Consider the following 144179-nt stretch of genomic DNA (forward strand, 5'->3'; position numbering starts at 1 on the left):
TGAGCAGCACTTTTTCCCCCCCTCTTCATTTTCTTTTTGTTGTAAAGTAAAAAACCTTAATTGTGAAGTGAGTGCTGCTTTTATTTCATAAATAATCTGAGGCAGTAATGTACAGCACTACCTGCAGGACAATAACATCAATTCCAGGGGCATCCCATCAACTATTTTACCATGACCCGTTCTTATGATTACTAGTATTCCTCCAAAATGGAAGACTGTCCCTCTTCCCCCAAACAAAACTTCTCCAATTCTCATCTAAGACCTTTTCAAAGAATATGAAACAGGTCTGTTAGGTGAGACTTGTGGGTAGAAATCAAGGGAATAGCAAAGCAGATCTGCCTACAAGTTCAGGAACCCCCACAACCTTTCCTTTGGAAAGAAACTACCAGCACCAAGCACCTCTCTTGATCCTTCTGCCTGACCCTGAAGAAGGTTAAGCATTGCTTTCCTCTAACATTGGAGGAAGGGTTACTGCAATAAATTGAGCCTCTCCCTGCTTCATCTCTGTGTTTTTTTCTTGGGACTCAATCTCACCCCTTCTCTTGCTGTAAATTTAGAGAAGGAACAGATTACTATCACATGTAGTACCCTCACTGCAAGGGCTGTGCCAAGGGCTTTGGACTCTCTCCTAGCCCTGGTCTGTCACAAAAACTCTGCCTGTGTTGATCATTAGGCAGCACCAGAGCTCAGTGCACAGTTCTGGACTGGGTTAGCTGTGGTGCCACCAGTGCATCCTGCTCATGTTGATTCCTGTGGATGGTCTGATTTCATATTGTGTGTTATCAAAGGATATCAGGTCATCAGTTACATATAACCTTTTCACAAGTTAAAGCTGTTCATTCCTCAAAGCAGGAGCAGGAGACTGATTTCCTTGCCATGTCCCAGCAAAACTGCTTTCCTGACACAGTGCAGGGCTACTAAAGGCATTTGTAAGGATGGAAACATACATTGCTATATTTTTATATTTTATTGGCTTTTTTGGAGCTTGAAATGAAGGAGTGTGCAGGAAAGTGGGACACCAGTGGCTAATGCTCCTACAGAAAAACACTCAGAGATTTAAATGGAGTATGTGAGTCAGTCTCTTCTCTGTCCCTGAGAGTAGCTGAGGAATGCTGCACTGTTCATTCACCACATCTTCAGATTTTACTCATAATCCTCTAAGAAATGTGGTCAAATTGATTAATAAAAGCTGCAATTTGGAAACAGTACATCTTCTCTTCCTTATCAGAGAGAATTTTGTGTGCCATACCCTCCACTCTACTAGAAAATCCCTCCCTCTATGATGTTGCTCAGTGTTTGTGTTTATTATTAAATTCTTTTTTACACTGATTAAGAGGTAGTGGCTGCCCACAAAAGATTAAGAATCCATGTGGATTGTTTATCCAAGCTCAAATCTTGTACACAATTAAAATCCTTCTACAATTTTATCTATGCTTTGAAATTCAAAAGGTTAAGAGAAAAGCTTCTTAAGCAGATTGCAAGTAGTTAGATATTTTATTGTATATAAATTGTAAATACATGCTTATGGACAAATATGCATAATGTGATAGTATAGTTTGCTTTATGAGAGTCATGAGTGGATTTAAAGAGTCCCCAGTTCCAAGGCAGGAGAAAGTTGCACAGGACCTCTTGGAACAATTTTTATGAATATCTGAGTGGGAAGGATTCTTAAGGCCCTTCCTGTCCCAACTCTTCCCTCTCATTCAGGGCTAAACTCATCCTCAGCTCTGTGAGTCAAGATGCTGAGCTTTAAAAACCATCATGTTTTAATGTATAGAAAAGCTGTTTTTTCTTGGCTCAGGGTTGACTAACTTCTCTTGGGCTTTGAAGCTGGGTTAGTTTTCAAGAAAAGTTCTGTATTTTAATGTAGACAGCAGGCTGGAAGTGCCAGCTGTCTGAACCTGTTCAGCAGTATAAAACTTCAGAATAAGCCCCAAGACAGAATGGTTCCTGGCCAGAGAGTAGAAAAGGTAACTAAAGGTGTTTAATAGGTGCATTTAACAAATAGCTCTGTGGTTTATCACATAGTTTTGCAGTTTATCACAGGAATATAATTTCCTGGCATTCCTGGCTGTATGTAAAATATTCATGCTAGCCCTGGCTTTTTTTCTGTTTGAATATAATGTTTCATGGGAACAGTAAAACCCATAAAAATCAGAGATCAAAACTGAATGTTATTTCCAAAATGTCAATGATACACAGAATGCTGTCATGGAAACCTTCCTTATAGAGCCCTTGGCATCACTGGCTCTCATCCCACACTGTGCCTGGAGGTGATTCGTTTGTCACACACCAGAATATGCTGTCTATAAACTGTAGTCACAATAAAAATACAGATGTCATGGCAAGATACTGCTTTTCACTAATGAATGGCAAAGCCTGCCTTTTAGGCCTGAATTTCTGCCCATACATTGCAAAGCTACATGGGATCAGATGAGCTTTGTTTCCTTAAGAAAACTGGGATTTCCTCTTTCCTCTGAAACCAATGTTAATATTAAAAGTTCTGAACACTTCTTGGCTTGGGGTACAGCTCCTACTTGATCGTGTCCCATCAAAATCAACACTTCATTGTTCCAGGTGATTTTGTTTATCCTTCACAAAATCCTTGGTGTTAGTTATTTTTCCTGAAGTCATTTATCTTTTTGCCAGACCACAGTAGAGACACCATACCAAATTTCCAGGCAATAACACACAACAATTTCTTGTCTGTATGAAGTGTAAAGTCCAGACAACTTAACCCATTGCAAAGGTAGAACGTGACAGTGATATTTAGACTGAGGCAGAAGTAGCAGAGTTTTTGAAAGATGAGGTGAATTTTCGTAGTTACATAACAAAAAGGATTATACTGTGTCAGACTCACTTCCAAGCCACATATCAGGGAAAATCCACATTCTGGAATGAGAGACCACAAAGCTCTGCAGAGAGATAAGCTATGAGAATGCAGGTATCACCTTCCTTTGGGTTTGGCATGTTTAAGTGAAGGCAACAATACACTCAGGCATTGTCTCAGTACGGCTTTAGTTGTGTCTTCAATTTTCAGGGGGAATAAAAAGACTGAATCAGGACATTTGGAATTTATTACAGAGAGGAAAGAGGTAAATCATTGATCTCTTCTTGATTTGGGTTTGGATTGTTCCCAACAGCTGATTCCTGCAATATGTAACTGAAATTCTTCTTTTTTGCCTTTCCGTGTATGTGGTTTGGTGCCTAAAGGGCATCAATAAATACCCTTAAATGGATTGCATTAATCAAAATGTATGTTAAACACAAACCCAAACCCCCTCCAAATCTGCGTGATGGAAATATAGTGACTCATAAGTCTTAGTTATCATAAACATGATCAAAGAAAAATAGAAATATATATGATCCTCTTTGCCCACATAGGCACTGAGTTCATCTCTGTCCCTTAAAGAACTGTATCTTCTCAAACAGTTGTAGGAAATGATACAATTCTAAGCTAAAACCTTATTAAGATTATTCATTATTGTAGGTCTACTTCTAAATAAAAAGCCAAGAGAAGGTCAAACACTCACTTTCTCATGCTGCATTTTCACAATCAAATGTTAGAAATTAAGTCCTATAAAGTACAGTTTGGTGTGGGATTTCCTACGTCTCTTTGCACTGTAAATAAAATTACAAGAAAATAATGAGATGACCTCCACGGAAATGATGATTGTATAAGATCCCAGCACAAACAAGGAGCTGCCAGAATGAGTGTTCTGGGAGTTGGGCTCCAAAGAATAATGAGCTAAGAGTAGGAGATAATGGGCTTGGGAAATCTCACAGAGGTCAATGGTATTTGTAGCACCGTGGTATCAACTGAGCTCTGTGGCCTTTTATAGAAATGGTCACAACACCACAGGAGGGTCAAGGCATCTGCACATCGTGGGGCAGTGGGGAACACAACAAAGTCTACTTTATGCCTAAGGTGTTAGGAGATAAGTTTTCCTTTGTTTCGATACAAGTTGAAATAAGTAAATCTTGAGAAAAAGAAAACTCTTAATTTACTTTCAGGCTGAATAGATATATCTGCTCTGTTCTTACTCCGTGCTGTGTTGTTTACTCTCAAGCACAAACCATTTTCCATTACTCAGCGTGAAAGGTGTCTCTCTATTGACTGACCACTGACCATATTCTCAACTTCTGTTTTAGTTGTGTTGTGATAATGGAATTTAAACAATTTGGAGGAATTTGTATGATTTTTTCTCCTGCCAGATTTTGGAGACTTTCCTCATTGTATCAGAGAAAATACTTGTCCTACCTGACTTAAAGTGGTACATGGGGTATATTGGGAAAGAATGTCTCTTTCTCAGATATTTTCCACCTAAAATGAGATCCCAAATATGAGTTTCTGACTTTCTAGCCAATATTTAAACTACTCAGAAGTTCCAGTAATTTTTGGAAGAGATTTTCTGCCTTCTGCTTTCATTTCCTCCCTTTTAATAGGCAACTCTTTGTTCCAGCATCTGAAAGTGAAGAAAAGTACAGTTCATTAAGCCTGCAATTGTTTCGAACTCAGAAGTGTAGATTGATTAGCAAATACACTACAATAGCTCTTATAATGGAGAGCTTTAAATAAATGGGGTCTAAACTATTCTTACAGTTTCTAGTGCTTTTTATACTGTCTAAACATGCTGTGTACACTGTTCTTTGACTCTGCTGTGTTCCTGGAGGGGAATGAATCAGAATATTCTGAATGCCTTATGTAACGTATTTAGAGAACCTTTTTTTTCGTATCTTTGTTTGAATTTCTTGGACGGAATTAATTAATGGCAAAGTATAAAGGCCAACTTTGAAATCCCAGCTGACTTATACACTAGAGCTCAATTTGTATTCTACATCAAGGAAATGTTTGGATTTGAAAGAAGGACACCATTATCAAAAAGATTTCTGTTCATCAGAGTTCCATCTCTTTGCCACAGAAGTGCAGTTTTAACATTTGAGTAACTCGAAGGGAAATTGATTTTTTGATCAGAGTACATATTTAATTTCTTATTAAAATTAAATGCAGAACAGGAAATAGTAACTGAATTGGGATAGGGAAAAATTTATAATGGTTGGTGTTGTTTAAAACAATATTAATTTCAGGTGAATGGTAGAGAGAATAAAATCTGTAGCCCTCACTTCTATAGTCCAGTGGAAGTCTGGTGGGGTAACAGCTTTTAGCAAAGAGAAAGATTGTTTTTCTTTTCATATTCACATTTGCATTTGTAACTATATTTCTTTGTACAGTAGTACACTACTGCAGGAATTTGTAAGGAGTAGTTTCTCAGTAGGTGTAAATTTTTCTTGCTTCATTGAAGGCAGTGCAATAATTTACAGGAGTTTCCCGAGAGTCTGATCAGCTGATCACTGCAGCACTGGGGAAGTCGGTGGGAGAATCCTGGTTTTGTCTCTGTGGAAAAGGGGCTATTCATGAAGTGCCATGTTCAGATTCACAGACAACTAAAGCAGTAGCTGACAGTGTGTGACTGTGTGCACTTCACCCCTGTGCCTGCTCCGACATGGGATGGGCAAAGGAGAGCAGATGGAGGTCCTGCTTGCACACCTACGCCCTCTTAGATCCCAGGTTCTACATCCAGGGAGGGCTTTCCTTGGAGGCAAAGCAGCTCTGCCTAAGTGCTAAGAGAGGAAAGGAGAAAACATGGTTTGGGGCTGCAACTTGTACACCAGCTTCTGTTAAAGGTGCTGGAATTCCCACAGAGTTCAGTGTAGGAGCAACATCAGCTCTTGGTCTGTAGGCAACGTGGCCTGGGGGAAGTCACACCCCCAGTGTTTGTGGCAGACTAGACCAGTGCCTGTGTTGGAGCTGCAGGAGGCAGAACACTCAATAAGGAAGGCCATGAGGTTTCAAGTTCATGCGTTAAGTTTAGGAAGTACAGGGACAATTTTTCCAGTCCAGAGATCTCAATGCTTAGAGAACCAACCTTGATTTTTATTGATCTCTTTCTTATGTTCTCAGACCTTGAAGTTCGTGTGGTCACGCAAATCGGGGCAAAGTCAGTGTGATGGCCCAGTAACTCCTACACAGTGCCTGGCAGTAGGGTATTAAAACATTTAGGTAGACAAATGATCTTGTTTTTATGTTTTCCAGGAGTATTCTCTCTGTCCAAAAGAAATTGGACAGGAGGGACTAGAGCCTTGATAACATCTTTTATCTTCTAAATATTTTTAGTGTGGAGAAAGTGTTGGTTGAGATGGTCTTTTCTGGTTTTAAATAATTTTGCTCCTCACACTAGCAACTGTCTATTTTTCTCCTCAAATATTACATATTTTCTACCTCATTTATTTATCTCTGTGGCATCTTGGTGTGGTCTTGAGAAATGTCCAGCCTGTATCTTTGGAAACAGTGGAACATTAAAGCCAATTTTGTAGCTTCATGCTCTGAATGAGAATATTTATTGTAATCCCATCATATTACCTTGTCCTATTTCTCTGATACCAGCAAACTTCCACATTCCTACAAGAAGCAGGGAATTAGGACTGAACAGTAGTGGGTGTACAGAAAATGGCCCGGCTCCTGTGGCCTATTTGACACTGGGCAATCGTGGATTTCCTCCAGAGCTGTTGAGAGTGCTGTGGACAAGCCTGTGTTTATACTCCTGCAGTACAATGTGAGCAGTGGCACAGAAACACTGCTGAGCTGCTGCCAAAGGGCCACACAAAGGCAGCCAGATCATGTCCCGGCAATGCAAATGCGATGACAGCGGCAGCAGGGCAGTCTGGTTGTGCAGCCACCTCCTCCTCTGCCTTGCTCACCCTCCCCAGTTCTGGTGCTGGGAGAGCACATTACTGAGGGGGAGGTCACCAGGAGCACTGGCTGCAAAGGGGTTTTGGTGGGCACGCTACCTTCAGAACTCCAAGCTCATGCCCATCTGACTTTGGGATGGGAGTAGTCCTATCCCAGGACTCCTACTGACCCTGCACTTCAGGTGTCTGTGGAGTCTGGCTGGTGGCCAGAGTGGGCAGGACTGTTCCCTTATGAGGTCCCAGTACAACTTTCAACAAAACCTCTCTTCTCTGTGCCTGAATGAGGGGACTGGCAGGAGCCGGGGGAGGAGCACCAGGCGGGCAGTGCAGAGCCCTCGGTGAGGGGAAGGGCCCACGGAGAAGCTCCATCTCCAGCGGGACCGAGGGTGGCTCCTCAAGCAAGGATCCCATCAGGCATCCTGAGCACGAGGTACAGCACTCCTGGGGCAGAGGGAGACTGGAAACAGGGCAAAGAGGGAACTAGAAAAGAGCTGGGAGAGGAAGGGGGTAAAGAGAGCAGAGAAACAAGGATGGAGGGGCTTAGAAGAACATTATCCATTGCCTGCAGGAGAAATAGGATTCAATGAGAGGCTCAGATAGGCAGAAAGTAGGAAGTATTAATGCTATGGGGAGCAGAAGGAGAATTCACTGTACAATCAAGCCATTGCTTGATGCACTCCTGAGTGTGCAATGACTGAGGAGTTTCAGTGGGAATATCCACATTATGCAGACAAATCTGACATGCATTTTTCTTAAATTTTTACTTTGCTTCCATTTTTTTGTCTGGTTCACACATGTCTCCAGAATTTATAAACATGCAATTGAATTGTTCTACATTGCTAATCTTCTCTTAAGCCACGAAGTTGGAAAACTGCCTAAAAAGTACTTTCAAAACCAGAATTTTCCTTCCTGAAATCTGCAAATAAGGGATTCACTGCATCTCAGTCCATCAGGTTTCCCATCTGTTCATAAGGATATGGCTACTTCCATGAAATCAATACTGTGCAAAATTTATTTTTGGAGGAGAGGAGTACGTGTATGTGGTTTGGGAATACGATGTAAGAGATGGTGCCCTCTTCTGAAGGGATGGCTAGACCTGCTCTTTAGCATGTGACAAAGCTCAGATATGGTTTGTTTTGAATGCCTTTGGCCAGATGCTCAAGGATAAAGGTTTACTTGTTTGTTTGTTGCTTGTTTTCTGAGTGGAGTTTTATTTATTTATATTTGTACAAAATGCTCTATTCTACTGAGTGGGATGTCAGACTATTTCTGTTGGTACTTATTGGAAGAAATAGGTGCTTTTCCTGTCCAGCTGCAGTGGTTCTGCTTCAGGTCCCCTTAGGATTGTAAGCTCCACCAGAGTAGTGGCTCACTAAAAAAAAAAAACATTCTGTGACTTTATGAATTTCATGCATATCACCTTCCATTTTCATGAATCACACATGAATCAGGGTGCTTGGATTTACTGATTTTTTTTCATTGCAATTCCTATTAGAAAGTTAGTTATGTAGGGTATTAAGTTCCAGTTGTCCTTATTTTGATACAAGATTATTTACTCCTTGATTAAGAAAACTTGCCCGAATTACCACTGTGTGTGTCACGGCAGGGTACTTTCTATACAAAATGTAGCTTTACAGTATTTCCCTTTAATGCTTTACAGTACTTCCCTGCTGACATTTCTTCTGAGACTTGTTTGGTATGTGGAAGACACCCTGAAGACATTCCCAAGCTGGCAGTACAGCCGTGGCTTAAGTCTTATCCTGTCATTATCAAACACTCAAACCACACAGCACTGGACACAGGACACACCTCCACCCACAGACTGGCTGCAGGCCAGGCCCAACTCCCTCGGTAGTACCTGCTCGAAAAGAGAAGCCAGAGCTGGAAGCAGCAGGTGCAGGGATGGATCTCAGCCTTCTCTGAGAACGTGTGAGCACACAGTCAGGCTCAGGGGTCTCTCCCATTCCTCGGGACACTGGGAACACCATGGGAGAGAACAAGTAGCAGATTCATCCTGCAATTTCTTTGCTGTTCAGCCAGTCTGGTGATGGCAACATGAGACTCTACTTTCACCTCAGTGGTAAATCCAGTTGAGGCAGCCTTACAATGCAGCCTTGGTCTCCTGCTGGAAGGGAAGTGGTGACTCTGCAGAGTGGTTGTGTTCCCTACTCTGTCCTCCCTGGCTCTGGCCCATCCCCATGAGCTCTTCACTCCTCTCGGGTGATGGACTGACCTCACACTGGCAGGGAAAAGTTACACTCACCTCTGCCTGAGCTGTTTTTGGCTGCCTGCTGCAAAAATCAGCCTGCTCATGTCTCACCTTCCAGAGCAGCATTTCAAGATCATAATCCTCATTCAGAGGGTGCAATTTTAAGTTTTAAATTTTGCTGTGGAGGATGATGCTCTTTGATATTTCTGTCAAGCTTTTAGGCTTAAGATGTAGGGTGGAGAAAGTTTCTACTGGGTATTTTCATGCTTATGCCAATAAGAATGAAGTAAATAACTATATTAATGAGGCTTATTGGAAGTATTTTATTAGAGAATGTAAAAGTCATTAGTTTTTCAGTAAGAAAATGTAAATGATCCTTCTTATATTTGCATTGGAAACTATAAAACAATTTCTATACATGCAAGAGCATTTTTGTCCACCATAGTAGCCAAAGCACTTTAGTAAGTCACTTTAGTTTGAAATATCTCTGTCACTTAGGACTGTCATTTTTCCCTCCACCACCTCACATCCCCAAATTCTTTCATAAAAGACTATATGTTTTTGTGAATGTAAAACTGAAAGCACAGGGAATGTTCTGTGGGTAGAATCCTCATTTTGGCAGCTGACTGGAGAGTGAATAGACACCCCTAGTACTGAATGGAAAATTACCTAATTTTTTTAGCTGGTTTGACTAGTGCTTTGATAGGATCTGTTGTGGCATTTGCTTAAGAACTCCCCAGTGTTAAAAAGTGTGCTTACTCTGTGGGTCCTGCACGTGCCAGCAGCAAGATGTTGGTGGACACTGCAGAAAGACATAAAAATGAGGAATTGATTAACTCAGGGCATTTTCATAGGTCTTAAAAATAATCAGTGATTTGCATCACCTTATTAAGTCCAGTGTGCTCATTTTGAATGAAATAGACTAACAGATCAAGTTAAGTGTTGTAGTAAATATTTCAAGTTTGCTCCAGTTCTGTTAGCTGCTATTTGCATCCATAAATCAAGCTTTTTGAAGTTTCACAGACAAAATTTCTTGAAAATCTCTGTGGGTTTGGCTCTTTAGAATGATGATGTTTCAGCTGGTGATGTCATGATAAATTTTTATTATACAGAACTTTCTTCTAAGGGAATGGCATAAGTATAGGGCTATGGGAGCCGCTCAAAATCAGTGGTTGTGTAAGGATAACACTCAGAAGAGTAGGAGTGCTGGTCTGAGGTAGGGAAAGGAAGCTCTTTGCAGAAGGTGGAGAAAGGAGTAGGCACACTGTTCACAGAGAGGTGCATCATGGCCAAAGAAAAACAGAACACGACTAGATGACACCAGACTTTTATTCCCAATTAAAATAATATAGTGAATTGTTATGTAAGGATTATAGAAAATCCACAGGAGGTAATGTCATGGCTAGAAATAGTCACAGAAACATACCCCTCTGAGGTCTAGTGCCAATTTTTACCTACAATATCATTTTTGTTGTTTAATTCCAATAGTTATGAAATGTATGAAATTCATGTGGAACAGAAATAATATCCTTGGTGTTAAAAGAATAATTATAACATTCTTCTAATTTCTAGCAGCAACAACAAAACCAGGAAAAGCTGGAAATAACTGAAGTGTTTCCCTTTTGTGGATGTGCACATAAATAGCACACGAAGTCCAAGTCACACAGTAACAATCATCAGGTGCACTGGACATCAGCAGGTTTGACTGTTTTGCCTTAAGGACTGACTCAGCTGAGAAAAAGGGCCATGTTGGGCACCACACTGTTTTTCTCTGGACAATTCAATGTGTGAATTATTTCACTATTATTTCACTGTTCCCCTATGCTCTAGATTTCAAGAAAGCAATTTTATGTATAGAGTATTTAAGCACCCATTAAGACCTGCTCAGATTTGCTGGGATTGCACATAAATTCCTGCCGTGGATGCAGAGAATACTCAGCTTCTCCCTCTAAAAGGCTAGTCGTGTCTTCACATATGAGGACACATTTATTGAGTGCAATGATAACAGCTACCATATTGCTGTACTCCCACACTGACGCAAATGTTGGCAAAAGCTACTGTGCCAGCTGCCCACTTCACACACTCTAGTGGCACCTTTTCTCTTCCTCACATCCATAAATTGCCATTATCATGCAATTAATGCTCAAACATTGATGGGTTTTTTCTGACTTACATATTTATCAGAAAATAAAAGATGAAGCTGGATATACAGAAGTCTATAAAATCAGACCAAGCCCAGCAGTTAAGACTTGTTCAATGCCAGAAAATACCCTGGAGTCTTCTGGGAGAATATTATTATAGAGAATCAAGGATTAGTGTAGAGATTGAGAAGATTAAACCTTAATTAAAATGAGCACTTGTATACAGTACATACAGCAGACAACTATTCTTTTAGCTGTAGGGGAGCAGAAGGTTTCCTGCAGTTACACAGGTCATACATCCCCTCCTTCCCAAGGAACAGGGTCCTGCAGTGGCTGCTGGAGGACAAATTGTTTAAGTCAGTACAGAAACACACAGCTATGGAGACTCAGCAACAAGATTAGGTGACTTCCATAATCAGCATTTATGTCTAAACTGTGCACAAGGGTTTTGCCCTTCTGTTCATGGGCTGTGCTGCTGCAGCCCATAATGGTGTGTTCACTATCAAGACAAAGTTTGGGAGCTGTATTTCCCACTTGAGTGCATAGAACTGTGGTGATAATCATTTCTGCTGAGTTTCCATCTTTAGAAGTATTTATTTCAGATCTAAGATATTCTTTGCCTGCTGGCTCCAAAATAGGCTGCAAGGGCATTTTCAAGACTTGATTTTGTGTCCCTTTTTACTTATAAATATGCTGGCATAATTTTCTAATGAAGTTACCTTTCTCACATTTAAAAACCAAATAAATCAACCTAATTTGGTGTATATCATTTCTATGATTGCATAATAATTTTTCTCCGTTCGTGAGGGATTTTATACTCTGTGATGAACAAAAAGCATGTAAAGATCATACTTTCATTTCTTGATCATAGAAACATGAAGAAAAACCTGCAACTCTTTATAAGTACATCCTTTCAGAACTCCGTGGTCACTTCAAGTATTATGAAATAAAAACACAGAACGTAAAAATATATCTAAATGATGCGCCGTGCCAACACTTTTCCAAAATGCTGCTAGTGCTGTTCTTCTCTGGAGTTTGGGTACTAAATCAAGAGGGATTCGCTGTTTGAATACTTTAAAACTCCTGATATTGTAATCCACTGTTATCCAATATTTTACTATTCTCAGTGGGACATTTAGCAGAGAGATGAAACCTGAGTAAACCATCATTAATGTTTTCAGCATTTCTTGTTGCATATTCACAACTGCCTGGAACAATTTACTCTCAAGTGGGAAACTGAAGGGTCTCTACATTGTGAAGGTGTTTGCCAGTGTCCCCTTCTGACCTAGTCTGTGCTTTGGGGTAATGTTATTTTTGGGACATGTTTGATAGCTTAGAAGCAAAGTCTAGAAATAGACATCCACATGAACATCTCTTAAAGCATCAGGGTTCCTCCTAAGGAGACTCAGAGAACTTCATTCCTTTACTTTATTCAGGGTTTGCTGCATTTAAAGCATTACTCCAGATCATTGCCAAATTATTTGTTTATATTTTCAAGGTGTTTTAGTTTGAAAATACTTGAAATACTGTCATAAGAGGTATAAAGTAAGTGTCCTACTCTAAATTAGTTAATTATTAATTTTAATGATTATTATTAATAATAATTTAAATAAACTGTTAAAATACAGTGCCATCAAGTTCTAGGTCTCTGCAGAATGTTATCCTGTGAAAATCCTTCTCTCCTGGTCCACTGAGGCTCTTTGGGCCGAGTCCTTGTGTTGAAGTCAGTGAAGTTCCTTCTTGGTATCACTCTGGGAAGAAAGAACATAATCTCTATCTTAGAAAGCTTCATAAGAGGTTTCATCCTTACAGTTTTCCTTACCCTCTATTCCTTACTTGGAAAATACATAGGTGTTATATATAAATAAACAATAATGACATCATATATGCTGTGTTATTCAGTCAGCAAATTAAAAGGCAACTTGGCTAAAGAGGGTTGAGAGGAGGAGGAGGAGGAAAAACAACAACTTCAGTGCAAAAGAAAAAGCAAAGTTTTTGCAGAAGCACAGAAAAGATGTTGCCTCAGAATTCTAATAAGCAGCGTTAGTGACTTTTAAAATAACAATATCTGCTGAGGCACGTACAGAGGAGCACTAAGAAAGCTCCTTTGTCTGGTGACCACCAAAGGATGCTGCTCTGCAGTCACTGCCTCCAACACAGACAGCTCAGCCACACTGAAGGTCCCTCCTACAGGCAATCAATCACATATGGAATAGAGCAGTTATAAATAAGCTCTGCCGTTCATATACATCCAGTTATTTTTGCAACTAAGCTCTATTTGTGTCCAAAAGAAATATTTGGATGACTGAATGTCTCCCTCCTAGGAGTGGAGGAAAAAAGAGTGCACATTGTCAGCACAGGTCAAGAAATAAGTGAAACTCAGAAGTGCATGCCTGGATGCATTTTGTCTTCAGAATCAGACCGGGGACACCCTGTGCAACCTTTGGAAAGATGTTGGAGCCTTAGGCTTAAGTACCCAATGTCACAGTAAATGAAGAGATCCAGACAGCCACTTTACTGCTTAGGATTAAAAACAACACACCCAGTGGAAGGAGGAGGAGCACTCAGAACATTATGAAAATTGTAGATATAGTTTATAGAAAATCTTGAATAGAAAAGATACCTTCAAGCAGAAAGTCAGCTTCTTCAGATCCCCCTGGCTCTGTGTTTCTCAGTGTGATGACAGCAAAATGATTTAAAAACATGGGGCAGTTTGGTTGGGGGTTTGGGGGTGTGGGGATTGTGTGTTTGTGGGTTTTTTTTTTTGTTTCTGGGGGTTTTTTTGCTGTCAGTATCTGCCCCACAAAGAACACTTGTTTTAGAAATTCCAGTCATGTACCTGCACATTGTGGGTTACCAGAATGTGGTCTCCAGAACTGCCTCGAGGAGTCTGTCTAAAGTGTGATGAACTCGGTGGCAGCTGTAGCACCAGTGAGAGACACAAACAGATTCATTCACTTGGTGGGCACAGAGCAGGAGACCTGCAGCTGGTGTGTGCAGCAACAGCACAGAGCAAGAGGCACAGAACTCAGTGGGGCTCATGTCTCCAGCCACTGTAGTCACAGGTCTGCTCACATTTAGGAATTCAGTAATAAATATGGGAAAGTCTCATTTTCTTAATTAACTGTATCTAGAGATGATCAGTATGTTATTGCTGGGTTTCCCCCATGAAGCAAGAACATGCAATACATCTACCCCTAATCTTGGGGTTTTCCTCCTTACTCTCTTTCTGGACATTCTGCCAGAGTCATTCTGCAGGGCTTAAGGGAAGATGGATGCATCTATGCTGTTTGGATTTATTATGCCTGTGATTTTTCATTGTAATGCCAGTTTGGCCTTGATCTTACTGCCAAGAAAATGTACATCATTTTGCATTTTAAGGAAAAAAGTACAAACAGAAAAAATTTGACAAGTTTTTGATAAAATATGCATGTTTAGGCTGTGTTTTCCATTTGAGAGGCTGATGAAGACCAGCAGGAAAAACAGTTTAATATTAACTAATTTCAGAATCACAGCTTTTTGAATAGGACCAAAAACCCCCAGATATAAGCCCATTTGTTTATAACTAGTGTAGCAACAGGGCAGAGGTGAAACTTCCTTAGTTGTTTGCCTTTTACGAATTCAGTCTTTATCAATGCATTATTCCAAATCCTTCACTGAATAATCTGCATAATGATTTCAGTTTCTGTGAGTCTCATCACCAGCATATTTGTTCATTAGAATGTCTATGAAGGACAAACATAGCTGAACTGAATTCATTAAAAACTTTGAGCAAATGCTGGTGGGTTTTTTCCCCAGTATTTTCTCAGCTCTCTTAAGAGCTGATACAAATCTCACCTAAATGCAGTGAAAAGCCTCCATCACTTACTGAGTTTTGTCACTCTATGAGCCCTCTGTGCTTCAGAAGTAAAGACAGAATGAACCATCTCCTGATTTTCACCTTTCTTCTGTAGGTATGAAAATTCTCACATTACTACAAACAGCCTCCACCCATGAACATTGTTCATCTCTCTGGCATGCTCAGGTCCTGAGTGTGTTGGCTTTTTGCCATTTTCTCTGAGCACAATGTTCCCAAAGCTTGCAGTGTGACACGTGATACAGCAAAGAAAGATAAGGAAAGGAACAGAGCAGACAGGAATCGATATGAATGAAAAGGACAAAAGAGCCTCTCAGCATTTTCCATCCATTCTGCTACTTTTGCTTCTATTCCCTTCCTTACTCTTTTTTTTTTTCATTCTGCCCTCTCAAGATTTTAAGCATTTAAAGTCAGTCCCTCTGTCTTTACTATGAGCAGAAGTTATGAGGAATGAGCAACAGGAGCAACAAGCAGAACACTTAAGCAGAAGCTGCTGATGGAGCACATGAGGAGCTTGAATGAAGCAGCACAGCCCAGAATCATAAATCATCATGCAAAAACTGTCTAACCACCTGTGTCACTATGAGGTAGCTGGTGAGGAAGAACAACATGTTTTTCCTCAACCTAAACCTACACGAGGAGGAACTCATTTGCAGTCTCTAAGCTCCAGTTCTTGAAGCTTTTTGTTCAGCTATTTTTTACTTTTACTTAGGATTAAAATTTATTTGCTTAGTTACCTCCCGTTTCATTCACTGAACATCTGGTTAGTGAATACCAGGTAGTGAATTATCACACAAGATTCTGTGATGAGGTGCAACTCTTATTTAAATGTTTCTTGTGTAGATCTATAAGAGAGTTAATTTTATATCTATTGGCTTTTTATCAGCTTTGGATAGTCAGAAAAGACTTTCAGGATGGCAACACTTGAGTTGAGTTCCAGATCCACTGCTGTTTGGATGTTCAAATTCTGCACTTCACGTGATTTCTTTCTCAGTCTTATGTAAGAACATTACATAAGAGAAGAACTGTAATCTCCAAAATCATTTCCCATATTAAATAGCAACTCCCATCAATGGATCTTTATCAGCTGCCTGGAGCAGAAAGGAGACACGTGGCTGTACATTTGGAAACTGGTCATTCACAGTGCTCATCAATGTTTGCTGCCAGTCATGGGCAGATGTCATCACCAGTCATTACACAGCTCTGAAAATAGAATCAAACTTGACCTGGACAGGTCCTCAAACAATTGACAAACTGCCTCTGAATGATGCAAATGTGTGGAGTCCATTCTCTGCACCACCCTGCTGTTGCTGAGGGATCATGTGGACCCAGTGCTTGGGCAGCGTGGGGAGGGGGTGCTCAGAATGTACAAGATGAATCTCTTGACCCCTAACAGTTATGGTTTCTCTTGATATCCCTGGTCTGTCCTCATGGAGAGGAGCATCACCACCATGTGCCTGCTGATCCCTGTGGCAGTGCTGTGCTGCCTCAGAAATGGCAGGTTTTATTTGCCCCTTGTTCTCCTTTTAGCCTTTTCCCTCAGGCTGAGAACACCTCTGCCACATGTGTGGTTCTTTGGCTGTCTCAGGCATTGTGTGGTGCCCTGGGAAGGGAAGAAACAGCCCCAGAGTGCAGAGGGGGTTCCTGTGTTCCATCTTGCCCTCTTTTCCACTCTGTGTGAGCTCTGCATCAAGAGCTGGCATTGTAGCACACACTCCTTCAGGTGCTGTGTTGTGTGGAAGGGGAAAGGCTGCCATGGTCTCATATTCATACATTTTCCTAAATCTGGCTCGCTCTGCTTAGGTCCCACTGGCGAATAAAGAGGACAGGGGAGGTTTCCTTGCCCCTTCCTTCCCTGCCCTCACAGGAGGCTTGGAGGAACACTGCCTTCTCCTTTTCTTTGAGAAGTGCTGGCGAGCACAGGCTGTTACAGTCCACCACATACAGTCCTTGGCACCAGGAGTGGTCAGCTGCTCCCGTGCTCCTGTTTGCTTGCTGGCGTGTGGCAGAGGGCATGAGAGAAAGTCAAGCAATGCTACGCTTCTGAAATGAGACACGGCAAGTGCTGGGTGCCCGCAGCTCCCGCCAGCCTGCCAGCACTTGTCTGCTTGTTAGTTAGCAGGTAGAACATTACAAGTGACTTGCACTCTGTTGCTCCCCTGTGCAAGCCCCTCTGATCTCCAGCAGGCCTGCAAGACATGATCTAAGGCAGTGAGAAATCTGTTGCCTTATTGGAAGTGTACAGTGTGGTAATGTTATCTTTGAAATGGCTAACAACACTGCTAAATGTAATGACAGGCTAAAAAATCATTTTCAAGATGTCTCTCCCAGAATGAGAATGTGTCAGAAATAGCCTCCAGCCCTCTCCCTGTGGAAGCAGGGGGAGATCCCCTTGCTATTTACTTCTCCTCCTTTACAGTCTCTGGGATGGGCTTTTCTGTTTGTCCACTGTCCCAAAACAAGGAGGACATGACAGAAATAATCTTTTGGTAACAGAAATGACTGAATCAAAGTTGTTATGAGCTACAAAGTGGAACACACTGTTAGGCTTCATCTGTGCAGGGAGTGATCTCTTTATTTAGCAGCAGTTGCAGCAACAGAAATTCTTCTCACTACAGGCTTTGTTTTTATGTTTTTTTCAAACATTCTCCCTTTTGGTTTTTCTCGAAGTTGTGACATGAGATCAGGAAAGCTTAAGAGCTTAAGTGACTTCTTAGTGTACCATCATTTCAAGATGAATAAGCATTCATGAAGACAGCCTGTGGGAAGCGAATTGATGTACTGTTTGAATGCCCTGACTTTATAATTCATACAAAACTCTCTCTGCAGGACTGTGCCCAGTGCCGAAAACTTTGCCCTAGGGTTCAGATGGATCAAGCAGTAATAAGACTCCATGGCTAGCTGAGGGGGAGGAAGAGGGGAAAACAATTTAAAAGCAGTGAAAGGAGATAGCCACGATCATTGTTGTAGCAAAGCTTTTGCTCCCACAGCCTGTGGAAGCACCACACAATAGGCTGGAGAACTGACCCTGCTCTCAGTTGCCTGCCTGTGGGATTGCAACCTCTGTTTGGGAACAGCTGACTCAAGCAGAGGCAGCTGCCTGCTCTGCTCAGCTGTGTTTGGAGATGAGCAATTTTCTGGTGAGGTCACAGAGAGTTTGACAGTAAAAGGAGTTCAGACCACCATCCCTAGAGAGGGTGGAGAAACCGAAAATGAGAAAACAGGGACATGACTATATGTTCTCTCTAAAGTTGGCTGCATGATCTATTGCAATATGGATGTATTTGTTGATAAAGTGTTTTTCACAGCAAGACACAGGAAGAAGGTTTGAATTCACAGTTTGCATAATATTTCCATTTAGACAGTGCTGTCAGGCAGTCATTTTAATGAGTGCTGAAACTCTCAAATTGACTGTAGTCTAATTCCACTGCTTGCTTTCATTTCTTTATTGACACTCTGGTCACCTGTTGGTATTTGCCTTCTGCAATCAAACAGCCACATGTGGGGAGTGAACACCTTTGTCCAAACTTCTGCTATTTCATAGTGCTCACTGAGAGCAGCTGTCCTCGAGGGTGCTCCATGGCATGGTTTCAACTGCAGAAGCACTGCACTAAAATAAAACTAAGACCCAGAGAGCTTGTTTTTCCCCATGTTAGCCATCATGATCACTGGGTTTTTTTGGGGGTTTGGGGTTTTTTGTTTGTTTGTTTGGGGTTTTTTTAAATTGTCTTTTGCAAGTGTTAAGTAAGAAGGGAGTTTTGAACTACCTGGTAGAGGAGTGGGGAGACCAACTTCTGCTTTCATAGATGGGCTTTCCAGTTTTTGTCTTATTTGTCAGTAAGCATCCCTTATACCTCCTAAACATGGGAGGAAGCCCAGAAGACAACTCAGGAGTACCTTCCTTGTTTTGTCCCTGAGTTATTTGCTGTCACATTTTTGTTGGACATCATTGCTCCTGTGTCAGCAGCAAGAAGGTTTGCTTGCAATTCAGGTAGAGGCCAGTCATGTGCATTTTGGGTGTTTGTGATAGGTGTGTAATTAACTCCTGAGGGCATAAGCCTTAGTGGTCAGGCTATGGGTAGCCTATGGATCTGATAGCTGCTAATCTCATTAACTCTTGAACTTAGTTTGATTTATGCTTCATTTGCTTCACCTAGTTTATAGTGATATATTACTCAACTTCAAGAAAAATGGTAAAAAACCTGTTATAGAGGATTTTTGCTTAGGCCTCAAACTCTGCAGAGAATGGAGGATTTGGATATAATTTAGTATCAGTGGCAGTCATTTCTATTGCACTAATGGGCAAAGGGGAATAGTCCTTGGTTGGTGATAAAGAATTTCAGTTTTCCATCTCTGCTTAGGCTTATTCTGTGCCATATCTGCCTTTTCTGAATAACTTTGCTAGAATAAATTTTATGAATGCAAACACATATGTAGTAATAAGTTTCTAGAGATTTTACTATAAATGAATTTTTGGCTCTGCTCCAGAAATACACACAGTACTGCCTTAATACCAGGTCTAATTCATTGCTGGCAGGAGCAGTTTAGTGGTGCACAGAAATTAAGGGGGGTTGTGCTCAGTTTTTGTATGGCAATTGCTGTGTCACTGTAGATGTGTGTGTAACTAGGCTGGTGAAACCTCTAAATTAATTTGATGGAGCCACAGCTATAAAATATGTTTAAAAGAGTAATGAGTGTTCTAAAAATATAAGGAAATAAACTACAGTAGTGTAGCTATTGCCCACACAAAACAGAAAGGCTAATCTAGAGAACTGGCATTTAAAATATGCACCCTTACTTCTGTTGCTGTGCTTGATCTGATATTGTAAAAGATTTCTGTTACTAAGTATGCACAAATTTTTACATCCACAGCATGACAAGTAATATGAGACTGATAAGATCCATACAGACAACTTTCTTGTCTAGTGGCAGCTACTGTAAATAGCTTGAGAAGGACAGGAGACCACAAAATGCATGTGGTGGGTTGACCCAGGCTGGGTAGCAGGTGCCCAGCAAAGCCACTCTGCCACTGCCTCCTCATCTGGGCAGGGGAGAGAAAATGTAATGAAAGGCTTGTGGGTCAAGATCAGGGCAGGTACAGATCACTCAGCAATTACTGTCATGGGCAAAATGGACCCAACTTGGGGAAATTAGCTCAATATACTACGAATCAAATCAGAGTAAGATGAGAAACAAAAACTAAACCTTAAAACGCCTTCCTATCTCTTTCCCAGCTTAACTTTACTCCTGACTTTCTCTACCTCCTCCCCAACCAGTGACTCAGAGGAATAGGGGTTATAGTCAGTTCATCACATGTTTTCTGTATTGCTCCATCCTTCTCAAGGGGAGAACTCACACTCTGCTCTATCATGGGGTCCCTCCCATGGAAAACAGTCCCCCATGAACTTTTCCAATGCTGAGTCCTTCCCATAGGCTGCAGGGAAGTCTCTGCTCCAGCACCTGGAGCACCTTCTCCCCCTCCTTCTCCACTGACCCTGGTGTCTGCAAGGTTGCTTCTCTCATGTATTCTCACTTCTGATGGTTATTGAACAGCAGTTTCTTCCTTTTTCTTAAATCTGTTATCCCACAGGCACCACCACCATCATGGATGGGCTTGGCCTTGGCCAGCAGTGGGTCCACCTTGGAACCAGCTGGCCTTGGCTCCATTGGGCATGGGGGAAGCGTCCAGCAGCTTCTTACAGAAGCCACCCCTGTAGCTACTAAAACTTTGCTATGCAAAACTGATAGAACTTAATTTCACTAAATAAAACTACTTCAACTCAGAAAGCAATTTTTTGGGTTGTTTTTGGCTATTCTCTCCTTAATCCAGAGATGACCATATGGATGTCATGTGAGTGAACCCAGAAAAGTACTCTCAGTGGCTACATTGAATTTATGTGTAACGGTATTAACCAGAAACTGGTCCTGAGTCAGATGGGAGTAGGTGAGGTTAGACTGAAAATGGATCAAAATTAAAACAGAGAGAATCAAGAAGAAGACAAATACTGGTATTAAAAGGAAAAATTAGATAAATAACTCTGGTAAATTTGGTATAAAAAGCTCATGTAAGATATGTGGTTAGCAGTAAACATGGAAAAATAGAGGGAATTAGAGGAAAAAATTTACAGATGATGGGCAATTGATGTGAGTGCAGCAGGTCCCGGATAAGCAGCAATCGGACAAGTCTGAGCACAGACCCCCGTTCCATCACACAGGAGCCACTGTCAGACCTCTGTCATGAGGCAACAGCTGTGCCTGGATAAATGACCACTTGTTCTGCTTTGCAGCCAGCACTGTCCCTGTCAGCACGTGTACATTAAGCCCCCTGAACTTGGACAAGGAGCTGAGGAGCTGCTGTTAACTCAAGAGAGAGTTTTGCCATATTTGTTTGCCATTCTCATTTCTCATTTCAGAATACATTTCATGTTACCAGAGATGGCTGTTGCAAACAGAATAATTTAGGGGGCTTTCACAAAGACTAATTTTAGCCTTAAAATGATTTTCTCCCTCAGCTTCCTGTAGATTCAAGAGAGTATTTCCTTTAGGGCAACTCCAAGCACCTACAATGAACTCCTTTTGTGACACAGGTGAGGGGTTTTTCATTCTCCACTGATTGTTGAAAGATCCTAAGGCAAATAAACTCCTCAGGCTAAAGATGGCCTTTGCAATTATCCTCCTGTGCAACCTGGTTTAAGAAGCAGGAGCAGTGTATCAGTCACTAACAGACTTTGGAGTCAGTTCTAGGATTTTTGAGGCTCACAGAATGCCACAATCCCTCCACCGACTTCAAGCACTCCAGGGCAGTGTGTACAGCAACTGGAAATTTGCAAGGATTGCTCTACTGTCAATAAATAACTTTCTGCAGGGCTGAAATATGTTCAGAACACAAGTAACAGTGGCAAGACATAATTCTGATCAGAATATGCTTTAATTAAAATGGTTGTTAATGTTGTTAAAGAAGCAGTGCTATAAACCAATGGTCACTATTTTCTGTTTGTATACTCTACTCTCTTTAATCAATCTACCTGTATGTGGGTGCTAAATGGACATGGATTCCTACAAGAGCAAAACCATGGAAAACACAGCTCCTAATTGCTGTTTCTGATATATTTCCTTTTGAAATTCTAATTGTGGGTCACATACTGCATTGGGTCTGCATGGCAAGGTTCTGGAGGGCAGGGGGACAGGAATGGCTATAGGGGGGGTTTCTCTAAAAAGCTGCCAGAAGCTTCCCCCATGTCCAACAGAGATGATGCCAGGTGGATCCAGGATGAACCCACTGCTGGCCAAAGCCAGGCCCATCAGATGTGATGGAAACACCACTGTGATAACATATTCAAGAAGAAAAAATGTTACTGGGCAGAAGGAACTGTGGCCAGGGAAGAGAGGAGTGAGAATATGTGAGCTGAGAAGGCAGTGCCAGAGTGGCTTTGGTGGGCACCTGGCATCCAGCCTGGGTCAACCCACCACGTATATTTAAATAATCATAGACCTGAAAGAGTATAAGAGCTTGTATTAAGTGACTATGAGTCAAGTGAGTGAAATCCAAGACCAGTCTCACTATGCATCCAGGCCCTGAGTCAAGGAGAGGGAATGTCTTGATGTTCCCTCTCTCATTCACTTAGCACAGTTTTCCTTGTGTTTCCTGAGCAGTTAATTAGCTGTGTTCATGGGAACAGTGGGGGATAAGACAATGGTGTCTTTCCTGTCTTGCCTCAGTACCTCAGATCATGATAGTACAAAAGCAGCAACATCAACCCAGATCCCATCTTTTGTGCTTATACAGAACACTTATAGCTCTAAAGTTATAAAAAAACAAAATCAGTAGATGCCATTGAGGAACTAGTCACTTGAACTTCATTAACTTTACTAATGAACTATAACTTCATCTTGGCTGTCTTCTTTGATGAGTTTGGATTTCATTCTGTGAGGAAAATCTCATTCATAGGATCAGTTGAGAAAGGTTCACAAAAGGCTTTGTGGAAAAATGAAGGGCAGTTGGGAGAACATGAGAAGATACTGTAATGGAAAACCAACAGAAATGTGTCTTGTTTCAATGAAAATGGGAAGCACTGAAGAGAGAATGGGTCACTGTGGGCTACTTAAGCAAGTAAAAGTAAAACATGAACTGCACTGGAAACAGAAAACTGGAGAGCCACCAAAACAGGCTTTTATAGTCCAAGTTTAGTACACATGAGAAAAACAGGGACAGCATGAGGATACAGTGAAACAGCTGCCAAGAGGTTAAAGATAATATGAAAAGACTGTGTTATAAGTCCTAAAGGCACAATAACACAAAATGACTTGACCAAGAAAATATTAATTGTAATTAATTTGTAACAAGAAGATAAATTTTGAGACCAGTTCTTATTCCCACTAAAACTAATTGGACTTTTGCCATGAAGTTTATTGGGAAGGTGATTAAACTTTAAATAATGGCTTGGTTTAGAAATCATTGATGTAATTATGAACTGCTGGGGAAAAGTAACTAAGAAATACATAATGAAATCTCATCACTTGAACAAATGCATCCGAGGTGTCCCTTTGGATATTTAAAGAACTGTTGGAACAGCTAGTTGCTAAAAAACCCACAGAGAATCGAAGAAGTATCAGGAGACTAATAAAGTGTCAGCATGCTACAAGTCTTTAAAAATTGAATTAAGAGTAACTATGGAAACTATTGTCTTACAGGCATGGCTCCAAATTGAAATAAATACTATAAACAGTAAAGCAGAAGGGGGAAATGTATTCATATGGAGGTGAACAGTGTAATGAGATCCAGCTATGGCACAGGTGTGCTGCAGTAAACCAAGCCAGACCAATTAGAATGTTTATCCCTCCCCATCTTTTATAATGAAGCCAGAGGATTAGTCAAGTACAGAAAAGCATCAAGACTTTACAAAGGCATTTGATGCTGTGCCATATAATATCTTAAGGAAATTGCCGAAACAAGTCAGCTGGGACTAAAATTCACTTAAAGATATCACAGGCTGGCCACTGAACTGTAGACAGAAAGTAAATCTGAATAGCAGTCAGCATTGTCAAGGATAAGCAGACAGTAGGATCCTTTAAAGGTCAATATATGGTCCAATATCTGAAGGATAAAGCACTAATTAAAAATGAAAATTGTTACAAAAGTTGGGAGAATGATTAACAGCACGGAGGAGAGAGGAAATACAGAAGGTTCTAGTTGTTCTCTGTGGTTACTCTGGATCTAATAAAGTGAGGCTAAACTTAAAACCAAATTAATAAGTGAAAATGCTAAGCATTAACTAAGGACTCTGTGCCCATTAGGCAACAAATAAATTTTATGAAGCTACAAATATCTTTTTTTGTCTATGAAAGAATTTGCCTTTCTTAGATGCTTATTCAGACTCTGTAAAGCTGATCAGAAACCCGTAATTCAGAAAGCAGCACTGTCAGTAGCATTAATAAAACGATAATTTGCTTGGTATGTTTCTGTTTACCTGAGAGGAACATTTCCTTTGAATTGTTTATGTTACTTAGATTGGGCTGAGGTTTGCACACTCAGCTGGTACAGTCAGAGCACTGTGTACTCTGAAGTGTTTGTTGTGAATGAGGACGATGTGGTGGTGGCGGGTGATGAGGAATGAAGGCTCAGATACCAGGGCATTTCCATGACTGTCCTGGGTCAAAACAAGGATTTACCCAGCCCAGTAAAGTGGCCAAAAATGAATGCTTGCAGAAGATGAAGAGCGTGACAAGCACATGCAACAGCAGCCTTGAGTAACTATTCCCTGCACTCTATTTTCAGCTTAGAGAACCTGCATCACTTGAGGGTTTAGTAACTCTAAAGGATTTCTTTTCCATGAACTTTTTCAGCCTCTCCTTGAATTAATGAAATCTTCTAGCACTGACAGAGTCCTTTGGTCTCACAACTCTAACATCAGTTGCATAAAGTACCATCTCCTTTTGTTTGCTTTGAGGCTGGTTGCTATTAACTGTAATTGGCACCCTCTAATTCCTGTATGGGGATACTTGGCAGAGAGTCAGGCTTTGGCTACCCTGTTTGCATTGCCTGTGCTTTAGTGAATCTCTATCTCATATACCCTGGGTTGCCTTTTTCACAGGCTGATTGTCTTCTTACCAGGGTAGCAGAGTAGCTTCTCCCTACACTGAAGCCATTTTCTCATCATACTATACAAGAAATTACAGATTCATGAGTAGGTTCCCTGGCACCAGAAGTTACAGAATTACCTCAGAATTGTCTCTTTGATGTTTTAAACTATGCTTTATGGCCTTGCAAGGGAAGCCTGAATGCCTGAGCTGAATGCAATTGCTGAAATTAAGCCTTCCTAAAAGGAAAGGAGAGACATTTTGACATGTTAGAACTACTGCAAGCATCTCACTGGAGAGCTCCCAGAAATAGCAAGGGCTTCCCAGCATCTCCAACAAGAGCAAAGCAGCAAAGAGCAGACAGAGACCTTGCCAAGAGAGCCTCCCTGCTGTACTTGGTGTCAGGGTGCCTGGCTGCAGTTATTACCTTTGCAGAGGGTCTGAGCGCAGGAAATTGTGTCACACAGTCACAACTTTCACTTAGGGTCTTAAGACTTTTTTGTTTTGATTTTTCTGTTACCAGTGTGTGGATCTTACTCCAGTCCTATGGTATTTCAAGAATATTTTGCATAGAATCCTTTTCAAGTGTGTGCCTTTCCAGACTTGAAACATTTGGCATGTCCATTAAAGACAAAGAATAATTGCAAAATTGTACAGAATTCATTTCCATGAAACTTCAGGGACTACTTGCTAAATTTAGTCAATGTGCCTTTTAGGACTGACCCAAAATGCTCAATACTGGTTTTGACCCTTCTGTTTATCCATCCTTTAATATTTTGCTTTTCTCCTCAAAAGTGACATATTAATAGAAAGAAAAAATTCATTTCCTTCCTTGTTTTTCTTTCCTGAAAACCATGTCTGTAGCCTTTTTGCCTTCTGCTTGTACAGTCCACTGAGCAATAACACAAGTCTTTTTCTATTCCCAAGTGGGAAAGAAGAGCTGGAACTCTCGGCCTTGCTGAAGTCTGAGAAAGGAGGCTTCTTTTATAACTTGCAGATTAAAACCTGCTACAATGAAATACAAAAGCATTTTCAAATAGTAAGAATGGGGTTGCCCAGCTCTGTGCTGTGCTCTGCAGAGCAGTTTTCCCAAAATTGAGTGAAACAGGTGGGACAGAACTTTGTAATAGTGTGTGGGGTTTTCTTTGTGGCAAGGAAAGGATCACACAGCACCTTTTCCTCTTGCTTTTATGGCTTCAATTAGGTTGTGGCTTTTAGCAAAGAAGCCACAGTTTTTCCTGCTGGCTGGTAGCCTCTCTGCTGTAGAGTGGTAGCCCTGCAGCAGATCCTGGTGACCTACCTGGGGGACTGTGAGTGCCAGGCTAGGGCATGAGAGCCGAGATTGTTGAACTTAGCCAGGCAAGAGCTGTGTGTCACAGCTCACGTGTCCTGGTGTGTGTATCATGCTAGAAAATGCTGCTTCTCCCTCCTTATGTGAGGTTGCTGTAGTGACACACACCCCCTTGTTGAAGTACAGAAGTTGGTAAAATTCTATTTATCTAAGTGTTGAAAGTGTGAAAGGTTGCTGTTATGGCAAATTCTTTGCAAACTTTTGCAGTTCTAAACACATGACCCTCTGCTGTCTCTAATGTCGTGCTGCCATTGGCAGACTTTCCATTACATAATGTTGACCCATATTTGTGATATGTGACATTTTTTGCTAAACACTGTCAGGGATAATCTGTCACAGAATACACTTTCTGATTATATGCTGAGACTGTCATCCTCTAGCACAAACATAACTTGTGCCTCAGACAATGCTATTCCTTGTTAAGACAAGCAGAGTACAGTTCTTTCAGGTAAGAAAAACATCATGAGAGTATTGTGTGCTTTGAGACTGAAATGCCAGAGACTAAATTCATTGCCAAGTGATTGCATGGAATCTCATTTGGGAGTAATTTGAACCTTAAAAAGTGTTGATCCCTCGCCCAGGTGATGGGAGTAGTGATAGGCTGAAAAAATCATGAAGTCTGAAGTGTGACTCTGCAAAATGCTGTCTCAGGCAGGTCCAGCCTTAGAAAAGTGGCGCTGAGGCAAAGGTTTTTCTGTTCTACTCTTACAGTGAAATCTGACAGTATTTGGAGATTTAGCCAGTCTTTTCTTAAAAAAAGAAAAAAAGAAACAAAAACAGCATGGGGGGGGTGGGGGGGAGAGGAGAGAAATAGATGCAGCTCAGCCAGGGGTTATTGTTACAAGGCAGCTGAGAAATGAGAGGGCTTTGAGGATTGGGAACACCCTCCCCAAGCTGTCTGCTTTCAAAGAGATATGCAAAATCCATCCATTCTTAAAAACCTGATTTCAGTTGCATAAAATAAGAAAAAGAGGAGAGAAAGGTGTATGAAATAGGGGCAGAGAGAATAAAATGGGAATTCTCTCAGTATTCAAGAACAGAGTCTGTTTCCAATGGACTTTATATAATGTCACAGCAAAGAAGTAACAAGATTATGTGAGTTGCTAAAGCGTCTGCCACGTTGTGGAAAGGAATGAATGTGGAACATAAGGCCGAGAGACTAAATACACCATCTTCAGAGAAAGAAATTTTCCAGCCTTACGTGGAAGATGACTGTGTGCTAAGAACAGTTGCAATATCAAGGAGAAAGGTTTTGCTTCTGTGCAGGGAATTAGTGCTTGTCAGAGACAAAATTAAAACCTGATGAATGCAGTCTCACCCACTTTCATTTCTTTCCTCTCTGATTCTACATTTGTCCTCATTCTGTCTGTGCATTCATTCATATATTTCTCTCTCTTCCCACCTCCCCATTGACTCATACTCTCTCTCCCTGCTATTGCTTCCTTTTAATTTTCTTTTCCTTTAGGTTCCCTTCCCACTCATTCCATTTCTCCTCTGCCTGACCCCTCTGCACACATTTTCCGTCGTGTTGAAAAACAGCAGAGAGACAAAGAGAAGACAAGAAATAAAAGATGAACAAGAAAGCAGGGAGAGGTGTGTGTATAAAGAGTAGACAGTGCTACAAGGGTGCTCAGCACAGCACTTTCTCCCCATGTTGCACTACAGGTTTCTGAAGGTGCCAGAGGAGTCTGGGCTCCTAAAATTTGTTCTGTGCTCCCAGACTGCAGCACTTGGTGGTGGTACTCAGTGAAAGGTAACATCAGAGCTCATTTCCTGAGACTGGTGTCCCTAGAAGCCATCATAAAGAATGGAATAATCCCCAAGTCCAGTGGAAAGCCACCTCTGAGTGACAGACATCTGGCTGTGCATGGAGCTTACTACTGTGTCAGATCAGTGAGGACTGAGGAGACTGGGTGGTCTTGGGGTACAGAAAGAGAAATGGGAGCTCTAGGGACTCTCTGGACTTGCTGCCATGCAGTACTGACCAAGAAACATCACAGCCTCGAGCTGGCTGGGGGCCTGTGTGCAATGAACTACCGTTTCTCAAAGCAGCCGCTGCTGGTGTCTCAAGATCAGGGCCAATTGGTGTCAGTTTGGGTTTGGTGAAACAATAAATTGGTGCTGGGAATGCTTGTTGTAATGTGTGGTCAGTCCGTGACCTGGAGAAAGTGCTGCCCCCCTGCAGCCCCTAAGGCCGAGATGCTGCTCCTTTCTCGAGCCTGTGGTGGGAGGAACCTGAGCTGTCACACCTGATGATGGTGCAGTGATACCCAAGTTTAATTTATTCTATTACTCTTTATACACATTTTCTCCTTTTCTGGCCCCATTCTTGTTCCTGAAACTGTGAACTGATAAGTAGTTTTTAACAAAGCTTGGTACAGATAGCACCAGTACAGAGCGGGTTATTTTTCTTTCCCACATAAAGGGCAGGTGTGAAGTGTGCAGGGCAGGTAGCCAGAAATGGCTCATTCCTGCACCCTCTCCTGCCATCCCTAACCTCCTGCCGGGTTTTCTTGGTTTATAAATCTACAGCCAGCTAATATTTCTTTCTGCAAATTCTTGCATAATCGAAGGAACAGAGTGGACTCCCGCAGCCCTTGCAGTTCGGTGTGATTGCTCTCAGCGGTCGCGGTGGGCTGTGTGTTTATGGAAGGGGAAGTCGGTAACGCTGGGTTTGGGAAGGCTCTCCTTGGGTTGTGGCATAACCTGGCAGCAAGCCGCGCCGCGGCGGTGGGCAGCTGTGCCCGCGGTCGGCCGGGTGCGGTCCAGACCGGCCCTTGGCAGGGTCGGTGCCCAGCGACGCCTGACCCGGAGGGACTGGACATGCCGGGAGCTTCCCGTGGAGGCGCAGCCGCCGTTACATAAGGAGCGGAGGGGGAAGGGACCGCTCCGAGGCGCGGCGGCGGCCCCTTTAAACGCGGCTCTCGGGGCGCGCCGGGCGCCCGCCTCGCTGCTGCCCCCTCCCCGGCTCGCTGCGGTGACAAATCCGCTCCCCGCCCGCCTCCTCCGCCGAGCGCTCTCAGCCGAGCCGGGCGGCGCCGGGAAGCGCTGCCGCTGCTCCTCACAGCCCGCCCGCTCCAGCCCAGCGCCCGGCCGAGCACAGCAGGCAGCGGCGAGGGGCGCGATGGAGGCTCCGCGCCTGGCGCACACCATGAGCAGCCCCACGAGCCCCTGCGAGGAGGTGATCAAGAACCTGAGCCTGGAGGCGATTCAGCTCTGCGATAGGGACGGTAAGCCCGGGCTCGGCGCGGCTAATCCCTGCAGACGTAAAATGCTGCTGCCCTCATAGATGCTAATGCAAATTAATCCGCGCGGCGTATGGTCCTTTGTTATCCCCCACGAATTTGTAGGTGCAATTGCTCCCCACCCTCCCGCCGCCGCTGCTACCCTCTGCCATTGAGAACAAAAGAAAGAGAAGGTTGCACCTTGCTGGAGGGAAGGGAGGGAAACCTGCCGCTCCCTGAGCCGTGCCTGGCGTTGCAGTGCGATTACCCCGGGCGATCCTGCTGCACAACCCTGCCCCTGCCAGGAATGGACGCTGGGGCTTGTTCTGGGAGAGGCAGCAAGGAGAGCCAGAGCCCGCGCTGCGGAGAGTCCGAAGCTGGGGATGGGCTGGGGGCCCCGGCGCGGTTTTGTTGCCCGCGGTCTCCGAACTCCTTTGTATTGTAGGGCAATTTCCGTGCTTAGGACACACGGGCGACTGTGCTGGCTGGCGTGGGCAAGCGGCCAGACTTGTTGCCGGTTGCTCGTGCGAAAGATGAGGCGGCGAGTGGAGCGAGGCTGGGGCTCCCAAGATGCGGCTGGGGGGGAGACAGAGCGGGAGGCCGTTCAGCACCGCGGACAGCACCACGCCGGCGGCCCGGGCCCTGGACCCTGTCGCCTTTCCTGCCCGCCTGCCCTGCCTGCCCTCCCTGCCCGCTCTCCCTGCCCGCCTGCCCTGCCGCGTTCCTGCCACCTTCCCTGCCGCGCCGCGCCTTGCGCCCGCACAGCCGCGGGAGACCGCAGTGCCCTGGGGACAGCGGCAGTCCGTCCGTCCGTCGGTCCGTGCCCCGGAAGGCACAGCTAGACCGTCAAACAGATGTAGTTTGGTTTTAGAGTTGCTGGCTCTGATATGAAAGCCTGTGTGTGTCGAAGCAAGCAGATAAATGTCAGGTGGTGATGAGGGACAGTCAAAACAAGTGTACGTGCTCGAAGCGACACTGACGGCTGACTGGGGTACAGGAGAGGCATGTCGTTTGTGCACAGCTATGACTGACAGAACTAGACAGTCACTGACTGTCAAACAATGGAAAAATATTTTCTTCTAGAGTGGCATATAATTTGTGTTCATATACCAGATGATTCCTATTCTGTCATTTCACATCCAATTATTAAAAATAACTTGTCATTTTTGGACGCAAAATGTGCTTTGGGTGTGGAATTTGTCACCAAGGAAGGGAGATACTGTATCAATGATTGGTACAGTTGAATCCATGAAACTCTTTCCTTATTGTGAGTGGTTTTTTGGGCATAACTGTTCAAAGTAATGGTTTTAGAAACAGTCAGACCAGTTTTCTCTGTTCCTTTTGCAAATTGTGATTAAATACTTCACTTTTTTTCCCCCTAGGCAGGCTTAAGGTTTAAAAAGCTGAATTTTTGAAAGCTCTTTATTTTTCTTAAAATATTAAAGAAAATGACAAGGTATTGATAGGACTCAGTTATTATTTTTAGAGCTACATTAGAATTCATTGGTTTTTTAATCCTCTCATGCCTAACCCACTGCCAGGAAACAGGACCGTGTTTATAGTAGTGATCAAACAGTTCTTTTGTTAAAACACTTTTCCACAGATTTCTTTTTATGAATGCAAGAGATGAATAAAAATAGATAAATTATGCAATGCTTCGTATTTGTGGACCCTAATTAATTGTAGTGAAGTACTCCATGTTAATCATGGCAAACTCTACTTGGTTCAACACACTATAGTTAAGGACTGCTTAATTTCTATGGAATAATGTAATACAAACAAGGAAAAGGAAAAAGTAGTATTTTCAATTTTCGTTTCTTTTTGATTAGGCTTCAGTGAAAACCAACAACTTCTCTGTAGAGGTGTCTTTGCAAATTAACCCTCCTGAAGGTTAGTTCAGATCCACCATCACACAGGGTCGTTGCTTCCTCAACACATGGCTGAGTTTGCGAAGGGGGCACCAGCCTTGGGGATGTGAGAGGCAGCTCAGCACCCCAACTGGCACACGGCTGCACCTGAGCGTGCTTCAGGATTGCCTACAGGTGGCACTTCTGTATCAAAAAGCTTGTTTTGATGGGAATATAGAAACAGGGAAGCAAAGGTTAAGGCATGAGTCCTCCTAGATAAGTGTACAAATGTACATGCAATACATTTAGATCCCTGGCTGTGTACATGGGTATGTATATATTATAAACACTTGCAATCTGTTTCAGGGTATCTTTGTTCTGAAGGTGATTGACTAACCTCAGTGATGCCGAAGTTTTGTCATAAATATCAATATATTATCCATAGTGAATTCAAAATATACTAGATTTTTGTATTCTGAAAAATGTCCTTGGTTTTTAAGATGTAGTAACTGTAAAGCCAATGGGCAAATTGTAACATTACACATCCAACTATGAAAAATTCTGCAGTACACTTAGTTTGGAATTGCAAGCAATGCTGCAGTATAAACATAAGCAATAATGAAAAATTCATGTAGATAGCAAAATATTACTCTTGTTTTCTAAGATGAGTATTAAGACATTTTGTATTCAGAAAACTGGGTTATTCCTCCTACAGAGGTATGTGCAGGAGCCACAAAAGCAGGAACTGGAGTGAGCAATTAATATCACAATAGTTTATCTATTTTTAGATTTTTTTTCCAGTGTTGTTGTTGTAAGCATTGTTCAATCTCTCTTAATGAATAAAGATCATTTTAAAACTTACAAATATTAAATACAAGATTACAAATATATGCATTTTGGAGAATTTTTTTTAGATAAAATCTCCTGGTAAGATTTGGTTTAAAGTGAGTGTAATATTATAAATTATGAGCTCTTATTTTCAGCATCCTCTCTTATTTACAAATGTATCTTGCATTATTTGTTCTTATTCTTCTAGGTGGGTCTGATGGCACAGCTCGGGATTAGTCTCTTGCACAGTCTAACATGTGGTTTCTTAGAACTCTTCTGAACTCCCTCCATGTATAGGAAATAGCATACATTTATTATTTTCCTTTGCCATATTTGAACAATGTAGCCATATTTCTGTAAACTTAGGCCAGGAATTAATATTTAATCTGTGCTGAAAATTGTAGTGACCTTTTTATAAAATTTGTATTAGCCCTATCTGGAGATTAAACCTTTAGTAGATGGATGGATGCCCTTTGTGTCATGAGCAGGCCAATTCTATGAAAAAACAGCTAACGTCAGAAAATCATAAACTTTGGGAAAAAACCCTGTGCTTTTCATAGCTTGGTAGAACAGCCTTAGATGTCACAGCTGAACTTGTGGAGCTCCGAGCTGTGGCCGTGCCGTGCTCCCCCTACAGATGATGCGCTTTGGTGCCGCGGTCCTGCCCCGGAGAGAGCAGTGACGCTGCCACTCACTTCCCGTACTCCTGCAGGTGGAATAGTCGGATGAAAAGCAGAAGATATCTATCAAAATGCAGAAAGGAGAAGAGCAGAGAAACAATCCTTGAAAGAGGATGTTGGAATTTGGGAGACACGGACTAAGGAGTGGGGTAAAAAAACTGGCCCCGGAGGTGCTGATGGACTGCGGCAGTGGCTGGTCAAGGGTGGAAGAACAGAAAGGGCTTATAAAATGTGGATTAGATTAAATGGGAAGATGAAAGTGGGCAAAATAAGCCTGAATGAGAAGATGAAAAGAAGACAAATGAGCAAGGAGGCAATCTAAATTCAGGCAGCATGCCGGGGAAGTAAACTGGGGGAATACTAAGGGGGGGTGTTCACCCAGATTAGATTAATTTGAAAAATGAGAATTGGGAACCTGTGAAGAGTGAACCTGGAGACTTGTGTGCAAAGAAGAGACAAAAAGTACAAGAGTAAAGAGGGGGAAAGTGGATGGTTTGGACCACAGAGCTGAGGAGTCAAGAATGGAACTAGAATTTGCTGAACAAAGAGAGTGGGTCTGAAGGGATAGCCTTAGGAGTGAAGAAATTCTTTACAGAGAGTGTAATCAGGCACTGGAATGGGCTGCCCAGAGTGGTGGTAGATTCACCATCCCTGGAGATTTTTAAACGCAGATTGGACATGGCACTGAGTGCCATGATCTGGTAAAGGGACAGGAGTTGGACCAAGGGTTGGACTTGATGATCTCGGAGGTCTTTTCCAACCCAATAGATTCTATGATTCTAACAGGACCTGTAAAGTGTGACTGGGGAGTAGTAGAAGGAATGGGACAGGAGCAAATTCAAGGGGCAGGGCAGAAGAGGCCATGTTTTGGTATGACTGCCAGGAAAATGCCACTGTGTATCAGCACACACCATCTTCCAAAGCCACTCATGACCCCAGGACACCAAATTCCCCTTGTTCATCTGTCAGCAAAGAATGGTACCATGGTGTCAGGGCTCCAGGGGTACTGCGAGTCAACACCTGCTGGTGACCTCAGTGGGAGCAGGATTCTGATAATACAGAGCACAGTGCTAAATGCTTTGAGAATAGAAACATTAACCACCTTAAATAGGCACTGCAAGTTAGGAACCATATTTTAACTTCTCTGTGCGTCAGTTTTCCATAAGTGAAATGGAAGTAGTATTGCTGCCTCCCCTTACAGAGATGTTTTCAAAATAAACTAATGAATGTTTGTTAAGCAGCCAGACACTGTACTAGCCTGGAAAACCCATGAGGTGCATGGAAAAAACCCATGGTGAAATGCATAATTTTGTCTTCAGAGTAGAGGATGAATAATGTGTAGCAAATAAGTCCTGGGACTACACACCGAACAACAGCAAATAGCTGTTACAAGAAAAATCGTTCATTATGTATGCACTGTTCATTATGTATGCTGAATGAGTCTGGATTTATGTGGAAAAATTAGTATGTAATCATGCAGTTAAAGACTATATCATGAGCTGAACAAAGTGTCCAATTTAAGGTTATTCAAGTCAGCTTCATTCTGGTATTTTCTAGCTATTGATGTCTTGAACTATACAATCTCTCTAAAGTGCTTTTAAAGGTTTTTTTCTGCCTTCACATCATATATTTGAAGATGGTATTTGGGCATCAGGATCAGAGCTGGAATTGGTGTCTTGGCCAATTTCAATCAACTTCATCACCTTCCAAACACTTGGCATCATCAGAACTGTTTAGTCTAACAAGTTTGTATAAAAGCATTACATCATAGAAGCTAAAGGGTCATTTCTGTTCTATGTAAACAACTTACATCCTTGGCTTTCCGTGTTATTTAAGAGTGTCTCATGTTTTCTAATTTATTTCAAAAGTTTATTATTATGCTGGATTTATTGGAGCATCCAAAAAGATTTTTTCAGAGTTCATTAACTGGGGTTTTCATAGCCATATTGTGTACACATTTGCCTTTCAAACAGAAGGGATAAAGTCTCTGGATGCATTCTTCAGATCCCCTTTTTGGCATTATGGAGCAGTATCATTGCTGTTTCTGAAATGTTATCATGCACATCTGAGTGATGGGAAAAACATAATGTCCGACATGAAGGACAACTGAGGGATCCAAATTTCATAGTAATTCTTACTGTCCTGAATGGTTGTTCTTGCATAGATGTTTGTGTTTTTAAAAAACTATGAGAATTCTGAGCACAGGAATATACAAAATTCATATTTTTCTATCCAGCACAATGGAGAGGTGCTTGTATCTATGATGTTTTGAGAGGACAAAAAATTTGGAATTATGTTTACTGTTGTCTTTATTCCCCAGCTGCAAATTTGGAGATTTAACTTCACTTTCTTCAAAATGCCAAATCACTTTTCTAGTGGTGGAATAGTCAACCAAGAAATGTATTTCTTTCATAAAATTATGTCTAACCTGGCAGAACTTGGAAAGAGCAGTGATTTGGCATTTTTTGGTTGGTTGGTTTTTTTGGTGAGAAACAATAATGCTGCTTCAGGTAGGAGCTAAAATCTTTTGTGTTGCTTCACAAGCTCTCTTGTTGCAAAGAAAAAATACTTATTATGATTTTAGATTTACATTCTTGCCAGAGACTAAGATTTCACATGTTATATTCCTTACTGTTAGAACACAGAAAAACACTAAATTGAGTCAAGCAACAGGTCATCCATAAATGATCTTTAGAATTGTGGAAGAGAAGAAAACCAATGATTTGCCTCTGTCTTGCACCATTGCGAGTATTTTGTCATGTCTTGTTTTATACCATAAGCAATGATGTCACTAACTAGAGAGGCTTTGCTACAAACTGGGTATTCAACATCCCAGTGTCAAGAAATGTAGCCATCTGCATTTTTCTTCTATATTCATTGATTTTTAGTTTCCATCCTTCCTTTTTATCTTCTTTTAGGGCTTTATGACACTCAAATTTGCATAATTGACCATGAGCTATTTTGTCTGACAATGACCAAGTTATATATTATCAGTTATTTAAATCTTCCCTGCTATTCTATTTGTGCCCCTTTTCATTCAATAATTTTTCACTGAAACTCTATTAGATCCTTTATAAAGCAGCTCAAACGTGTGATATGTAATTATGCCAGATTCGCCTACAGAAGCACCATTCTCTCACAGTGCTATTTGCTGATATTGCTGGGGTGAAACTCAAACACATGATGTAGGTTTTGTAGTTAGTTTCTACTCATTGTTATAATTAAAGCATTTTAATCATCACTGTCTTTTATGTATGTCACTTCTTCTTTGCGTTTGCTTCAAATTACAGTTCCCAGATGAATTCTTTTATCTATTCTGTAACAGAATCCATTTTAGCACTTCCTGCCTATGCTTCTCTTGCAGCTCCTTCTATTTTAATGTTGTCTGCAATACATAGATGTGACCTCTCTTTACAGATTATTTATAAAGACTCATAGCCTGGAAGTAGCCACAGGCTCTGTGGTGACCCAGTGGGCACCTGAACTCCCTCCCTGTTTTGCTGTCTGTCAGTCTCACCTCTGCCAGCCACTGCTCAGCCCTGCAAATCAGCAGTTCATTATAAGCAAAGTGGCAGAAGGAGTCATTTAGAGACGAGAAATTCTACCCCAGTACTTGAGGTGCAGGAATGACAAGCCAACCCCTCTCTTAAAATTTCATATATCACACAAATCTCAAACACTAACACTTTTTATTGTATTTTATTTTTATATTGTTTTTATTGAGGAAGAGTTAAGCCATTACTATCCTTGTTACTCTTTCATCTTCCATCTTAAACTAGATTTTTCTGTTTTAATAGCAATTTCCTTTCCAACGTGCTATTCTGGTGGCTCTACCAGCTCTAGTAAGTAGTTGCTGTGAGCTCACTTCTCCACATTTCCCCTGCAGTCCTGCCTGTAAAATCAGGGTATGCCCAGAAGGCCATTTCAGCTTTTACAGCAGTTTTGCAGTGAGGTTCCTGGTCCCAGAGTCACAGCTTCTAGAACCAACACAATATTCCTTTTGTCATGTAAGGTGTGTCAAGGAGTGACTCTATCTCATTCTTATTTAGAGTTCTCCGGTATTTCATCATTCATTTTGGAATGGGTTCCAGTCAGGCATTGTTGTGTTCAGTTGTCTCCAAAGGGTTGCTGAAGTGTCTTCCTGACCTTGACTTTTCATCCTGGGACTTCTCTGCCCTCACTATTTTTCCATTTTCCTTCCAAAAATCTAGAAATACCTCCTCCATTACCTATTCCTTGTAATTCTGTCCACCTGTTATAATTCATGTCCTACAAATGGCAGATTTGGAGCCCCAGGTTTTCTGAATAAGGCAGTTTTAAGTTCCCTTTGTGTGCCTGAAGTAGTACCAGAATTCTAACCACAATTGAGAAGGTAATCTTTGAAAGTCCTTTCAAAGATTAAAAATGATTCTGGGTTTGTCAGCCTGGGTTTATTTTTCTGAATCCCCTCAGTACAGCAGGTACAGCGTGCATGGCCTTTCGTGCTTTTTGTGACCTGCAAGGCTATATTTAATTCTGGCTGAGCACAGCCCACAGTCATACACTGTGTCTTCTGCTCTCTCTTGGCAGAAGTTTTAAGCATTTTACTTGCAGGCTCCTTTCTCCAAAAATTTGCAAACATGTCTGAAAAATTCGTACTAACATTTCCAATACATGATATGTGCATAAAATATGTCACTGGTATAGGAAGGTACACATACAATGTTTATACGGCTGGAACTAATGGAATCTCTGCTCCAGAATCACTTCCTGCGGTTTCCTCACCAGGTTTTATTATACTGTGGAGCATCCTTTATTTGACCTTGAAGATATTTCCTTCAGCACAGAAGGTTTGGTTAGAATTCACTGTAGTTACCAAAATTACAGAATATTCTGAGTCGATATGTTTGTAACTGGATCCCTTTTCACTGTGTTGTTAAGTAGTTGAATCATTACTCAATTTTATTTCATTGTTTTCAGAGTGTTCTTGTTTTATTTATGCTTGAATGAACAAGGTGTTTTGCATGGGTGTTTTCAAAAGCAATGATTAGCTCTACTGTTTTCATAAGCTTCAAGTTTCTCTGAGCACTGACAGTTCTCCCTGCTGCCAAAAAGGCGAAACCTTAAAGCTGCTTTGGTGTTCTTTCATTCCTGCAGAGTGACAGAAGCATTATCAGAGTTTCCCTCTTTCTTAGTCAAGTACAGAGTGGTGTCTGGAGTTTATTTCCTCAGTGCTGGAGAAAGTCAGACACAGCTGGCAGCTCTAGGAGTTTGCAGAATTCCTGTACTAAGCTTTCTACATCCATGCAGTGTTGTTGGGAGAATTCTTCAGTTTGCAATCACCAGAAGCATCCCATAAATTTCTTCCTTGAGCTGTTCCATTGGCTTTAGGAAGACATTGCATAAAAACCAATTTGCATTTGTAATGTGGCATGATTGAGATCTTACAACTACTGTATTTTCCTAGCTTTTGGTGTGTGTGTTCTATTCTTTCATACAGATAAGCATCTAATTTGGAATTTTTCTCTCTGTTGCAGTTTTTCTGGATTTAATCTGTCTTTAGTTTTGGGCTAGAAACGACATTTTCAAAAGATCATTCTGGGCAATTTTTTGCTGTTCATTTCTATGTGTACTCATAGTTGGAGACATTAGTACTTCAAAAAGGGCAGGATAAAAAGATGTTAAAAGGCACTTTAAACCTTGGCCAGCTGTAAGTACTAGTATACAAGTATCCATGGAGTGATTCATGCTGTGTCGTTGCTCCTTTTAATCCAATTTGTGTAAAGGGAAATTATACATGATTTTTACATAAAGGAAGGGATAAAATGAAGAACAGGATGTGCAGCAGACTGTATTTTAATGCTGCTAAGGTCCATGTGATGACATAAAGCAAGTATTATGCACTTACAGTTTTATGATGGAATTTATGCTAATAATTTAATATAGATGTTGGGAAGTAAACATGTGGCTTCTGATGAATTTCTAGCCTTTACACTTTCAGTGTAATTTCAAGACATATCTCCAATCAGAGGAACTAAAATTCCTCTGTCTTCTCACTGAAATTCATCAGCTCACAGGGAAGTGTCATCCCTCTTGTGCAGAATATACTGGAACTCTAGCCAGTGTTCCCTGTGCTCTGATGACACAGCTACCATCTTACCCTTGAAGAAATGACAGATTTGAGAAGTGAGACTTCACATGCCAGTTATTGTGGTTGTATCACCCCTGTCCGTGTGTAGAGGTTACTTTCTCTTCCCTCCTAGATGGAGGCACCTGAAACTGCAGGTATATTTCTTTGTTTTCTCTGTCTGTGAACTGCTTTGTACCATGAATGAAGCCTCAACCCATTGAATTTATTGCTTCTGTACTTTGCTTTGTCACTCTGTTGAGGTAGCCTGGAGTTCTTAAATCTTATCTGATGTGCAGAAATCTGAGTATAGCAGCCTTTCTGCAGCATGAGAGTTTCATTTCAGGTTTTGTGACATATCAGGTAGGCAGATGCCCCAGCATGACCCCTGTTGTAGGAACATGCCCAGTACTATGTGCCTTCTCATAGCTGTACAAGTGCAGGGGGGACGGAATCAGAACCTACATGTGAAAAAATAAAATAGTGATTCTACTCTTTTTGTATATTGTGTAATGCTCAGCTGGTTTCTGGGTTGCTTTTTGAGCAAACCATCAGGGAGGCCCCTCAATTGGCCAGTGGGGCTGCCACCCTGGTGCAAGTGTGCAGTGTTTGAGGGGAAAGCCACACAGTGAAATCAAATTCTTCAGTGTATCTTAGTATGCTTGTTAGAGTAGCTCATGTAGTAGGGAGAGAGAGAACTGGAAAGCATTCCTTGAAATCCTTTTAAATGCTCTAAATCCAAAAGATGAAAAACTAGTCTAAATATGAATTCTTTGTAAGTAACATGCCCAAGGGGACTTGTTTGCATAGTGAATTTGTAGCAGGTTGTGCAACTATTCCTCTATAGCTAATCAGTTTTTGTCTTGCCAAAATCACAACTGGTCACCTGTTACAATCCAATGGCTCTTTGATAGCCTGATAAGACTACAGAAAAATATGTAATGGAAACTGTTGAAAGTATCCAGCTGAGCTGTGCTTTTTTAAAATAGTAATTCTGGAACTATTGAGTACCGTGGATTTGAATCTGATGGTTCAGAATTGTTGTATGTTTCTTTTAATGAATTGCATCAAAACTCCTCTTTGAGTTTTCTCTTTCTCACTAGACAGTCTTCATTGGGTAACCTACATGGGAAATCTGTCACAAATGCCATCAGGACAGGAAAAGTGAAGACCTTTAATAACCCCACACAGTCCAGATGCTATTTTGTGTCTGACTGAGGGATGAATTCCAGTGTGGTGAAAACTCTGATGAAAGATTATTTTTGACTACAATATTCATAACTGTGTCATTTTTACATTCTAGTAACTGTGAAAAACTTGCATTGTAGCCTTCCTCTTGATGAGGGAGTATTTCACAGGATCCTCTCTCATTTCTGCAGGCTTGCCTACCTCGCCTACCTCAATAAAACAGGCAGCAATCTAAGTTATCTACGAGCTCTCTGCTCTTCTGAAAGGTTCAAAAGTTAGTAACAGTCAACTAGTGGCAGACCTACATCTGAAGACCTTGACAATGTTTGGTTGCCCTAGGAAACCAGCTATAATGAAACAAAAGAGAACAACTCCAGCCAAAAAAGGCTCTCTAAACCCCTATATCCTTTATTTGCCAGGGCCTGAAAGAAAGTCTGAAACCTGCATCCAATTTAAACGTAAAAAAAACAGTACAAGTTACAAAGCAGAATTTCCTGAACTATTGTGAATATGTAATACATTTCAAATCACAGTTAAAAAGCACAAACTTGTGTACAGCTGAGCCAAATCCCATTCCTTAGAAGAGAAGTGTGTGAGAAGCACACAGCAATTCCCAGAGCGCTGAGGCAGAGAAATGCTCATTCATGCTGCAGCCTGCCAGGGGCTGCACTGAGCTACAAAGCCCACTCATGCTGAGCACCCCATTTCTCAAGGAAAGGAAAACTGTTCCCCAGCCCTGAGTTCTCTTTGCTGCCCTTCAAGTGATGAGTTTTGCCTTTCTGTCTGGGCTTCCCTTTGTTGAAAGGAGGAGGGCTTTAAATGATGAAAAAAATCCTTGTGTGAACAAGGCTGTTGCAGTTTTCAGCCAAGCTGGCAGGTCACATTAAAGCTCGTGTGAACACAGGGCTGCCTCTTCTTGCTGGGTTTGAACTCACATGACTTAACTTGAAGTAAAGAACACATTTTTGGTTGTGAGTAAGGCACAGCTGCAAAAAATGGCACAAGTTGCTGCCAGCCAAGGAAGAATGAGATAAAGCAGTGTGAGTGTGAGGTTCATAGTAATAAACCGAAATGGAAGTGTTTGTTTGTTGCTCTTTTCTTTTCAAGTGACATGCGAAAGCACAAATCACGAAAGGCCACTCTAACATATAGTTAAGGCCTTCTCTAATATACAGTTAATATTAAAAGCAGTAGAAAATTAAAGGCAATGCTTTGCCTCAGTTACACTGTTAGAGGAAGAGCAGTGGAGCAATTAGGCCAGTGACCCAGAGTAGTGTAACTTGGATTGGAATCTGGCCCCAAGCAACTCGTCTGGGGTCATACAGTCAGTGCCTTCATCTCTGAGATCTGTTTTTCTTTGTTGTTAGTCTTGGAGACATAGGCAGTTCCACAGTCTTGGAGGCAGCTGTGCTTTTTATTCACCAGAAAAGCCTCATGTCATAAGAAGCTCTACATCCTTTCCTGCTTCAAAATCTTCCCCTTTAATAATCCACAGAGCGAGAGTCTGGTGAGAAATGTCACCCCCAGTTTTCCGGCAAAACACCACTGAGATGGGATCCTTCCCAAAATACGCCACCGAATGGGTCTGAGTGCAGTCTGAAGGATGGGCAGCACTTCACAAGGATGCAGAGGTACCTGGTAACTCAGGTTTCTGCTAAATGAATGAAGTACATGTCATAGATTGGTCTGCATTTACAGTACTGTTTCTGATCTAGTTATTTGCTTCCAAACTCTGGAATTCTGTATAACTGAAGGCATACAATATACACAAATTCTGGTGTATGTCAGTGGCTATAAAGTTCATTTTAGTTTTTAAATGGCATTTAAATTAAGCTAGAAGATGGTTTAAAGCCTTTTACATCCCTTGTTACCTTCTTTCCCCTTAAGAGGCTGAGAAATGCACATTTTAATTAAAATTTGATTTTCAAATGTATCTCGTAGCCAATGCATGCTGAGAAGAGCCACTTACCACCCACATGCTGCAGGCTTGCTGTGCTGAACAAAATGGGAGCATTTAATTAGTAGTAAATACTGTGATGGTTTAGTGCTTGTGGTCTGCAGTAACGTCCTGTTTGATTTCCAGAAGCCAGAATTGCCCTTCCTGGCTCCGACAGTCGGAGCCATGAAAACCAGTGGTGTGCCATTAGGAGCTGTAGTGCAGCTGTAGGTGTTTTTGCCACACTGCAATTCTCATTCCACAGAAGGCCGCAGAGAAGCTTGTTTAGCTTCAACATGACAAGGCACAGTGAAAACTAAAGCCATATCTTTACTATAAGCAGTCTGAGAACCTTACTGGAACAGGGTGTTGGTATGAGTTGTTTTGCATACCTGGGTCACTCAGACAGGACCAGGGGCAAGATGCTGGTGTTTGGTGGTGGCCTTTGCGTTCAGCCTCAGCCTGTCTGGCCAAGTCATGATGTTCATGGGTTGTAAAAGGAGATCCTATCACTTCTCAACTCTCTCCCACAAGGATTTGGCATGGTTAGATGCATGATCTTAGAGCATGGTTGGATCAGTAGCTGCATATCATAGATACAGGGAAAAGGAGGCATAATAGCACATACATCAGTTTAATCTTTTAGGCAAGGTGGTTTTTCAGTTTTACAGTTCTCCTGATCCTTTAATGAAGAAATGTGTACTCACATGATTATTCACAAACTTTCAGTTGGATATTTCTATCTGAAAATGAAGTTCTTCCTTTTTCATGTTTTCTCCATATATTTTTAACACAGTGAAAATTAAATTTTGTGCACATGTGTGTGTGTTTAGCTTTGCATTTCACTGAGTTAATACTCCTCACTATTGTGTAATAGTGGCTTAGCCTTGTGGAACACCAAGTACTCTATCAAAGAATAGAGACATCCAGTTTTCATTAAAATATTCTTCCAAAAAGTATCCATAAGGAGTAAGGGGGACTCTAAAATGGTTATTGCATCAACAAAGACTTGCATCTATTCCATAATAGGACTCAGTCTGGGGTTTTGGCTGCTTATTGAGAGTCTGGAAATGTGGTTCACTTTTGAATGAGTAAGTTATAAATATTGAACACTTCCAAGATGTCAGGATACCAAATAAGAATTAAATCTTAGTAAAAGAATAAGGTCAACCTTTTCAATTCAGCCATTGATCAGATTTGCAGATTTTATCTTATGCTTTGAGTTTGTGAAACTTGTGTTCATAGTTGCAGTCACATTTTCAGATGATCTTGAGTAACTTGGCTTAAATCCTGTTGATTTCATTAAGGCTCTTCTAAATCATTTAGGTGCTTCTGAAGAAAATACTAAATATTACTTAAATTTTTATTTCACATAAGGATAGGTCAAAAATCAAAGGAAAAATTGTCACTGATTTGAACCAGTTGGCTGATAACAACACAGTGCAACTTACAGTGATATATCTGAATTTTCTGTATGGTAGTAACAAGAGAGGAAACAATTATTTTGAGGAGTTAGTTTAATGATGCAATTGAATGCATTATTTAGTTTAATTAAAATTAATTACAGTTATTAAATAATTTAGCTATAATTGCAGTCAGCAAGTTATAAATTCATCCACATTCAAGCTTAAATGGTTATGAGATGTTTGATACTATTAGTGATTTCAGAAAAAAATGTTGTGGGGATAAGTGCTAAACTCTGATGTATTTGACACAGAAATTCAGAGAAAATAATCTTTAAAAGTTTATCCCTTTTAAAGTATCAGTCCAAAGGATATTTCCGAGTCAGTGACACATACATTTCTTCGCTATGGAGTCCAGAAATTGCCTGCAGTGTAAAACATTCTCTTCCCTCAATGTTCTTTTTATTTTTTTTCTCTTTTGGCAGGAATCTTGCAAATTATCAGAGGTTGCTGTTGTGTCATGAGAATCGGTAGAATTGACAAATGTAATTTAGGAAATAATTATAAAGGGTAACTTCAGCTCGCTCTTAACTTCTGTGACCTCTCTCTGTAGTCTCTAAAAAGAATTAGATTCCTCTAGGGCAAAGTTAAATGTGAGGGCTAACTGCAGGTACTCAGATTATCCCAGCTAGCAAACTGCCTTTCTTCACTGAATGAAAAGTGAGCCTGAGGAGACTCACTGCCCAAGGCTGGTGCTTTTTGTTAGTATTTTCTTCTTTCTTAGCGTAGTAACAATATTAGTGGTTTTCACAGCAGTAAATTGCACATGAATATCATTGCAAGGCATAAGCATAAAGTCTTTTGGACCATAACCTTTGTTTTTGGATTAGAGGATGCATTTTTTTGGTATCAGATTTATTCTAGGTATAATTCCACAGATATAGGTGGTCATATCTCAGGAATGAATGTTTTTCTTGTTTTGTTTTGGTTTTTTTTGTTACTGTTTTTACTGTCATGTTTAACAAATATTTGAGATTTGTTATCTTTAACTTAGGAGGATGGCATTTGTACCAACTTATCCACTCTTGAGAATTTTGTACCTATGCCAAAATTTATATTCCACAGAAATAATTTCTGCTTATAATTATAGTAGCTTTCTCTGTAAAGATATATTTGGTTTCCTGATGAACATAAAGTTACATTCAGTGCTTTCTGAGAGAATGACTGAGCTGTAAACCAAAGTCCTACAATTCTGATCCCGTGGTGTAAAGGAGAGCACTCCAGACTCCGAATTCCAAGGACCTGAGTTCGAGTCTCAGTGGGACCGCCTCTGGCAGTAAATGCCTCCCTGCCATCCCATCCCGTCAGATCTCGGATGCTCAACAGGGTCAGCCCCGGTCAGTACCGGGGGCTGTGACAGTCCCGAGGACGTCACTGTCTCTGTCCAAGCTCGCTCGGCCGTGGCAAATGGACCTTAGGACTTAAACGGTGGGGCCAGTTCTGTGCACGCTGAGCCTCACCTAAAACATCCACTGCGCAGGCTGGAAGGGCACACCCATGTGGGGAGAGCCCTGCCCAAACTGCGTTCACGAAGTTTGGCCATACATACATACAATTCTGATAGCACAGTCGTATTCCCAAGTACACCAGGGCCACTCTATTTGCTCCCGCTGCCTGTCAGGAGTGCTGTCGCCTTGTGCTGTGAGTGGGAAACACACACAGCTGAGGAAACCAAGCCCCGAAGACCCATCTGCTTTTGTTCCAGGCCAAGGGAGCATCTCAGCTGGGCTGGTGATGAGGCAGATCCAGAGTTCCCAGCCCGTGCCGAATGCCCTGCCCTGGCCGTGCCCTGCCCTCAGCTGCTGCCCCTCGGGGGGACACGAGAGGTTCTTTGCTCTTTGCACGACAGTTCTGAGTCCGACGCTGAGAAACGAGGCTGGGGGCGAGCGGGAGGGGCTGGAACTGAGCTCTGCACATCTCCCCCTGTCAGAAGCGGGACTGAGGAACTGCACTGCTCCTGACTGGAATCATGGGACCACTTGTAGAGTACATTCATCCTCCGCGTGAGACGGAGGAAGAATCGACTCCTTTGTAAGAGACTGAGACAAATTCTTCAGTACAGAAACAAACTCGAGACTCTCAGTGCTTTATTTATGGGGGTACACTTCGGGGGGCATTCTCTGCTGAAGGAGATGGCTGTGCTAAAGGCACGATTGTGCTCCCAGGATCTGGTTGTGCTCTCTTTGTTTTGCAATGTGGCACATTCCTCCTGATGTCCATGTTCTAGATTGGCAGAAAACAGCTAAATCCAAGCCTTGAGTTAAAACTAAGTAACAAGAGAATCTGAATGTATATAAACATTTCAAAACCACTCAGAAAATACAGATATACGTATTATAGTTAAGTAATGCTTTATTTCTGAAACTATTTTTTAGAAATGTTGGACAGAGTGCACATTTCTTACAAGAAAATGCACAACAGTAGTATCAGATAAGAGGAGCAAATAAGGAGAAGATTTAGAGGGCTTTATCCCTCTAACAGGATTTCTAGGGTCAGGCACTTCGTCTTTATCTAATTGAGGAATTGGTTTTAAAAGGATGTTTATTTAGAAAATATTCTTAAATATGCCTATATAAATACCTATATTGGGAGTTAGTTTATGAGAGTTCTGAGGGAGAGGAGAGAGAAACATTTAAGTGTCTGAGACTCTTCACACATTTTTTTGTACAAGAAAAGAAGCAAAAATGAAACATAAATGTCCTTCTGTGGTTATGGGTAGTAAGTTGTGGACTTGGAAATGAAATAGCTATCCTGGAGAAGTGCCGTTTACATGGTTTAACAAATAACAGCCTTGATTTGATAACTTTTTGAATGTTGTTGTATTTGTTTTTCCTGAGTGATTTCATTCTCTCTTTGGAACGAGGTGTTGCAGTGGCCATTGAAATTCTTGGTGTTCAGATTAATTATTTGCTTGTTAGGGACAGAGTGTTCTGGCTCTGTAAAACAATATTGCATAGTTAGCAGTTGGACTCCTTCATTCCAGAGCTCAGGAGAAAAACACGGTACTGTGGGTTTGCTTAGTTAAATTCTAAATATGCAAGTAATATGTAACTTCCTGATGCTTCCCTGACACTTTTGATGGTCATACAGAACAAAATTTTCTCCCTCCTATTGAATTTTGGACAAAATAAATACCTTCTCGGTAAGTTGGAGAATTCAGCCTTGATTACAGCACTCAAGCATTGCTAGTAGATTTCTATAATTGCAATATCAGATTTCTGTAATTGCAATCCTATTATTTCACATTTATAGATTTCATATATAACCTATCAGCTGAATTATCAAGAAATGGGAAGGTAGAAATTTTTCTGTTTGAAAAGCAGTAAGGATGTATCTGTTTATTTTAAGCAAGTTACTGTTTGTAAATGTTGTTCTCAGTTGTCAGTATCTGTACCCAGTGAGAGGATTTCTTGTGTCATGGTTACCTGTGTGTTTTTCTGAAATGGGTCCCCTCTCATCAAACATTTCTACTTCAGGAGATCATAGCTTATGTCTCTCATTGTATTGAAACACTTAACTTGAGAAAAGCATGTTCTGATTTCCCAAGTATGTTCATTTCAAGATCTGAACAAGGATAAATTTTGACAAAAAATGTGATTTGTATTGTAAACTTTTGTTTGGCTTTTAGTGTGATTTTGACAGGTGCTGGTAGTATCTCTGTATAACACAAACCTGATCTTTTGTGGTCTCAAAAGACAGATAGATCTTTTGATTTTTAGATATCTTCCCAGAATGTATGAAGGATCCAGCATTGGCTTTTAATTTTGTGCTATGGGGGCACAGTCTCACCTCAGTTATTTCTGGCTTCTGAACCTGAGCCACATTTCCGTTATCAAATCCCTGGGTTTTCATGGAGCTGACACCTTGCAGAAGTAACTGTGGTGGTTCACATCTCATGTGTCTTCCTGGGCACTGTTCAGTGCAGCCCTTCGTGCCCTTTGGTGCGTGACAGCAGCCAAGGAGTGAACCAAACCAACCTGTGAGAACCAGTTGAGCGAAATTACCTCAGTGTAGGAGAATATCGTGGTGGCACAGAAGTGGCATGACAGCGGTTCCACTGACTCACCTCTCAGTTGCTGGCTGTGGGATATCCCCAGGGCTTCCCCGTGCATTTGTCTTTCCCAGTTCATTCAGTAATTTTGAATGTCTTATATACCATGAAAAATTGCAGCAACCTGGAGGCTGCTTTGAGGTGCTTTAGCACAGACACAGAGATTGGATGGATGGAGCAATTACTACTGAATCTGGGCTTTCTTTTTTGGAGCAAACTTTCAGTCCTGGGAAGCAGGTCAGTGTTAGAGGTTCTTTGGGAACTTGGCATGTTACATGCACTTACCTTTTTTTATTGTCTAATACATATTTTGTATCACCTGGTTTTCCATCACTTTTTTTCTCATACAAATCTGGTTTTCATCACATAAGCATCAAAAGATCTCATTTTTTGAAAGTATCTTGACCTGTTTTCTCCTTCATTGCTGCTAAAGGTAAATTCAGAGAACAACCAGCCTTCAGACAGATTTGAGTACAACCCGTAATTTACTTTGCTGTTCATCTACCAAGTTTTAATTGAGCCTTAAATGAGCATCTTGACTATAAGAAGTAGTAATATTTCTGTATTTTCAATTAAATTCTTTGGGAAACATTAGATTCTGTGACTTTTGACATTATGGTTTTTTGAAGTCTCTGAATACATGCATGTCTACTGGAAAATGAAACTGAGGTTTTTGTCTATCACTGTGAAATCAAAGCTTAAGGAACTGCTGTCCCCAAGTGCTCAGCTCTCAGCCCCTCAGCTGGCCAGGCTAGTGAGCTCTTGGATGTTTGAGTGTAACTTCTAGCTGGGAAAGACAGGGTTGTAACTGGAAAGAGCCATCACTAACAAGCCCTCCACTGTTTGTGTTGTGTTTTGTTTTAAGTCTAGACCATATTGAAAGCAAAGACTTTCATCCTTAGATAAAGAAATTTCTTAATAGCAATCATTTCAGATGCAAGGACAGGCCTGAGATTCACAAAGTCCAAACTGACAGCCCCAAATGCCTCAATGTTTTTTACAATTCCTTTGGGAACATGTTTTCAGAGATCCTTGGTAATGGTGCTGGCAGCTTAGGAGAGGCATAATAGTGATTTTTGAATGTCTGCTCCAAAAGCATCACAAGTCCATGTTTCCCACAACATGGCTCTAAAGACACTGAAGATTTATCCCTGAGTGCAAGGGAACCAGATGATTTGTCTTTGTCCATACTACTGGAGATTTTCCACTGTGATGCCAAAAGAGGCAAATCTATTTTATACATCTGAGGGGATTCAGAATAGGTTTGAATGAAACTGTAAGCTACACTTCATTAAGCTGATGTAATTTGCATCCTGAGGGACAGAAGGACAAAGTCTTAGCAGGAAACACAGCTGACAAGAGATTTTAAAGTAGTGCAAGGAAAAGCCATTTTATCTCTTTCTTCTTTTTTCTGTTGGTTGTTCTCCTGACATGTTTGGGCTCTGTGACATAAAGCACAATCACATCACTTCAGGCATGTGTAACTTCCCAACACTACTTAGCAAAGCTCTGAATTTGGTTGAGTGATAGTTCAGACACCACCACCTCATTTATTCCAATTCCATTTAGAGACTTACATTTTTTCCAGTGCAAAATGAATAAATTTGTTTTTCCAGATATTGGATAAATAGCAGAATTGGTTGATTCTAAACTCCATGGAGGGAAAATGGCAATCTGAAAAGCCTTCCTATATTACTTTGCTGGTCATTCCTCTTGGCATGGAAGTCTAAATTGCAGTAAAATAGTGGTATTTTGCAACTATATTTTGTCATCCGCGGTTACTGAAGGAATACTTTCATGGCTGCAGGAGAAGAAAGGGTTTTCTCTGGCCCTGCCTTCTTTTAATTTCTCCAGGTTTGATGTGCAGCATTGCAGTTGAATGAATATTTCACAAGTTTACTTCCCACTGAGAACAAGCAATCACACTCATTATGGCTGTACCATCTGTAGGTTTTTCCCTGTCAATGGGTGGCTGTTTTGTCATTGTGAGGAGTCCTTTGCAGGTTCAGTTTTTCTGTGGTTATGTTTCTTAATTTCTGGATAATTTTTCATACTCCCATAGTGCAGCAAGCTCCACAGGTAACACTGGGAAAGGTGTTAGATTGGTATTATGGATGGAGTTGCCGGGAAGAGGGTGGGATTTGTTTTGCTGAATGCAAATCCGTGAGTTCTGAAGACTTAGAAATTGTGTCTGGTGTAGAGCCCTTGAGCAAGAACCTGTCCTTTTAACATTTCTAAATGAAGAATTACATTCAAACTGTGGGGGAATAGAGATGTGTGTGAAGGGATTCTTTATCTTCATTAAATGGATATCACACTGCTTCCATTGTTGGTGCTTAATAGCAGGAATGTATTTGCCAAGGTAATATCACAGTCAAAACTTCCATAAGCAAGGTCACAGGAGCCCAGAAATGTATTATTTTATTGGTCTAGTTTCATAAAACTCACTTCTGTGAGCTGAAAGTATGATTAGAGGGTGGATTACAAATCAGCCCTTTCAAGATTTCTTCTGTGGATAACATCATCAGTTTGCCTGTGAAATGAAAAATCAGGAGGCACACACTCCCTTGCCCTGCTGTGATGTTCTGCATTTTTAGAACTAAGGAAAAATTATGATCAAATATTCTAAAATTATAAAAATTTGGTGAGTGTGAATGCTCAGTAATCACCAATCAGAGGCTGTGTTAAGGTTTTTTTCATCATCCTTCCACTGCTGCAGATGTCATGGTTCTACTTGTTTTGAGTGATGAGGCAAATTTTTATAACCCATCTTTTTCCAGATATTTTTGGTGTGGACTTACCAATTTCCAAGTCTTATCATTTCCAGTAGTGACAGATGAAAGCCATGAATGCTCAATGAGAATTTTCTGCCATTTTTTCCCCATTCAGAGATAATTTATGTAAGTAGAAGATATAATGAGGATACTAAATTAAGTGTGTCTACGTGTATATAAATAAAATTGGTTTGTTACCCATTTGCCAGCATTTTGGCTCAGCTGCAGGAGTATCACAACTGCTTTAAAATTGATTAGACAATTTAACTTGAAATTTAACTCTGGATATGGCAGAGGGAGATAAGCCTGTGAGCATAAAACATTAATCTTGCAGTTCTCCAGCTGATCTCAATAAAGCTGGCGTGTTCTATTTATTCTTGGGCTTTGAAGAAATTTAAAGTCTTGTGCTTCCAGCTGACCTGTGAGCACATGAGTGGTCTTTGACTTGTTATTATACAGGTTAAAAATGTCAGTGTCTTTTTGCTTGTTCTAAAAATGAACTGGGTTTTGTTAAAGCAGGGGTGTTTCTGCAGCACACAGGGATGACATTCCTTGGGGTTTTTGGCAGCGGAGACCAGGTTTATTTGACTATCAGCTCTTCTATGTGTTTCTGCCCGAGAGAGACCTGAAAGCAGAGTTTGTCTGCTCCCACTGTTGAAGCAATGTGCATGTGCAAAGTGAAGTAGCCACTTTAACTGGAAGCTGATCTATTTTAATTTGATGTGAATCTCTTCAGAGCAACATTTCCAATGCTACTTTAATTTTTTTTTTCTCTGTACTGTGACGCTTCATCAAAGAAAGATCAATTTATCCCCAGTGAAGTGGCAAAGTGACACACATGAAAGCAGCCAGTTCTAAGGCCTTCTCCACCTATTTTCACACCCACAGCAGCAGTAACTCCTTTTCAGCAGGAGTTTTGGAGTGCTATGTGCTGGATTTAAGCTTCGCTGCTGTTTCTGCTTTTAGTAGACAGACTATTTTCTGATGTTGATCTAATCTTTAAATTGATCATTGAAGTGGACATGCTTTCCAGTATGAAAACCAGTTCAAAATATTCACCAAAGTACAAGCAGAAAAAAGGCAAGGCACAAATATGTTACGTTTTTAGTCAGTTTTTGAGCCCCATGACAGTTACATTTCACTTGGCACACATCTGAGGTCTCCAGGGTTTAACTGGCAGGAAACTTCTAAGCAGCCTTTTTAGGAGACAGCACTTTTACCTGCTTTTGTTGACAATATTATCAACCCTGTTTGAACCCCCACTTGAGCAGCAGACAGTAGTATTTTCTCAAATGCCTGACTTCCAAATGGAGCTCAGAGTTACCCTTTTGCTGTTGAAAATTCTACCCATTATTGTTTATTTTTCATATGAATAGATAGCTATATATTGTAGTAGTTGTAAGGTATTTAAAATATTGATAAATTCTTAAGAGTTTTATGTCATATTCCAGCACATCTTTGGACAAAACCTTGCTCCTAACATTGAAAAGCATTATTTCTTGCAGGACCCAGACTGTGAGTTAGAACTTAGGCTTTACAACAATTGCTACTTCAACAATTCTTGGTGGTGTGAAGGCTCTCTGGGCTCCCTGCTCTGCAGCCAGGGCAGGTCTCAGGCATGTTTCATTCCCAGGACCCATCAGGACTGAGAGAGCAAGAGCTTTTCATGCTCTGTCCTTTTTTAACTCCTTCCCGTTCAATGGTACAGCAATTACTATTCAAAACTCCCCATTGGCCAATACATTGAATCCTTGTCCTCCTTATTAACACTGGATGTATCATCAGCTTCCCTGTTCCTGCCTGTCAGTTCAATGGATTTTGACATTCAGAACTACACATACATGTATCAGAACCTCTATATGCATTACAAGTACCACAGATATTCTAAACAGAAGGGAAATGGGAGTATGGTGATGATTGTGAGGTATTTTACTTTCTCATTTCATATTCTGCTTGTATTTCAAAATCTGTAAAATGATTTTTTCCACTTTTGAAGAGCTTTAAGGATTTCAGAGGAGTGTTTATTTTGGATTTTGTTCCATCACAAAAAAAGGCATGGTTTAGCACTTGGTAATGGAAGTGGTTTCTTTTTCTCAGACTTATATTATTTCTAAAAATTACCTGGAGATTTCTGCTAGTCATTTACTTTATTCACTTCCTAAGGAAAGAAATTAAAAGGCTTGGGAGTGCAGACATCTAAAGTTGTATACCAGATATTAATTCCAAGAATTGTACAGAAAGCAATACCTAAGTACAGAAGCACTTTGCTCTTTGCCATTGGTGTTTTCCAAAATCTTTCATCTGTGTTACATTTTGTCAATGGTCATTACTGTTTTCCACGTGTCTCCTGAAGCTTAAACCACTGTGGCAGTTTGTAACATGGCCAAGGCCCTCAGTATCACTTTTGAAGGAAAGATGTTGCATGTTGATATATTACAGATATACCTGGCTTGGATTTCCTGAGGACTTTATTCAGCTTTCCCAGTGCTGGGACCTGAGTGTGTCCAGCCCTCCAGGTGTGAGAGGCTCAGCAGCAGCTCTCCATCCTCTGCTTTAACACACAGCCTTGCTCTTGGAAGAGCGATCATACGTGGCCTTTGCAGTGTCCCTGGCAGAGCTTTCAGTCCCTTTTCAAATACAAATTGCTTACAAAAGAAAGCAGTGCCATTTTCTCCCTGCTGGCTTTCGGAAATCTCATGTTGGGAAAAGCACTTACCATGTCTTTCATATGAAGAGAAAGCTTTCAGTAATGACTGGTATTTTCGAGTCTGTTGCAGCCAGTGCAGCTGCTGAAAATGTCACTGTGTATGGCACAAATAGGAGGCATTTTGAGCAAGACCTTTCGCTGTCTGACTTTGATATTATTTGAAAAAAAGGAAAAAAAGAATAAGATGTTTGAAGAATAGACAACCTGTTGGATGTAAATGCTTGAAATGTAACAAAAATAGAAAAGTGGTTTTATTGCTTCTTGAAATCATCAGTAAAATTACATTATTCAGAACACTAGCTGGAGATGTATAGATTTTGAAGGCTCTGTGATTGAATTTCACATATCTATGAGGAGAATTTTGAAAAATCAGGCCAACCTTAATATTTCTGCATTGAGGTGTTGGAATAATTCTTTGACAGCATGTGTTGAGAGACTGATTGTCTAGATGCCTGTGTTCAGTTTTTTGTCAGCTTTTCTACCAGTTATGATGAAAGTAGAAATACCACTTTTTTTCTATAATTAGATGTGACTACCAATAATTCTGACAATGTGTTGCCTTACATTTCTGTATGAACTCCCATCTTCCTCATCTGGCCAGGATTTGGGAACTTTCCCCTCTTTCTTACAGACATTAGTCATGTGTTTTTTTCTTCTTTTTTTCTATCTGTTCATCTTGTTAATTTTTCCTGTTCTGTTTCTTTGCTCCTTCCCTTACATCATCTTCTAGATTTTTTCCTTTTTACCCAGTAATTTTTCTCATATTTCTGCTTTTTTATAGTTTGTTCACTTTTGACTTGGTCTTATGTAAGTGCAAGAGCACCTAATATTTCTGAGTTTTAATGTTCACAGAATGCTGAACTATAAGGTTGCCTTGGGAACTAAGGGAAGACCTAAATTTAGAACCCGAGATGCTTTTTGGGGTCAGTGGTCATTTGTTCATCTACCATATGCACTTAGAGAAATTAGAAAAAACTTCCCAAGAAAACTGCAAGGTCTCAGCTGGGCAAAAGGAAAAAATAAAGACCAGCAAATGAAGTTTATGTCCTTGTCCTTTCTGTTGTGGTTCAATAAATTGATCAGTGTTAATTGTTTCATTTCAAAGGAGTCAGTTTTATATATGTGTGTAAATATGTGCATATATATATACACCATCTATAAACCTTGAAGGGATTGGTTTTGATTTTTGCTTGAAAAGTGGTTTAGGATGATGATTTCTATTTGTGTTTGTTTTACTGACAGGTGACTAGGGCCATTATGTTACCTGTGGACATTGCTGGCATCTTAATTAGCCATTGTGGCACCAGATAGCTCAGATATTCTGTATTCTCAGCTCAGTTGTGTTGCCAGCCCGTCTGTGCAGCCTCTCCCATGTTATTAGTGCTTATTCACCTGATGAATTCCATCCCCTTCCAATGTTTTCCATCTCTGACCTTGAGACTTGCATATTGTACCTCCCAGTTGCTGCTCAGTCCCACCCATGAGCCCTTGGGAAAGGCTGTTCCGAGCTGTGCTGGGTGTGCTGTGCTGGAGCACATGAAACAGTTATCAAACAGGTCCTGAACTGAACAAATCATGCTTATTTTCTATGCAGGGAATAAATCACAAGACAGTGGAATTGCAGAGATGGAGGAGCTTCCAGTCCCACACAACATCAAAATAAGTAACATCACGTGTGATTCCTTCAAGATTTCCTGGGACATGGATTCTAAATCCAAGGACCGCATTACTCATTACTTCATCGATCTCAACAAGAAAGAAAACAAGAATTCCAACAAATTCAAACACAAGGTAATTTTAGTTTAAAACTCATGGCTGAAATGCTTGATTTTAAACAGATGAATTTCAGTGTTTTATTAACCTTTCAAAGCCAGGCCATAGGACACAGGTACTGGACATCCAGCAAAGGTGGGTCCTGATTAACCTGATGAACATTTTTTGTTTTTCCATTTAAAATCCCTTCTCTGTCTCCAGCCTGTGTGCACAAAAATGCTTTTGTTTCACAGAGAACTGAACATTACCTTTCCTGTTTAATTTGAAAACAGTTTTGGAACCTGTACAATGTGTTGCAAGACAGACATTTTTATTCCTGAGTAGTTCTGTATGATTTTTTTAAACCCTGTATGTATTCTCTGCCTGTCCTTGTTCAGTGACAGACTCCTGAGAGCAACACATGTCATGGCAACAGAAGAGTCACGAATTCTAATGCACTTCTAGGAAGGCTTCCAGCAATTTTGGTTTGCAGCATTCAGCACTGTGACCTGAATATTCATCTGGCCTGTTTCCCCAAGCCACTGGTGCAGGGACACGTTGAAGGCAGTGCAAAATCTGTACTTATCAAATCCAGCAAAATTTGCTTTGACCTCAAAGCAGTTGAAATGCTGAGGTGTCTAGAGAAACGTGGAATGAGATGGAGCATTAAACAACACCATAGTCTGCAAATTTAAAAATTGTGTTGGCAATATCTCTAAAGGATAAGGTTTGCAAAGGCAAAAATTACCATCCAGACCAATATAAGGGCTGTAACTGTATCAACACCCAAATTACTACTGGTTTCTAAGCCAGTGGGATAACCAGAAAATACTTCCACCAATTTCTCTGAGGCTTTTTATTGTGAGAGTATTTTTCACGTGACTTCTGTTAACAGCAGGTGTATAATTTTCACATTTCCTTATTTGACATTTTTTTTAATTGCAGTTGGAAGTAATATATGCATTAAGTGTAATGAAAAATCACCTACTACTGCTTGAAAGGGAGAATTTTACATGTTTGGCCAGGATGTTTCAGTTGCTAGGAACCAATGTGCAAAGCATTACTGAACCTAATGTTATAATAAGCTTTTATTATGCCCTATTTTTAATTATAATAGCACGTAAAGCAGAGTATGTTTGTTTTTATCTTAATGTTGCTACATTTGGACAGCCTTTGAATTCCCATTTTACACTGCAGGAAAAAATATACCTTGTAATGTAAATGTTTAATAGGATGGGTCCTTTTTAATTTCTTTCTTTTTATTATTTTCCATGTTTTCTCATTCATGTGTCAGCTTGTGTAAAACTGTAACATTTATTTTTGTGAAAGGTAGAGCCATCCTAGTAGAGCAAACACTACATGCACTTCAGAATCTTTATTACAGTGATGACACTGGAGTTAAAAGGGAGAGGAGAGGGGAAAAGATATTGTAGTATAATAAAGTTGGGCTTTTAGATTTATTTTGTGTTTCTCAGTGATTCTGTGAAGAAATGTTCAGTCAAAGGAGAGAGCTAGTCGGGTCTGTGAGAACAGGAGTCTAAAGTATCAATTAAAATTATGAATAAGTTGGATGTCTTGTCAAAATTAAATTGAAATGTCTTGCTACTAAATGTAGTAGTGATTTGGTAAAGATTTTTTTTGTTGTTTTATTCCCGGGCCTGAATGACAGAAATCCAGAGAGCAGACAGGGCGGGCAAGAGAACAGCACAGAGTGGATACTCCAACAGCTCTGTGCCTGAGCACTTATGTATTTGCTTTCATGCATCTTTAGTGCTAAGGAATTTTTAACGTATCTTCTAGACTGAACTTTTGTTGCTAATTGAAATGCTCAGATTCAAAATGTTTCACCCCAGTGAGTTTAGAGACAAACATCCTTCCTCCCTCTTTGGGTGGCTGTGGGAGTTTCCCAGCTGGGCAGGGAGCTGATCCCTGGCAGCTGCAGCACCTGGGTGAGTCCTCACAGAACCCACAGGAAGCCGAGTCCCCACCCACCCACTGACTGCCTAAATCACTGCTCCTTCTCCTGGTAGAGCTTTTTTTCAAAGAAAAGAGTGAGTCCTATTGCTTAGCTGTGGAAAGCAGTGCTGGGACTTTGACTTAGGAGCCATGCAATAGTCAGGCTGTGCAAGGAGGCGGCATCTTCAGGGGAGAAAATTCACCCTTTCTTAGCTTACAAGTAGGATAAATCACTCTCTGCAAGTGCCTGTCTCACAGGTGAAAAGACTAGAGGACCAGCTTAATTTCTAACCGAAGTAAGTGACTTGGGATATAGACTTAAGCTGATAGATGCTGTACCTCAGGAAAGGCAGCTGTTTGTTTCTTTGTGTAACCAGGACAACATCTATTCATTCTTTCAATAGTTTATGTGTTGGTACATATATAAAGTATATTCAGCATATTCAGAGTGCACAAAATTGTATTATTTCTGACTATTGTTATCATATCTGTGAAGGAGGAGGTTTGTAGTGCTGGTAGCATGCAAAGATTAGAATTGTAATAAGATTTTGTCTTTTTTCAATGCAATTTGCATACCTCCTCTCTTTTTTTAAGACACAGAAATGTGATTATTCCCATGTAATACGAAAAAGGCTCAAATATTTAGCAAAACTAGGACTGGGTGTGCTGAGGTCCCTCGATGTGTTCTATGAGCAGCCCTGGCCAAAGGAAGGATAACATGGAATGGGAGACAGCTGGAAATTGAGAGCTGGCTCTACTGAAAAGGAGATAGACAGTGTGACTCATATTTTGTTGTTTAGTCATTCAGGGCTTCCAGGCTGTTCTTAGAAATTATGGCCATCTAGGCACCTTAGAGTTGCCTGGTGCATGCTGGTGGCTGAGCAGCCATCTGCCACTCCGGAATCCTGGCTGCCCTCAGCTGGCATGTCCTGCTTTGCACTCCTTCAGTGGCTCAGCCAGGAATGAGAGTTGAGCAGGGGAGAAATGAGAGGAAGAAATGGAGAATCCCCAGAGGAATTTCAGTGTGAACATTTGAATATTTTCTCCTGAGGTCAGTATAGTGACCTTAAACAAAATGGTGTTTGCTTAGGAAAACAACAGATTAGAGTCATGAAAAGCATCACACCTGTCCCTCCTCCCCAGCTGTGCAAGAGATACCCTCTGAATTTAATGTGGTAGTCTGCTCCCTTTTTGGTATAGTTAGATTGTGTTCCTGAAGCAGAGTTGGAAGGTAAGGCTTTCACACCTGGGGGCAACAAGGCTTTTAACATTACATGAAAACTGAAAAATATAACCGGGCAAAGCCCACCCCTGGGGTATGAGCACAGAGATCTGATCCAGGTGGAAGCTGTTTCTACTGTAACCAAAAAAAAGCTGACAGGAAGATTAATGATGTTGACTGTAGCATCTGCTGACTGCATTAGCAGTCCAGTGGGATGCCTTTGCAATATCATTTCAGGGTGGTAGCTTTAAATGTCATTTGGTGTTTCTTTTTTCTTTTTTTCCTTGTAATTGTTTTCCATCTGTTGTATAGTATTTATTGTAGAGTGCACAACTATCTCCTTTACAGATAAAGTTATTTCATTTAAATGAGAATAATCAAAAAAGAAATCATGACAACAAAATCTTACCCTTGATTATCACTTAATCACATTTCAGTTCTTGCACTATCACAAGCTGCTAATTTTACAGTTTCTTAATACAGAAACTAAATAATATTTTTGCTGATGGGAAAATAATATGAGCAAGATATTTTTCCATAAGAGAAGAAAGCAAAAAATATGATAGTTTTTATAGGTAGATGTCTATGGACTGGTGTATATAGATGGGCAGTTACAGGTGTCATTTAAAATACCCACTTTTCACAGGGCAGCCATCTTACTATTCTGTTATTACTGATAAATATTCAGTAATCAATACCTCTCATTCTATCGCAGCTCCTCAGGTATACAGTGCAGAGAATTGTTAAACTGCATCAGGAGTCCTTTCACCATAGTTGTAGCATAAACTGTCCAGTTTTTCGATTCTTTCTGTGTTCTGTATTGCAGTCTTTGGCACTGTAGAAATGAAGTATTTCAGTTACAACGAGCGGCTATTCCTTGTTGCACCGTGGTGCTGTGATACATTGGAAGGGCCAAACAGAGGATCTGAAATGCTGGTGAGGTGGGAATCAAGGCAGATAGGCAGAATCTCTCTGTTTGGCTTCTTCTGGCCATTCCTGTACATAAAAGTATATTTGATTTATGTAAACCAGACATAGTTGCTCTGCAACATGTTTGATTTTCTCTGTTAGAGTTTGGTTTGGAAGGTATCAACAGCAGTATAGGTGGATGGATTGATGCAGGAGGAATTTAGTTTGATTACACTGACTGAAAGAAAACAATGGCAAGGAAGGCACAAGCAGCTCTTAAATTAAGGTACCTTTGTACATACTTCTCTGTGTCTTTGTGCCTACTTAAGCACAAGTGGCCCTAATCTGAGTTCCATGTATGGGCTATATACAATAGCCTATAGTCACCTGGAACAAAGAATAAAGTCATACATGCAAGTTACCACCATGGCTCATAGATCAGAACTTATACCACTGTCCTCAGACATTTTTCTACACCAATAAACAGAGAAGTAACTCAGATCTGCAGAGAAGAGTCAGGGCTTGGGGATTACATTGCAAAAACAACAGAGGAAAGGGTGGTGTACTGCTGACTTGTGTGGGTTTTGTTCTTTTGTTTCCATCAGGATGTCCCCACTAAATTGGTGGCCAAAGCTGTCCCTTTGCCTATGACAGTCCGTGGACACTGGTTCCTGAGCCCCAGAACAGAGTACACAGTGGCAGTGCAAACAGCATCCAAGCAGGTGGATGGGGACTACGTTGTGTCTGAGTGGAGTGAAATCATCGAGTTTTGCACAGCGGGTGAGATTGCTGAGGAAATGCTCCACAGGACGTGGGCAATTAATGCTGGCTCTGCTGCCAGCAGGGGTTGGCCATCTACCGTGCTGCCCAGGCTGGGATAGTTTAATAGTCACACCTGGGAATGGGAATTCTAATTTTAAGCTTCTTATGTCATGAGATTTGGTGTGTTAATCAACTGACAGCAGCCAGAGAAGGCAGTTCTCAGCTTCTCTGCAATCCCAAACATGGGGAAACCACCCACCTCTAATACAGGAAATCCTGAGCTGAAAGTTGCTGTAGGCATGCAAAGTCCTTCTGGGGAATGGGGTGGGGAGAATCACACGTGCATGTTCCTGCCATTTCTTTGTTGCCTCTGTTGAAAACTGCGGGCATAATGTGATGTATGTGACCGAGACTGTTCCCAGTTTTAAATCTGCATGTCTGTGTAGCTTTTGATAACTGTTGGGGTTTTTCCTGCCCTCTGTGCCAACAGTTTGACTTTTCTTTCCAGATTATTCGAAAGTTCACCTAACACAGCTATTGGAAAAAGCTGAAGTGATTGCAGGCCGTATGCTTAAACTGTCTGTTTTTTATCGGAATCAGCACAAAGAATACTTTGATTATATCAGGTAAGAAAGCAAACATATGCAAAATTGTTTAGAAAACTAAGGGTGTAATGAAAATAAGTAAAGGGAGACAGCTGTTCTATAGCTAGAGCAGAATGTCTATGTGCTTTGTAGCCTGTTCAGAAGAACGTAAAGAATAAAACGTAATTCATTTATTCCACCTTGCTTAACTCAGCACTTCCATTAGGCAGTAAAAGTCTGTGTTTTTGAGGCAGACACTGGGATACTCACGGGGTTTCCAGCCTGACTAAAGTGTCTGTTATCATAACAGAGGGTTTAGTAGCCAAATATTTCTATTGTACTGAGAAATTAAGAGGGAGAGTAGGAGTACAACTGTGTGCATAAGCATTTGCCTGCATATAGGAGTTCCATCTCAAATATTAGCTCTCCATGTACAACGATAGTAAATACAGGCTCTGCAATCTGTGTATTAGCTTATAGATCATGTGTGGAGGGAGAGGGGATGATGTTTAGACAGGTATTGATGCCATGCTTCATCTGGGATGAATGAATGGGATAGCTGGAGGTAGGTTCCCTGTTCTGTGGAGATCCACTGTGCCCTCACATACAAGAGAAAAGCAGACTTTTGGGTAGAAGGAGTCAAAGCTGATGTGCTGACGGAGCAGCCACCACTATTAGAAGAACATGGATGAGAGGTAAGCAGTGCCAGCAGGCTGGCAGCACTGACTATGCTGCTTTAATGTGCACTGGGAGATGGGGCTCCTGCTGTGCCACATAATTCTGGTTTTATGCAAGTGTGACACTAGTACCTGTTTTTTGAAAAGTTTTTTAAACTGGTGAGCTAAAAAACGTACTCAAGGCAATCAAGCTTCAAAGAACAGATTCCATCACCCTTGAAAATGTTCCCACTTTGTAGTCATGAGTCTCTGATTGATTCCAGGAGTGTATTGTATATTCTAGAACATGGACTTGCTGTTCCCCTTCTGTGTTTTGGAAGGATTATTTTATTGTACATAGTGACAAAGCAGCAAAACTCAGTGAAGGCAGAGAATGAATTGTGATTGTTGAGTCTCTTTGAGTACCTGCCATCCTGGATATCACAGAAGGGAAATGCCTGGGGTGGTTCTGATTCTCATCTGATTTTGTTTTCAGCAATGTAATCATAGTGCATCTGCCTTTGTGTTCATTAGCATTGATAATTGCCACTGAGGTGCCTCAGTAGCTGTGGGTTTGGCCTGCCAAATATGACTCTGATTGCACTGTATCTTTCACCTCTCCCTCCTATTAAGTAAGTTCTTTCTCGGTTCTACACAACTAGAGAGGAGTTGGACTCCATGATCCTCGTGTCTCCCTTACAACTCAGAATGTTCTGTGACTTTGCTTTGCTACTGAGTTAGATACCAAAACCTGTGTTTTCCCAGGTTAGTGGTAACTTTCTGATGGTCAGGGTTTTTTTCTCAGAAACAGGAGAAAATGGTGACAAGGGCTACTCCTTCCACATACACCCTTCTCTGTGACATGTTAAAACCCTTAACATGTTTTTCTTAGGGAAAATTCCTTGTCATACCATGACTGCCAACAGCCTCTGAAGTGCCATCACTAGTAAATAAGCTCTGGTAGCATTGGCAATTCACGGTGCTAAAGTAGCAGCCCCTCAATACGCGGTTGGCAGTGTGAGCTCATCGGTGGTGTCTGTGTCATTGCCGCTTTACCTCGGCGGCCACAACGCAGCTCAGGTCCCCTGAAAGGGCAACCTATAATTAGTCTAATTGGCCACTGGATGTCAGTATCTTGCCACAGAAATGGAACTGACTTTCCCTGAATGAAGCCTGACTTTTCAGATTGCAGAGGTTTTAGGTGATTATCCAAGCTGACTCAAGTTGGTTTTTTTCCTCCCTATTAATCATTTCAGTTATAAAATGCTAATTATGCCTCCCCATCAATGTCTTGTAAAAATAGGACTTGAGAAAGGATATTCTCTACAGGGGAAGGGAAGGGAAGGGAAGGGAAGGGAAGGGAAGGGAAGGGAAGGGAAGGGAAGGGAAGGGAAGGGAAGGGAAGGGAAGGGAAGGGAAGGGAAGGGAAGGGAAGGGAAGGGAAGGGAAGGGAAGGGAAGGGAAGGGAAGGGAAGGGAAGGGAAGGGAAGGGAAGGGAAGGGAAGGGAAGGGAAGGGAAGGGAAGGGAAGGGAAGGGAAGGGAAGGGAAGGGAAGGGAAGGGAAGGGAAGGGAAGGGAAGGGAAGGGAAGGGAAGGGAAGGGAAGGGAAGGGAAGGGAAGGGAAGGGAAGGGAAGGGAAGGGAAGGGAAGGGAAGGGAAGGGAAGGGAAGGGAAGGGAAGGGAAGGGAAGGGAAGGGAAGGGAAGGGAAGGGAAGGGAAGGGAAGGGAAGGGAAGGGAAGGGAAGGGAAGGGAAGGGAAGGGAAGGGAAGGGAAGGGAAGGGAAGGGAAGGGAAGGGAAGGGAAGGGAAGGGAAGGGAAGGGAAGGGAAGGGAAGGGAAGGGAAGGGAAGGGAAGGGAAGGGAAGGGAAGGGAAGGGGAAGGGGAAGGGGAAGGGGAAGGGGAAGGGGAAGGGGAAGGGGAAGGGGAAGGGGGGGTCTGTCCTTGCCGGAGCTGAGTAGGGCCAATGTGAGGTAGCCCCGGAGGGCTCCCCGGCCCAGAGCATAGCAATGGGGAGATGTCGTTCAGGGCCCACTAGGCCATGGCAGATAGCACATCCAGTCCTGTGCATGCAGCAGCAACCTTCTCCAGCAGTTGTGTACAAGAACTATATACTGCCTGCACCAAGAAACACATTAAGAAGCATTATATCCACTATATGGAGAGTGACATGCAATATTCAACATGTGTCTATTGTTAGGATTTTAGGGGAGAAAAGAGATCAGGTAATCAAAGGTATTGGTGGTTGGGGATTTGTCTGTTTGTTCTGGGGTTTACCTGCATATAATACCTACACAGCTGACAGAGAACCCAGGCTGGAAAAGGAGATTTTCTTCCAGAGCGGGAGATACTGTAGGTCTTCTGAAATCTGGTGCCACTTGATTTTCTTAGTCTTAAGACCATGACACTAACCACATTTTCAGTTTACCAGTTTTCCTTTGTGTCCCTTCAGTACTGTTTCCAAAGAGTACAATGTTCTAACTTCCCATTTTGTCTTTACCATGTGTTACAAAATAAACAATCCCGGTCATTCATTTGTAGAGAGCACCACGGGAATGCTATGCAGCCCTCTGTTAAGGATAACAGTGGCAGCCATGGCTCTCCAATCAGTGGGAAACTGGAAGGCATCTTCTTTAGCTGCAACACCGAGTTTAACACTGGGAAGCCACCACAAGATTCACCGTATGGAAGATACAGGTATGAGATTGCAGCTGAAAAACTCTTCAACCCAAACACTAACTTGTACTTTGGAGACTTCTACTGCATGTACACAGCCTACCACTATGTCATCCTCGTGATCGCCCCTGTGGGCTCACCGGGAGATGAGTTCTGTAAGCAGCGCCTTCCTCAGCTAAACATAAAAGATAACAAATTTCTGACCTGCGATGAAGAAGATGGTGTCATGGTTTACCATCATGCACAGGATGTTATTTTGGAGGTAATTTACACTGATCCTGTGGATCTCTCCCTCGGCACGGTTGCGGAAATTACTGGTCACCAACTAATGAGCTTGTCTACTGCAAATGCCAAGAAAGATCCCAGCTGCAAGACCTGCAACATCAGTGTTGGACGTTAAAACTTCCCTCGTTCCTTAGGAGCCTCCAGCCTCTGTTGCCCATGTCCATAGTCAGCCGTTTCTGTCGGAAGCATGCACATGCCGCTGTCACCAAAAGCAAACACCAGTCTTCAGAATCTCCAATAGCCTTCTTAGTATTTCTTCTCTCCCTCTTTCCCTTCTGTTCCCCCAATGCTTTAAATGATTAGAAGTCCTGGGTTTCTTTCTGGCAACCATTTATACCTAGATGCTGCAGAAATTGTTTTCTGTTTCTTGCCAAACTTAACAAAATCCTATATAAACTGCTTTAGTAAAATAAAAATAACGGCTTATAAATGGTGTTTAAATATGCATTCATTTTAACTACTGAACAAGTACTGGGATAACTCCAAACAGCATGAAAGGTTGTAATTGCAGCATGATTTCAATTTCAGAGCCTAGAAATGTCAGCACTTCCAACGTGTTGTTTGACAGTGTTATTTATGTTATTTATATTAGCTAACTGAAAACAGAAACTGTGTCTCGACATAATAAATATAATAGAAAAATATTTTATTTGTACTGTTGTATAAAATATTATACAATCATATAGAATATATAGATTACATTTTAATATCAATTGTATACATATGTCATTAAATCATTTCCCTTATCAAAGTTGTAGTTTGTAAACTTCAAATAGCTCTGTATCTGTTCCTGTTCCTCTAGACGACTTTAATTAAAACAGATTTATGAAGACCATTTCTGATTCATAAAAGTTAAGTTATAAATTATTAAGTCAGTACACTGAAACAGCAAACGTCTGTGAAATAAAAAATTCCTTTTTTAGTGTTCATATTTTTTCCTCCAAACTACTCGAAGATGTGCACATCTTCCAAATCATGCCATTACATACAAGATAAATACAAACATGGTTGGTACATAATAGGTGTTATAAAATCAAAATCTCCTTACCAAGATAGAAAACAGGTTCCTTATACTATGTGGTCAATACAAAATGGCAATTAAAGCAAAACACTAAACATGATTCAACTTACTTAGATCCCTTTTTCTTTCTTCAGTTAATTCTTCCCTCCTTTATGTCTGGGCAAGGTATTTCCCATAGTCCCTTCTTTTCATTTCCAACACAAAACCTGCTAATAATCCTTCTGTTAATAGTCCACTTTTCACACCAATGCTCTATCTCAAATAGTGACAAATTCTCCTTAATATTACACAGCGTGGTGCTCTGAAAGTTAAGAAAGATGCATAATTCCAATGGAAAAATAACTTTTTATAATCTTATTTTCAGTAAAGAAGAAGTCTAGCAGTCCTCATCAGGTAACTGTGACACTCACTTATATACCGTGTACTTTATCTATCCAAAATATCTTAGCATAATGCAATAATCTAGTCCTGTTTTAATATATATATATGTGGCAATTTATAACACAAGAAGTACTTCAACATTTTACAAAGTGCATGCGTCTAAACGAGCTTTGGTAGTCAGAAAAGCGGATGAGCAGATGTTTTAGCGTCAGGCAAAACAAAGTGCACAGTTTAATACGTAAACCAAAATCAGCATGTAGTTGATCTATTTACTGAGTTTTGAGTTCTGTGAGCCAGGTCCTGTGAACTAGTGAAAAGGATAGCAGCCAGGACATTTGTTCTCTCTCTTCCCAGTAACCTGGATCTATTCCATTTTGCCAAGCACTTTCTCTTATCTCTGAAAACCCAATTTGGCTGTCATGTTGTGTCCTTTTTTTTCCAGCATAAGCAGCTTCACTTTGCTCTACTCCCAGCCCTGGCACTGGTTCTTTCTATGCACCTTTCTTTGAAGCCACAGCTGAGTGGCAACCTTGTCTTGAAAACCAAAGTATGTTCTCAGTCATTCCTTCACTCATTTTAATTAATTTCATTTAATCTAGTGAACCACCACATTGAGAGCCAACATTAATAATTAATTACAGTGCATGTTAATTCTGGAAACGAACTTGTGGCACATTATCGTGTACTAAGATGTACTAAAAACCTGGAGAGCATTTTCTCACACTTTTAGAGCAGGTCAAACTGAGGATCCACAATATATCAGTGTCCTTTTAATTTCCTAACATTCTCACAGTGCACTTCAAGGCTTCTTCAAAAGGAAAAATATATACTATAGTCCACTCACCCGTGCTTAATATTCGTTCATATTGCTGTCCTCTCTCATCCCAGCTATTATAATTGGTAAAGTGCATCAAAAATCTCCGTGTGTCAAATAATTGTGCAGCAGACCAAGACCTGTAAGATTACTTTATCTTTTTCATTATTTGTTTTCTTGGGTTTTGTTTTGGGTTTTTTGTTGGGTTTTTTTTGTTGGGTTTTTGGGGGTTTTTTGGGGTTTTTTTGGTGGTTTTTTTTTTTTTTTTTTTTTTTTTTTTTTTTTTTTTTTTTTTTGCTAGAGAACAACATCACAGCATTGCATTCACTTCAAATCGTTTTGGAAATATCATGCTTGCTGATGAGAACCTCCAGGAGCCTAATTTTGGCTTTTGTGTGCTTGTATTCAGAGTATTCCTCAGCCATTGGCACCCGATCTTCTTTTTGGGGACTCCTATGGAAAGCAGATAAAAGTGCCATCACTTTTATGAGTAAGAAGTGAAACAGTCTTTAAAATTAATTCTGCAACAACTAATGGGGATTGGATTTTTTTTTCTTTTCTAACTGCAAATGACTAAAGATAATTTGACAGGACCAAAAAGCTCTAATGAACAAAACTTAAATAATATTATTTAAAATACTGAATTTTCATATGCCAGAAATTTTTTTTCCTGACAGCTGTACAATAATCACTTCATTCTCAAATATGCAGACAAGTTATAACATAATGCTTTGAAAACTGTTACCAGTTACCACTGTTACCAGTGCCCACATCCTCCATGGTTTTCAACAAAAAGGTTTGCTAAATGAAGGGAGGAGGAAAAACAAAGAGTGAAAAGTAGCCACTATTTAATTAAGGGTGAAATAAACAGTGGTTTCTGTTTTTAAAATCTGGCCTTTTAAAAATGGCCCAACTGCCAAGTGTCATTCCTGCAGATTGACATCCTCAGAAAGAGTTTTAGCAGCCTCCCTGCAGCTCCTGAAGATCCTGTGCTGAGGTGGGGGTTACACCCACTGTAGGCATGACCTGGAAGATTCCCAGATCCAGGCCATCCTCAGGAATGACCACATCCCAGAGGAAATAACAAAAAAGATAGATGGATGTCTCCAGAGAGAACAGACCCCTCCATTGTATTTTCCAGTCCCCAGCTGCAGGATCATTGCCTGCTCACCCCAGCGTGCCCATCCTGGCAGAAACAACACCCTGCACAGGACCCAAAGGACAAGGGAGAGAGAGGCTTTTGCTGTGTGGTGAGTTACCTTCCCGTCTGTTTGTAGAATTGCTCCTCAAACTCTCTCAGAGCTTTGCGGAGCCTTTTCTTATCTGCTCTGGTTTCTCTGAGATGTTCAAGCAGTACGGGCCTGTAAAACAGAGACAAGACCATGAGACCCCTTTGGGCTGGGAAGTGTAAAAGCCATGGACTTGGGTAACAAAGAGCCTGCTGGGCTGTGACAGGCACTGAGCTCAGGGACCTGAGACCTTCTGCTGCACTCCTTCAGTGACACAGCTGTGCCCCTCGCCTTTCACTGGTACTCTCATAACTCTAATGAAGTGAAGGCAAATACTCTGTGGTCAACATGGGGAAAAAGCATTCAGGAGTGGGTCTCTGTGGAATTAATGGAGTTGACAAGGCTCAGTGTCTCACAGGAGGAAACACATCTCTGTAACTGAATTAAAATCATCATTCAAGCCCTTCTCCTGTTTGTTATCACTCATTACTGTGATGCTGAAATGCCAGTAGTTCCCAAAAGCATCCTTTTTGGAGGCCATGTTTTAGCTACTATTCAGAGAATAAGGATTTTAGCAGAGAAAGAACTCTGTGATGGCATTTGCACCTGGTAAATATTGGGGGTTTACATAATAACAACATGTGCAGAAATATCTTCCCAGAATTTGTGAGAAAACTATTGTCCACATAGTTGATTCACATAGAAATCCAAATAATTCTTATTTACTCTCAATTTTGATGGAGCCTAATTAGCTTCATTAAATGCATCTAAGAACACCTAATCAAAACAAAAGACAAAGATACTCTAAGCTATGAGGACATGTCTAGAAGGCATAGTCTTCAACAAGTTTCTGGACTGAATGATGACAGCACAGTGCATCTTGAGCTTTGTTGTTTCATGCAACCTGAAATTCTTAACTACAAATCATAAGCAAGGCTTTATTTTTATTTCATACTGGAGGGTGGTGGTAAATTTCCAGGGCAGTGAGACATTAATAACTAGGCTTAGGCAAGGAAGAATTGATTTTACATGCATTTAGTGGCCTCCCATGTGACCAGTTGTTGTGTGACCTTTCCTGCAGCTCCCTGCTGCTGTTTGGATGCCTCATGTCACTGGCATTTTTGCATCACTCCCACAGTCTGTCCCAATACACACACAGAAGATCACTGTCCTCCAGTTTTATGACAGCTCTGTAAGACCGTAAGTAAGTAGACAGCAAAAACTTTTTGCCACAATTAAAGGTAGGTGTGCATACCTCTACTATGCCATTATATCATTATTTTTCCTATCTGCTTACATTCCTTTATTGTGCTCTTCCTGGACTTGGCACAAAGTTGTTTGAATAAATAGCTCCAACCACAGGTTTGCTGTCCAAACAACAAATCTCTGCCTCTTCTCTCCCACAAGAAAATGCTGACTCATTCCTTTACTGTAGAATGTTCCTACACAAGAGGTGTGGCTCATGTTTCATTTACAAAGTCTACATGAAACATTTTAGAACATTCGGGGGGAAAAAAGAGAACTTACATTGTGGCCTCATGTAAATTGGACATAGACAAGGCTGTTGGCCTGTAAACTTTTCTTTCATCCAGAGGTGAGACGTGTGCAGGCTCACTCTCCTCCTGAGAATAACACAGGTGCTCTTCCACAGGGAAGCAGGACATTGGACCAGATGACAACTCATGGCTGCTTTGAGAGTGGTCTTCATCTGAGTCTTCCTCCTCCTGCTTGGAAATGTTAAACATTGTTAAATTAATTATTTTAAAATAGAACACCAACAGTTCATAGGATGACAACCAAAAGGATTAGGATCTCACTTCCTGGATGTGTTCATTGAGGTAGGTTGAATATATTGAAAGCTTTACCCAGGTCTACCCAAGATTGTCCATGAAAGCACTGCTGGGGTCACTGCTGTGTATTGCCCACCATGACTACAAAGGACAAACACTGGCCCGGCTTCTGAGTATCCCTAGCCAGCAATTTATTCCTGTTTCCTCAAAAGCCCTTACATGTAGCAATTATTTAACGAACATTCTGTATTTATTCCAGCAGCACAGTCTGGCTGGAACTTGTGTTCATAAATATCAACTACTGTGTGCATTGTGTCGAGAAATTCTGACTCTAACAAGACTTGGAGGGAGATTACACAGTTTTATAGCTACAGATCTTAACTACAAAAATAGACCGATACTGCTGTCTTCCTCATGTTCCTCCATCCTCAGAAGAAAAGTGGAGCTATTGAAACTGAGGCTTAAACATAAAAACTCCATGGGGCAAAGTTCCTAAGAAGCAACACGAGGGGGAATTTCAGTTGAGTTTTTTTATAAAATAATCATGTGCATGTGTGCAAGGTTTTACACTGGGATGTTTCAAAGAAATTTTAGCTCCACTGTTGTCTAACAAGACAATGATAATTTTTTAATCTACCTAGCCCCAGTTACTATTAGATTTGTATTTTTGAAAGACGGGCTAATTAATTTCCAATTAATTTCCAATTGCCACAGTGGAAAACTAATGACAGCCTCTGATCTCTTGGCCAGTCCACTGAAGTGCTGCCGCACCTCTTCATGTGCCTAGAAGTTGAACTTTACAGACCATTTTCTCTCTTTGAAATATCAATAGCCTTTACTAATGAATGAACAGATTTTTTGAATATCAATAGTTCTATTGCTGCCAAATGGACATACAGGGACAAAGCAAACACAGCATTTTCTATGTTTTCTCAACAACAAATATGAATTCTTTCCAACTTACAATTGTTGTGATCAAAGATGGAGCTGCAAGAAGTTTCTTGATAATTCTGTATCTGTCATAAAGAGGTTTCATGAGACTCTTTTCTTGCTTGGTGACCTGAAGAGAAATCATAACAAAATGTAGTCCTCAAAAATTAAAAATAAAAGGTAAATAAAAAGGATTTTCGTTTACTCCTGTAAAGCTGAGAAAGGTATTAGAAGAATATGACCAGATGTATTTTGCTTCCATAGATAGTCTATGGGAACTGTCATTTAATCCATAAAAATTCTAAAAAGGAAATTGGTAAACTGTTTTCTAACGGAGAATAGCCAATGTGGTTTTCTCACTTTCTTGAGCCACACCCAGGTAAAGGGTAAATTATTCACTTTCTGAGAATGCTGATAGAGCAGTAAGAGTTAAGATATGGTGCTACTGTTCTTTGGATTGATGTCTCACTCACTCAGCTGTAATGATGGCAACACATTTCCTACAGGAACAGGACAGTCTGCCTGGGACAACACACCATTGCCCCAGTGGGGTGGAAAGCACCAGGATTACAGGCTTTACAACCTCCACGTGGAGCTGGCTCCATGCAGGGTTGCTGTGTGCATTCCTCACTGGAACTGCCTTCCATAATCAGGATTAACTGCCTGTTCATTTAGATTGCTCTTGGTATTTTATGAGCACTTAGGAGCATTGATTTGGAAGAGAGCTTGATCTCAAATCAGGTGATAAGAACCTGATCCAGCCACAAATGTGCACAAATGCAGAAATAAACCTTATGGAAACTAGCTGTGCAGTAGACTGACTTACTGCACTGAGGAAAAACAATAGCAAATTCCACAAGGAAGACAAAGAAGCGCCCAACCAAGCAAACAATCCCCATCCTCCCTAGAAAAACAACACGTTCCTAAGTGATCGCATGCCAAAACAGGGTCATTTGCAAGCTAGTTCACCATCAGCCTCTGCTCCTCAGCTCCCATGCCTATGGCCACTCTCTGGGTACCCTGTCACTGACTTTTGGTCCACTGAAGCCACGGTCCACCCCCTCAGATGAATGAACATACTGCAGGTTTGAAGCAAGAGACCTGTTGACACTACAGACAATAGCCCAGAGGTGCTCAGGAACAGCCAAATGCCTGGTCAGCAGGAGTAAGGGTGACAAACACAGGGTGACAATACCACATACATCTGGTTGACCATTTCTAAGGGCACATTTCACTGCAGAGTTTCAGGGCTTGCCTATCCCAGTGAGTCCACTTCTCTGCCCCAGCCATCATGTCCCATTTGACTACAACACACAGGAGTGGCTCCAGGGAATGCCAAATGAGCCAGACCAGATTGGGGGTTTTTTCATTGTAAACCTGGTCAGTGCCCTCTCTGTCTGATCTTGTTCAGGTAAGTGTGTATGAAGATGGTTCTGAGTCATTCTGTACATCAGCAGGGCAAACCATCATACCCAGTATGCTCTGCTGTCACAGAGCTGCTTCAGCCTTGAGAACACCCTCTCTGAACCCCTTGCTACAAAGCATGCCCTATTACTCTCTTTTCTGTCTTTGCATCAAGTCTCTTTTACCTCTATACAGCACTAACAATTTCCTTTTTGTTGTCCCTCTTAGGAAATATAATTTCTTCATACCCTCCTTGTATACTCTCTCCATCCCTCAGCTCTCATTCCAAGCCCAAGGAAGAACAACAAAAATGGTTTTATCAAGATGCAGAGGTCAGATTCAGATCATAATGATTTTAACAGCTGGCATATTTTTGGACACATGCTGATGCCATTCCCCTTTTCCTATACCAACATTTACTAGCCAGAAATACAGTCATAAGAATACAGACATAAATATGAAATTTCTCAGTTGTGTATATACAAATTTTCTAATCATCATCTCACCAATGATGGAATTTTTTTTGTTTGCACCTACATTCAGCAATGAAGTCCCTTGAAAGTATTTTAATTACTAGTTTTAAGTGCTGCTGTGTCATAAAGGAAAAAAAACATGTGACAAGCCATGTCATTTCGTAGTTCATGTCTTGGAAGTCGCCCTGTATAAAACCTTTCTCAGCTGCTAAACATTCTAAGCATATATTGTAGCAGAGCCAAGGATGCATGAGCCAGGTCTGCTGTGGATATGTAATCTTCCAACTTTATCATCAAATTCTGCACTTTCAAGTCATGAAGAGACACAGAGCCACTAGAAATTCTCTATTTTAGTTTAATTTCTAACATATAAACCAAATTCATCAGTATCAGGCAACAATATTTATACCTGAAAATTAGTCTGAAATAACTAAAATTATGTTAATTGTGTAAGATTCATCTAAATATATTTAATGTACAAATCCAAAAATATTTGTTAGAGAAGTCAGATAATTTTCAATGTACCTATCTTTCCATGGCATACTTACAGGTTGTCCATGAATACTCTCAAAATATAGTAGACATTTCTGAAGATTGATTTTTTCCAAAGCCATTTGCTTTTTTGTCATATCCTATTTAAAAAAGTTATTTATAAGATTATGAGTCAGGATTTCATGACAAGGGTACAGGTACATATCTGTTTAATAATCTCTTCTCCCCAGATAAACATTAATAATGAATTCTGAGTCTGTCTGCACTGAGGTCAACAGGGACTTGGCATTACCTTAGCAAGAACAAAGTCCAAAATTACATGACTGAATTTTTAAATGAATCAAAAGACATGGCCCCCTCTCAAGGCCTAATGCAGAGCTGATGGGACCTATGGAGATACTCCTGATTGGAGCAGGCTCTCTGTCTGGCCTTTACCAGTGGAAAATACTCTGTACTCACTTTGGCTCACCAAAGTAGAGCCTTTGGGTCCTGAACTTGTGCTGTCTCTTATGGAGAAAAATGCATGAATGTAAGTTTACTAAAGGCCTAGAATCTTATGGTTCTTAACTATCACACATCTAATACTTGATTGCCTTGAGTTCTCTCAACATTACTATTCTACACAAGCAATTTCACAAACTGAAAGACAGAAAGTGTATTAAGCTACTTATGGAGCACTTATCTGGACCATTCCCAAGGTACAAACCATGCTCTTAGACAATAAGGTGAGAATCTTCGTGTGGTGCTCAGAGTCTGCATCTGAAAAGATTTTCTGGGAATACCATTTGACAGAATGCCTAAACAACCAGGGGTTTTGGCTGGAATATCCCAGACAAGTATCCCCCATGAGGTGTGTCTCATAGAAGGTCACAGCAGCACATGGGTAGAGGGTGTTGTCACTGAGATCCCACAGACACCATTGCAGTACTTTCTTAGAACATTTTAGGTAACATTTATGAATAATCATCGTAACTGAAAAACTAAACAAATATGTTTCTCATCTATCTTATAGAGAAACAAGAAAATAATGTTAATTTCCATTCGGCAGGTCAGTTCATAAATCATAGAGAGCATTCCCTGTTAGATATTGAGTCTGTTTAGTTGCAACAAGTGAGAACAGTCACCATGCTAGTCAAAATACTCAGAAACTTGCAAAAATGCAGAGAGGACATTCCTCAACTTTATAATTATTCATGAAAAAAGAGAAACAGATTTGCCTTGGCTGGTAAGGGGTGTGGAACAGAAAGCTCAGCAATGCAAACCCAACCTGTTTATGGAGTGGAATGATAGATTCACAATGAAATCCCTAAATATTCAGCTGCTGTGATCCTGTGATGAATACTCTATAAATGCTGGGGGTACTGGAAAAAGGTACTGCCTACAAAATGACATGGCAAAAGGCTGAGCAGTCAGCAGGAAGTTCTGGCTGGACAGTGTGCATGGACAGAACCGCTGTGGGGGAGCTGCAGCAGAAAGTGCATCTCACACTGACAGTTTATTTCTGTTCAAAAATCACAACAGGAATCACTGATACCAGAACAATGTTGAGTTTTGAACATTGCAAATTATTAGTACACGTACAGGTGTTTGATGCAGGGAGCACATGATGTAACAGGTATTTCCTTTCTCCCTTTCCTCTTCTTCCCAACAAGGTCTGCTCTTGAACACCAAGGATCTAATGGCATTTTCCACGCTGTCAGATCATGGCAGAGCTGGATGAATTAGGGCCAAGTGTTCAGAGGTTTGGAGAAGATGAAGTAATGGGAAAACCATGGAGTTGGGGACACACACACACACACGGTGTCTTTCTGAAGAAAGTCAATGACTAAGGATTTTTTACCAACAACTTGAAGAAATATTTTTACTAATTAGACTCTACTTTTAAAAATATATCAAGCCCTGAAGAAACAACACTCTTGTAATATCAGAGTGCCTTGCTATTAACTTCAGCAGGAGCAAAACCTTTTTTGTTTGCTTCTTAAATGCAAAACCAGTGCACAGCCACTATTCAGAATTGCTAATCACATTTTGCCTAAAAGGTCTGCAAGAGTTAATCACTCCAAAAAAAAAAATCTGTCAGTCATGTTACGAGATGAGTTGCTAACTAGAATGCAGGAGTATTATAAATTAGCTAATTTTTTTATTTATTGCTAGTTCTGCAATTAATACAAGGTTAATTCTTTCAGAAACTATTAGGCCCGGAGAAGCTGAATGGTTAGGAAGAAATGGGAGATGATCATTAATATTGATTTTACACACAAGAAATTATCTCAAGGGGGCTTGGCAATTAAGCCTATTTCATTACCTCATTTTGTTAGCAATCTCAAGACAGGTTTATTTTCAGCTAAGTTTGAAATGGATGATAATTTCAAAATCAGAGGAGGCAGGTGAAATCACAAACTACAGAATTGTCTGAGACATCTTAGGACTGCAGGCTGTGCACACCAGCGGGAAATTCAATGCTAATTAAATAACAACACTGCTTCATAGCCAAGGAGAAGATGAACTGAAGTGGGTCAATAATGACAGATACATAAAGGGAACCAGTCTGAGAAAGGCCTTGGGGGACAGACTGCAAACATTCAAACTGAACATAAGGCAAAAGTTGTTTGTGGCATATAAAGAAAGAAAAGGGAGACTTCACCCAAAGCTGAGGTAATAGTTTAGCTTTCATAACATGGGATAGAGTGCTGTATGCAGCTGACTTCATTACTAGTCTGTTCCCTACATTCTTAACATCCCTTACGGTTGTTTTTCCAGACAGAAAATACAAACTGAGGACAGAAGGACAGACAGCAGGACAGCAGGGGCCGGGCCTGCCTGGGGCCTCTCAAAGGCAGTGCTTTGTTTCCACACAGGCACAGAGTGTGGGTTCCCAGGGCCAAAGCTGCCTCCTGGGGGTGTGTGGTGGCTCATTGCAAAGCAGCACTGAACACCAAAGCAGAAAGAAGGCAAACTATTACCCAAGCCACCAGCTCCCTGCACAAGGAGCCAGTGATGCAAACAGTACCAGCTGCCCATCCCTTTGTGGATTACTGAGTCATCCACAGGTCAACCCCAATTTTGTCTACACCTTCTCATTCCATAACTTTATTTACAGCCTCTTTTGCAGGAGGGGTATTCTGTTCTGGAAACCACATTCTGCTATTTTATATTCAGGTCTTGTGGTTTGTGCTCTTCAGACACACTGGGATTTTACTCTGCACCTCTCTGAAGGACACACAATCTCTCATTTGTATTTCAGCAGAGCCTCAGAGGCTTTCCAGAGTGGAACTTCAGGGAAGAGCTTGGCAGGCTTTTACAGAAACACTATCCTTGCCCAAAATAACTAAATATTGGAAAAAGAAACATTTAGCTGCTATTTAGTATTAATCTGGCTCAGATTCTGGTACAGGATTTAAATGTTATGTACAAGATAAAATGTTGCACCTAAGAAATATCTACAGTAACAGCAAAGTTGTTTGTATCTGAAATGAAGCCTTTGATCTTTGCTGTAACCATTAGACATCCTTGATTCGTTTCACATCACCAGTGCTATAAACCTCATTCTCCCCCAAAAGTCCAGGATGAGTCATAATCAAAATCCAATGTTTTTTAATGTTACAATAGAGAGCTACTAAAATATATCATTTTGAAATAGATCAATTTGATTTCATGTTACTCCTTCTCAAGACTCTGTTCCCCAGCAGTTTGGTATAACTACTACCTTTGCTAACAGTTCTCTCACCAAGAATAAAAACAGCATTTGACAATATTGACTTGTGCAAACATTTAATTTACATTACCATATTCTCTGTGAGAATATTTCAGGGGAGCACAGCCACTGCACAGATTAAGGAGGTTATCTTGGAAAACCAGGAGAAGTCCAATAAATAGAAAAATTAGTGGGACAGAGACCCACACCCAGCTTACTCTTATAAGAGTTTTTTGGACAGGATTTCCTCACTGACATCTGTTTTGCTATCATCTGATCTCACTCCTTGCATAATAAAAAACAATTTAATAACTGAAAATATTATTCTACAGTTTGCACTGTTGGGTTTTTAGGACTATATGCAGAACAGAATGGTTTTATTGTGTTCTTTTGTTTTCTGGTTATGAAACACTTTTTCCATTTCAAGTTTTTTAAAAAGTAGCATATAAAAAGAAACAATTAAAAAATCAGTCATGTATGCAGAGCTCAAGATCTCAGAAGCAATGGCATTGTTATGCACAATTCTGGTTTTTATATAGCAACTAGTTGTTTAAGAACTAAGAATAGAAACAAAACAAAAATTAAAAATTATATCTGCTGGGTTCTCTGTGTTACTGAAATCCACCCAGAATAATTTCTTAGTTCTCACATAGTTCAGCCTTTAGTTCTTCACCCCTCCCTGTCCCCCTTGTCCCCTTTTTTATTTACCAGCCAGCGTCTAAATGCTACTGGCAACATTTAGATTTTAGCTACCTCTGAGGGCAGAATTTATTGTCTTGCTTGGCTGTATAACATCAGGACAGCAAAGTAGCCCCCCAGAAAAGTATTTCTATGGGTGGTATGTATCAGTTCAGACAATCCTATAGCGTGCCAGGAACAGGAAGGTGCAGCACAACTTTAAAACATGTACTAGTTTAAAATAAAAAATTAATTGCCCAGCCAAGTAATCACATCTCATGGAATATTGCTCCTACATTTAGAAGAATAAGTGGGGACATGGAAGAGCAGAGACAGTACCAGCACAAGTGAAGGTACAAGATCAGAAGGCAGAGCAGTCTGGATGGTTGTGCTCCCCACAGGACCTCAGTGCATCAGCAGGGCAGAGCCTTTCAGCATTTCTCAGGTGATAGGGGACCTTTATCATCAAAAGGACTTCAGGAAGGCTTTTAGTCACACAGTTTCTATGAGCTCAAGAGAGGATTGCATTTGCTGTCACCACCTTCAGCACACCAGGATATGCTCTGCCTGCACACACAGCCACAAGTGGGCAGGTTCCAGCGGTGCCTGGCAAACAGTTCTACTCAGGCTGCTCAGAGCAAAACATGCTCAGGTCTACTTGAACAAGCCTTCTGCACCTCTTTGTGTGAGCAACATTTCCCAGAGAAGTCACTGCAGAAAACAGCACTAGAGCGAAGATGGACTGTGGTGCCAGCTGACAGAGGATGCACACACAGGGACACATCCTGAGTCATCAATACACACACCAGTACCTCCCTTGGGTGATACAGTTCTGAAGGAAACAGCCAAGCTTGTTAAATACCTTAATAGTCTCAGGAAGGTTAAAGTGTTGTCTTTTATCCTTTAGCCGTCTCAGAACACTGTCCATGGTTTCCTCCACTGAGGGAGCTGGTTCCATGCTCGTGGCCTCCTGTGTGCCAACCTCTTTAGAGGTCCCAGTGCTTTCACAATGATCCTTTCTTTGGGCTGCTGTGGAGGAGTTTTGCTCTTCTGACATTCTGAGTTTCAGCTCTGAAAGGCAAATTACATGGCAAGTAAGTAGATTAGAAATATTTGCAAAGCAGTTTCCTCTGACACTATTAGAAAAAACCAAACAAAACAAAGCAAAACTTTCCTATGTCTCGCATACAGTTATTATAATACCACAGATATACAGGAAAGTAATTCTGCTTCAATTTAACATGCAAACCTTTCATCTGCTTAAAAGGAAATCCAGTGGTCCAGAACACATTGCTATGTGTCCATGACAATGACATTTGCAGCATGTATGTAATCCTCTTTTTTCCCCAAGCCCATCTTTGATACAAAAGGTGAGGACTGAAGGGGCACTGGGTTCAGGAGTGGGGCCTGGGTATGAATTAGTGCTGAATTTCAGTGGGAGTGGTCCTCACAGGGAGAAACAGCCACTCCCTTAAATTACTTCCCTTGGCAGAAGAGCACCCGAACAATGCAGCAGACAGACAGGTTACAGTGTGTTCAAGCTTTCCAGTCATCAACCTGCCTGGATGTGATAAAGTATGCAAGTGTATTAGCTTGACAGCAAGCCAAAGACCCTGGAGCTCCAGGGACCTGCACAGAGCAACAGGAAAATTGAATTACTATTTGAATTAGCTCCCGTCAAACCAGACTTTGTTCCTGGCTTGTGAAGCACCTTGGGCAAGGCAGAAGATTGATGGCTCCAGATGTGTTAAATTTGTTGAAATCCATGCAGAACCAGTGACAGAATGTTTTAGCTGTGACAGTCTGAGGATATAGACCAGCTTTGCAGGGAAACCCACAACTTTTAGTAAACCCATAGAGCTAGAAAGGATGGACAAGCCTTATGAACTTAAAGAAGGACCTACAAGCACTTGAGAGTTTTCCATTTCAGTTGTACTTGTCATGTGAAGCTCGTGAATCTTGCTTCACTAAAAAGCAGTGCTGTTATTCAGGATAATAAAATCAAGGGTTGTCACAGGATCAAGGCATTTTAGGTGGGAAGATTAAGCTGATCTATAAAAACTGGACCCCCTGGCCAGGAGAAGCACTGGTTGAGTCAGAAAGATAATCTTCAGAAAGTTAACTACATAGATTGGCCATTTCTTCTCATTTGGCTTTCCTGGACTTGTAACACAAAGTTCAAGGAAAAGTAACAACAATAATACTACTAATAATAATGAAATCATACAGAATAGTACTCAAGGGAGAACTTTCCAGAAGAAGTTTACTGAAAGATGGATTTCTAGTTCTTTACCACAATCACAGCCTCTATATCTACATTATTAACTATATCCAGAACAGAGAGGAAAGATAATACTACGATTTATTTAGCAGTGAGAATCTATTTACAACAGGGGAAAAAATATTTAGATAAATTATTAATAGCCTTAAGGCAAAAAATCAATCTCTCTTGGCTACATTCTCCCTGAGGAAAAGCATGTGATACACCCCCAGATGTTAATGGAGACAGTCAAGGGCAAAACCTGAACATCAAGACCAAATCTAATATCAAGGAAAGATCTGGTTTTATTACCAAAATAAATTAAATCTTTAGAGATGTGTATCCTCAGTCCTGAAGAAACATTTTCACCTACATTTCTGCTATTACAAGGAAACTTTCAACTTCTGTATTTCAGATACTCATAAAAATACTCAGAATAGGATTGCCTTTTGCATGAATGTTTATAGTGACAAGGGAGAAATGGTGTCGTTTTCCCCTTCCCCTTTCCAGCCTTGTCATGAAGGTGGAACTGGCTTTCTTTAATCCCTGCTTTCAGGAATCAAGGCAAGTCATATCTCCTAATATCTGTGTTGCCTTTGGGAGGCTTATTGCCATTCACTGTGAAAAATAAGCAGAGCAGTGAGGTTAGAAAACTGACTCAAGGATTCCAGGTACACTCCTACTTCCAAAGCTTCAACAGTAAAGGGAAATGATGTGCTATTATGTACCTTTGAGCTGCTTACGACCTTTGGCCAAAGCATTCATCCATTTCAGAACTTCAGGATTGGAAGTCTTGTCACCATGGGAAGGCTGAATGCAAATAAAAATGTAAAGAATGTAAAGAAACAGAAGGAATTAAGAGTTAAATGATCAAACAGAACAAACCCTGTGTGCTGCAAAATGCCCTTAGTTCCCACTGTACGGTGTCGTGGTGCCACGCAGAGCATTTGGCCTGATCCTGACATTAGTTTGCCATGATTTCTCTCTCCCCATTGTGGCACACAGTGCTAAATGGGCCTGAGCATTTGGTCTCTGATCATTCAAAAAACTCAAGAACATTTAAGTCTCTGACTAATCAGGTAAATAATCTCACTGACTTGAAAATGATTAATCAAATACCTAGTTTTAGTCAGGTTCCTAAGTGATTTCCAGGACAGTAACTGCAGCTCTCTGTCCCTGGGCAGGGATAAACCCTTGCTTTAAGACAGGGATTCTCTTGTGAAACAGCACTTTAAAATTTTTAACTGAGCTGCTTAAATAATCAAATGAAAAATCCTCTGCAAGAGTGACTTCAAAAGTAACTAACAACTAAAGCTTTGTAAGTCAGTTATTTCTTTGCACTTAGAAATTACCTCCAAATTTAAATCAATTTACACTGGGTCTTCAAAACTCAGATATTTTAAGATGAGACTGGACGTGGCACTTAGTGCCATGATCTAGTAATCACAGTGATTTGGATCAAGGGCTGGACTTTATGATCTCAGAGGTCTCTTCCCACCCAACTGATTCTATGATTCTATATTTAAAATGGCAAAACACTTTTGCAAAATTAAGCTTCTGAAATAATTTCTTTCCTGGTCACAGTGTGAGGTTTATGTATGAAATTTTGCTCCTAGGAGCATGCAATGACCATTGGGCCATATAATTCACAAGTTTAAGGTTTCAGTCCTCAATGGGATTACAGGGTAATATATGATTTTCCTAATTTTAATATAGTTAGAAAATATCACAAGCTCCCCTATTTCATATTGTACACATCCTTAGCATCAGGGGTGCTTTGATATGTTGATACTACCCTATTCACATGACACAAACTAGCTGGATATGAGCAATCCTTCATCCAGGGCACAGAGCGCCCCACTGACCTCAAACAATCCCCCACAGATTTTATTTCTCTAATTTCTGCCAGCAGCCTCTGTTGAGCCCGATGCTTTGGAGGTTTACAGGAGTCTGCCTGAATGGAGGAGTCTGCACAGCACAGCAACAGTTCCCAAGCAAATTACTTCTACAAAGTGATGAAGTAGCTTTTCATCTTTTTTTTTTTTATCTTTTGCATCATTTTGGTTCATAAGCCTGTCAGCTTTGTTTCACTGATTCACACTTCTCAAAGATGGATATTTTGCAACAAAGGTAAGCCAAAGAAAATGTAAATTAGAGTCTCAAAACTACCTCTTACAGCGGAAGATGCTAAAAAGATATTCCCTCATGGAAGTTTTTCCCATTTCATTTTACTAAAAATACCCTTTTTCATATTGTTTTGCATAAATTTAAATACATTGGGATTCTTGCCTCCCTCTTGTAATATTTGCCTTTTCAATTATTATCTTACCAGGTATTTTTTTTCTTGCTCAAACTTTTCTTCATACTTCCTAATTTTTCTCTTGAGGCTCTGCAGGTGCTTGGTAAGTTGTGTTACTGTCTGTGGCTCTTTGCAGTCTTCACAGTTACATCTGGAAGAACTTCTTGGTCTGCAAAAGCCAAAAGCATAGTTGGATCTAAGAACTGGCTATAATGGACCTTTTTTCAGGTACACCTTAACCCTGTCTTAGCACTTCAGAATTCACAGCTACGTTCTTTCACAAGATAAAGGCAGCTTAGTTTTACAAAGTAAGCATAAAATAATTGCTTTTCCTTGAAAGTACCTCTAGGGTCTACTAATGGGTTCAACATCTGTCTTTCATTCTTTTTTTTTTTTTAATTAATTGCGGGGTTTCAAAATATTTTTCAAAAAATTTATCTAGTAGGTCAAAATCTGATTTAGTATTTACATTTAACACCCACATCTTAATTCACAAATTTTCCACCTATCAAAGGAGACAGTAATGGCATGATTTATAAAACTAAGCTCAGAGAGCTTTTCATTACTGGGAATAAACATTATCATTTTGAAGGCAGTTCAGCTTCTGATTCTTTACAGTTGCAAATCAATAGACCTGATTATTATCCATATGCAGACGAAGTTCTGTATAAAGCAAGCTTGATTTCTTTGTCACATCTAGCAAATTACTCAAGTTATAGTTCAGTTACAGCTGAAATTTTTGGTACTGTACCATGATAGTCCTCTCTATCTTGTCACACTAATTACTAACATTTAAAACTGTCCTTGCTAAGTATAATTAACAAAGACTTGAAACAATATTGTACTCTGCTATGACTGAGGAAACACTAGTTCCTATTTATGGTATTGCAAATTACCCATGTTAAAATACACCACAATATGAAAATTTACTGTTTATGACATAACAGTGACTAAAAAACAAAAACCCCTGAAGAGTCAAAGGTTGTGGATTACAGGAAAAGTTTTTAAAATACATAAGAATTAAAACATTATCTTACACCATGAAAGGCTGAGCACTTGGTGGAGAAGGGGCAGACTCTGTGTCTAGATTAAATCTCTGGCTTTGGCTAAAGATAGAGCAGCGTGGTGACAAGAGAGGATTGTCCCCATCTGTAATGTGATACAGCAGCCGACTGGTCCCCAGGGAGTGATGTTCCTGGGGGCTGCTTTCCATGTCACTCTGCCAGTCTCTGTGGGCTGGCACAGGCTCTGGAAAGAAAGTACAAATCAGTGTGGACCGAGGGCCACTCACGAGGTATGGAGCTACCAAGGGTGAATACAAGTGTGTCCTTACTACAGAAGTATTCAAAGTAAACAGCAAACAGCTCAGCAAATTATCACATGCAGGATGAACACAGGACTGGGGATGAGAAAATACAAGTACAGTTACTGGTTTAACATAAATAATTTTTGAATTCCACAGGAGAAGCTGGATGGGTGTGTTTATAAATAATGAAGTATAATATAAAGATGGAGAGTTTCCCAGAGCAGTTAGATTACTTATATTTTCATAGATGTGTTTGCTTTTGATAGCCACATTCCCAAAGAAGACAATGAGTGCACAAAATAAGCTTAATTTTGTGATTTATCTTTTAGTCCCTTGGTGAAAGGAAAGGAAGATCAAAAATAAAATATATCCTGATGCTAAGAACTTTCAGGGCTGCTTGCAATAACCTGCAGAATTTTGTTAACGGTTGAAGTAACATCCATGGGTCTAAAGAACACAAGATATGAAAATAACAACCACCACCAGTAACATTCCAGTTAGTTACTCGAGGGAGTGGGCAGTGACTGCCTGAAGGAATCAGGCTCAGGATACTGTGTTGGACTATACATGGAAACCTCACCTCAGGTGCCTCAAAAGGTGAAATTAGTTTTATAGCAATGATCAAGCTAGAAAAAGTAGGAATTGATGAACTACATCACATGGGTTCTGTTTATGTGTAACATGAAAAATAATGGGCACATTCCTCTCCAGGGAATATCCAGAATTCATCTTCCCTTTGCTGAGTACATTAAAGGGAAGAAGGATTGATTCTTGTTCCTCACCCTCAGTAGTTGAAATGGATGAGTTTGTTGTAGCCTAATCCATACTTTTGCTATCAGATTATTACAATTTAGAGCAGATTATCCTTTTCAGGGAAACACTCCACTCTCTTATTAAAGTCCTTGCCCAAAAAATTCTCTCTGCTTTGCTTGGCAAAGATTGTGCTCTGTCTCAGGTTGCCCTACAGCAGTTTCCACAGTACGTTACATTTTTCACCAGCATATTATTTTTTCTAAACCCATTTATATATACAGCCTTTTAATTCATATCTATTATTTTGCATTTCCAGGCAACATGCATGTTATTTCTAATCAGTGTTGTATCTGTCATATGGCTTGCATTCTAATATATTTCACAGAATCTTTTTGTTCAATGAAAGTCTAAACCTGCACAGAAAAACAACTGTACATGGATTTACTCACAGAAGAACTGGCAGCTTTAGGTAAGTTCTTTCACCTTCACTTTCTTTTGATTTTCCCCTTTGCTCATGGGACTTGACATTCCCATGCTGAGTGGTATTTCTGTCAGGATGTTAATGGAACCTTTGCAGTACACTTTATTTGCCCTCTGCCCAACAGATACTGAAGCTGCAAATCCCTATCGCTGCACTGGGACAACAGGGGAAAGACAGCCCTGAGCAGCATCTTTCATGAGAAAACAACTATTGATTAAAAAAAAACAGTAGTTACAATGGCCTAAAATATCATTTTATTGGGCACTACCCAGCTCTTTTTGCTCTACAGACAAGAAAAAATACTATTCTATAATCACAGTTTAGTCTGTCATGCAAAAGTTAAATGTGACTTTTGCATCTGTAAGTTCATCTACTCTTGACTCCACCATTAATTAAAATTATGTTGAGCATTTACATGATGAGACAATGTAGCTGATGATTAATTCTAACCTTGCTTCTTTCCTCTAAGTCCTTCATACTCCGTAGGTCAAATTCAACTCTCCAAGATACCAGAGCAACACCCAAATCTCCTAAATCATGTGTGAGATTCAAATCCTTTCAGAGAGACATCCAGAAAGGCAACTGGGAGAAGAAAGGGTAGAGCACTGTACCAGCCATGGGAAACCACCGACAACACAGTGCTAATGGCTGCAATAATTGCTGTTCTGCAACAAAAGTGTTAAATCTTTTTGGAAAGTACTCTCTCCTTACCCTGTAATATTTTAAAAAATTAATAGTTGTGGTTGAGTTTTGGTCTGTTGTTGCTGGGTGTTTTTATTCTGAAGAACGATATTGTCACCGAGAAGACCTGGCTTCCTCTCTTTAATTTCACCATCTTTGAACTTCAAGAGACATGTAATCACTGTGAAGTAGGTTAACTAAGAAGAGTTTCACACTTTCTCATGCTCTGTTATTACAAGGAATAAATTCTTTTCTAGTGATATTAAGTAGCAATCTCCTCACTGTGAAAGGAAAATGATGTGATAAAAAGATCAGCCAGTCTGTGCATGACACGTGCAGGAAACAACTTTCCAAGATTTGAACTCTGATTTCCTGTGGGTCTAGAACTACCTCTCTTGCAGGAGACTGTACTGCTGATGGGCCATAGAGTCACAGACATTTGTTCCTTTTCACATTTACAACCAGGCAATTTTCCTTGGCCCAACCCAATCTCTGAAATGGAAGAAAAACACATTTTCAAGACTAAAAAATCCTTGAAGATAAATGCAAAGACAAGTAGTGGCTGGTGCAGCTCCAGTGTGAAACCAAACACTTGGAAGCTTTTTATTCAGAAAGGGAGACAACGTGCATGCCAGATGAAACTGGGAATTTTTCCCAAAGGCCAGAGCACTTCCATTTCCTTGGCACCAGGGCCTTCTGACAGCATTGCTTTGCTAAGCCTTGCACACTGGTGCAACTTTGGTATGGCCCAAGAAAGACTTTAGTTCCAACTCTACTACAGGTGCATTAACTTACTCCCTTTGTTCAAAGTGGTCAGCAAACAATTCAAACTGATTCATTTATGTGGCCTAATATACTATAATAGTGGAACATCTCAGGGTGATGACAAGTTCTAACCAACCCCACCTTTAACTGAAGCTTAAGATCATCATCATCCTGATTCCAGTTCTGCCTAGATCCTAAGCAAGACTCTCAGCATTATCCTGAGAGTAGCCCACGAACTGAGCAAACTCCTACTTGTATTCATGTGCCTGGTCTAATTTTATCCTCTGCTTTTGCCAAAATTAAAGGCACCTCTACCAAAGCCAGTAAGTTGCCCATTGGCATCTATTCCATCTCATCTGCTGGACTGGACTTAAAGTCACTTTCATTATCTGATGCAACATGTTCATAAGATGGACTTTATATGACAAGTCCTGTGGTACAAGCCTACATTTATGCCATTGATATTCTCTAAGCAAAACACTGAAATCTCTTACAGAAAAAATAATATCCAGTTGCAATGTGTTCAGCCCTCAACACATTACAGCTGTGCAAGCCACTACCAGGATTTTTAATTTCACACCCATTTAGAACTTCTTGTAGTTAGGTTCAGCTGCTCACTGCTCAAGTCACAAGTTATTTGATGTATACTCATATCCAAAAGCTATGGAGATTATACCTCTCTTTTCTTTCTTTTCCCCTTTAAAAATTAACTTAGTAACCCCTAGCAATTCTTTATGGTCTCACTTTGGCAACTCTAATTCTGTTTTTACATATTCAGAAGTAAACTGGAAATTGATGACTGCTCAGAGACAAGTTATTGTTCATCCCCTTACAATTTGCATCCTGAAATACTCCATCATTTTGCCAACCTGTTCTACCTTCATTCACCATACATATAATGTACACTTTGCCATTTTTTGTTGACTGGAATGCCAATGAAAGGATGCTGTTTATTTTGCCTGACTTACTGAGGAAAGGCTAATAGAGATGGAACATATATGGCACATCCTCCAAAAACTCTCTTCCTAGCCTGATACAAATCTCTGGATTTCCATCCACGTTTCAGCTGAAGAAGCCAATAGTCCCATGTGACAACTGTACCTTAACTCAGTGAATCAGAAGATCTCAGTAGTAATTTAAGAGACAGAATTAGGACCAGTTCTGTCAATGCAAAATGGCAAGTTACTAAAAATAGCACAACCACAAAGCAGATGTTAGCAGGAATGAGTGCACGTTAAAACTCATTAAACAGGGAAGCTTTAACTAAAGCACAAGTTTGAGGTGCTGGAGTGACAGAGCATGCTCTGAACTGTGCAAGAGAAATGCTACATCATGCAATATTTCCCCGAGTAGCTGCAGATGGGAAAGTAGGAGCAGAGAGGGTATTGGAAGCAGGGGTCACTAACAGCATGAATAAAAAGAAAATCTAATCAAAACAGCAAAAAAATAAGTAAAGAAAACAATTATGAACCATCTAGCAAGGAACTATGAGACTACCAGAACAAAATAATGCAGTAAACCATTGAAAAGGAGGAAAACCCCACCCTGTCAGAAAGGAAAAGAGCCAGTGCAGATTTTGAATGAACTGTGAAGTGTCTCTGCCTATGCAGAGCACTTATGAGACCTGTCTCTGCCTCACAAGGTTATCACCAGTCCAAGTCCCTACCTGTATCCAAGAGCTATTAAGGTGTTTGCCTAGCTAGGCTAAAGCATTCACTATTTTTAGCTAGAACTTAGGACATTTAGGAATTTTACATTCCTTCATAATAATTTTACTTCTACATAACTTTTTCTTTAATTTTGCAATGCAAACATCAAGCTTTAGAATTTCTAGGTAAATAATGTTACTTTTTGCTGAATATTCTGAGCAAGCAGCTCCTGAAATAAGTTCTTCTAAACCTAGATTTATTCTGATATGAAACATCAGTTGCAAAGGGATTTACTGACCTACCTGCCTTAATTTGAACCATGCATGGTGCACGATTTAGGTATTTGTGTATTCATGTCACTTCTCTGTGAGATGTATTAGTCATACTCCTTTGACCTATTTTTCACGAACAGTGACTCCTCTTCTACTGAGCATCACGACTCTGCCAAGCCCTGGGACTACAAGCTATGAATTGACAAAAGTAGTGCTGAGTCTTAGGGCTATTTATTTCCATATTGAGGCAAGAGGGAAAGGTAACACACCACAGTTTGCCTGTATGGGTGATAGTAAGGGTTCATAAATTATTAAAATCCACATGCTGTAAAACTCACCTTCGCTATCTCTCTGTTGATGCATTAAATTAAAATCAATAATAGGAGAAATGAAGTGATATTGCTCTGACAAAAAGAATGACAAAAATAGAATTACATGATATGGCAGGTGATCTCACACAATACAGACATAGGAAGTAAAGAGAGTAAATTTACTTGGAAAAAAATAACAGGTTAAAACTGAAAATAAAATAATCAGGATTCTTAACATCCATCTGAAAATCCAGACTCCCTCTCAGAAACCCAGAGGGTGACAGCCATTAATTTCTGTGCTTTTAACAGGTATCACCCCTTTTCACATTACACAGCATTTGCGTCAGGAAATGGTGCTTTGCATTAGCTCTGCAGTTTCCCAGGGGGCTGCAAACCTGATTTTAAACTGCAAGTCACAAGGCTGTTTTATAATTGCAAATGAGAGCACACCATGAGAGGAGCTCTTACCTCCGCCGCCGGCCCCATCCGCCTGCGCCGATGGAGGGGCCGCGTCCCTGGGTGGCGGCAGCTGCGGAGCGTCCTCCTGGCTGGGCAGGAACGCGGAGCACAGATCGCTTTCCAGGGCTTGGAGCTTCAACAAAGAATTCTGCAGACAAAAGCAGAACATTGGGATGGATGGAGAACAGCAGGGATCAGCAGCAGCGCTTCAACTCCCGGAGCCCATTAGCGGTGCCTGCAGAGGGGTGTTCCACTGGCAGCCCCGGGAGGACGTGCAAGGCAACAAACGTGCACTGTGCCACGAGTTTCTTGACTCCTGGTTATTTAAGTCCCAATTTACATGGATTATTCATGACACGTGGGAAAGATGTCTTCGTCAGCAAAAGGCGATTTATTCTAGGAAGCCAAACTGAGATGGTGTCCCTTTTCTTGGGCTTGGAGCAATACATTAAGGAAGTATTTCATTCATTGGGCTGACATCACGATCTGATGACATTTTGTCCCTCCCTATTTACCATTCATAAAAAGCCAAATCTCCCTCTCCAGCTTGTGAGTGCAGTACACAACGGTGAACAAAGAGTTACTGATAACATGCTCCCTCCTGGGATCCTTGGAAGAGATATTTTTTTAACTGGCTTTTTTAGAGATACTTCATTATATAGACACAGCTTTTGTGTAGGCTGCTGCTGCTTCTACAGGGTAACTGGATCATTTGTGATCCACTGCAAAGGTAAAATCAACACACCATTGTCACCTACTGCAGCCAAATCAATGAGAACAGGGCTAGTTATCTACTACATCACTTCCAGCTACTGTGTCATGCTCGGTCCATTTCTCATTTTAATCTTTAATGCTCCATGCAGTATTAAAGTGTACAATCTGACACAAGCATCTTGCTGTGATGTAAATACTGTGAAAGCCCTAATCTCCATCTGACTGGGCAAAATGAGTCACTACCCCCACGCACTCAGTTCCCCCATCTCAAGGGAAATACAGCTCACAACCTAAACCAAAATCATGCAAGGCTGTCTTAATAATTACACAGCTGGCACACAGAGAATATATGTATAACATCCAGTCACCCAAATGATACATATTTATGAAGAGCATTTTCTTAAGAAAATCATCAGAGTTGCAACAGGAAAAAAAATTCTCAAGTTTGTACCCCAAAAAGCTCCTTTCCTCACTCTGAAACCATGTATTGATCCCTTTAATGAAAAATGAATTTGTTTATTGACTTGATTTTCTTTGTGTAACAATATCACCTATGCAACGAGTAGTTTAATATGTCCTTGCATTACTTTTGTTGGAAATAATTTGTTGTATAAAACCAAGGACGACAGTATAGGGTATATTATAAAAAAAAACCCAAGAAACCAACAACAAAAAAAAAAGCCGAAAACAAAACAAAAAAAAAAAACCAAACAAAAAAAAAAAAACACAAAACCAAAAAACCCAACCAAAATTAAGCAACAAACTAGTTTGTCTGAAAACAGCAGCGAAGACTTCCAGCCTTGATCCTTTCATCCCTTTTATAGAATTCAGGAAAATTATGAAAACCTTCTCACCCCCAACAGCTTTCAAGGGGCAGTGAATTCCCTTGTCAAGGGAAGGGTGATGACTTGAATGGTACCCATGGCACTGGTTTTGGAAGGCTTTTCATGACATGACAGGCCTTGTTTTCTACTCTCATCCCTGCTAAACCCAAACAAAGTGGCTGTGGAATTATCACAATAGATGGGCAACATTTTACAGTCACCAATGTCATCCAGCAACAGATGACTAACCAGTCACAAACCAGTGAGGACTCAGATCCCAGCCTGGACCTTATGAGAACAGCTGATGAAATTAGGGAGAGAACATAGATGAACAAACCAGAAGAACACACCAAGAAGGAGAACATAAGTGAATGTCTTTCAGAAATACCTAACCTTCATGGACTGTTTACTTCAAGCATTTGACAAGAAAAATCCCCTATCAAGAAAATACATTCACTTTGCATCACTATTTCTTATGATAGATTAATATTTATGGGAAGTTCAGTATAAAATAATTCACACAGACTACATTGTTTAACATTATACTTCAGCAATGCTTCTGCTGTAATTCACCAGCTGGTTTATATTCAGTTGCTCTAAATTATATTTTTCACCCATCTGGGGAAGGTGGGTGGATGGCATATTTTGAGTCACTGCCAAATACTAAAAAGACTCATATAGCAATAATAATAATAGAAATAGCTTATATGCTTTCATGAATGTGCCCTCGACAGGGATTTGATGGGGGGGAAAAAAAAAGACTAAGTAGCTTTGATTGTTTTGATGTTTCCAGGAAGATGATGAATCCAGAGTGTGCCATCAACCCCATCTTACTCCCAACCCACAGCTGAGAACTGTGGGACTGCCCCAGAACAGTATCCACGAAAAGTCACCTCATATTTATGGGAACACACATAAGGAGACACAGCTTTAAGCAGAGGCCAAGCACAAAGCTGCCCATGGTGAACCAGGCCAAGAAGTTGCTAAACATGTTAGAAACCAATACAAAGAGCTAAAATACACAGAGAGAAAAGTTAGGCCATAGTGGGTACCATCATCAATTTCAGTAAACTCTTACATTGAAAACCAGTATAACTGACATTCTATATCAGCAAATGATCTCAGCTCAAATACTTCAGATTTGATCCACGTTCCAGCTTCACTCTGGTGCCAGACATTAGTGTTTCTGATGCAGCAGTTCCTGACCCATGAAAATGCAATTAAAAGGACATATTAAGATTTAGAATGGATCCTTAAATTTCTTTGGAAAAATAACCATATTGTTGCCTCTTAAGAAGAGTATTCTGCAAGTCTGAAGAAGAAGCAATTATAATCCTTTTGGATAAAGGTTTCTTATATCTTAGTACGTTCTCTTAAAGCAACTGACAGTTCAAATATCTTGAGCTATGCCAATTCCACTAGAGGAAAAACAAGGCACATTATTCCAAATAACAGAAAAATAAAGATATTTACAGGAAGTTGGAAGAAAACAGAAAGAGGAACAGTGTGATGCTTCTCACCTATTTGTTATTTTTGATAATGCTTTAAGAAACCATGCCATTGGAGTATCACACCCTTACCTGCTGAAGAGGGCACGGTACAAAAGGACTGCCATTTGCAGAGGAAGCTCAGCCTGTAGTGAAGGCACCATCTCTACAAATAAGCCTGTACCCCACTGACCTTCTCTCCTTCTAACCAATTATCATCAAAAATACAGAGCTGAGGCCTTAGGGCAAGGAATTGCTGAGATGACAGATAATCTTTTACATGTAGTGATAAATACCACCCACTGTTAAATCCCTCTACAGAATGGGACACTGAAAGACAAACTGTCCCAATGCATCACCAAAATGCTGTGGCAATGAGTGGCAGTACCCTGAAACTGCCTACAAGATTTTTCATGGTTGGGTGCTGTAATGGTTTGACACATGGCTTCCTCAGTAACTATTTAATCTAAGGAAGTTAAAAGTATTCCACACGTGTCATCTAATGCTATTGGATGAACCAAACCAAAAACCACTCCTCCCCTGCTACGTGGAAGACACATGGAATACTTGTAACTTCCTTAGATACAATAGTTACTGAGGAAACCATGGGTCAAACCATTACAGGTGCCATCAGTAACCCCCTCTCCAGCTCGAGGTGCCACTATCCAGCCCAGCAGGATCAGCACTGGGGGACCAGGAGAATACATCCTGATGGTAGACAGGGGGTAAAAGGCAGTTCTGTCCTTAGAAATTATTTCTCTCCCTGGGAAAGCATTACTATTATCAGCATCCTTTGTTTCATCCTTGTGAACATCCTAAAGTCTGGTACATTTCAGAACAGTGGGAAAGGGAACAGGACTGCCCCAGTCAGAAATCCTGCCCAGCTTCTGTCAGGAGGTGAGAGAAGGGATGAGAAGCAAAGCCCAGACTTAGTTCTTTCCGCATAAACTGACACAACCCTGACCCACGCACGGTGGGTGCCTGAGCCCTGCCCTTGGGCCAGCTCCTGTCCCTCCTGGACGCAAAGGCCACTGTTATATTACATCCAGTTTATTGATGGATTTACTGGATTTATGAAATCAGATGGGGCAGAGAAGGAGAATAATCCAAGCTTCAGCATTTAATGGCCTTTGAAGGGATTCATATAGAAAAGAAACTGAGCAAATTTCAGCCTGTTCAGTTTCTTCACTCTAAGGAAATTAATACTTTTATATGTCACACTGGAACAGTTTTTTAATTCTGTGAGTTCAGGTTAAAATAAGATAGGCATATTTTATGTGAACATAAATAAATCTCTGCAGTATCTGTTATGGCAATATTTGTGTCTTGAGGCATATGACATTTTCAATTCAGAGCTTCCTTAACGGGGAATGAACAAGCAACAATAAGATAGAACAAGATATGCCCTGGGTCTGCATAATGCCACGGGTGAGCAGTGAAGAGAGACACCATTTTCTCCAATCCTAGAAGGGAATTTATTTTTTAAGACACACGTCCATTTGAGTTTGCAGAAGATCTGAGACACAATAAAATCTAAGATTTTGCAAAAGAAAGCGCCGAGTCGTAACCCTTGTTCATTCTTAATTGACTATTTTTTTTTTTTAATTTCTGACCTAATCATGTTTTAATATCTTACACTGATTTATTTACCATAATATTTTATCTTAACCTTAAAGTAATCCTTTGCAGGGATTTTAAGAGGAAGCTTTCAAGTGGAAGCTTTAGTGGATATTTTCAGTGGGGCTTCTCAAAAGAAACAATAACTTCGTGGTTTCCCCCAGGGCCTTTAGTGGCTTGACAGAGGCTGAGTGTGCTCCCTTAGATTGGTCATTGAGCGAGCCTGCCTTGTTAGCATTGAGATTTTCAACAGTGAGATGCACAACAGTGACACAAATGCAAAGGAAATAATTCATTGCAGGGAGAAGATTAAGTCTGAATTCCTTTAAAAGGGTACATTGTGGTTTTCCCTCAATGAAAGTCAGCCATCTATTAATAGACATAGATGTTCTCTGGCTCGTTATGGAAACAAAGCTGCCTTTTCCACGATTTAACAGGAATGGACTTCTCTTCACCCCCAACACTCTTTTCCTGCTGCTTCTGTTGTTCTCTTGTCTTGATTTGCACTAGAAATGTTGTCTGCTCCTTGTTCAGGTCCAGTGTGATTAGGTCCCAGGATCATTAGTGTATAAGTGCACTCTGTGCAGACACCCAGGGCTGTGGGAGATGCTTTATAAGATTTCCCACTTTGCATAAGTGCAAAGCTTGGTTTTACCCCCCCACCCTGCCCAGTGTATTGCTGATTGTAAGCAGGACCTAGTCCAGGCTCATCCATTGTTTGATATGATCACACAAACAGTTTTTTTGTGCTGTACTCACATCGAGGTTCTGGCACAATCCCTGTGCAAAGAGCTTGTTTCAAGTGCCACAGGTGTTACCTGGCTTTCCTCACTTTCCCTCTTCATCTCTCCCCTCCTCTCATCTACCAACCAGAGCTCCTTTTAGACTGCATTGAACTGTTCAGGGTTTATTTATGTGGGATGTAGCAACCTTGAGAACTCCTTATTTTCAAAGAAAACATATTTAACAGATGAACATTTCTGAGCTGTAATACGAGGAAAAAATCAAATGTTCTTTAAAAGTGGCATTTCACACAGTCAATAGTGAGTGCTTGATTCTTTCCCGAGCACAAACAGAAAGCAGCATAAAGTTGGTTTACAATATTTTTTAACTCTCTTGCTTCTGGCTTTTAAACTATTATAGCAGACTCAAAGCACATTTTTAAACTTTTCTCCAGTAACATGACTGGAAAGATTCACTGAAAGAGCCAACCTAAGACTCTCAGGTGATTACATTATACCAAGACCTTAAAATTAACAAAACCCAAACATCTATTCAAAATTTATAACATCATATTTCAACTTTTGCTTAAGCTTACCTCATTTAAACTGTTACTTTGATCCGTTGCTTCTTTTGGTGAAGTGCTTGTGTTCTGATCTATTCTACAAAATAAAACAAGAATTTTCACTCAATATATTGCTTATCTGTGCTGCAAATATTTCAAACATTTTACCATGTCTTTACATAAGTTACAGATTCTCAAATAAGTTTGTTTTATTAAAAAAAACCAAACCAACAACCAAAAACTTTTCTATGAAAGTTGCATCTGTATTTCACACCTCATTCAAAACAACTGTGATTTGATAGTAATATTAACTAATAAGTTTAAACTGTGAATGAAGTTCTGCATAACTATGACATTAAAATGTGGGCTCATTCCACCATGTAGAAAAAGTTCTACAGAAGAATGATCAGTTCTGTGTCTTGGTGAGCTAACAGGTTAAAGCCAAGAAAAAGCTCAAACATATGCTTATATCTAAGCACAATTTGTCCTACATGCCTTAAACCAGGAACAAGAGCTCTCCTGTATCAAAGTCATAAAGAATGAATCTTTCTATATTTAAATCTGATGACATTTCAGGCTCCCAATCTTCAGTTTTCTGCTTAAGCTCTGGTTTAAAACTTCTCAAAGACCCTGGTGCCTGGAAATCCCCTGAGAGAGGACCCACGTTTTCTGAGGAGTGTCACTTTGCAGCCATCAGAGTTGTCCATACCTTTGGGGTTTTTTCAGTGTATTGCTGCTTCTCCACATGGAAATAGGAAAGGAAGGCCCTGGATTGGTAAGGGGGAAATCTCTGCTCTGGCTAAGGCTAATGAGACAGCTGTGTCCCACCCAGCCAGATGTGGCCCTGGCCTCAGGCTCCACACACCTCCTAGCTTCAGGATTAGTCACCAGTTCCTTCCACCAAGGAATGAAACTGAAGCCTAGACAAAACTTCCTAGAGATTAAGAGAGCAACCTGAGGAGGCTCATCCCACAGCTCTGTCCTTGCCCAGAGTAAGCTGAGGGTTCCCACACATGACTTCAAAGTCTGATACAGGTGTATCCCAAACTGAATCACTGCTCAGCTGAAGCAAGAAAACTGTAGCTGTCTCAGAGAATGAGATTTCTCAGTGCTGAGAAGGTGGCAATGTTTGCTGGCCCAATGAGACTCCCTCACAGACATGATCAAACCCAACACAAAACCCAGACTCCTTTGGACAAAATAGTTCATATTTTTGCTTGCTCACAACCGTCCCTGCAAAACCAAATCATTGTAAAAGTCTCTAGAGACCTCAAAACTGGTACAGACAGATTCACAGATGTTTGTTGTAGTTCTTTGTGGATTTATGAGACATTTAAAGATGGAAATGATGGATATGACACTTCCCTTATCAAAGCAGACACATTAGATAGCTACACCAGGTCACCAGCTACAGTTGCCTCCAAAGAGGATCCAAGGTGTGCAATTCACATAGGAACAAAAATGAGTCATTCTGGGGAGGGTTCATGTAGCACCAAAAGGGGAGGGCTCACAGCCCAGTCAGCCTGCACCTCCCTCCAGACACCATCAGATGTGAGTGATTTCTGACAGCACTGCAGCAGCAGGTGCCTCAGCTGAGTGCTGAACAAGCACATACCCACACCCCTCTAGCTCTCCACATATACATTCCTTCTGCCATCTCACCTGAAAATGAACAGCAAATGTCCCCAGAATGTGAAGAAAACAGAAGGAAAATGAAATTACAGATGCAAAGAGGTTAATCCCTAACAACCACACCCCTGGTCTTAGCCTGCAGAGAGAACAGTGTGAGACAGCAGAAGAGAGATAAAGAAAACTGAGAAAAACATGGGGATAGCAGTAAGAGCAATTTAATAAAAAAGAGTGAAATATTTGTATTGCTTTAATAACATGTAAGGACTTGCAAGGCTTGCACTCTGGAGAATAAAAGGTTTACAGCAGCCATGAAGTACCACCTCTCTCTCATTCAGGTTGATACAAGACCACAAACAGCTGAAGAACCAATTCGCTAATGAAGAAAAGATATTGAGAGTGATTTATTGCATTGAACCAGAGATAGACATAGAGGATGAAAAGTACATGTCAGATTTGTACACCTCTGGGATTCATTTAGATTACTCCAAGCAAGGTGCATAAACCAGCAAATGTGAACCCTCCTTAAAAAAAAAAAAAAAAAAAAAAAACAAACCAAAAACAAAAAGAAAATAGACCTTATAAAACCTCAGCTCAAACCAAAACCAAACATTAATGCCAGCAGCAGTTCATACAGGCACCACATGAAGTTCTGCATAATTCACAGCTGTATCACTCACGAGTCCTGCACTCTGGAGAGTAAAAGGTTTACAGCAGCCATGAAGTACCACCTCTCTCTCACTCAGGTACATGCTTTGATCTGCTGCTTTAGGGATTCAATTAGTAATGCATTTCACTGTTTCTTTTCCACTAAAAATACTGGAGTAAGATGCTCTTAGTTTTGTATTCTTTGGATTCTGGAGATACTGAAATCATAAAGGTGAGTAGCCATTTTTGTGTGAAGAGTATTTACATGAACAGTCATGTATGTGTGCTGAGTGGATCTTACTCTATCCAGAGAGTTTGGGGCTGTGCTTTTTCATTTCCACCAAGACTAATTGCTCCGTTAGGCAAATGCAGGTTTTCTGATTGTCACCAGGCAACACAGGGCTTACAGTTTAATAACTATGGGTTGGGTCTTACCTCATTAAAAGTCAATCACAAAATATCCATTAACTTCAAAAGCAGCAGAAACAAGCCCTAATTTTCCATCTGTGCTGAGTACATTAAAATTTTTTCAGGCCTTAGATAAAATTTTGAACAATTGCAGGCACCCTTATTTTGTACAATTTGCGTCATGTAAAATAATGAAAATTGAATTCTCTCTGTGGCTCCTACTCAAATATATGTTATATAGTTCTTTATAAAACATGAAAGGCCTGGTCTTTCCTCTGCCCTTACAGACTCTGGCTTTAGTAGAACCATCCCTTTCTTCATCACAGAGATAGCAAAGATGCTGTGAGTAATATGAACATTTGAAGCTTGTGGACATAACAAAAAGAAATAAAAAATCTAAATACTAATTATCATAACAGAGCTCCTACCAGACTTCAAGGGGAACATCAATTTGCATGAGCAGTGTGCTGTTGGAAAACAGACCAGAGCATGTGAATTTTTGAATTATGCATGACATCACTTCTAAGCTTGCATAAAATTGAAATAAACCTACATAATTTAAAAAAACAGGAAAAATATTTGAAGATAACCTCAGCAAATTCACGTCACATTTCCTAGAGGGAACCCAGAAAGGTGCATTGCATCCTGTCACTTGAAAATCTCATTCCAGTCCAGCTCTGGATCCCACTAGTCCTCTCCCCAGGGGATTTACGTGTTTATGCACAGCATGTGCTTGATGTCTTGGCACTGGTGAAGCCAGGATGAGTCCTGCCCAGCCAACCATACCATGTTCTGTGGGATGAAACTCCTTTTCCAGATTCACTTTCAGTCCATCCTGGCCCAACTGTCTCCAGGCTAGGGAGCAGTTCTAGCCTTCCCACCCTGAGGGTGGTCCACAGGGTTAACAGTGTCTCAGTACCATGTCAGGGGGTGATTCAGCCTATCTAGAGGCTCCATCACATGAGTTCACAGAAAGGCAGAGCCCACAACCAGCACATCTCAGCACAAGGAAAACAAAAAGGTCCTTTCTGAGACCTCCACGAATGGCAAAAAGCGTTATGAAATCCAGAAAGAGACAAAAAACACCATCAAGGGCCCCAGGCTACTCCCTGGGCAGTCCCCGAATGCTGGACTAAGCAGCCAGACAGAGAGCCAGTGTAGCAGTGCCTGTCTCATCAATCACAGACCTTACATAATGCAGCCAGCACTTGTTTTTCTTACTATGAAAGACTCTCATACTCACCAGGAGCAGTCCTTACTTGGGCTACAGTTAAGATGCTGTTCTTTTCTTGCTCTGTATCTTCTCCCCATCCCCCCTTTTTCTTTTCTTTTCCTTGAATTACATTGCAACCCCAAAGCTTGTTCATAGATTTTTCCATGCCTTGCTCCAAGAAGTCTCACTGAAACCATAAATATCAGTATTTTAATACCAAGATTTCTGAAGAAACTGCTTTTAGGAACTGGTCAGTTATTTCCCAACTTTCTCCTTGCTCACCTGGCTGCCTGCACAGGTGAGGGAATGCAGCCTCACAAGCTCTGCCTCACCCATGCAGGTGTGCCATATGGCACAGGGACACCAGCACTTCTGCAGCTTCCCTGCTCCCTCCCACTCAGCCCTGAGTTGTAGCTGTTCAGTGGAAAGCCTGGAAACTGAATGAGTTCCCACTTGAACTGTGCTCTCAAAAGTTACTTGCCTTGAAAACTTAAATACCACAAGCCTTGCTAGAGCTTCGGTTCCCTCAGGGGGTCACAGAAACCCTGGGAGACTGGCTGAGCCCAAGATCCAGGGCAGCCCAGGGCTACCAGCATTTTTCCAGTTTTCCTGGAGAACAGTCACAGGTCTGACAGTGTCCTGCCACCCTACAGCCTCTGCAGAAATTAGGGACCAACCCAGGGACAAGCTGAGTCCTGCTAAATGAAACCACCCCCTTCCTGTTTTATTTGGGGAATGGGGAAGATGGGGAACTTGCAAGAATTTTCTTTGGCAGAAAAATTAATCCCAAAGTGTAGTTTCCACACAGTGCTGGAAGGCAGCCTTGTCTGGAGCACTGACCTTCCCACTGCCTGGGGGTGCTTTGCTCAAGCCTCCTCTCTGTGGAACAGGCAGTGAAGGAAATACCATCCTCTGTTCAGGTAGCTTCACACAGCTTGCAATCCACACCAGCTTTGCTGATTGCCTGTGAGAAGGCAATTGGCAAGAGCAGCTTTTTGTAATCATATGTATTGTTCCATACTGGCTTTCCAACTCTCTGTTAAAAAATGGCAGTTCTCTTTATTTGCTCCCAGGACCTGCATTAACATTCATCTACCAAAGGTGCAGATTATATTACACTCTTATCCAAACCCAGCTACACACAATGACCAGAGCAGTATTCACTGTAATCACTGGAAATAGTATTAGAAATTGATGTTCTGGGAATAAAATATAAAGGTTTCCTTTTATGCAGATGGCATTTCATATCCTAAATTGATCTTGATGTTCATGAATCATGCATGATAAACACATCTTGAAATTGAAATCCTTGATTCGCAGGTCAGGTACAGTTTTGCCAAGAATAAGACAGTACTCCCCATTCTTCTCATTACAAACCTCTTCACCAAAGTCTATTCTTCCATTTCCTTCAAATCCCACAAAATCTTTCCTTTGCTGTTTCAGTAGTTATCATAAAATGAAAGTAGTCCCTCAAAAAAACCATCCACACATATATGCATATAAGTCATATTTTTGTGGACTGTTGCTCTTACATTGCCTGTTCTGTTCTTCTCTGTCACATATCTGTTTATGAGCATCCCTTCTTAGACTATGCTGAATTTAGATTGCTCTGCTTAGCAGAGGCTGTACTGAAAAGTTTATCATATCTCAGTAGTTTCTTATCCATATTTAGAAAAAACTATCATGTTTTAGCTGTCCCACACTCACCAGAACAGCTTTCTTACAAAACTCTGTACAGTTCAGAGGTGTTTAGACCTTTAAAACTCCAATGAGACTAATGACAGAGCTATAGCAATATGCAGAAACTTAAGTTAAAGCAGAAATAACAACAAGCTGCAGTAGAAACAATCAACATTGCTTCTTTGTATGAGACAGAAACAAACCCTTCTTGTCCTCTCCTCCCCTCACACAGGTGATGCACCAGAGAGCCTGCCCAGGGACACCTCTGCAGCAGTGTGTCCATCTCCTCCTAAAAACCAGAGAGCTTTTATTCTATGAGTTAGGGATCCTAGGTAGATGTAGGGTTCCAAAGGATGGCTAATCTTACCAGTAACCAAGTGAAACCAGTGGAAGACAGTGACACTCAAATTCAGTGGGTACAGCAGATGTGTTCTGTCCAAATCTAGCCACAATTGCTGCCTGCTGCCAAAACTGGATACCTGACCTTTGCCATGTCCACAGCAGAGAAGACAGAAAACAAAGCAAGACATCATTCCCTGGCAGCAGTTCCACAGCCTGTTGCATGAGTCAGTGCTGTGATCCCAATGCAGCAGCCAGTGATCCGTGTGAGCTGAGACAGGGACATTTAACTGCTGTGGCCCTACCAAAGCTGGCTGACAGCACATGGATGGGGGAAGCTGATGGTGACCCTTGAGAGGAGTCATCGACACAGTGATCCTCAAACTGAGAGTGGTAACTTCAGCATGTTTAATTCAAAGTCCCCTGTCCCAGCTGGGTGGTGGAAGTGTCTTGTCCAAGCACAGTTAAGACAGAGTAAATAAAGTGTGTGTGAGGCCAGGGACCAAGTGTTACTGCTTGTTTAACTCCATGTTTAAAGTTCCTTATCTGAGAGGAAAGTCACTTCTTTCCTTTTTTTTATTTTATTTTTATTTTTTATCATAATCAAACTAAAAACACATGGCAAGAGTTGAGATTTGATTACTGTGCTTTCACAGCTCCAAGGATGGTAAATCCAGGTAACATTATTTAACAGATTTAGCTCTTGTGGATAGTAGGTTTTCTAAGGAGATACCCTGGTGTTAAGAATGCATAAATAGCATAGTGAACAGTAGTTTAATACCAGGCAAACCAAAAAGGCCTAACTGTAGAAATGCACAGGGAAAATTTGCTGTAGTTGTTTTTTCATTCATGCACACTCTGCTCTGGTTCTTATCCATTTTCCTTTCATTGTGCTCCTTTCAAAATTAACCAGTTACTTTATTATCTACCCATCCACAGGCATCCCACCTGCAGAGCCACTAGGTAGGTTTAAGTCTCCGATACCAAACTCACTAAGCTCCTCTTTATAGGAAATCCATGGGATTCTTTCCTAACATCAAGAATGCCAGAAGAAAAGGCAGGTTTCCTAATTAGAAACTCTTCATGAGATGCAGTGTCTCAATTGCACAGACAAGCACTGGAGGGCAAAAGCAATTCTTTATCCAAGATAATTAAATGCTTGGTCATTCTGCTAAATCTTCCTTTGAGAGAATAAATTAATATAATTTACAGTGTTGCCTGCTCAAAGCTGTGGTGAAGACAACCAGTTTATTTCAGATAAAGCACCAAAATGCCACTGGATGGCCACTGTCACTACTAACCTAATCCTGACTGGAAGCAAACCTTGGAGTCAAGGAACTCTAGATGCTGAGTAGCTGTACCCTGAGCATCCCTGGGATGTACTGCTGCTGCCTCAGTCCCTCCAAACAAATCCAGAGCTCTGCCACAGAGCACCAAGGCTGTCATGCACCTTGAGACAGGACAAAGAGCAGAGACCTGGCTCACCTGTCAAAAACTGTGCACAGAAAAGCAGGGCCAAACCAACAGCTCAGCAAGCAAAAGTTGTAAAGCAGTGCTCCACATTTAGTAAGAACTAAATCTTATCCTTAGAACACACTTTCACTGGTCATCTGGGTGAATTGAAACCCCATTTTTAGGCCTTTGCATAGCTATGAAGGATCAGAGACTTCCAAGAGTTATCAGACCTAAGTTGCTTCACCATCAGCTGAATTACCTGCCACCAAGACTTTGTAATGCCTGACCTGAACACTCTGTACCCTTCCCATCACTGGAACAAGCACAGTTGCCTCAGCACCCAGAGTCTAAACTATACATACACCCACACCCATTCTAAAATCAGGTGTGCAGGTTCCCATTCACCTTTCACAATGAGAATACAGCTTTGAGAAAGAGTGAGGCAATTCAGCGCTGAGGTGAAAACTTGGCACAGAGGAACTGAAGTTTCTAAACTGAGGATGTTCTTCTTTCTTGAAATGTAAGGGGTTTAAAGAATGATGATTGGCATTCTTACTTTTATCCCTTTCACTTTCTGCAAACAGCCCTAGCTATATAAGTATAGAATACAACTGCCAATGAGAGTCAGGAGTCTGAATATTTTATACAAAAAAGCAGCAAATGAATTAGCCTTTCCTATGGTTAATCAGAAGGGAAATGTGCTGTCTGATCCCAAGGCTTACCTTGGCTGAAATCTCACAACTGCTTCCTGGCACCTCAGAGCCACGTTCCGCGCACAGTCACTGGCAGAGGACCCAGCCCTGCCCTGCCATTCCGACAGGCCTGGCAATGCACAGTCCAGCTCCTGCACAAAGCACACAAAAACAACATTAAATGGGCCCTGGCAGTAGCAATCAGGCTCAGCTGAATAGTTGAAGAAAAAAATTGCTCCATGAGACTGAATGCTGATTGTGGATCTTTGTCATTTTTTTGATAATCATCTGGAAACATGTGGAAAACACAGACTAGGAAAGGTTCTAAAACAAAGTAGTATGTTCTTTCACTGGAAAACAGTTTTTGAAACCAAAGCAGACTGTAACCCATTTTCTGTTTATTAGTTAGATAACAGATGTTAGTTGGAGGCATGGAAGGCAGAAGTTTGGGTAGGACTGTTTGGGTGGGAACTCAATGGACAGAGAGAACATGGCAATTCAAGATGCTTTCTGCTAGATGAAAAGGAAAGCTGAGGACAAGAGTATATGCTGGCAGTAAATGCTTACAGGCTTGATGTTTGAGGACTTGGGTGGCTTTGGGTTGCTAATTTCTTTTCTTTTTTTTCTTTTTCATGTCTTTGTTACTGCTCATAAATTATTAGGGTGTTAATGAGTAACCCTAGAGAAACACCCTTGATGGAATCTCTATTTCTAAGGAGCAGTGAAATTCGTTCCTGATGTGTGAAAGGCATCCAACAGTGCTGTCTTCTATTTTATTTTTGTTTCTTTTTCACTAAAAAGGGTGAAGCTTCTACAATGAAGTTGCATCTGGTAAACAGTCTGTGCAGAGGGGAATCTCCAGGCATTGCTGAGAAGTCACAGGACTGCATAATCATTGCCATGACAATCGCTTTGTACACTATGTAGGTTTGGAAGCAGCCAAAACTTACCATCATGGATCCACACATGCTGAGAAAAATAATCTTTTGTTTCACAAGCTAATTTTTTAAAAAAATCTAATTCCCTCAAAAAAATCACAGCCTGTCATAACTCATCTCAGTCAGAGCACCTAAATTACAGTACAGGCATATTTTGCTTTGATTACAGAGTAGCTCAATCTGTGCTTGAACTCCAGAAAGTATCTTGCATCCTTCATAGGACTTTTTCTAACACATAACAGTTCCATCTCTCTGCAAATGCAAGCACCATGCAAATATTGTACCAGCACTTGGGACCACAGCCCTGGACACCTCATGGTGCCGAGTCAACACAGAAGCAGCCAGGACAGGAGTCCTGAGCAAAGGAGTCTCCTGAACCTCCTGAAAGTGCAAGTCCATACAAGAAAATAAGCAGGTACATTTAATGGGCAGTGAACTGAAGAGATGTATTCCACCATGGGAGCTATGGTTTAAACATTAACAGAGTATACCTGGAAACTGGAACAGAACTTGCAGGCTGCCTGACACATTCATGTGTTTGTGTAGCTGATGTGTCAACATCAGCTCTGGTTTTTTGAACCCTGTGCACATAGAATCACAATTTTAATGTCAAATTATTGGAAGCTGTTTGACATCCAAGCAATTTGCCCCTTAATCTATACTCAAAATACAAAATTTCACTGAACAGTCTTCAGCATTTCCAACTCTAGGCTTTGATTTTCAAGCCACCATTTCATTTTTATAGTCATTTGCCTTGATAGTAAGACTTTAAAACTGAGCTTTTACTGTCTCTACCTATTAGCTAGCATGTTTAGTGTTCTTTTATAAATACATCTCAGTATCAATAAGGAATTTGAGGATAATTCATTTAATAAGCTATATCCATGATTGGGCATCAAATGTGAGTGACAGGAGAAAGGATTGGGCAGGGAAAATAGAGTTTCTACTCCTCACCATCTGTTCTCACACTGACTCCCTGGAGTATGTTCCGGGCATATGCTGCCTCACCTCTTGAAGTCAAATAAATCCTAATTAATTTGATTTTCTACAGATAAATGTTGCAGAGTTGCTAAAGAAGCTCATGAAACCACAGGAAAGATGACATGAAATAATAGGAGTGCAGCAGTGTGATCACATTCCAACAGCCTGTCTCTCTCCCCATGCTTTGTTTGGAAAGGTTGCAGCTGCCTCCATGCCCAGGTCCTGCCCCCAGAGAAATAACTGCACACAATATGCAAAGACAGCTTTACTCTAGTGACATTTTATCATCTGATAAGTGCTCAAGTGAAGTCACCTGATACTGCCCTTTTATTACACTTGATTTTGTTAATCATCAGGGTAAATTTAATAACCTTTTCTTCATGAAGACCCGGGGTACTTGACCACGTTACTATGCTTGTGCCAAAAAAATCAGAGGCATGGGAATCACCCTTCAGCAGACTGAGAGCCTTGTGAAGCTCAAAATCCCCAAGTTGGCCATCTTGATCACAGTGGTCTGTTCCATCTCAGTGACCTTCCTACACTGAAAATCCCTTGGATTCTCTCTCCTAGAAAGGCACAAAAAGCAGTTCCCACCCAAACAGACTTTAATCCTTCCAACACATACAGCAAAATTACTTACCTCCCAATAGCCTATTCTAATTTTAAAGGGACAACTCTATGGAAAAAAAAAGGGGCATCTCATGGGCTTATAATACACAGGAGCAAATAGCAAACAGTTCCTTGGCTTATCAAAGCAACACCTTTAAAAGAGGTAGTGTCACTGCAATACTGTCATTGTTTCTGTTGTCACAGAGGAGTCAGGCTGGGGAAGTGAGGATGCTGTTGAAAAAGCACTCTATCAACAAACTCAGGAAATCAAGAATTAACTGTTTTATCATGATGCATCATGCTTTTCTTTCATAAATGCATGTACTCAGAAAGTGTTGTTTGTCAGCTTGACATCAGCTGCTTGTGAGTACATAATTTATCCCATGGAGTGCCTTGATGGCAAGATGTGTCACCAAAGGAAGGTACATGCGGTTGCCCAGTGTTTCAAAGCATCAGCCTGGCCCACTTCTAATTGTGAAAACCTACCATATACACTAGAGACAACACAGCAGCACTTTGCTTTCAGCTTCAAAATGGAGAGGACAACTGCTATCAGTTCCTGACTAGGGCTGCTAACACAGGCAGCTGTGATAGGGCTTGGGAGGTCAAAGCACACCAAGGATCTCAAGGAGAACCCATAAACAGAAACAAACCCTTCTCAGGGCTCTTCTGCAAAAAAAATCTTGTTTTTCACAGGCACTGTTGATGAAGCCAGCAGCCAGATGCTCCCTTCCTCAAGAACAGAAGCCCCTGAGGTAGCAAGCAAGGAAGCACTCAAGGTCAAGGAGCATGTGCATCCTTACTAATGAGAATAAAGGCTGAGCAAAATGAAAAGCTCGGTAGATGCTGTCTTCAAAAAATCTTCCTTCTGCAAACAATTCCCAGAGGCAAACTCTTTCCTTAACAGCACACACCACTGAACTCAGTTTGGATATAGGGTATCCATCAAAAAGTCTTTCATGATATTAGGGTACAATTCCTGCTATGAATGAGTGGAGTTCCTGTTATGGAGGGATGTTTGTTTTGTGTTTATGTTGCATATTACACTCAAAGATTTACACTACTCTCATCCTCAAGTACTCGCATAAATCAGAGTGCCTGCACATTTTACATCTTCCATTATGCCAGAGATGGGAGCAAGAGGTAGCATGGGGGCCAGGACCACTTTTGTCTTTCCTAATTAAAGCCCTTGAGTCATGGGAAAATTGTCTGCCTGGCACTGTTTCTCCTTCCAGAGGCTGCATACTTAACTTGCACTGGCATTTTATGGCTGTCTAATTATATGCTTAAAGAGTTTCCCAGGAAGGAATATCAACATTTTCAGTTAACCACGTCAGGCCACATAAAATGCTACAGAACAGCAAATCTGTGCTGTGTTGGCTTTCTGTGGGTGAGAGATACAGGCAGGACACACACAGGGAGAAGGCAGACCTGGGGCTTGGAAGTAGCTAAAAGAAGAACAGATGATCTGTGAGACAGATCTTGCCCTATTTATGACTTCCTCATGACTCCTCTTCCTGATGTGCCTCTGCTTCCTCTTCACAGGGCAAAATCCCCATAATTTTTCTTTTCAGTTGATAAACATGCACACCTCATCTTTCTGTAGTCTAAATAATATTTCCTAGTAATGTAATACAGTTGCAAAAAAGCCTGTTATTGCTCCTCTCTGGAATGAGCTCCAGAAGAACATGCAAGAAGGTTAGGGCAAGAGTTTGATATTCCTTCCATAAGAGACTGCAATAATACCCTTGGGATGCCATTTCCTTTTCGTTTCCCTTCTGTAATTCAAGAGAATAGTTCTCACTGGGAAGATAAGACATTCTGTCCAAAATTATGAAATCCCATTCTAAACTTGAAAAACGGTGCAAAATAATTGCTAGTCTATGATGGGTTTGAAGCATTTCAGAAAGCACTCTGCAAATTTCTATCCACAAGCAAGAAGGGAGGAGAGACAAAATGTAGCCAAATACATTATACATCAAAGGAGAGATGTAAATACAGACATCTGTATTTACAGATATCAGGCCTTGTGCCTACTGAAGAACAACAAATGTCCCAACATTAATATTCACTGTCTTGGATATGAGAATATTTCTAGCTGAGGAGTTAAATCTGCATCAGAGTTTTATTTCTTACACCGCACATTAGATATGACTTTGGAAGAACTGGGGAAGAACAGAGGCATTATCAGCACCTGCTCAGAGGTGGCAGCTCAAGAGCTGACACAGCAAATGTACTTCCATAAACAGCAGCAGAAGGTTCTTCATTTCTAATCTTCTTTTATACCCTCTAGAAAAGCCATAGTTCTGCTCCCCTCAACTCAACACGGGAAGCCAATGGGCAAGAGCTCTGCCACCAGAATCTGCACTGGAATAGACTTATTACTCAGAGATGAAAAAACAATAATTAAGATAAAGGGAAAGTACTGAATTTCCCAGTTGGCAGCCAAAATACCAGCACAAGAGATCCTTGATCAAATAAACAAAGTGAAAAATATCTAGTCAAGTGTTGCCACTACCAAGTTTTTTTTTTATATTTGGTACAAGGAAACACAGAAAATCCAAAGAGAGATCTCTTCAGCTCTGCTCTCCACTCACTTCTGACAGCAGTTGCAGCACAGCCCTCTCTGAAATTCCTGGCTGAAAGAAATTGTCTATTATTACAGGAAGGTTCCAGGGCTGCAGGTCCCTGAAAATTAAGGTAGATTATTATGGGGTCTGAATCACATCATGAATTACCAGGGGGTCCCACTTTGCATTTCAAAAGTTATTTTTGCTCAGACACTGTGCCACAAACCTACCTCTGGTAAGTTTAGCTCTTTACCTGACTTTCCTCGTGGCTTTTCCCATTTTCTAGCTTTGCAATGGGCTTAGGTTTCCTCAGTTTTAAGTTGCCCATTTCAGGCTTTAGAGCGTAGTCAATCACAGCCTGCTGCTTGTGCTTCTGAGTGTCTTGCAAAGGCAGCTGCCTTTCCTCTAAGACAGCAGCGTTGTCCGGATAATTTTCTTTGTTATCATCATCTCTGTAAGAAAATAAAATTGAAATGCATCAGGCAGGATTTCAGACACCTGTCAAAACATTATGGAGGAAAAAGAGTAACAAGTTCTTAGCTATTCATGGCATATTGCTTTTACTAAGTTGAGTGGTCTACACATCAAACACTGCATATATTAGTACCGTGAATCTAAACTACTTGTTAGCATTATTACACATTCAACTGTGGAGCTACTTATGCAAGACTAGTTTTAAAGGCACTCTCTGGCTTCAGCCCATTCCCCAAATAAAATCTGAAACTGTCTTTTTCATGCAGAAGACCTTTCCCCACCCAATAATTCACAGTAAGTTATAGTGTCACAAAAATGTTGATTTATATATATATATACAACACACTAGTTCCTCTCTATAGCCACAGTTTCCTTCTGACAGTCTCTGGTTTTGAAGGCTTTTGGACAAAGTGAGGGAGGAAACCATTCAAAGTAGGGTCTGAACAGTCAGCAATGTGTTTGGGTGGAAGGGGCAAGTATCATGTGCTCCCAATTTAAAGAAAATATCCTCCTGTGTAACAGCACACACCTGGTGGTTTAAACAGACAGTTACTCATGGATACTTGGGTAACCACTCAATCTGGGACAGACATTTTCCATCTCCACCTAACCTACAATGTGCAAACTGTCCCAAGAAGACCTCACTGGTCTTATCCACATTCAGTCACTCCAACCTCAGCCTGGTCTAATGCCCTGGGAGTGTCTCCCTGGCACCCTCAGGAAGGTTACCGCAATGCAGGGTGCAAGGCTGCCTGATTAGCTGGCAGGATGAGCAGGTTGGCATTACTGCTCCAAAATCCCTGGCTGCAGCTTGGTTTGCAGGTGGAGTTTCAGCTGTTAGCTCTGACTGGTAGAATCCTAATGGTTAGCTGAGAGATGACTTCTCTCCTAGTGTGAAACTTTCTCAACTGAGGGAGTCAAGGACTATTGAATTAAATCCGAGATTTTTTATTTTTTTTTAGAAAGCATAACTTTCTAGTTCAATATTTTCTCCTAGGGATTTTGAGCTGCCAAACTCACTTTCCATCTGTGGCCCATCACCATCCAGATGGATGCTCACAGGGTGCCTGTGGAGTTGAACACCATTGCTGCCCATGCCTTCTGCCAGTGTGCTCCAAGGCAGTTGTTATAGTTACAGCGTGGGGTGCTTTATAGCCCACGGGCATTTCAACAATGTGCACAAGTGCTGCTAATTTTAAGGTATGATCTGATTTAAAATTCTTTCTGAAAGGTTAAGCTGCACACTCTAGCAATCAACATATACTAACATAGCCATGAGAGAGATATGCCTCAAGAATACTTCAGTTAAATTACAGTTTGAAGGATTCTTTTTTTCCCAGAGACTCATCAATAGCATATCCTTGCACAGTTGCAAAACTCTGCTTACTACTACTTTGAACAAGCTGCAGTACAGTAAAATTATTATTAGTAGAGCTGCACCTGAATGAGAATAATACAATGTGAAGTTAAGAACACAGACCATAATATATATATACACTTATATAATAACAACAGTAATTAATCTTAATATTGATTACATGAAAGTATAAAAGACAAATATGCATTTCCCAGAAATACTAATAGCCTTTGCAGGTAATGCCCCAGAAATTCTGCATTCCCTTGAGAATCAATGTTTCTTTCTAATACTTTAACAGAAGCACTCTGGCGTCTTCATTTGCTGCCAATGAACTTCAGACAAAGTAGAATACCTGGGGCTGGAACTGCCTGCTCGATCTTCATGCACAGAGTCTGAATCCCCGTCACACCTTGAAAGTGAATACAAGATAATTGCTGACTTTCTGCCGCCTGCAGAAATATAGCTTTTAATAACTTGACAGTGCAGCTCAAAGGATAAACACATTTCTTCTCACACCTTAGTTAGCGTCATTTAATGCTGTAGCTGCTCCATGATAGTCTAAATCTCAGAAGAGGATTTGAGATGTTAAGTGAGCACAATTTAATATATCATTTTCAGACAGATGAAAATAATTAAAAGGAATTCAGATGTTACTGTAAAAGAATACAGGAAAATTACAAGAAATTCTGTATTTTAATAGCTAATAGTATACTTCACTTTAAAAAAAATAATTAGATACAATTAGCTAAGGGTGTTTTTCTCATAAACTCACACAAATATTAACTATCATAGAGCAGTCACTCTTTCTGCAGCAGGACAAAGAATCCCTAACTAAGTTATAAAGTGATCATTAAGTCTAAAAAATGTGAACTATCAGAATTTTTTAAGATGCCTGAAGAATCATAATCAATTACATGCCTTAAGTTACAAACAACAGAATTGTCCTAAGGCTGATAAATAAAAAGAGAAGTCTGCATAAATATGCTAAACAACCGCTCAGAGTTGAACATTACGCTGTGGCTGCATGGCTGAACTTTGCAGGATGATAGACCCGCAAAGCCTGAGCGCATCTTTCCTCAAATAAACATGCACATATATACACACACTCCTAAAATACACATACACCCTGCCTATTCTGGGGTACTATTTCTGGGGTAAAGTCAGGGCCCTCTCCTCACCCTCAGTTCATACTCACAAGGCACAGACACTAAGAAGGCCTGGATCCCTTGGAGTTTGCTGGCAGAGGAATCTCTTCATTATGGGGGAAGCGGCCTGTACTTTCGCTGACTTGTTAAATTTTGAGAAGAGCTGTCCCGCTTAGAACAGAGCACATTAAGTGATACATTCATAGCTCAGCCTTGTAATTTGATGGCAAGGTTTTTAATATATTCCTCTTTACCACCAGTCTGCTGCTGGTATCTATATCAAAAGTCAGACTGCAGCAGAAAATATTTAAAGGGACACTCGAGTGTTTACACTTCCTGAATACATCAGCATATGATGAAAGCATTTGCTGCTTGCAACTGGAACACAGAACTGCAGTTGCAGATCCCCCCCAGTCACACAATATTGCTGCAATAAGTGCAGGTCTCCCTGTAAGGCAAAGTGGGATAATGGATGGGAGACAGGGGTTGATGTACAAAATGGATAAATTCACTGTAGAAATCTGGTTTCCTTTGCCTCTGGATGCCAATCACACCTTTCCCTCTGATCTGTCACTGACTACCTTATGGGTGTTTGGCAACAGCAAAGTGTGAGTCTGGGGTGTACTGCAGGTATAAAGAAAGAAGCCTGATGTGAAAGGAGCCAGGAACCTGGTTGGACAACACAATGGAGTATTTCACAGGGGAAAAAAATAGAAAGGAAATACACTGGGAGGAGTCAGTGCTAAGGTGAGAGCTGGATGGACAGAGCAACCAGCACAGACTCAGGAGAAGGGTAAGATGCCACCAGAAGTGTTTGGCACCATGGGCCATGTCACAGTCAGCAAAGGCCAGGGACCTCCTAAAGGGACAGACTCTCCCTCCCGTGTGTGTCTCAGAAAGAGGAGGTGGGAAGAAGCATTTCTGCTACCAGTTTCACTCCCTCCCTCCTCTCACAGACCACACTGGGCAACCTTCAGTCCTGAAAGACCATCTTGACAATCAGGAGCACTCTCTGCAGAGACAATGAGAGACTGAGCACAGGTCCATCCACCAAGTTTATGTGTGTACAGTCCTTAACCGAGGGAAGTGCCCCAGGGGTTACTTTCCTGAGATGGCTGTATATCTTGATCTTGAGAAGCAGAGATCCTAATTTAGCATCCAGCTACTGGCAGAAATCATAAAACAAGACAGAACTTATAAACAACATAAGTAAGCATGACAAAATGTATTTGAGTAACTGAATAGCACTAGATAGGAAAGATAAACAATAATGAATTGGAGAACACCATGTCCATCATGTAATTTAAAAAGACTGTGAGGAAGTTCAAAAGCAATGCTTTGTGAAACTGTAAACAGAAATTTTTGTCTGTGTAAAAACAAATATTAACCAGGAATCTCACTCACACAAGACAGTGTTTGAGGCTAAGACCATAGCAGGACCTTTAAATAGATGTATTCATGGTATAATGCAAATATCCATCATCAAAGCACAGAGTGTTTTTACCTTGGCTTCTTAAAGAAATGCATCTTACATGTTTATGCCACCTGTTTGCACATATCGAAACAGACCCGCACATATTCACCAGTAATACACCTCTCACCAGTAACTTGCAAATCTTGCTGCCCAGCTTTAGCTGTATTTAACAGATAGAGTGATGCTCAAGAGTTTGGTAAGTTTGGTGGTAACTTGCGGTCAGTCATGTAGCAGAGTGAGTTCCCACCAATCAAAAACTTCAACAGCATTTCACTCATTCCCAAAACAGCAAAGAACACGCCAGGACAGATTCAATTCATAAATCCATATGGGTGGAAGCTTACACTGGGCAGTAACTATGTATTTTGACAAAACCACTGATGTGAATCCTTTTCCTTCAGTACCCAACGTAACTACTGACTGAGGGAAACCTCTCTCAAAAGTAAGAACATCTGTTATTGGTCTTGTGGGAGAGGCCAGAATCAGGTCAGAGATGGGATCCCAGCCTAGATGGACTGGTGCTCTGGTTTTGTATAGTACTGCCTCTTTACATTTCTTCCAACTGGTTTAATGAGATTAAACCAGTTTAATGAGATTGGTTTAATGATATTATCTTCTTTAACTTCCATTTTCACCTTTCCATAGGAGCCATTTCAGAACAATGTGGAAACTGCTCCCTTTTGCTGCCTTGACCTTTAAGATGTTCACATGAACAACTTCTAAGCCAGGCTGCATCCATGGCTTGATGGAAGCTTTGCACGCCCAAGCACTTGCCTTGTCTGGAGAAATATTCCTGAAAGTACTGTATCCCTGTTTTATATCATTCAGGAAGCCCTGATTTTGCCTTTGGCACGAATAAAGACAGAAATCGTTAAATGAGGATGTCTAAAGCTTCATGGCAAGCTCTCTCTTTCTTCTGCTAAATAAAAGTAACTATTTTCAGACATGGCCAGCACAAACAATGAGTGCTGAAATCAGTAAGAATTGTGTATCCTCAGCAGTTCTCAAAGACGGACTGGTAGGGCAGGCTCTAAACAGGACTTAGGAAAATTAGCTCTGGATACCAAGTTTGTTCATTTGGACAATGCTTTTCATATGTCATTGTTTGCTTGCTTTGTTTTCTAAAAGCATGTTTCTACTCTTATTTGGAAATATAAGATTGAAAATGAAAGCTCCCAAAACAGAACTAACAACAGCTTAAATGAGGGAGATTCAGCCTTCAGGCAATGCCTGGCCAAGCCAGCTCTGCCATTCTGCTGCCTCTCAGTTTGTACCCCTCTCCCTCCCACCAGGGGCAGGACTGGCACCAACACGCTCAGCTTTTAGACCTTCCTGGCCCTTGGCTCAGTAACAAGCCCCACAGAGAAAGACCTTTGGATTCCAGAAACATCAGGGGTGAGACAGGCCTGGGGCTGCTCCAGAGGAATCTCTACAGGAAACAATGGATGTTTGGGACAGAGAAAAGGGAAAGAGAAAAAAAATAAGAAAAATATACTATCTATTCTCTGGCTATTTTTCTGTGAAGGGGAGCATCCCATTCATCACCTGACTAATAGGGACACAAGGAAGTTAAAAAAAACAAACAAAAAACACCACAACAAAAAAAAATCCCCAAACCAAAATCTCCATGATTTATTAACTTCTGTGCAAACTTCCCACATCTGCCACAATCACACAAAAAGCATGACTAAGTTAAAATATTAAATGAAGCAAGGCATTGTAAGCAAATAAAGCAAAGCAATATAAGAGATGGAAATTCTTTGGATCCTTATGAAATCTTACTTTTCCTGTGGTGATTATAACAACACCTAGGGATGGCTCAGACTATTACAACTTGGCCTGCTTTCAGAATGTGTCCTGTCCCTACACCATTTAGGCAAACAGCTCATTGTCCACTAGGGTGTTTTAAATTACAAGCATTTTAGCAGTGTAATATTCACCTAATGCACAAACAAATCTATAAACCATTTCCCTCCTGAAAAACTCCTTGGTACCTTATTGCTGAGAATCTTCCTCAAAAGCTTTTGAAATAATAAAGAGCATGCAAAATAATTAGGTAGGCAGCACCAATATTGAAGTGGTTTAGACTAAAACAAGAGAAAGACTATTCCATTTGTAACAGTTCCTAAAACCTTTGCCTTTCTAACTTTCTAATGTTCTCCCTTGTTCTGCTCTGCTGTCTCTATAAAACAAGAAAAATCAACATATATGTTTATATCCTTAAGATCATGATATATACAAAAGGTCTTCTAATGAGTTTATGGATTTGATTATGAAGAAATTACATATTTGGCACTTGGCCTGTCTAAATAATGTATAGGGTTTTTTTTCAAAATATTTGCTTTTTTTTTTTTCCTCACGATGCTTTTGGTAAGTACAGACCATGTGTCCTTAGAAAACTGACATACTTATGGTTGTCAGGATCCTCAGTATCAGAAATGAGCAATATTTTGACAGGAGATTTTTCCTACACTGAAAATCATGCATTTAAACATGTATGATGTACGCCAAGCATATATTCACCCCCAAAAGATATTTCACTGCTAAATGGTCACAGAGAATTTAAAAGGAGCTGCTTCATGCAATCCTTCCCATACAGTCAATAATATACTTAGGTCACAGAAAACTGAATCAAAATATATGACACATAGCTTGGGACTTCTCACATCCTACTTACAATTATTCTTCACCATAACTAAACTCATCATTCTTGTGTAAAAATAAGGACATCTTTAAAGTGTTCACTTACTCTGCTAAAGCTGTCGTGTTGAAGGAATTGTCCTGAATGCTGAAACAGAAACAAGAACACATCAGATAAATCAGCAAGGCAGGCAGGCTCCCTGTGTCCTTCTCAGCTGGAGGAACACATGCACAAACATGGCATTGCAAGGCACGGCTCTGGGTTTGCTCTGCATGCACGGCTGTACCTTGGGCTGCTCTGCACATGCTCATAATAGAGGAACCACAGGGATGAGTCCCACAGCACTCACAAAGCACATCCAGCAGTGCCCTGAATTACCACAGGGATGCAGGTACATTGGGAGGCTCAGAAAGGGATCATATTCTTTTATAACTGTAGCAGTGTTGCTAATAAAGGCTCAGGTTTACAAACAACTATTTGCCATTCTGTCCTTTCAATGTTTGCTTTATGTAACTGGCTCGTCAAACACTGAGTTTTTTATTACTTAAATAGGGTTGCTCGGCTAAGCTCTCTGGAGGTTTTCTCCTTGTTTTCAGTGGTCTCTTACATGCTCAGCTCATGGACAAACCCCAGGGGACTGCATGAAAAAAACCAAACTGGCAGAAAGGACAGCTCAAGTAGGAAAAGATTATTAAGCTAACAGCAAGCAGTAGATGAAGCCGTTCCTGTGAAAGGAATAGGCTGTTGTGCTCCTGCAACAAAAATGTTTCTGACCTGATGTAATTCGTTCAGTAGGGTCAACTCAGGATATTGCAAATTGCTAGTTTTGAGGCAGCAGTGGAATTCCCCCTCGAATAACATCCTTCAAATCCAGTAAATACATGCTGAGATCATCCTGAAATCTTAGAGCAGCAAGAAAAAAAAATCTCACTGCTACATACCAGAGACGGGATTTTGTTGTTGTTGTTTGGGTTGGAGGGGAGAAGGCAATGCAGACAACAACGTCTCATGAGCACTCCTGTTTGTGACAAAGGCATCTCGCAGGCGGCAGCATCAAGCGGAGCAGGGATAAAGAGAGGCGCGTCCTCCTCCTCCTCCTCCTCCCCGCAGCAGCTTGTGTGGTGTTGACACACATTTCCCAGGCAGCAGTCGCAACCAGGAATCACAGCCCTGACAATTGCTTTTCTTTCACCAACAGTGCTAACAGTGCATCTGATCTTCGCCTCTTCCCAGCCTTCCTACCTGCCTGCACACACTACTAGCTTTTTCTTTCCCTTGCTTGTACCTATATCTCAATTTACACGGAGGCATAACTTACCTGGGGACCAGAATATCACAGCCTGTCTGCAGGGACTTCTGCCCTACAGAGTAGCAGGTTTTGTGAGAGAAGGGTGAACAAAAAAGCTAAATTTAATGGTTACCAATTAAATTCTGCCTTAAAACTAAAATTACAAATTTTCTCTCCTTCTGTTTCTTGGGTTTGACCTTACAAATACAAATTTCTTTATTCCTATTCTAGTTGCAGGAGAGCAACTCAAAAAAAGGTATTCTCTTAGGCTGTTGCGGCAATCAAACTCAATTTACATGCTCAAAAAGTATGGTGCCACTAAAAAACAAAATATATATTTTAATGAATATAGCTCAGAATGATGAAGTGGTTGAGAATTGATTTTCAACAGTTAGGCTAGCTAGCATTTCAAGTGGAGGAATCACTACATTTCATAACAAAAATCATATTGATAAAAGTCACAGTGTGGTTAAAGTAGAGATTAAAGAGGGACTGAGTATCTGTCCCCACTCCTCTACCTACACCCACACAAGGAGGCGGAAGAACAGAGAATATTCTTATAAATGTGCCTTTTTCATTTCTATGTGCAAAAGTTGAAATCAAATTCTCTGGGAATTCATGCCCTGTGCAAACATACTGCAGGGCTTTGGTGTTATTACTAGTAAGATAATATGACTGAAGACTAGTTTATAAAATAGGGATGCTTTGGACTGAGACTAAGTTTAAAATGTCATCACTTTGCTATCGTTTGTCTGAACCTTGGTGCTATACAGCCATTGCTAAATCTCCTGTAAGGAAGCACTTTACATTTATTTCAGCTCATTCACAAATTTCTGCTTGTTTTAAAGATGGCACTTGGTCAGTGCTATTGGATAGTCTTTTCTTGTAAGGTTGTGAGACCATTCATCAAAAGAGGACTTCATACGAAACAGAATTGTATTAATAAATACATGACAGTAAAGGGCAGCCAGACTCAGGAACCTGTTTCAGAGCTAATGTCTCAATCAGACAGATGAAGCCATCCTGCACCTGAGGGAACCTCAGAGGGGAACTACAGTAGATTCACAACAACTTTACTTCTTTTCCTTGCAGAAGGAAGTGATTTGTCTTTAGTGACAAACTCATTTCAACAGCAGTGTTGGCTTGGACCTGTTGGCTGACCCCAGTTCCTTCCTCCTGCTTCCTATCCGCATGCTCTGGGCAAGACCTGAGCAGGCAAAGAGCCTCTGGCCTTACATGAGAGAACCTTACAAGGCCTGAACCTGCACCTCTGTTTCCTTCTAAGTCTCAGATTCAGGGAAAATACAACACTGCTATTCCCTCCTTATTTTCAATAATGACCTTCAAGCCAATTAGGCTTGTAATGCTATAAAACATCACTCTTTGACATGCTGAAGTTCTCAGTGCCAGATATATTTCATTACCACATTCAGATGGCATGCCAGGTCCCTCATCATCCTGAACTCTCAATGAAAGTAATGCTACACCTACATGTGAAGTAAGCTTGGACTTCCCCACTAAGTAGCAGATATACTTTTTAAAGGACTTTTTGTTTTGAACTCATTAGAACACATCTTTCTGAAATTCTGAAAATAATGGCTTTTAAATCAGTTTTTCCTTATTTATTCTGAACAGTTTAAGTGATTCATATTTTTACAATATCCTATCTGTGGAAAGACACTTTTCTAGAAAGCTTCCCACAAAATCATAGCCAGTTTTGTTCTTGTCCACCTTTGCCAAATGTTGATCAAGCCAACATAAACATCACATGACAGCTCTCAGCTGACAAAAAAACTGAAGAGTTCCCCAAAGCAAACATCTACATACATTTTGGAAATATCAAGATTCAGAAATACATTGCTGTTTACTTCTGAAAATATATTTACCAATATACTGCCTTCTTATGGTTGAAAAACAGGCATAGAAATTGGCATAGAAATTCCATTCTTTGCTTGGCAGGAGAATCACTGCTAGATCAGGAAGAAGAACAAAATAGGAATCGGCCTCCAGCTTGGTTTTGCATGCAACAGAGGCACATACTCAACATAAATGATACGTTCATAAGCTTGGAACAACAGTAACTGGCACTATAAACATGTATTGGGAAGGAAATACCTTACAGAGACAGTCTAAGTCTGCAAAAGAGAGTGAGACAAAAGCGGACAGGTTTCAGGAGAACAGGAGACAGTGCAGCAATTAAGACTTAAATGTCAGAAAAAAGGAGGAATAGTGAAGCTTGCCACCCTACAGTTCTCTGAAAGGTCACACACACATATCCCTGCAGGCTTTGTGGCTGTTTGGGTTCACCTGCAGAACAAAACCTTTGCCTCAGTTTCCAGAATTGCTCATCGTTGTAAATGACTGTGTTCTCTTAAGGGTATTTCTGACTCAGATAAATTATGAGGGCTTTCAGTCTTAACTACAAAATAATGAAGAATTTGTACTGGGAAATAAACTGTATTTTCAAAGTGGAAATGACATATTTACAAAGAAAATTTGTACTGGAAAAAAAACTGTATTTTCAAAGTGAAAACAACATATTTACAAAGAACTCTAAACTCTCTAAGGTTCTGCAAAAGTTAGCATTTCTGCATTTAATACCTACTATCTAACCACAAGTTCAGTGCAATCCTACAGGGTGTGATTAGCATTTATTGCAAGACTATTTTCTTTATTATTATTTGTTATTCCACAGAGTCCAAAGTGCTTGTGCTGAAATTGCTGCATCAGAGGCAATTCCATTTGGCACTGCAGTTGGGCCATACAAGGGAGCTGTGCTATGTGCACTGGAGGTACGTGAGGGACACAGCATGACACCCTGTGCATGATGAGGAGCCTGAGGCAACTCCCTCCAGCTCTGGGAAGAAGTTACTCATGTTACACTACCCAAATGAAGGGAAACTGGGAATGATCTCCCCCCTACCGTCTCTTGGATGAAGTCAGGTCATCCCTGCCAGAACCAGCTGAGCTCAGAAACTCATAAAAATATTGAGAAAATTTGTTTGTCTTGGAGTACTTGTGTTCCAGCCAGAAAACAATACCCTGGAGTGCTCCAACAATCCTTCATCTCCCTCTCAAGTTGTACCACCATAGAGGTGCACTAAGTGCTACCTGTCTGCACACACAGCACACGCCTTCATGGACAAAATACATTCAGCTCCACGAAGGAGCAGGTTAAATATGCTTGCTTGTCAGGTCATAGTGCTACTTGTGAGGTCATACTTGTGACTGAACACTTTTACTTAAGCAGTAAAGCAGTAACTCATCTCTGACATCAGGCCATTGTCTTCACACACAGAGTTTTCTTAAGAGATAAGAGCAGGAACCATTCCTCAGCAAAATGTTGTTAGCACTGTGAACCATTCAATGCCTTACCCTTTCCACAAAAGTGATCCTGCAGGATACTTTTACTATTTTCCAATCTGTAAGGCATAAACCAAGGAGCTGCCATGTGAGAGAGAAGTCACATGCCTCTTTCCTGTAGTGATAAATACTGAATGCTACACACTGTGGCTCAAAATATTCATGTGCTCACTGACTTGCTTTCTTGATGAGCAGCCTGCCTTTTTATGGGTTAACATTCTCAGGGACATCAGAAAACATCTTAGAAGAAACTAAACTAAAACACAGAAATTACATGTAGGAGCCAGTTGGTGAGCACTCACTCCAGTTTCTGTATCTTTGATTTTCTCACTGACCTAATTAGGACATCATCTGAGTGAAGGGACCTGTGGGGAAAAAGCATTCAGCTGATCCTGCTGTACATCTTAAAATGAACTGACAAGCTCCTGCAGGAAGAGACTCGAGCTGAGAATAGGTGCAGACACAGTTGTCATAATCCCATCCAGGGTGATTCCATAAGGTGCACTTCTGTTGGGTTGGATAAAGCTTTGTGTAACTGCACAGACCTTCAGGGTTATAATTTCTGAAGATATTTCAAACTGTACATAATTACTTGCCCAAACCTTCCAAGCAGTGGGCCCATGAATCCCATACATGCTCCCATAGCACACCCGAGTTAGCACTGAGGAAAGCACATCTACACTGTGGTTCAAAAGGCACAGATATGCATCAGTCATATTCCTGCTCTTTTAAAGGGAAAAATATCATGAAACTGTGCAATTTTGTGCAGATTGGAATTTTCCTTTGTGCACCATTACAGTGGCATCACTCGATTACACTTTTGGAGCTCAGGGGCACAGACCTGAGCAAGCACTAACTGTGTCAGTGGGGAGACCTGCCAACAGCACAGGTAATTGCTGGGGTAGGAGCCCACCCTAAGGCTTCTGCTGGCAGGTTACACCACTCCTGGTGCCCTGGTTAATTAGCATCAGCTGATTCCATATAGGCCTGCTGGCTTGAGGAATTGTGCTAAGCTAGAAATACAGAACAGTGCCCCTAATTTTGTTATTAAAGAACAAGCTGCTTTCTGAAATCACATCAGCTCTGCTGAAAACCTCTGTAGAGATGCTCAAGAATCATTATTCAGCCCAAGGCTGCATGATAAATGCAGCTGTAGCAGTCAAACTGGTACTACTGACTGAGCCACTAAGACTTGCTTGACTGCAGTGATCCACTGCAGATAATTTGATACTGTCACAGGTGACAAAACTATTTCCAACAAGTTTACAGCAAAGTCAAGCCAGACTCAACACAGCACTAATTCATAACCAGTTTTATCTCTGAACATTGAAAGATGGGGAATAATACACACACACATATACTGAGGTGTCCAGAATGCTTCAACAGATCATTAACTTAAAAGTAAAAATTCTTATGTAACAAGCTTTGATCTTTACCACTACTTAAGAAAACATCAGAGTTGCATGAATGACTTCTCTGAACTAATTGATCTGTCTGATCTGCCTGCAAGCTCACAATGTTCCATTTGTTTGTGATAGTAGGAAGATAAGAGGAAATTAAAGGCAAAGACATTGTAAAAAATAACACTTCCTCCCAAGACCAGAGCATGTGTGGAGAATGTGTTTAGCTAAGGACAGCAATGTTTTCTTTTGTTTTGGTGGTGGTGGCCTTTGAAACCAGTGATCCCTCTTTTTTGGCCGCCCCATCTAATAATGCAGGAATGCTGCAGGGACATATTCCTCCTTTACATTCACAGTCTGATTATTTCAGAGACCTACTGAAAACAATGGGAAACATTAACAGTATTTGTAAGTATTACATGAAGTTGTTAAGAGGAATTTGCATCCTGTGAACATCAAAATTAAGGAAAGCCAGAACTGGGGAGTTCCATACTCTGGGGTCTAAAAACAACCCCAGAGAACTAGCCAGCTCAGCCAGGCACAGATTTCACCCTCAAACAGTCAAGAATTTCCTTTACATTCTAAGAGTGGGGATCTTGCTGAACAATTTGAATGTGATCATACAGGTGAAGGCCAAACTATAGTTTATCTGCAAGAATCCCAATTTAGGGAATAAATGCATAGCTTTTTCAGCTTTTTCCATTAATAATAATAACAGCAATAAAATTAGATGGAAAGATGAACTTGAGCTAAACCACATTGTCAAAAATTTTAACATTTGAAAATAAAAGGAAAACCAAGTAACGATCTACTTTCACATTTAAAAAAAAAAAAAAAGAAAGGGCTTTTCCTGTTTGGTCCATAGATGAGTGGAGCCAAGCAACTTGGTTCTTGTCAAGTCCAGACACGAGAAAGACATGTGCAAGCTGTGTGTGATTTTTGGCTGTTTTTTGGGGAGATGCCTGTTGCCTTCTGGAGCAATGCTAATTATTGTGGGCAATGTACTAGTTTTCTGAAAGCAGAAAATAAACAAGTAAGCACACAGGTTTTCTTTTTTCTCCGATTTCCCTTTGCAGAGCTCTTCTTTCCCACCCAGGAGTCCAATTGTACACAATTTACACAGATTACAGCCTGTGTACACACATGCACACAAACACATGCCTGTGTAAACAGGTTTATGTTCCTTCCAAACATCTATACACAGAACTGTCAACCTGAAAGACTTCCGTATTTGTATTTTTCCACATCTGTCTGTAACAGTGTACTTAATTCTGAGGTACTTTGCAAATCTTGCTCTCCTCCATGCAAGGAGCAGAGCAGTACCTACTGCTCTGCCTCTTGCCAGCAGCCCAGAAGCCAGAATGATATGAACCATAACCAACAGCAATGTAGAAGGCACGTATCAAAAGCAGCTTAAAGCAATTGATGCTTAATTTCAGAGATTATGCTCAGTGACACATAGGCAGCAACTCTTTAACTAGCATTATCAAAGAGCTCCATTATCAGCAATTCCTTGTTTTCAGAGGGCACCTGGCCTTCTCCCCAGGCACTTCTGGGCACCACATGACACTCACTGATTGGTCCTACTGATACCTCAGGGACAGTTCAGGTAGCACAAAAACCAGATTCATACTGAACCCACTGGGGTGATCCCGTGGTTTAATGGAGAGCACTCTGGACTCTGAATCCCAAGGACCTGTTCGAATCTCAGTGGGACCGTCCCCTGGCAGTTAAAGCCTCCCTGCCATCCCATCCCATCAGATCTCGGATGCTCAGCAGGGTCAGCCCCGGTCAGTACCGGGGGCTGTGACAGTCCCGAGGACTTCACTGTCACTGTCCAAGCTCGCTCGGCCGTGGCAGATGGACCTGAGGACTTAAATGGTGGGGCCAGTTCTGTGCACGCTGTGCCTCACCTAAAACATCCACTGCACAGGCTGGAAGCGCACGTGGGGAGAGCCCTGCCCAAATCTTCGTTTGCAAAGCCTGGCCGTACACTGAATCCCCTCGAAGCTTCTTCCTAGATGACAAAACCCATGTGGATATTTCCAGCCTCTGCACACCAGCAGAAAACACCAACAGGCTGCTCTCAGAGAACTGGGCAGCTGTTCTGGGGTCCAGGCAGAGCTTTCCTCATTCACACCACCCAAGGATATTCCCCACAGGATTAATAGCCCAGCAGGACTCATCCCTGGGACCTGATGTGCCTGAATATGTTTTTGGCTATCAAGACAGACCCTCCAAGTCCTTGACTATTTCTTTTTTGAGAGCTTGCTTCCTACTTTCTATTTTTGTTGCACTGCAGCAAAATCAAACTGGTACAGTCAGATTATGGACTATTAGTGTATAAACTAATCCAAGATGTGAAACCCAGAAATACACCATTATATGCCACTTATGCCACTTAACTTAAACTACTTTCTATTTATGCATTTAGATCATATTCAGAGAAATCTGAATAACCACTTTTTGTGTGGCACCAAGAATGATAACTAAAATTCAGAAAGAGAATAGCAATAAATGCAATTACAAAAATATCATCTGTAACTTAAGATTCTTGTCATAAAAAATAAACAGAACTACTTTTCTTTTGGAAACAAAAAGAAATACAGTCAGTAACACAGAGATGTTTAGGAGTGAATTTAGCTTTATTCTGCATTACTCTGAACATTTGAAATCTCAGAAAAAGTAAATATGACATTTCTGAAAAAAACAAGGAGTCTCCATTTGCACATACAAGATAAAGCTGTACAAGAAGAGGATTCCACAGAGACCTTTTTAACCCCATTCACTGCAGTCAGTACCTTTACACATATGAATCTTGCTACTCCCTTTGCCAAGTGTTTACTAATTTCAGGGGCAAGTAGGGTCAGAGGAGAAGTTGATGTCAGTAAGTCAAAATTGGTGCAATGTATTTATTTTTATGGCCTTTTCTGAATTTGCTACATGCATTATAGAAATACAGGACAGTTCCAACTTCTCACAGGCCCTCTGGAGCCCCTTCTGAGCCATGGCAAAACCCCACCAAGAACTGCATTTGGTTAACTTGCTCCTGTCTGTCAATTCAGTATAATATTTCTTCCCAGCCATCTTACTTTTCAAAGAGAGGAAAACCTGTCCACATGGCAGAAAAGAATGTGGTGGGCAAAAGAAATGAAAGTTATATTGGGGAACATAATAGGAAGGCACAAACAAAATCCAAAATAAATGCAACAATGAAAAATGCAATAAAGAAGGGAAGCCAAGGGAGGTCCCTTTATTCCTGGGCATCAGCTCATCTATTTTTGTGAGGGTTTGTGATGCTCCAGTTGCTCCTCCTCATTCCTACAATTTTTTTTTCAAGCTGTTTTCTGAATTTCTCTTCACTATAATGTATAGTCAATGACATTTGAAAACCCATGATTCAGGCCATTAACTTTTCCAATATCATGATCCATTGACATCAGAAAAGTCTCATCAGTTATGCCATATTCCCCTGCACTTGTATTTCACCAAAATGCTGTGAATAAGCCACTGAATACTAGCAGTCACAGTCAGTGGTCAACCCCTGCTTCTACCTTGCTGTTTTAATATCTTCTCATAGCAAGTAGTCCTCCTCTGTTTGGCTTCTATTTCTATCCAGTCTCATGATCTATGAGAGTGTCCTACCAACTACTATTTTCATTTATTAGAAGGACAATCCATAACTCCTCAGCACAGATAAAAGTTTGTTCCTCCAAAGCTTGAGAACATGTTTAACTCTCAAGACGTTTTGGTTTGCTTTGCTGTTTTTGTTTGTTTGTTTTCCAGTAAGCAAAATATTTGTTCTTTCACATTGAGGGAAAGACAATGGAAATTGTATCTCACCCAAATGTACATTCTCAGCAGATTATGTCTTTCAACACAGTAAAACAGCCAGGACAGATAACACTCTATAGAAATTAAATAATAAAACCATGTTACATAATATTCAGCTTTGTGGCATAAAATCAGAACCCTACAGAAAATATAAGTAAATGGCACACATGTCTTATACACATGTTCAGATTTATCTACTCATTACTTAGAAAGATTCTCTTTTGTATAGTGGTAGTTTGGGGAGGAGATGAATCTGTGGCAGTCACTGAAACATGGGAAACACAGGACTAAATTTCTTTACAAAGCTGAGGAAATATCCACATAAGCACACACCATCTGCGCTCTCGCCTTTTTATCCTCCTGCTGCACTGCCTGGTGCTGAAGTGTGTGCACTTTCATGTGGTGGGCTGGCTCGGCTCCCCTGCTGGACAGGGAATATCCTGGGACAGCCCCAAGCTCATGTCTGCAGACATGCCCCATACCAGCACCACTGGGACATCTCCATATCTTAGAGAACAAAGTTCCTCACCCCAAATACCAAAATCTGAGTTCTGACATAGCCAGATCACAGGTGATGTACCATTCATGACACACTGAAGGAAGGTTCTTCCAACAGCCAATGATTTTCATGAGGCCAAGTTTTTTAATTCTTTCCAACGCCTAAGGAGAGGTCCTCTTTGAAGGACCAGGACAAATCTGACTTAACAAGACTTTCTGACTTAAAGCGTGTCACAGAGGTCTCCAGAATCAGTGAAGTGCTGTAGCACACAGAGAGGACAGCAGTCAGTCCTTCGGTTGCAAAATGCATTCCATGTTCTCTTTTTGGCTCGTTATTTCTTTGATTATGTTCTTATCCCAGATTAGCAATGGCATTTCAGGCTCAAAAAGAATTTGAAAGCAAGAATTTTCACTGGGAAGAGCTTGTGCAACTTTACAACAGCTACTGACAGTGAACCAATAACCTTTTTCACATAACTTTGGTCCCAATGAAAACTATTTGTGACTCGAGTATGTTGAAAGGCACCAGAACCACGTGGGAAAGACATTAATTCAGGAAACAGCTTTACCACTTTGCTATCTAATGCAATAGTTTAGCTACAACAGGGCAGTGAAAATTACTTTTCCCTTCTGAGGCATTTAAATCCTTTGTTGTAAAGCACACTGAGCGCCCTTAATGACATCATCACATTTTCTATCTCAAATTGTCCTTTGACGTTTTGATAAACTAGAGAAAAAGGCTTTTGCTTTTACATTACTCAGAGAGAGTTGTAAATATAAGAAAAACACTTTCATTCTAATTTTAATAATATTTTCCATCTAGCAGTCATACAGCATAAATCAGAGAGATAGCAGTCATGGAAGAAAGTTTTGTTTCTAGGTGAGCTATGTGTTTTTAGAGAGAATTAGTCTTTAGAAAAAATCTCAGAAGCAGAGCCAGTGAAAACTAATAAGCAATCCTTGAAACCCTGACTGTAATATCTTTTTTCTTTTTTTTAAGATTACAAGGAAAGGACATCATGCCTTCATATTAATAAAAATGCTGACAGTACTTATTAAAAAAGAGCAATGACTACTGCAGTCTAAATGTAGGCATATTCAGGAATATTCAGAGCTACAGTAACTTCCCTCTCTTAGCTGATGCTCGAAGAACTACAGCCTACATTTTCTAACCCAAATCCAGGCTCTCAAACCCACATTTAAGCACCTACACAGTTTCAGACTAATTTTAGGTAGCCACCAAGCTGAAAACATTTGGCCAATACAAATTCTGCTAATTTTGTGCCTAAGATGATGGTTGTAAAGGCTCTGGGATTAGGCCTAACACTACAACTGTGTTGATGCATGCTCACTACAAATATAGAAGAAAAGAACCCAACACATCCAAACTCAGCTCTAACAGTTATTAAACCATCAACCCAGTTACCATCTCAGGACATATTGGTTCTTCACCCACACCCCCTTGTTTTTTCTGTTCCTCACAGATCTTCTCCATTCCGATTAACCACCCCAAGGTTCCTGTCTCAGCCACTGTAGGTGGCAAAAGGGCTCATGCCAACCAGGATACTATTAATACTTCCACTAATGCCCACAGAAATGGCCCAAGTCATGCGTTCGTAGTGACATCCCTTGCTTGCCTCTCTCCTCAACACAGTACTTGGTACACATTTTACTGCTTGTTTTGTGCAATGAGCCACTCGAATGTTTTGAAAGAAGGGCCAAATAATGATATTGTAAACTGCCCAGTGGAAAAATGGATCCAGGCAGAGTAGAAAAAAGCCATTCTCCAAAGCAGTGATGGTCCTTAGTGCAGCATTACTCACAGCTGCGTGGAGAAACAGGAAAACCAGATAATCTATAGCCACCAAAAAGTAAGCGTGACTCAGTTTGGGTGACTCATGGTTGTGACTAACCTGTTTAATAGCACTCTATTTAAAAAGTCAGCCTTAAAATCAGTTCTGCATGTTCCCTCTCAATTGCTTTGCATTCCATAGTTTCAGAAGGGTTATCAAAGCTCAATCATAGTGCAGATCTAAGCAAATCACAAAGATGCATAAATGTATCTTAAAGCTTTTAAAAAATATATAGTAAATAAGTGTTAGGAAAATGTATTTGTCTAGAACTCAGAAGATTATCTCTTAGTCAAACATAAGGCAAATCCAGCAGAATGCCAGAGTGGAAGAATGGAGGGTTGAGTCATCCTGCTCTCAAGTGCCTGCACCCAGCCTGCAGGTGCACTGCAACTCATCTCTCTTAGTTTTGTGCAGCAAATTTCAAGCAGAATAAAAGAGGAACTGAGTCCTCTCTCAGAAGCAAATGCAGCTGAGGGTGGGAACAGAAATGCTTATAAGCAGAGCTTGAGGAACAGTCATCTCCTGGCATAAAGCATTTTACATCTTTAAATCAATAGGGATATTAAATCTCTAAAAGAGATGAAAGTTTAGAGTCTATTCATTATCAGCCCCCTCTTCAATATGAGGTAAACGTTCCTCCTCATACACCATTAAAATGAATCCCCACTATCCAAAAATATTTATAAAACCATAACTGCTATTTGCACCTGAGATGTAGACAAATTTATTTATTGCTACCTCATTTTTATAAGTAGTCATATGTCAAAGTCAAACAGCAAATAGGCAGGAGAAAAGTAACCAAGTGAAAGCCATTCTGAGTGCATAACCAAAGAAAGTTTTTTATAATTTCAGCTGTTACCACAAAATGTCCTGTCAGCCTTGCAGCAAGTGATGCTCAGATCCACCCAATGCAGCCAGGACTAACTGAAAAGGCTGGCAAATCAGCTGAAGAGACATACTGAAATTGCACATTATGTGGTGCTGTAATTCATCTGCTATCCTACTCTATCACTTGGTGAACTTATAGAGGTACCACAATTCAAAATTACACTTACATCTTAAAACACACATGCAATAAATCATCCATGTAATATTTCTCAAGACTCTAAGCAGGTTTATCTGACATTGTCACTAATGGAAAAGAGGATTAATGGGCTTTGGTATTTTTTATTACCCTTCCCTTGACTCTAGAAAATCCAGTTGCTTTCCCCAAGTTGTTGCTAAAGGCCTTGACCCAAATTCCTGCTTACAGCCTTAGGCAGGAGAGGGAACAAAGGGTTTGTGCTGTCACTTGAAGGGTTAGGCAGTAACTAAGGACAGATAAAATTTAATCCATGCTGAAGGGGCCATTTGACCAATCGATTAACAACTGGTGTAGACCAGTCAAGCACCTCTGTCTGCTATGTGGGTGAAAATTTCCCTCTTTTTTTCAGAAAATTTTTATTTCTGTGTGCTGATGAACTCCTGAATTTTCAATGTCCTCAGCATCCTCTGTTATTTTCTTGTGCACTGTACACTTTTCAACAAATTCAAAACTGTTTCATACTCAAAAGTATGATAAAATTATTGCAATTAATGCAGCTGTCTTTGTAATAAACCATATAATACACCCTGAGGAGTTTCATCTTATGCATCAAAGCTGCAGAGCCTCCGTATAAAATAAATATGCCAATGTACTTATACTCAAGGTCTCACCCAAATACCTTTTGGCTCACAACAAAATAAGACTAAAACATTTCCTCAGTTTATTTTTAAAAGGTGGTCATTTCATTTTCTGGGAAAAATTACATTATGCAAAAACTGTATTATGCAAGCCTACATTCATTAATATTTCATTTGTTGGCAGAAACCATTTCCAATTTTCCAAATCCATTGTGAATGTAGGGAAAGATGTCCATGAAATGGGTGAGTCACAACACTGCTGCCACTTGAAATGAGTAATCATCAACTTTTTTCATAATATCCTCTGATCTGTTCAAAAAATAACTTTCCACTTGAACACAAAAAGTTTGAGAAACAGTAAAACTGGAAACACGTGTCTCAGATTTAATCTCAAAAAATAGTGACCTTTTCACATATTGTTTAAAAGTAGTTTTAGCCAAATGAAATATTTATTAGCAGCAACAATCTGTTTTCACAGCAACACAAAGTACACAACTTGTATAACATCAGGACCTATTCCTTCCCGTGGCAGTGAAATTACATAGAAAACTTGCATACACATGTACAAAAGAATTACTAGGAATTTCAGAGGGATAATAAGGAATTCCTTCAGACCTCACTCAGGTAACCAGACAGGCTTTTATTACCTGCCTGCACTGCAACAGTCTGCAAAACCTGCAAGGAAAAGTCACAGCTACACTTGGCCTTGATTCTTGATCTCTGTCATGCAGTGAGTTACACAGGACCTCAACAGTAACAAGGACCTCATCAAGTTCTCTGCTCCAAAGCACAGCCCTGCGATGTGCACAAAGCAGCCAGAGCCTGCAGCAAACACCCAGCTCCAAGCTCAGATATGCATTTAGCCGGAAAGCTGCCAAGTCATTAGCGTGTTAGATGGGAAATTCCTCACTATGGAGCTCCAGAAGAGTCACTGCTAAATTAGCCTCATACAACAGAAAATTCTGCTTTGCTGTATAGATACCCTAAAATTGCCTTGCTATCTCCTACATTTTTGCTCTATTTTCTTCACCTCTCTTCCCCTGAATCATCTCCCACTTGCAAAGCTGCTGACCTGCTCAGTCTCTCAGCAGGACAAATCTTGGAAGTTGCTACTTAAGGTGTCTCTTCAGCAATTAAAGGTTTGAAGGAAATATTTTCTCATATATAAGCAGACTACCTGGTTCTTCCACAAGTCACAAGGAGACGAGCAGCAAGTCTGCTTCCATGGTAGCACCATTGCCATCATGGTAAATTGTCATTATAGCACTGATGTAGACAGCACAATCCCCTTCTGGTGCTGAGCAGCCATCTAAGCCATGAAACATCCTGAGAATCTGAAGAACCACACAGTTCCCATATCTCAAACCACCACCCAGCCATCTGTGTTTCTATATAAGTGTCCACAGTGTGCAGTTTTCAGAATATAATTTTTGCTACTGCTTGAGTCAACAAGACATTTCTTTGCAAGAAGAATTCACCCAATTGTAAGATTAAAAACAACCTCACAACTGTCAGTGTCTGAAAACCTGTCATTAATCTAGAAAAGTGTCCTTGTAAATCCATTTCAGATACAGACACAGGCAACATCTACATAACAAAGTACCTTCCTTCTATCATTCACACAAACATAAATTAAAAACATATCAGCACTACTTGAATGGAACTTCACAAGGAGCTACTTTGAACTGTTTCAAACATGACTTTGCTAAATCTCTAGACACCAAGTATGAGCTTGAATATTCCTTTCCAATTACTATTCCAAGTAAGATCAAAATTGAAAAGATCTAGAGTCATAAAAATAAAAGAATGAAGAAAAGTGGTGTTGCTTCCTTAAAAATCAATCTAAGAAAACTGAAGGGGACCTGCCTGGCAGGGATATGTTAATGCTCTCTGGTGTACTGACACTAAGTCAGTAACCTGCTAAAGCCTCACCTTGTTCCACTCACTATGTATGTTAAAAAAGCCTTTTACCTGTGGAATCAAAACCAGATTAAGGACAAGATAAAAAGGGAGAAATAACACTGATCTTACACCACAAAAAAATTAAAAGTTAATGAATTATTGAGCATGAGCAGAAATAAACCACATTAAAATATCTAAAAGCGTAGAAATACCTCAGTTCATGGTTGTCAAGAAGGCTGACAGAACCTGAATCGTTCAAGTGGGAAGAGGCACTGAAAGAAAACAAAGGAGAGGGGAATCAGTCTGGTGGTGCACTTGAAAAATAGAAGACAGAAAACTGAAAAGACTGAATCTTGATAAGTTTCCCATAAGCACAGAATGAATTAATTATGATAACAGAAATATTAGCCTAGAATAAAAACCACTGATAAGAGCCAAGGTAGTTTATCTTTCCTGTATTTATAGAGAAACACTAACCTTTTTTAATCTGAAACCTGTAATTAAGTCCTGAAAACCAAACTGTTTCGATGAGGCATCTTGTGAGTGACCCATTCTTACTATGCAGAGTAAAGACTGGGCCATGCTTAACAACGTTTCCAGCTATATCTAAAACTAAACTGTTGGATCCCTGAAAATTTGCAAACCTAATTATTCCAGGGCAGAGGTTTGGGTTGGTAAACATACTTGATTTATTTTGCACCTCATTCAAAAAAGTTGTGGATGCTCCACTATCTTTTTCACTGAATTGCTGCTTTGAGATATGCATGACCATAAGAAAGCCATCTGGTAATTCCAGCCAAGGAACCAATCCCAGGCACTGCTGTTTAACCTCAGCACCTCAGATAGCTGAGATTCAAGGCCTATGAAATAGATACACAGACAGAAACATATGCAAACAGGAAAACACAATCTGCAGTTCTGCTTTGTTTATGTATTCATTAAATTGGATTTCTGCATGTGCAAATGATCCATTGGGCACTCAATTATGTATGCAGTACTTGTTTGCATTAAATCATGAGAAAACTACTGCTAATTGTGGGAAACTGACTTTTCTCATATGTGCCTATTTTGCCAATACTCTAGCGTTTAAAATGTCCTATGGAGTACAGCTTATAATTTTACCTCAGTGAGTCTGGAAGCATTAAAAATAATTACAGCATTGACTGACAAGAATTTGGATTAAAATTAGAATTAGCATAACATTTGAAAGAAATTTATTTTTAACCATTTTCCTTTCTGGATGTGATAAAAAGTAATTTTACTTTTAAAAAAATCATTTATTGACAGAATTGTATGAAGACTTTTTCATGTACAACTACCTCAGCTGAGTATAAGATTTATACTGTGATTTATATCAGCCACAGACAGATTTACATTTTAATTCATTCTCTCCTGTTGCCACCTCTAATTTGAAGATGTTGTGCACTGTGCTGGTTTAAAGGTAAACCAGCAGGAGAAATGGACCCACCACAAGAGAGATTATAAATCAAGAGTTACAATTTAATGAAAGATATTACCATAAATACACTGACACAAAGAGAAATTGCTTTCAACTCGCAAAACTCAGCAGTATAACCTGGTGTCCTGGGGCACAAACCCAAAGGGGTTTGTTAGCCCTTGTGCTGTGACCCGCGTGGTTCCAAGTCCAAAGCAAAAGGAAGTGAGAAACCTGTTGGTGCAGGCGAGGGCTGTGGTCTGGTCGAGAGTGGTGGTCTCCTTCTGTTGAGGTCCTGCTGCTCCTCTGGATCTGACTAGTAGTTCCCAAGGTCTTCTTACCCACCACTTATGTACCCTCAGGGAGCACCCAGTCCCTCCCCCAGAGCGGGGACTCACACAATGGGTGATTAACTCTGGAGTCATGGGGTATCCCTGAACTGTTGATGACCCATTAGCTGCCACACCCCCTCAGGCTGGGTTTGAAGGTGCCAATGACTCCCTGGGCAGCTGCTGCTAATGGTCCATTGTCTTTGGGAAATGAGTAGAGTGGGTAGAATACATAGCTTGGATCACCCCCACACAGTGGTAACTGGTCCCATCTGCTGAACTAGGACATGCATATAGACTTTTGCTCTAAAACAGAAGCAGAAATCCTGGCAGGTTCAGTGTTTGGGATATATTCATACCTGCAATGATAGAGGTGAAGCAGATAGCACAGATGGGCAGATGAGATTAGGGGACAGAAATAAATTATGCTTTGCAGTTGCCTGGGTACTAATTTATTTGGAATGTATTCAACAGTAGGGCATAAAGGAGTAATTTTCTCTAGTTAGAATAATTCTGTCCAGGTGGACTCAAATATTTCAGTAATACTTCTTAACAGATTGAACTTTTCTCTTTAAAAATGTTTGATTTCTCTCAAATGCTAATACATGAATTCAGAATATGCCTGGTTAATTTAACACAGTGCCTAACAGGAATCCTTGCATGGGTCTGTAGAGCTAAACTAAAACCACACTTGTTCAGAACTCCATCAGTTAGTCATCAGTGACAAACTGATGAAAAAAGAAGTGAAAAGTACCAACATGCTACCTATTTTTATCCAAAATAAAACATTTCCATTTGCAGATTTTGTTTTTAAATAGAAAAAATATGAAATAGTCTCAGGCAGGGACTTAAAAGGAAAAAGTAAGAAAATAGATTCTTGCTCTCTCCCTCTCCTCAGTCTCTCAACCTCCTTCCATTCCCATCATTCATACACAAATTTTACCAGGGACCACAGATCTGTCTGTGAATGCAAATTCCAACTGTTCATCTCCAAGCAGTTTGCCCCACACTCTTGGCTACAGAGAATTAATCTCTCCTGTTAAACTGTTCTATTTTGTGCCATAACTCAACACAAAGGAGGATTCAGACTCTGAATGCATCTCTTAGTTAGTGACACTCAATTGCCCACACGAATTCCATTCCCCACATTAAACACTACAGAAATCCTTCAAGGAATTCAGAAAAGAAAAATTAATTGGGAAGTTAGGGACTCATGTTTTCACCATATGCAATCTGCATAAGCTCTAAGACACCACTGCTGACCAGAAACACAGACAAGCCATCTTCTGGCTGGAGATGACCTACAGCTGAATCAAACACTGTAACACAAATTATGTCTCACTTGAGGCATAAAACCAACCAAGATGAAAGAGTAGTTCAGGAGTTCTGGTGCTGTTCCTGCTTTCTGAAGACATCTTGACATGTAACCCTGTTCAATAAAAGTGCCCATCACTTATAGGGAAAGTCACACTTGAGCTTCTGTCCCAGTCTTACCACACCAGGGAAACAAGTCAATACTCTTCTGGAGGATGAGGTAAAGACATGCCAATCTTTTTTCACAGCAATTTTGTCAGGAAAAATGAAAAGCTCAGTGCCATTCAACAGATACCACAAAGCAGCCAATGTCCCCCCTCAGCCAGACAGTAAAGACACTTACACAGTATTTTGCACAGAAATCCTAGGTTATAGTTCTTCTTTTATTTGGAGTAGTGTGACATGAAAATACTAAGAAGTCCAGGTTACCAGTGCAATTTCATTGGTTCTAGTCAGTTCATTGCATTGCCAAAACAATAGTCACAAAAATAGTTGTGTATGTAGATGCATCCAGTTTTAATTTCTAATATTCACCATTAAAGGCATCAAAGATTTACAACTGGCACCAGAACTCAGGTATTTCAGTAGCACTGAGTTTAATATTCTTGCCACTTGCAGTAGCTTTCAGGACCAACTTCATTTTACATGTAATGGTATTCATTAAAATTCTAATGGCACTCAGTTGCATCAAATAATACAGTGTGCACGAAGTCGTCTTCAGGTCAAATCCAGCACGCGTTGATGAATAGAAGGGCCATAAAATGAGAACCAACTCAGAATGGAAGTTTAGTTTTGACTGACACAAATCAAAAGTGTTGGTTAATGATTTATTCCCAGTGAATGAAATAAATGAGATGTTCTTCCTGCCCAGTGTACTGTAGGTATTTTCACTCAATATTTCACATCAGAAGGATGAATCATATGTGTCTGGATCTTCCCTCATGGAAAATCTTGACTCATCTTCCCAGCCCCTACTAAAAACCTTAGCAAAATACTCTTATAAGCAACAAGCACTGAGAAACATAAAATTGATTTGCTTATCAACAGATATAAATATTTTCAACTAAATAGTTATTTAAAATGATAAACCCATACCCCTGGGGTCTGACGTGCCCAGCATGCTCCAGACTACCAGGTGCTGCAATGCAGACTCACTTTGTCTGTCTAGATGTTCTCTGGGAATTGATCCAGCTTATTTATGACCACTACTCTGTCGGAGTGTCGTAAACCACTTTCTGAAGTCCTACTGATGGCTCCATTAATTTTATTGAAACACAAATTTCACATTAGATTTTTGATCTGCCATTTTGACAAAGATACTAATTCTCAGTCAGAAACTTTTCATCAAGCATACGTTATTTTTTGTTAAGATACTGCATATAATTCTATTTCAAATTACAGAAAGCCTCTATACACGGTTATGATGTATTATCCTCTGCAATACCTTTATGCACAATATGCAGTCCCAGAATCCCTAAATTATTCAGCATGATGTGCTTCAGAAGCAGAGTTTTTTCATATTTATTTAGGTGAAAGGTAGTTGGAAGGCAGGGGGTTCTGCTTAAACCTTTCTACAGACAAGCAGAGCTCATTTGATTAATGTAAAGCAAAAGAGATATGTCTTTGCTTTTGGTCCTCATTATCATCTTTTAAATCAATCTAAGAGGTGCAAATCACCCTATTTTACTTTCAGTTCAAGCCTTACATAAGAACATCACAACAGCTAAGGAACTATGACAGATGACAACAAGCAGTGTGTAACTAAAGATCAAGAAGAGACAAATGAACTAAGTGCTGAAGTCAATCGTTCAGGCACGTTGCTCCATCTCCATCTCTGGTGGGGAGATCAGCTTAGACAAATGTCTGTAAGGAATGCTTTAAGTGGAGTTTCCCTTGCCTTAAGGCAAAAGTATGGATTAGATGACCTCCTGAGGCTTCCTTCAGATCTGTGAGCCTACAAACATAGTAGCATTAATCACTGTCTTTGGAGTAGTTTTCCTGGCCCCTGTAACTCTCAGGATGATGCTCAGGAACTGCAGCTACTATAGCAACAACACAGAGATGTTTCACCTCCTTCTACAGGGCAAAACACTGACAATTAGTAATAGTTCTGAGACTTCCTATAACATGCTTCTTTTTCTTCAGCTGGCTAGATCTTACCAGATAAGACAAAGTGTTCTAAAGGATCTCAAGCAACAGGCTTCCTAGTTGGCTGGCAAAGCCCTTATATATCATCTGGTGAGAAGCAAAAAGCAATGTACTTTCAGGGTTCAAAAAGTTGTGAGTTTGAGAGCTGCTTGAAGGGAATGAGGACTGAGGGAAGGCCTTCTGCACCTGCAGGTTCCTGGCACTGCCCCAAGACCATCTGTGCAAAAACCTGTGGGAAGGAGAGCTTTATACGTTCAATGTATTAAACCTTCTTTTTCTGTTCTGTTCTGCTTTGGGGCACTTGCACTTCTTCTCAAAACCCTGTCACCATACAAGCTAAAATAATGCATTCTATTTTAAAGTTTCCTCAGTAGGAGCTAAAGGATGTTAATAACTCCATGAAAGCCAGGCATTCATTTTATCACCTCCTCACTGCCCAATATCTCCAGGTCAGGAGCAGGTTTTCAATTTCCCTTTTGGCATTTGCAACAGATCTGTGGCAGGAACACACAGTCCTGTGCAAGCAAGAAATCCAAGGATGCAGACAATCAGTGTCTCTGTGGAGCAGGCAGACAGAAACTGATACTGTAATCCTTGTGCACTTGGGGGGGGGGGGGGGGGGATGGAAAAGTTTTAGACTAAAATAATTTCTTATCCTGAAACTATTCTTTCAATTTTACTTAAGGTATGGCTTGAAACGCAATAGGCAAACCACAGGAGAAAGTATTCACAGAGTTATTTTTTTCTTCTTTTACCATACACCTCAAAGAAATGACAGCTGATATAACAGAAAAATAGCCTGACATATCGAGAGAAGCAAACAGGGAGCAATTCAGAGAGAAAGAAACAGGATTGTACTTGCATCTTTTTCTTTTGGCTTTCAAGTGAGCACTCTCCTGAAACATTATGAACTGCCAGAGCAGAACAGGAGCATATATTTCCTTTGTGTTATTAGACTTTTGTTTCTGTTTGTAAGAGCTGATTAGTCCCAAATGTTGAAGGAAGAAGACAACAGCTGCATTAAACAAAGTTTTGCCATTTGGAAGTGGGCAACAGAGGTTGAAGAAACTGCTGCTTTGTCAAAGCAACAGATGCAAAATCTATTCCAAAATTTAAGTTTCATTACTGTAAATATTACAAATGTTTCATTAGTTTTCACATGTTCAATACTTAAGTCAATTGATTTCCAAGAATTTCAAAGCTTTATAAAAGCTATTAAAAAAAATTAGGTTTTTTTTAGCATAGATTTGGTTGCAAAATATGTGATCACTATCACATCTGGACAGTCACTATTACTATAAATGCAGTAAAAAACAAAACAATAATATATTTCTCATATGAGGAAATATATATAAGTAGAATATTTGCTTCTGAAAAAGAAAGAAAGGTGGCAGTCAAACAGACAGTAACATAAAGCAAATCTTCAAACAACATGCAATAAAATAGCTAAAAGCAGAATGCAAGTTCCTAAGACCTGCAAAAAAAAAAAAAGACCAAAATTACTTTACTATCCTGGAAGTTCATCACAGTATCTTTGGTACTCAAAACAAAAAAAAAAAAATTAACATTATTTTATATGTATTTGCACACACACATACATTTATATGTTTCTTATATATATTCTCCCTGCTTTTTGATGTTCCTATTTTTAACCCAACTGATAAGCAGACCTTCAGAGTTCTATTCTGCTTATTTATTCCCTAACTTTTCATTAAAAGCTCCCATGCTCACCAGTAGGACCTGTGCTGCATCATTGCAGTTGGATTAAAATGCGTTTTGCATCACTGGAGCACATAAGCAAATTCAGGATAGAAAATTATTCAAGTGCTGAGGATCAAACAGCTTTACAGCAGATGGTATAAAATTTTAGTAGCTCATAAATGGGTTAAATGTTCAGATCTATTGATCTATCATTAAGATTTTGGCTCCTAAACACCTATCTATGTAATTTTTTACAGGAGTATTTTGGAAAATGTAAAAAGCATTACCTTCTGTAATGTGTCACCACACACACCAGAGTCCTAACGCATCCTGAGAGCAGAGAAACACCCATAGCACCAAAGCCCTGTGTTACAGACTAAATGGCAGCATGACCAGTATTCCTCTTGGAAAGGTCAAGTGTTTACTATTTCAGTCACCTCACTGCCCAGATCACTCTGGAAGGGTTTCAAAGCACTTCATTTCCTGCTCTGAAGCACGGCAAAACTTCCCTTGAGGCGGCATGTGCTGCTGTCTTCTTCCTTCAACATTCAGGACGAATCAGCTCTTGCAAACAGAAACAAAAATCCAATAGCACAAAGGAAATATATGCTACTGTTCTGACAGTTCATAGTGTTTCAGGCAAGTGCTTGCTTGAAAACCCAAAGAATAAGATGCAAGTACAATCTTGTTTCCTTCTCCTGCTTCACTAACCTGATCTCCTTCTATGACAAGGTGACCTGCTCAGTGGAGGAGGGAAAGGCCATGGATGTTGTCCCGCTGGACTTTATTAAGGCCTTTGGCACCATGTCCCATGGCCTTGTCCTGAAAGAATTGGCTGCTCAGGGCTTGGACAGGGCACTGTTCACTGGGTTCAAACGGCTGATGGCCAAGCCCAGGGGCTGGGGGGACTGCAGTTACACACACTGAATAGAAGCAGATCTCAAGAGATCACCAATGCCTTTTAGTAGCCCAGAGCTTGGAAAATTCTTCAAGCACAAGGAAATATTTTCCTACCAACTGTTTTTGATAACATCTGTGAAAACTTCGATCTGCTTGTCAGTGGAGATAAACTCTATAGGGGGAACAGTAGGGTCATCTCTATGATACATCAATATTCACAAGTGGCAAAATAACGTCAGATTTTCTAAACAACAGGGACACACCAACTGATAAAGGGCATCCTGTTGTCACACAACCCACATGGTAAAGTTTATGCCAAATAATAACAAAGCAAAACTCATGGCGGAACTCGCAGAGTATCACACACATCTAGTACATCTGGAATGATGTAAATGTTTGTTTTCCACATTTTCAAGTATTACCACAATGCCTTTCCTTCAAAATAGACAAACAAAAGCATTTGAGCTGCAGCAGTATTGTCTTTTATGATTTGGTGGTTTGTTTGTTGAGGTAGGGGTTTTTTTCCTGTTCTCACTATTTAAAAAAAGAACAAGCAATGACATCTTGAGACCTTTGCAGTTGTCCTGGAGTCATTAATCTCTGGCTGACCTAGTACAACCAGCCGTTAATTATTTTTCACTCATACCTGGTGTAAGTATTACACTTACCACTGATGCAATAGCTTGTTAATTCATATTTGTACCAGAGAACATGCAATGTGACACTAGAAATAAATCACCTCTTTTTCTTTGTGGACAAGAAAAATCAGTGCTTTACTTAACTTGTGAAAACCTTCCAAAAAGTGTTTCATTCTCTATTGCCAGTATCACGAAGAAAGAAATTTTTCATGTTTTAAGTGAAAGACAGAATGGTGACTGTCATACAATTACAGCCTCACAAAAATTCTGCCCTGAGACAAAACAGTAAATGCAGTATAAAACAGTTCCCTCTGCCAAGCAAAACTAACCTTGCTAAACTATTTGAGAAATTTCTTTTTCCTTGCAATTTCTTAAAATTTTTCAATTTCTGAATTTGATCTTTACATATTCATATTCTGGCCCTTAATCCATTTCATTTCTATGCAAATACAGATGTGCTGGTGTATGCTCAAAATATGCTTACATGAATTGGAGAGGCATTTCTTTCTATCAGTTTGGTTTGCATGTTGTGTTGGGTTTGTGTGGTGGGGGAGCTGCTTCTGTGAGAAGCTGCTACAAGCTTCCCCCATGTCTGGTAGAGCTAATGCCATTCAGGATGGCCCCACTGCTGGCCAAGGCAGAGCCCATCAGACTGACAGTGACACCCCTGTTTAACACTTCCATTTGGAAATTGAATGAAGTTCTGTCATGTCTTATTGTCACTGAGGAACTACAAGTGTTAACCCGTGTTATCACCCCTCAAACAGCAGTCCAAAACTCACTGAAGGACTTGGCATTCTTTGCAGAAAAGCATCAGATGAACATTCTCCTTGACTCCATTCTCTGGGTTCTTTTGTTTCTGCCCTCCTAGAGTAACATTTTTCCCCCTCTAGCTCTCTTTCCATCATGGAAAAGATGAATTGCATTGATCACTGAGAATTAAGTGTTTAAAGGCAGGCAGTCTGCAGGGTTAAAAATCACACTGTTTCAGGGAAGGAGATGCACATGCAGGAACTCATCCAGCTGGGCAGGTGTTTGGAGCAGTGGTGTAGTGGCAGCTCATACCCCAACCAGTGTATCTGTGGCATCTCAACACTTCAGAACAGCCATAACTAACAATGAGTCTGTGGATCCCTTTGTGCAGGCTCATCTGAAGGTGTTGACACTCTCTGTGGCATCCTCCTATTTTTTGTTTCTTTATTTGCTATCTAGGATATAATTTTCATTCTTCGTCCTGGGCAATTCATAGGCTAAATTAAGTTTGCATCTCTATTTCCTTCTTAAGCAAGACAGAAATACAATAATTGATAGCATATACTAAACACTTACTGAAACTGCTTTGGCAGAAAGTCAAGGAATAATGTGCAGGGTAAATCACTGCCACTCACCAGCCTGTCTCAGTGAGGGACACTTATTCTCTGAGTGTATGGTCAGATACTGAGATGATTCTTGTTAATTTTTGTGACTTGGTGCATCTTTTGGTATCAAGTGTGATTTAGCAGCCTACAACTGACAGCAGCATGTCTGGAGACACCTATATCAGACATTCTTGCCACACTGATATAGCATATGTAGGATTTTTTCATGAGAACCTTATTGCCTTAGTTTTACATATCACATTAAAAACTTTGAGCAGGTCACAAGCTCCTTGAGCTTGGAACAGCACAGAGAGACTCATTGCTAGGGGAGAACCATGCTATGGTGAGATTATTTTTAGTTCTTGAGAAAACTAGACAAAATATTACATCAATCTGGCGGGGAAACTGCCTAAAAATAGGCATATCAGAAATCTTTCCTTTTGTCCAGTATGTTTCTCGTATGAGTGACCATTTGCCAGCAGAAACACCCATCAAAGGGAGCTCAAAGTCTCAGAATCAGGAAACATAATCCCTCAAAGCCTTGTCTCTAAAATTTTTATTCTCTGCATTTTCCATCTGGTTCAAAAAACAGCCAATAGAAGACACTGATCCCAGTAGTAAAATATATGAATTGTTTGCCCCTTAATGCCTGCTTATGTGGTCCTTTAGTAATAATGGTAACTATTCATGTATTTCAACAGGACAATTATCCACCCAAGGGTCCCATTGTGCAGTTTTCTGTACTCTCTGAAGATAAGGGGAAAATAGAGAAGATTGCACAGCTTTTGGCCATCAAGATCACACTTACAGTGTGAATTGATATACTGATCTCTTGAGAGGTTGAAGAAATGCCTGAGGTGTGAGCTTGACTTTGTTCTTAGTGGAATTTGTACTTCAGCTCACCACAGTAATGTTAACAGTATAAGAAAAGATGTCACAGTAAAATATGGCTTGAACAATTAAATAATTATTTAAGGCTTCACTGAAAGCTGAAATATTATCTCCATCTTAACACACAAGAAAATGGTAAATAAATTGAAGATATTGATGTATGCCTAAATACTGAAATGTAACATAAGGAACAATAGTATAACGAATGCTGAAACTAATCAATGTTCAGAAATGTCAATATCATCTCTCAAATGATGCAAAAAAGTAGTGAAACTGCCTCACCACTTAATAAAACCATTCCTTCCTTGTCAGCAGCAACATGAGAGTCTCTATGCCAAAATAAAATATTTTTGTCCTGACTAGCAAGATTTAACAACATTAAGAACACACAAAACAAGAATTCCAAGATAGATATAGATGGATAAAATCTATTCTTATTTTCTATGTCATGAAATGAAAGGGAGTCTGTAGAAGGAGCCAAAGCTCCCCCGCAGTCAAAAAGAAAGATTTAGTAGAAATTTGAAACATCTGGTTATTGAATAACAAAAAAGCCATCTCGTCATGAGAAATTTAAATTTTCTTGAACATCCTTATTTGAAGCAGAGAGAGAAGAGCACGAGGAGTCAGTGACCAGCTCAGGTGTCTGTGCTGACCACGTAAGTGAGCTGGACTCAAGGGATATTCCAGTGGCATTTTAGGTGACAGAGAACAGCTCAGGCATCAAATGTCTGCCCTAAAATTAAGCCAAAATTACAACCTTCCCATAAGAATATACTTCTGTTGCTGTGGATATTGCATAGCTAGAAGTATTCACTGTAAGACAAGCACGAATAACTCAGTCTGATGACCAGGCAATAAAGAGATAATATAATTTTGCCCATTTGAAACTAAACCAGGAGAGATTTCAGCCAATAAAACACACCACATATTGCTTTCTCAAAAACAAAGTTTGCCACTCTCAAGTGTTGTCAAGGTGCTGCTTTCAAATTTAACCTTAGCTTAGTGAAGCAGAGCAAAATATGTTACTGGCAAATATTTGACTTCTCACTCATTAAGAAAATATTTGTAGTCTGACACAAAACATCAATTTATACTGAAGAGCACCCAAAAACCCCAACCATAAAAATTTATAATTTCACCAATTTCAAGTATTTCTAGCATAACTTTCCTGAAAACATGCATACACATCTGCTGAGGTCACTGCTGCAACTGTAATACAGAGTGTAGGCAAAGCTAAACTCAACCCAGGCACTTCTTGCTTAGCTGTAGTGAGGCCAGAACTCAGCATGAGCTGCTTTTCTCGGTGTTTAATCAGCTCCTAACTTGATTTTTATAACTTCCATTGGTCTCTACAGCCACACTGATGATAGTTCAGCTAATCCTGAACTGCTCTTTTCCCAACATGACACAGCAGTTTTGGTTACCAGACTGCAGCAGAAAAGGAGGCATATAGAACAGAAACCCTTAGAACAAAAATCTCCTGTAAATCACGTCATGTGCTCTATGAATGTATAATAAAATAAATGCTTGGCTGCTTTCAAAGTTTATTTTTAAATGAGGTTTTTTTGGCATCACTCTGAGTGAACTCATTTGAAAAGGACTGAAATGGACACGTGAAGCTGTTTCAAAGAGGGAGATTGAAAAGGCATGTTGATGCAACATTTTAAAGAAACACTTATTTTCTTGATGACCACTTCATAATATTGACGTTAATCTGCCTCACACCTTTCAGCTTCACTGAAGGGAGACTAAACAAGCTGTCCATCACATATTAAATTGCAAGCCAAGGATGCCTCCTCCCATCCTGGAGACTCCAAACACTCACTGCACCTCTGGCCCGTGCAGCCCTTCCTTGACTCCACCTCAGCCCTGGCAGGAGCAAGGTCTGAACTTACTCCTCACCTGGCAGCCCAAAAATACGTATCAGCATCACTGCAAAACTGCACTGTATTTTCTCCAGAGCTTCGTGACACCTGACTGTTGCTTTAGATGGATATTATCCAGGAGTCCACCCACAGTGTTCTTGCACCATCTGCTTTCCCAGCAAAGCCATATTACATTTCTACCAGTCTTGCAAAATCTTCTATGGCCTTCCAAGGTGTTCAGATGTGACCAGACTGAGGGCTTAAAATATCCTCAAAAAACGTCCAAAAAAATTTTCCTATTTACCACTTTAAATATATACAACTTATTTAAAACTCTCTTGCCACCTTTCAGGGCAGTCCTTGCTCTTCTGAACAGTCTTTAAAATAAAACACACAAAACCCCCAAGAAACCATGATTCGAACCATTAGCACAGGATGTTATGGACTATGAAGGCTTGTACTTGTTTAAAGGTGTGAGCAAAATGAAAGCATTTTTATACATAGTTGTGACTGAAAAAAATAGTAAATTTTCTGCATCAAAGAATTAGGAAGAAACATAACGTACAGAATTCAAAACACAACTGGGGGAAAGAAGGGCATTCTGGCTACTGCTCTTAAAACTTCTATCAATTTCCTTCTCTTCAGGAGAGATGGTGAAGGAGTCATTGATTTGATTTTCTCAAGGGAGGAGCATAAAAAAAAGGCAGTATTTTGTTATGCTGACAAATTTTACTGGAAAGATTTATCGATGAGAAAACATCTGCAGCATGAAGTTTTAATGAGATTCTGTGTCACTAAGTTACATTTTAATCTGCAAATGATAAAGGATGAAAGCTGACAAGTGAAGGGCTTAGCTAAAACTTTTTCTCAGATTTATGGAGAAAGAATACATAGTCATAAGGCAGCAAAAATAAACCTATGGTCTGAACTTCAGTGAGGATATTGTCTTTTCTGTAACCAGTTTTGGGTAGTCTCTAGAGCAACCAAGTCAGAAATGTAAGCAGCAGACTTTTCAGAGCTCTCTCTGAAGACACCCAGCTTTTTTCACACTGAATTTAAACCCCAACAAGATTGGATCATGTACTTTTTTCTTCATAGAACTGTCAGGATAAAAAATATCAAACATGTTTATTCCTTTGTGCTCGCTAAAGGATAAATTATCCCCATATCAGTCTTCTCAAGATAAAAATATTTCTCAAAATCATCCAACAAGTTAGATAACACAATTGGTTTTAAACCAACATTTTATCAGTAATTGGCTGTTTGCCTGCTTTCAGTGTAATCAGCTGTCTTTTCTCTTTAATATTTAAGGTCTCCCATTTGCTGGCTGTTGCCTTCAGTGCTCTGCAGAGAAAGAGACAAAAGAAGCAATAAATAGAAAATACCAGCTATTTTTGCCAGCCAGCATCAGAGGTGACATGCAAAGCTAGCCAGTATGAAATAGTTCAGCATGAATTTTCCAATAACTCAGGAATATACTATTTTTACAG

The 144179-nt window shown here is 40.5% G+C and overlaps 2 protein-coding genes across 11 annotated transcripts; one reads left to right on the forward strand and one right to left on the reverse strand.

The window, feature by feature from the left end:
• Window positions 1–7076: 7076 nt before the first annotated feature.
• PHYHIPL (phytanoyl-CoA 2-hydroxylase interacting protein like) lies at window positions 7077–64917 on the forward strand. Of its 4 annotated transcripts, none has more exons than XM_071563170.1 (5): window positions 7077–7180; window positions 54783–54979; window positions 59633–59807; window positions 60298–60415; window positions 63569–64917. In XM_071563170.1, exons 2-5 carry the CDS (start codon window positions 54815–54817, stop codon window positions 64101–64103), a joined length of 993 nt encoding a protein of 330 aa, XP_071419271.1. In that variant the 5' UTR covers window positions 7077–7180; window positions 54783–54814; the 3' UTR covers window positions 64104–64917. The 4 variants fall into 4 exon arrangements, with proteins under 4 accessions (XP_071419271.1, XP_071419269.1, XP_071419270.1 ...); XM_071563168.1 differs by lacking the exon at window positions 7077–7180 and adding an exon at window positions 29349–29614; XM_071563169.1 differs by lacking the exon at window positions 7077–7180 and adding an exon at window positions 46588–46798.
• FAM13C (family with sequence similarity 13 member C) lies at window positions 64612–114578 on the reverse strand. 7 transcript variants are annotated; one of them, XR_011698491.1, is made up of 17 exons: window positions 114419–114578; window positions 109403–109459; window positions 107473–107671; window positions 102152–102273; window positions 94091–94154; window positions 88140–88278; window positions 87699–87764; window positions 82491–82701; window positions 81484–81622; window positions 79883–79964; window positions 77757–77965; window positions 72579–72662; window positions 70188–70283; window positions 68961–69160; window positions 67464–67565; window positions 66235–66657; window positions 64612–65310 (listed from the first exon to the last, which is right to left on the reverse strand). XR_011698491.1 is itself a non-coding variant. In XM_071563162.1 (16 exons), the coding sequence occupies exons 1-16, from the start codon at window positions 114478–114480 to the stop codon at window positions 66534–66536; spliced, it is 1953 nt and encodes a 650-aa protein (XP_071419263.1). In that variant the 5' UTR covers window positions 114481–114578; the 3' UTR covers window positions 64612–66533. The 7 variants fall into 7 exon arrangements, 6 of the variants coding, with proteins under 6 accessions (XP_071419263.1, XP_071419262.1, XP_071419265.1 ...); XM_071563162.1 differs by having other exon boundaries at window positions 64612–66657; window positions 68961–69157; XM_071563161.1 differs by having other exon boundaries at window positions 64612–66657.
• Window positions 114579–144179: the final 29601 nt, after the last annotated feature.

The sequence above is a fragment of the Pithys albifrons genome, chromosome 9 (assembly GCF_047495875.1).
Source record: "Pithys albifrons albifrons isolate INPA30051 chromosome 9, PitAlb_v1, whole genome shotgun sequence".
NCBI classification, from domain to species: Eukaryota; Metazoa; Chordata; class Aves; order Passeriformes; family Thamnophilidae; genus Pithys; species Pithys albifrons.

Coding starts and splice junctions, on each gene's coding strand:
- PHYHIPL (XM_071563168.1), top strand. CDS start 29,509: ATGGAGGCTCCGCGCCTGGCGCACACCATGAGCAGCCCCACGAGCCCC. Junction 54,980..59,632: donor CCAACAAATTCAAACACAAG/GTAATTTTAGTT, acceptor TGTTTCCATCAG/GATGTCCCCACTAAATTGGT. Junction 59,808..60,297: donor CATCGAGTTTTGCACAGCGG/GTGAGATTGCTG, acceptor TTTTCTTTCCAG/ATTATTCGAAAGTTCACCTA.
- FAM13C (XM_071563161.1), bottom strand. CDS start 114,480: ATGTGTTCTTGTTTCTGTTTCAGCATTCAGGACAATTCCTTCAACACG. Junction 82,702..87,698: donor TCAACAGAGAGATAGCGAAG/GTGAGTTTTACA, acceptor CTTTCTTTCCAG/AGCCTGTGCCAGCCCACAGA. Junction 79,965..81,483: donor AGCAAGAAAAAAAATACCTG/GTAAGATAATAA, acceptor ATTTGCATTCAG/CCTTCCCATGGTGACAAGAC.